This window comes from Lissotriton helveticus, chromosome 2_1, assembly GCF_964261635.1.
Source record: "Lissotriton helveticus chromosome 2_1, aLisHel1.1, whole genome shotgun sequence".
Classification (NCBI taxonomy): domain Eukaryota; kingdom Metazoa; phylum Chordata; class Amphibia; order Caudata; family Salamandridae; genus Lissotriton; species Lissotriton helveticus.
In genome coordinates this window covers 1,737,250,138-1,737,394,316 of record NC_136059.1, presented here as the reverse complement: position 1 = coordinate 1,737,394,316, position 144,179 = coordinate 1,737,250,138, and positions in this window count along the sequence as shown.

Here is a 144,179-nt window from a genome sequence, read left to right as displayed (position 1 = left end):
CCACACTGACTTTCCCTATGAGTGTAGTAACATTCTGAGTCCTGGCCCAGCCCAATTTCCAATAATGCAGAGCTCCCTCTGTGCCAGGCTAATTGTGCACAATTACTGGGCTGTGCATGACAGGAGTCTCTCATGCGCAGCCCTCACAGGTGTTCACATGCGTATGCATACGTGGTCATGTATAACCAGCCAAGTGCCCCCAATCTTTGCTGCATCGCAATGGCTTATCTTAAAAGACAGACACTGGTGGTAAACACGCACAGTCAATTTACCATGAGTTTACTGTTTGTGAGTCACTGGTTGTGAGGCACCCCTCAGTAAAATAGCCAAAGACCAGGTGATTAAACTGTGAAAAATCCAGCTGGATTTGCTGGGCAGAAACCATCGCCTTACGGTGACCCTTTTTACTGTCTGGTTGGTTGTCTTTTACTGTTGAGTTCCCTGATATTGCCATAAACATTGCCTGCAGAAAGCACAAATGCATGCAGTCTTCCATACCTTCCAAAAAATCATATACGGTGTCTTTACACATTCAAAACAGCCCGATTTGCACAATGGGCCACTTTTTAGCTTTCTGATTCGCTGATGGGGTCCACTTTTATATTGGTGCCTAGGTCTCTTTTCGTTGCCAGACCAATCCTTAGCTCCAATGATGAGAATGAATAAATGGAAGTTTGATGGACAAATAAGTACCATGCTACCGTGCATCAAATGAATCAGAAAGAGGCCACACCTGCCAAGCCTCTTGGGGGGCTCAGCTGTATTGAGTTCAACCGCACCACCGTTTCAAAACACATTTGATGGGTGCTTGGGACCTTGTCTTCCAAACTATAAGAGGAATGCACTTGAGGTGGTATCTCTGTCATTGAGAATTTAAACTGACTTCATTGTATACAATTCAGTGTATTTAACTCTTATATTCCCCTGATGAGCTTAAAGAAAAGTGAAGAACATGTTAGGAATTCCAGTGATGAAAACAATTGAATGTAAAAATGAGAGACTCCGAGCACCAACATGTAATGAAGTTGAAATGAGACTACACCTTTTACAATTCACTGGACGCACGCAATTAAAAATTGAGAAGCAAGTTGGTTTTTACATCCAGGTAAGAATGTAGGGGCAAATTAACAACGGACAGCGATAATCATCGCTGGCCGTGCTGAGCGATAGTTTTATTATCGCCGTCCATCTCTGGTTCTTATCGCCCTGGTAGCGCGTATTTAACAACGCGTTACTCCAGGGAGATAAAAATTCCAGAGATAGGGAGGTCATCGCCCTTCTGCAGGGAACATCGCTGGTTTTCCAGCGATGTTTACTGCAAAAGGGCGATAACCTTGCTGATACGACCTACAGGGTCGTATCAGCATTATCCATCCCTATGTACAGGATGGCTACGTTAGGATTTTAACAGACGTTAGATTTTGGCGAAAAGGGCCGTTTTCACCAAAATCTAATGTGTGCTAAAATCATGTGGGCTGCCTTGTAAATATCGCGATGTAAACATCAGCGATATTTACAAGGTACTCCATGTGGGGTACACCCATTAACGCCCACTTTTGCATCTCATTGGAGATGCAAAGGGGGGCGTTGGGGAAAAGGGTGCTAACATGCGATTATGCATGTTAGCACCATCTTGTAAATAGGGCACTGGTTTTATCTCCACCTTTTTGCTTTGTAAGCCAAAAAAGCGGAGATAAAGCCCTTGTAAATATGCCCCGTAACTAGTAACCATATCAAAAACCTATCCGTGTCCTGTGTGTGCAGCACAGTCTGTAACCTGCCTGATAATAATATGAGTAGTTTTGGGATCTCTGGTTTTGGTATTCCAGTCCACATCCCACTGACCATCTCCTCCCTGTGCCCACAATATACCAAACACTCAAAAAAGCCAGCAAAGATGCTCCCTGCTCTGATTGATTTGGGAGTTTCATTTTGAAGTAGACATATTTTTAGTGAGTACTGACTTCCTACCAGTTTCAATCGTTTCAAATTAGTGCTGATTTTCTAGATGGGCAATTCATATTCATTTTGTACTTTAAGTAGATCTTTATCCTAAGTTGAGCGAAGATAAAGCAGCAAGAAAATAACTCTGCCACTCTTCACCTCTTTGCTGGGACAAATGCCAATGCGGATACCACTGCTCGGACAAGGAGCTGCATGGCTCTGCGAGGGGAGGTGGTGCTTGGCCAACAGGAGACAGGGGTAAGGCCAAATTAACCAAGACTTGAGGAAGACCAGAGAAGGGAGGCTGCCCATGAATCACAAGGACTTGCAGCCCAGTTTACCTGAACTAACACCCATACCGAAGCATCAGCATCATGAGGAGGATGATGCTGGCAGAGCGGCTTTTGGAGAATGATGCTTCCCTGGTGAGACCATACTCTACACATCTGCCCTACATCTCTGTAGTGTGTGCTTCAGCGTAAGTCACAGAGGTGTATCCTGGTTAACTAAAACTGGTTTGACCTCCCAAGACTTGTATTCCCCATTTCCAAATTCGAACCGAAACCGGTTGTTTGCCACTGTGCCTCAAGACCTTTTTACATTTTTCTTTAAGCTTCAAAAACCTTTATTGCAGGTAGCTACTGTTGAACATGGCATAGTGCCTACAACCCTGTTCGGGTCAGCAGCATAATGTAATAGCAAGCATAGCAGTATAAGAGTACACAGCAAGTCGCCTACAACCACTTCGGGCCGGCCGCGTCAAATGAAACATTGCACCATGGGTTTATTAAGGTGTGAAAAAGCCCAAGAGCCACAGAAGACTTAAAATCATCTAGTGTCAACATGTGATCATTAAAATCGAGAGTCCAAGGCCCCAGATGGAGACAACTAGCATGTGGGGTTCCCATTTATAAAACACGGAGATTAACATATTTCTGAGATCCTCTAATGCCTTCAGAATATTCAGAACCCAAGGATAGATGATACTATTTGTCATAGAGTGCAATGCTAAATATATAGAATCTATATGCTATAACATTTATGGCTATGTCTCAAGAACATTGGAATTGTCTTTCTTGGTCGTTACTTCCCAACCTATATTACTTTACCGTAAAAAAAAAAGGGTTGTCCTTTTTACAAGACTTAGCTCTGTCCGCACTGTGTCTTATTTGCAAATCTGCTGCGCTTATTTCAGTAAACCTTAACTTTTCCAATTGGATACCTTTGGAGATTCAAATATGCAGAGGGTGTTTTGGACATTCGCTATCAGCCCATTACTACCCAGGGCTCTGGTATATTAGAGGTAAATCACAATGTCTTCCAAGGATAATATTCAGTACTCACAAGTCGTCTCAGGTCCTAAGGAAATGGCCAAACAGTCCTCAAAACACCATCCCAGGCTGCCACCTCAAAACAGATTAAGGACAGCCTTTGAGCCTAGGCCACCACCGAGGGGTGCCAATGGAGGCCATTGGAGCACCCATACCGAAACAACAATTCCCAAACTTTTAAACTTTTCAGGTGTCACTCCACTATTGGTTTTCTCACCTAAACCACCACAATCCTAACCAAAGCCCAGAATGCCTGTTCTGTTTTAGGAATGTTGCAGTTTGTCATGCCCTCACTATGGGCCCGATTCACAGAACTAACTTAAGACAAAATCCTAAACTTACTGCCGTTTTGGTATTCACAGAAGGCACTTACTCATTTTGGTATTCACAGAAGACACTTACTCATTTCGGTATTCACAGAAGTTAGGAGTCCTAAATTTAGGACTCCTAAATGCCTTCTGTGAATACCGAAAGTCCTAAAGTTAGGATTTTTCTCAGTTTAGGAGTAGTAAAGTTAGGACTCCTAACTTAAGGACTCCTAAATGCCTACTACTACTACTAAATTGAGAACAAATCCTAATTTTAAGACTTTCGGTATTCACAGAAGGCATTTAGGAGTCCGAAAGTTAGGAGTCCTAACTTTACTACTACTTAATTGAGAAAAATCCTAATTTTAAGACTTTCGGTATTCACAGAAGGCATTTAGGAGTCCTAAAGTTAGGAGTCCTAACTTTACTACTACTAAATTGAGAAAAATCCTAATTTTAAGACTTTCGGTATTCACAGAAGGCATTTAGGAGTCCGAAAGTTAGGAGTCCTAACTTTACTACTACTAAATTGAGAAAAATCCTAACTTTAAGACTTTCGGTATTCGCAGAAGGCATTTAGAAGTCCTAAAGTTAGGACTCCTAACTTCTGTGAATACCAAAATGGTAGTAAGTTTAGGATTATGTCTTAAGTTAGTTCTGTGAATCGGGCCCTATGACTGTGGCACTCTTTATCCCTCAATCTCCCATCTGCAGCCTCTTTTCCCAAACAAAGTGAGTTCAAGGATGAAGAGAAGGACAGTAGGGAAAGGAAAGTTCTCACTAACTAACAATGTTGAATGGACATGACCAGAGACTAGCTCTGATCAACAGAAGGCAAAGTGTATTCAAATAGGGAACTAGGAATAAAGGTTACTCTGTGTTTACATGTCTTCTGTAGTCCCGCATCAGAATGATCATTTTGTCTGTATATTAAGACATTGGCAATAGTGATCGGAAGCTTCAGCGGTGGCTGTTATCTTGACATAGTAAAGGGGATTGCTGCTGCTCACTGTAAATTATACATATTGGGCATAGTCATATATTTCCCTAGTCACTGCGACTGAGAGCAAAGAGTTCAAGCTTGTGCACTGGTTAGCTATTTTCTGATGCTGACAAGCAATGACTAGCATAAGCAAAAGATCTATCCAGTCAATTTTTCTCTACTAGAGTACAGTCTTTTAGCCCTAAAAGTTGGAGTCAACATGTAGCATGTAAAGCTGGCTGCGGTCTAAGAACCCTAGGAGAGTAGGAGTGACAGTGGCGGCTCACTCGGAACGGGGGTGGTGAAGTGGGGGGCTGTGGGAGGGATTTCACAAAAATGAAAAATGAAAAAATTAACTTCTCCACCACAAGCCTCTACTGCCGCCGCACGCCTCTCCTCCTCTGCGGGAAGCACCGGAAGCACTCAGGCTTCTGGGCTCTCCCAGCCAATCACAACGCTGCAGGAGCAGCAACGTGATTGCCCTGAGTGTCCTGTTTGGATGCTCAGGCAGTGCCTGGGGAGGCTGGGCATGTTCTCCACGGGTCTGTACAACATAGCCCAATGGAGAACTTGCCAAGTGCGCATGACGATTTGGCCGGCCCTAGAGGGCCGTCCAAACTGTCATGTCCACTTAGAGGAGTGCAGACCACTTCGCCCCTGCTCTGCCGTCAGGGAGCCAGCCCTGCCCGACTCCCGAAATAAAAAGAAAATGATAATAACATCTTGTTATTATCATTTTCTTTTCCATTTTTTCGCTGCTGCAATAGCAGTGGGGCGACGCTCCGCCACTGAGGAGTGGACAAGCTATTGGTCAGCATTCTGAAGTCTTGTTTTTACCTTTCTTGATCCATCTTAGCCTGATGGATTTACAGACCTTGTGGTAAGGCTGCTCAAATTGATCACTGTTTTATCTGTTCTTGTAAGTTGAAAGGTGCCACTTGGTCAGATCAGTCAATGCTTGACTGGTTTTAGAGAAGCTCCACAGAGACAAACATAACATTTTTAGAATCAGAGGAAGTTTAAAAACGTCTTCATATTGGTATGGTGTGCTCAGATTTTGACTGCCTCCACCGTTGCTGGGTCTGCTTATATTCCTTTTTCAAAGACTGTGTGTGGCTGTCATATTTGAAAGTGGACCTGTGAAACTGGCATTTGTCAATAAACAGTTTGAGGCTCTGTTTTCGAAGATTGTCCTTGACCTTCAAGTGCCTTTGCTCTTGACACCATTAGGTTACCCCAAGTCTATAGCCGCTTCATGTCATGTAGCTTCTTCTCCATGAGCCTTTGAAATGATACTGGGACTCCTGTGATGCCATATGTTTGAGCGCACAGAAACCCAGCGCGCATATAAATGCTGTCTTTTCTTGATATTGCCCTACTGGAAATCATATAGTAGATGCTCCTCAGGTCCAACACTGCGAACCAGTGGACCCAAAGAAAGGCATTCAAGGGACATCATCAAGCAGATGCATCATGTAATGACCTGGAATAGTTCTATTGATTAATATTGCATTGGGAAAGCTCATTTTGACTTCAATATATTTGTACTGGGCACCAGGTGAGAAATAGGGGCTCCTGGATGTTATCTGCAGCCCTCCAAATATCTGAACATCAGTAACAACTGCAGCTGTAGGGAGCCTAACCCCTTTTCTGAAGGTGGTGTTTAGAGTTCGACTCTTTGACCTTCTCAAATGTTACAAACACAGATATTGGCCACTTGGGCCAGCTTGGGCCACGGGCACTTCTTGGCAGACTCTGGAATTGGGGAAACAATGAAGACCAAATGTTATATTCAGGCATGACAGTTTAGCGCCATGTCCGAACATGGAATGTGTGGTTTGGAATGAGGGGTGGTGGTGATTCTTTTTGTGACAGTTGGCTGTATGCTGACCCCCTGTCAAGTCGTGTGTTTGGTGGGTCCTTACACATAAACTCGCTTTGCTAAATGGATCTTGCTGTTGTTGATCTCTTCCTCATGATAACTTTCTTTGGCAATGAGCAGAAGCTGCAAGCATACCAACGCATATTGGGATTTTCTAAGTCTTCCATCCCACGATTCCAACACAGCGTTCGTCGACAACTGCAGTTTTTTTTATATTGTTGCACTGGGAACTAAGGTATGAGAATGCTTCTTGTGCGGCGTGGGTCACACTTTGGTTGGGCAGGTGGGAGGCAGCATTTTACTTTGGGTCATACGCGGAAGGGAGGTCCCTGTCATCACTAGGCAGCCATTTCAGGACTAGACGGCAGCGATCTGCCTTGCGGTCCAGTGACTCGCTACAGCCAGCCTCGCTGATGGTACAATTTGGGGATGGCAGAAACTGGCTGCCTTGTGAGGAAAGAGGTGGATCCTTAGGGAAGAGATGGATCCTGAGATTCGCGATGACCATATTAGCCTAGTCATTTGTTTTGAGTGGGTTTTATACTGGCTGCAGGCTCTACGCATTTGTTTTTATCGATTTAAACTGTTAAAAATGGTAATTCTATTATGTGTGCAAGCATAATCTAGTAATTCAGTGATACACACACTCAGTCATGTGTATAATTTTTTTCATGCTGATAAAAAGGGTTACCAACAGTGAATTCAGTGATACACAGTTCATCTTTTGTATATTTGATCTCATGCTGATAAAAAAAAAGTTACCAACGGTGACATACTCACTTGTGGGACCATGGGCAGTGTTTTGTTTTGCCTGTAGTTCCAGTCAGGAGCATTTGGTTCAAACAACTGTTTTCAGTGATATACACACTTTATCTGGGGCATCATTCAAGTGTAGAGTCGTGTGCAGTGTGAGAAAAAAAATTAGCATCAGTCACACACTCACTTGAGATAGTGCTAGCATCATTTTGCTTTGCCAGAGTTCTAACTAGAAGCACTTGGTACAAGCTAGTGTAGTCAGTGATACGCACACTTCTTCTGTTGTATCGTCAGTGATTTTCTCTTCTCATGTAGCATGCTACAGTCCTGTGGGAGTGCAATTTTATTGCTATAGCCTGCAGATAACTTTTGGGTTTTGTTGTTTTTAAGTTTTTGGTTCAATGCTTACTTTTTGGGTGAAAAGTTAAGCCAAGTTATTAACTTTATTGCTCTATTGCTTCACAGGAGAAAATGCAGTCAGTCCATCCACCATCTCCTTTTTTGATATTCCAGGTGAACCACCTGTATCTTGGAGAAACTGGTTTGATGCATTTCCAACTTATCTTGGTGCCAGGTAGAAAGACATTCTTTTTACTGCTACATTCTTTAGGGTTTTAAGGTCGTTCTATTCTCAAACATCTTCCAGACATTGAAGTTCCACACAATTAAGAGCTAGAGCATGAGTTCACAGAAACTATTAGGAAATTGGAGAAATATTTCGATGTTCAAACCAGTATTGTTATACTGCGCCATAAGTTTTGAATTAGAAAGCAGTTGGCGGGAGATGGAGTTGATGCGTATGTTTCTGCTTTTTGAAGTCTGGTGGCAGACTGTGATTTTCAAAACTTCAGTGACCAGTTTGTTCATGATCAATTCATATGTCACTGTACTAATAAAGCTATTCAGCAGAAACTTTTGTCTTTAAGCAGTTCTTTGTTTGAAGAAACGTTAAGGGTCGCCAAAAGCATCGAAACATCACAGTTGTCAGTCAAGGATCTGGAAGATTAAATATCTGAAGTTGTAGGCAATGTTCGTACTAAGAGTAAGACTGTAGCAAAAGAGTATGCAGTTAGTAGCGACACACAAAAAACATCTACAGGGTTTTTCAAGCAGTCCAATATTTGTTTTAGGTGTGGGAATTTACCACATTTCAAGTCAGGCAAACTGTGTCCAGCTAGAAATATTGTCTGTAGAAAATGTGGTATTTGGGACATTTGGCCAATGTTTGCCAGGGCAGTGGAATTTTGCTGAGAAAAGTACAAATTTGGTGGCAGATTTATCTGAAATGTCTATGACCCAGAGTTGGGGAACATTCAAAATCATCACCAGGATACGGTTCTGTTGGTCAGAGAAGATATTTGTACAGGAGATCTGACTGATTGTGTTAGCCCGTATGCTGAGGTGTTGGTGGGCAATAGCACGCTAAAAGTGTTGGTTGATTCAGGAGCAAGAAACACAATGATTATTTGCGAAATTGAAGGGAGACGGATAGATTTGTCAGATGACTTCAAAGATTTGTTGGTTTTCAAGTACCATAACATTTTTGAGCAGATCTAAATTGAAGAGAAGGGGTTATGTATTCTGTGGTGGTTTCACCAGGGGCTATTTAAGATTTTACTTAGAACTGGCACTACGGAACAGGTGTCGGTGTTTGTAGAAGACATGATACATGGCATTTTGTCCCCATTTCCCAAACTTTTTTTCAAGTGATTTGGGTACTATAAAGGTGTTTTTCCCCTAATTTATGCAATAAACAGTGTTTAAGGCGATTTCAGGGGTCTTACTTCTCTCTGTGCCATCTTGACTTGATTCTGGTTCTGGGGGCCCTTCACTCCGAAAGACCCCTGTCGTCTGTTCCCTTTAGTTCCAACAGAAGAGAGGGCACTTTCTCTGGGCCACCAGCGCGACAGCCTTTTCTGTGGATTATTGCTGTTTAGCGTAATCATTGGACATTGTTCTTATTTCTTGTCCATCTAATCTTTTATATTATATTTCTTCTCTCAGATATCCCAGAAACATGCCTTTATACTTTGTGTCCCATCTCTGTCCATTTTGTTTACTCTCTGGACCGAGGTTACCCATTCCGTTTGTGTGGAAGAAATGCTAAGAACCCACTTAATGCAAATCTCCCTCCTAGCTAGTAAAATCAATATAAAGAGTACATTTCAGTGGGCCCGATTTACACAACTACTTTACGACAAAATCCTAAAATTACTACTTTTGGTATTCACAGATGGCATTTAGTAGTATTAAATTAGGATTTTGTCTTAAATTAGGATTTTGTCTTAAATTAGGATTGTGGCCTAAATTAATATTTTGTTTAAATTAGGATTTTGTCCTAAATTAGGATTTTGTCTTAAGTTAGGATTTTGTCTTAAATTAGAATTTTGTCCTGAATTAGGAATTTGTCCTAAATTAGGATTTTTTTCTATATTAGGATTTTGTCTTAAATTAGGATATTGTCTTAAATTAGGATTTTGTCTTAAATTAAATTTAAGTTTAACTTAAAGTTTGTCTTAAGTTAGGCAGGGCCGCTGCTCAAATTTCCTTCTGGGGCATGCTGGAAAGCCCCCAATGCAGCGGAGCAGTGACTCAGCAACTGCACGGCTAGCATGTCAAGGAACAATTTAAAAAATGAACAGACAAAAGGCTACACAAGGAATCTCAGATCAACCTGAGGACCCCACTACCACCCTGGGGAAGGTCAGACCAGTAGCTACCAAAATGAAGATCACTCTCTCTGTGCTCCTTTTTCAAAGTACAAGCCAAACAGACCTACTCTATGCTGACAGAGCTCCCTGCAGGAACCCAGATAGAGAGAAAAGAGGGTGCGGACTTAGCCAGAGAAATCGCAGTAAGAGAGAAAATACCATGCAGCAATAGATACCAACCTCTAAGCTCAGAGGTGACTGCCAGGCATGAAGAGTCTCAACATTTGGACCACCAGGAGCAAGTTGAACCTGAGGCACAAGATGAGGGATGGCGACCTCAGGAACCAAGTGGGTATACAGGGGTGAAGAAGATGATTGAGGCCCTAATAACGGAGATGAGGACTAACCTCACCATATCCAAAAATAACCAAGAAAAAATACAAGGGACATGTGAAGTCCTCGAGGCCAAGATTAACATTTTAATGGAACGAGTAGCGAAGGCAGAAGCCTCCTTGGAAGAGATGGGTAGAGAGGTGGAAGTGAACTATAAAGGTGTTTCAACATAAGATTAATGTCAAACAAAATGCAATTTGCATTAAACATAAAATGTGGATTGTTCCATTCTCCGTCAGGGAGGATTTCGAGAGAGAGAGTAAGAGAAAGAATAAGAAATGTATTATGCATGATCAATTAAAGCCTTTGCATTCAGTACATTGTTGGTTAATATCAAAGGAGTTACATTTAATAGAACAATTAAAAAGGTTGAGATTAAAACGAGCTTTTGTGTTGAAATTAAAAAACATAAAATTGTTCCATTTTGTAGTAGCACTACTGTCACGGGATTGCAGGCCAATTGAAGGCTTTATATGAACTGCGTAATTTTGAAACCAGTGGAGCGGACAAGTTCAGAGTCTGCTGTTGTCTTAGAAGGTCTCAACTATTGGCCGCAAGAGCTTCCCGGTCTCTGTGCTGTCAGGTCAAAGAATATTTTTAAGACGACAGTTTAGCAGCACTAAGGAGGGATTAAAACACATCATCACTGCCTGTCTGCAGGTCCTTGCTCCGTGCTGCCTGAAAAGGGGTTTTAATAGGCTTTTCCGTATGTCGTCTAGCTTCCTGTACATACATATAATATGAATCAAAGTCTCAGTGTCATTCGCACACAAACGGCACAAGTGATCAGCCCCTCTTCTTTCCCACGGTGGCATGAACGGGTTGATTGGACCTACTCCCAGCCGTAACTTTAGAAATGTTTCTTTTGTCTCCAGCTTGGTTCCGACCTTGAGGTAGGGCTGAGGTTTTAGAACATCGTAGCTGTCAAGCACGGCCCAGCCATGAGCACTCTTAGAAACCGATTTCTTGTCCTCTAATGCTGATATGAGCCTTGTTGATTTTATTACTATTTTTTTTAAAACCAAGTGGCCCATTGGAGTGTTTCAGGCGTCTGCCAGTCCGATACCTGCAGAGAGTTTTGAAGGTAGACGTTGGCTGGTAACTTTCCAGTGCGGGACAGCTCTAGCCAGAGTTGATTGTTCAAGGTCCCTTTCTCACCAGCTCTGATTTTGTGCCAACTCTTTAAGAAAGCTCCCTGCCTTTCTATTTCCTGTTTCTGGATTCCAAATTCCAGCCTTATTTGGGCTGGTGAAATATATTTAGAAAGCTGGAATATTGCTCGGTAGGAAGGTGCGAGTATACAGGCAAGGGTAGCAGCATCTCTTCCTGTCATGGATTCGCTCCTGTAAGTAATTACTGGTTGTAGCTTCGCTCGTAGGACCTTCAAAAGAGCGTCAAGAGTTAAGTCCGGCAGTAATTTCTTTAGGGGCTTTAATGCCAAGCAGTCATTACCCCCTTCGTAAAGATTCAAGTTGTGGTTTGAAGGAGTTGTTTTTATCTAGGAGTATTTGTAGGTAGTAACTTGGTCCAGGCATTTGCCTTCTATGTACCAACTGGGACTTGACTTCTTGCGATGGTTTACGCTCATAACTTTTTGATTTTTTAAAATTTATTTTTAATGCATTCTGATGTGAGAATTTGTGGGTGGCATCTAAAAGGTGCTGAAGTCCTATCGAAGTTCTGCTGAACGGCACTAGGTGGTCAGCGTAAAGTAAATTTGTCAGTACCATGGCTCCTAACTTCGGGGGTGTGAGGAACAAGCCTCTAGTTCTGCCGGCAGGTCTGCCAGGAAGAGACTAAATAGCAAAGGGGCCAAAACGCATCCTTGCTCTAAGCCCTTCCTTGTAGTGATTTTTCTTGAGAGGTGCCTACCTGCACCTAATTTAATTCTGACCCACGTGTCGGTGTGCAGCTGTATGAGTTGGTCTAGAAGGGTTGGTGAAATGTCCCATTCGTTCAGCTTTAACCTGAGTTTGGAACAGTCTACGTTGTCGAAGGTTGCCGAGTAGTCAATGAAGCAAAGGTACAGGGAATATTTACTTTGCTTTGCTGCATCCATGAGCATGGTTAAGGCCATGATGTTTGTTATGGTGCCTTGCCCTTGACGAAAACCCGTTTGGGTTATTGATATAATGCTGTTACTTGTAGACCAAGCGACCAGATCTCCAAAGACATTGCCTGCATAGTATTTGGCCTCTGAGTCGATCAAGGCTATCAGGCGGAAGTTGTTTGGGTCAGATCTCGTCCCTTGCTTGAATATGGGACTGATGATAGAGCCTTGCCATGACTCTGGAATTTCTGTTGTTCTTAAGGTGTGTCCTATTACTGGAACTAAAGTGTTACTCCAGAAGTCTATGTCCTGCTTGTATAGCAACTGTGGTATGCCATTCGGGCCCGGTGCTCCTGTCCGCCTGCCTCTGGAGATTTGTTACGTATGTCTTCTACCAAGTGTACTTATTGCTGGTCCTCTGAACTAATTTGGCAGCCGTGGCTTGGCGCAGGAGCTACCTCTGGCTGTGACAGGATCGATGGCTCGGTGCCCATGTCACTATGATGCTTTTGGCTTCTCCCCTCCCGAATGGTGTTATTTGTGACGGCGTGACTCTGGAGGCCAAGGGAAACTGTTATTTCGGTATCTTGGTCATTGAAATGTTTAGTTAAGTAGTATACCCAAGTAGCTTCTGTGATATTGGAACTAATACCTTGATGATCAGGGCGCTGCAGTTTGTTGACCGTTTAGCAGAATTTAGCACTATTTTTCTGATTTGCATCAAACATAAGTTTCGCCCAGAGTTCGTTATCTTTTGCTCTTTTCTTCTCCCATCTCCTTCTTTTTAGAGATGCCCTAAGCTCCCGGAGTGTGGCTTGCAGTTCCCGATTGTTTGGGAATTTGCGCAATTGCTTGAAGGTTTTATTTATAGTTAGTTTTAGTTTTTTAGAGACAGGGCTATTTTGTGCATTAATTGAGGTAGCTACCACATTCACTTGTTTTTGGCCGTCACGTGTGAGTATTTATCTCCTATAGATTCAGTAAATGATACCCAACTTTCTATTGGATCGGTTAAGTTGACTTGACCTTGTTTATAAAGGGCTTGGGCGTCTGCTGATATATTATCTCTGTTGCTGGAATTGCATCTTATTCTTCTTAGATTCGTCGCTTCCTCCGGCAAGATGGAATTGCTGGTTTCTGGGATTTGGCAGGCTCTTGCTAGAAGATTCAGCTCTTGTGGAAGTTGGTCACTAAAATTACTGTTACCGATCTTGAAGGTGGCTACTTTATTAAACAAGGACAATGTCACAAAAGTGAAGTCTAGATGTGATGACGTAGCAGTCGAGTGGTATGTGGCTGCTGGTGGAATGTCGTCTTTAAACCGTCCATTCAGGGCTCTCATATTTAGATGTTCTAAGCCCCTGAGTAAGTTTGTTACTACGCTTGGTGGCTTAGTAGGCCATATTTGGCGCTGTGTTGAAATTCTCAATGCTCTCAAGAGGTCCTGTGTTGAGTCTTCTTCCTTGGTAGACCCTAAGAGATGCATGTTGAAATCGCCGACCAGGACTATGAGGTCCATTGATTCTTCTTCCATTACTCTCTGTAGCTCGAGTAACAGTTCTTTCGCTGCCTCTGATTTTTGTTTTGGTTGCACAGAAACATTTATTATTAGGATTTCCTGTTTAAGATTATTTAGCCTAAGAATTGTCTTTATTCCTTGAATGCTGCTTGGTGGAGTTAGATGTATGGTGACAGGGAGGAGCTCAATAATTTTGGTAATTGAGGCAGAATGCAGGAGGCCCCCCGAGCGGCGACCAAAGGCTGTCATCTTTGCTGCAAGGCAGTGAGTAAGTGGCGTAGCTTGCAGGTCTAGAGGCTTATCTTCCCAGGTTTCTTGAAGCAAGATAATGTCAAAGGTAGTCAGATAATTTGTGAACTCTTGATCTTTAATTTTTTAGGCTAAGCCATTTACGTTCTCGACACATACTGCAATTCCGTCGCGTTCTATCTGTGAAGGCTGTGCTGAGTCGGTTGTCTGTCATAGTGGACATGCTGATGCTGTTTGCCGATGTTTGTCGGACCAGTTGTTGGGTGTTGAGATCGACTGTGAGGCTGAAGGACCTTGAGTCGATTGCAGTGCAATTTCCAAGTCTGCTTCGACTGTAGTGCCTGGTGCGCTACTTCTTGATCCTTTCAAGACTGAAAAAATCATCTGACTTGAGTTGATTATTTCCACTTTAAGGAAGGGAGCTGGGTATAAAGGTTTGGGGATAGATTCCAGGCCTATCCCCCAGTTTGTAAAACTTGCCCTTTCCCATAGGATTCTGCCTGCAACCTCTGTGGTACGCCAGGTTGTTCTAGTTGCTTCTGTTCTCTGTGTATTGTTAGGTGGTAGAAATTCCACTGACAGTAAGTCAGGGGTTTCTATATTTACTAGGGGTATTATGGAATGTAGAAGCTGTAACATTTTCCCTCTATTCAGGGTGTCCATACGTCCTCTAGATTTGTATTGAGGGTGAGGGTATTATGATACTTGACCCTTCGGCAGGTGCTATGGGCTGATCTTGTGTCTCTGTACTGTTATTGAGTGCTTCTTGGTTTTGGAGAGGCCTTCTTATTTACGCTATCTTGAAGGAGCCCATGATCTGCAAAGTTTGCTTTAAGTGCTCCAGGGTTACAGCTGTAGTTTTCTATGTGATTGGGTAAAACACTGCCTGTGGCATGTACTGTGATGTCGTTCTCGTGCTTGTGGCACAAAGAATGTTGAGGCCTCTTTTGATCTTCCCAGGAGACTCTACCGAGTGATGTTGTTGTTCGGTGTGTTCCTTTGAATAGCACCGTTCGGCCTGATGAGGCTGTTAACGCCTCTTGCCCTATGTGCATACTCATTTGATGTGTCTCCTTAGCGGAGGCGATTGAAGGCAGGATCATTTTGGGTAGGGGCCCTGTCTGTACACTTTATTCCACTTGTATGTTGCTGGAACTTAGTAAGCAGCTTGTAGTATTTTGCTGTTGCTTTGTAGTTTTAGGGCTTGCAGTCGACTTCTTTGTGCTATTTACCGAACCAAGCTCTTCTTCATGTAGTATTTTATCATTTACTAGTTCAGTTTTGGGTAAGCCTACCGGGATGGAGTCAGTTGCATAATGTGCCAAGACTGTGGATTTCTTGTTCCTGCCTTTCCTTTTTTGCTTGCGTCCTGTTCTTGTTCTTAGACTTTTGCTGCCGGATGGATCAGCTCTGTTTGTTCCTTGGGGGGGGGGACTGCTACCTTCTGGTAGAGAGTTGTTGCTTAGTGATAGTGGCGCCGGTGACTGTGCGCTCACTGATTTTGCTTCATTCCTCGGGGGACCTATATTATCTGTTTCCTATGATGGTGTTGTTGGTTTCAGAGTCGACAGTAGGTCTGTCAGTGCCGTGGGTAGCGTTTGTAGTTTGTCCACAATCGGGCGACATAAGCATTCTTGTTGCATGGACTGTGTTTTCAGGGCCGCTACCTGTCCTTTCTTTATTAATCCGTTCAGCTCACCTAGCTTTTTATCAATCCCTGAGGTAAAGTCGGCAAGAGACTGCAATACTGTTAACTGGAGGTCCATTTTGTGGGATTGGTATTGCAAGGCCGCAGTCGAATATTGCATGGAGCTTAAAAGTGATTCCCAGATTAAGGTTCTATTGTTATGACCTGTACTGCTTTTGACTGTTTGCGGGTGTTTTGGTTGACTACTAGGCTCGTGTGTATAGGAGGCGACTAGGTCTTCCCACTCTTGGGGGGCTAGGAAGGACATGTCGCAGTTGGTGACTGACTGGTCGTCAATTTGTGGGAGTTGTCCTTGCACTGATTGCACTGATTGCGTGGATTCCTTTGATTTGTAGCGGGCAGGTAAGTCTGCCAAGGAGAGTTTATCAACCGAGCTGTTGGGTGATAGGGTAGGTCAAGAAATCTGTGGGGGGAGGTAATTTGGTTGTAATGTCTGTTTCCTTAAAGTATGGACATCCTGCTTGTCTGGAGCTGGTGATAAACTTTGGTGAGGCTTTAGAGTGGGTCCTGTATCTGGCTTCCTGGAAGGCTGGGTCCTGGAAGGCTAGGTCCTTGGCCTGGAGTTATCTCAGCAGTATAACTGGTGGACAGTCTTAATATCGAGTTATTTATTTCGAATGGACATAATATCGACTACAGAATATCGAGATGGCATTAATATCGAGGTAAGTAATATCGATGTAATTTTTATCGATTGTTATGTATGTAAAAAAATATCGATAGATAAAATATCGAGTAAGTAATATCGTTAGTAAAAAATATCGATTTGTTTAGTAGTTTAAAAATATCGAAAGTTGTGTTATCGACTGTCATATCGACTGTCATGATATCGACTCTTAATATGGATATAAATAATATCTAATAGTTAAATGTACACTGTTTTAATGTTTAATAAAGACATTTTTTGTTAAAATATATTTTATTTATTTATTTATTTATATAGAATTAATTGAAAAAATAAATATTAATTTAAAAAAATTATTAAATTACTATAATAATTTCTAGGAGCGGGTAGTGGGTTTTTAGGGGAATAGGGTGGGAAGTATTTTAAATATAATTAATTAAATATGTAAATATATTAATTGGTATGAATATTTAATTAATTGTTAAATTACAATTTGATTAAATATATAATATTTTATTGGTAAATATTTTAATTTAATAGATTATTTGATAATTATGCTTATTTAAATAATTTATGTCATGTAGCGGGTTGTGGGTTTATAGGGGAATAGGGTGAGAAGTAATTTAATTATAATTAATTAAATATGTTAATTAATTAATTGGTATTAATAATTAAATAATTGTTAATTAAATAAAATATGTTAATTATATATAATTTAATTGGTAATTTATTTAAATAAATTGAATAATTGTTCATAATGTAAAATGTAATGTTTTATGTCATGTAGTGGGTTGTGGGTTTCTAGGGGAATAGGGTGGGAAGTAATTTAATTGTAAATAATTAAATATGTAAATGTATTAATTGGTATTTAAAATTAAATAATTGTTCAGTAAATCATATATTTTACTTTTAATAAATTTAATTGGTAATTAATGTCATTGAATAATAGCTAATTATGTAATATTATTAAATTAATGTCATGTCGCGAGTTGTGGGTTTATAGGGGAATCGGGTGGTAAGTAATGTTATTATTATTATTTACAAAAGTAAACAATTTTAATTGGTCGTCATATTATAATAATTGTTAATTAAATAATGTATTTTATTTATATAAATTATAATTGGTAAATAATATAATTTAATTGAGTAATTGCTATTTATGTTATTTAAAGTAATTTATGTTATGTAGGGGGTTGTGAGTTTATAGGGAAATAGGGTGGTTAGTAATTAAATGATAATCAATTAAATATGTAATTTTATTAATTGGTAGTAATATTTAATTAATTGCTCATTAAAAAAATTAATGTTCATTATTTAAAATATATTAGATAAATAATGTAATCTAATTGTTGAATTCTTAATTATGTTACATTTAATTTTTCCTTTTCTGGAGTGGGTTGTTTTTTTAGAGGGGAATAGATTGGGAAGTAATATATAAATAAATAAGGAAATATTAATATTTAAATAATGTATAAAACGTTTAGCACACAACGTTTAAAATGCACTACCTTTACAATGAAACTTTTACAACGCCAAAAGCATAGCAAGGCATGTATTTACATTAAATGTTTTAACTAGGCAGGTATTTTTACATTGTATACTATTACAACTGTTCAGGGTCAGTTTTCAGTTTGTGGGTAAAGTAGTATTTTTATCGTTCAGGGTCAGTTTTCAGTTTTTGGGTAAAGGGGTATTTTTAGGTTTCAGGGTCAGTTTTCTGTTTGTGGGTAAAGGGGTATTTTTTGGGGTCAGGGTCAGTTTTCAGTTTGTGGGTAAAGGGGTATTTTTAGGGTTCAGGGTCAGTTTTCAGTATTTTGGTAAAGGGGTATTTTTTGGTTTCAGGGTCAGTTTTCAGTTTGTGGATAAAGGGTTATTTTTTGGGTTCAGGGTCAGTTTTCAGTTTTTGGGTAAAGGGGTATTTTTAGGTTTCAGGGTCAGTTTTCTGTTTGTGGGTAAAGGGGTATTTTTAGGGGTCAGGGTCAGTTTTCAGTTAGTGGGTAAAGGGGTATTTTTAGGGTTCAGGGTCAGTTTTCAGTATTTGGGTAAAGGGCTATTTTTTGGTTTCAGGGTCAGTTTTCAGTTTGTGGATAAAGGGGTATTTTTAGGGGTGAGGGTCAGTTTTCAGTTTTTGGGTAAAGGGGTATTTTTAGGGGTCAGGGTCAGTTTTCAGTTTGTGGGTAAAGGGGTATTTTTAGGGGTCTGGGTCAGTTTTCAGTTTGTCGCTAAAGGGGTATTTTTAGGGTTCAGGGTCAGTTTTGAGTTTGTGGCTAAAGGGGTATTTTTTGGGTTCTGGGTCAGTTTTCAGTTTGTGGGTAAAGGGGTGTTTTTAGGGGTCAGGGTCAGTTTGGGGTTTTAGGTTAGAGGGGTACAGGGTACAAATAAGGTAAATTTAAATTTTTATTAAATTAGTTAATTTTTAATACATTTAATAAAAAATATTTCTATTAATATACATTAAACACAATATTATATAATTATAAATAGTTGTAAAGGTATTTATTTTGTAAAAATATTTGTTGTAAATTAATGTGGTGTAATGGTATTTGCTTTGTTAAAGTTTCGTTGTAAAGGTACGCGTTGTAAAAGTATGTGTTAAAAGTTAATACATCTTTTATTTAATTGTATTAAATAGAAAAAAATTGAAAAATAATTTTTAAATTATCTCATAAATTATTGGTAATTAGTTGTAAATTATTATTAATAGGAAAGTAAGATAAATAATGATAGTTAATTAGTAATTTTAAAATATTAATTATTACGTTAAATTAAATTGGTAATCATTTATTAAAAATATTATATAGATATGATTTTTTCATAAATTTATTAATATATGAAGTATTTACTTTCCCTACTCTTGCACCCACTGGAGTGGGAATAGTAATTAGTATGGGTTCAGTGTCCAGCACCTTCCATGACTTTACAATTGGTGAAATGGGAATAGTAATTTGTATGGTTTTAATGTGTAGTATGGTTTTGTGAGTTTATAATTGGTGCAGTGGAAATAAGAAAACAATTTTTAAATAAATACTTATTATTGGTAGGATAATATAATAAAGTTTTTACATTACATAGAACTTTTATTTTCTCATTATAATTATTGTTATTGTAGTACTTAAAATATTAATACATTTTTAAAAATATTAAAATTTATAAGGCATTTTTAAATAGAATATTTCATATGCAATTAATATTTATATACAATAATAAAGAAGGAAACATACACAGGGTTAAATGCAATAAATGAAAAACTGTTTATTAACATATAAAAAAAAAATTGTAAGAAGAGATTAATTTTTTATTTCTATTGAAATTTTTTAATACACAGTTTTTATTATCCCAAAAAATATATGAAGTACATATACATGTTTTTAACACATAAATGATATTAACATAATTTTATGTTTTTTTACATATATTGTAATTTAAATAGTTAAAGAAACAAATTGGTAATATGTACTTTTTATTTAATAACAACAATTTTATTCACATACACATTGAATATATTGTCATAGAAAAATATGTACATTTATTTTGTAACAGTAACATTTTTGTTTTTTACCAAGTCATGTTATTTTTTTTAAATTATTATTATGAATATTGAACATATTTATAATATTAATTTTTACATAGATAAACACAAATTTTTTTTTTATATACATACATAATGTTTAAACTAATATTTCCAATTTTTAATAACAATTATTTGTAACAAAGTTATATATGCAATTTTTTTTTACATATACATTATTTTCTAAATGTATTTATAAATCATCAAATATTATTTAAAGTATCACATAACAGTTGAATAATTATTTCAAAGTCATGAATATTTATGAAATCATTTTATACAATTTAAATAATTTGTTTACACTTAATATAATACTCTGTGTATTTTTTTAAGTGTTGGAATATAGAAATTAAAGAGGATTTTGCTGTATACAGGGACTACTTTTTAACCGCGTAATGTTACTTAGGCTTATTTGGTGCTTCAACAGATCGCGGTTGGATGCTGCTTCGCGTTAGAGAGGGTAAGTTTGTTTTAATTGTTTTTTACAAGTTAATGAAGTTATTGTTAGTGTATGTGTGTTGTGTTTAGGTTTATGTAGATAGAGTTATTAAGAGAAGATTGTGTGTTCGGTGTTAGGTAGAGTGTACGATATTTGATTTTTACCGCGTTTTTGTTGTAGGTGTGTGAGGTGAGGTAATATGTTTAAATGTTACTAAGATAATATGTTTGGTGTACAAATATGTGTATTTATATCTGTATGGGTGTTTTTGTGTGGGTGGGTATGTATTTTATTTTTTTTAGGTTATCGTCGCGTTTCGCTGTTTTGGAGGACTTCCTTCTTTTTTGATCAGAGCTGTGTGACGAGTATTATATACTCTTATTTTTGCACACACATTTTTGGGATTTCAAGTTTTCCTGGAGCGTTTTTTTTTCTGCATTACTGTTTTTCGGGTTTTCTATCGTATCTCGTGTCTATTAAAGTGGAAAGGAGTCGCTATGGATTTGCTTGTATTTTTGCATTTTTTTTGGGCTTCCATGGATTGTATGGGTTTTTGCAATGGTGTCGTATGGATTGCTTGGAATTGGATTACGTTTGAAGCTGCAACAGAAATGTAAGTATTTTCTGAACATTTAATGGGTGGGGAAACTGTTTTTAATTTTGCTTTACTTACGTTGTATGTAACATTTTGTAAATACATTATCTAAATACATTTTATATATGTTAATATTATGTATTTGATAATTTAATTGCAAATTGTTACATGTTATAATCAAGGATTTTAGGAAAAAAATGCTTAATTTAACGTGTATAGTTATGTAATGTTTTAAAGAATTGTTTTTGCTATCATTGATAGATATTCTAGTCCTTTGCTAGTTGGATAGAGGGTAACTTGACTTTGGAGTGTGTTATACATTTTTTTAGTTTCTTTGGTGAGTTTAGGTCCGATCAAAGTTACTGATTGCTCCATTCGGAGCTCCTGGTAACTCTGTTCTTTTTGTAAGGATTGTATTAATTTGTGAAGGGTAGGCGTTCCTCGGCCTGTAGTTGCTTGGAAGGCATTGTGCCATCCTTCAACTGCATTGTTTGTTTTTGCTTCCTTATTTAGTGTGCTAAGGTAGACATTCCACCAAGCTATTTGGTATTTGGGTTGTCTTCTATGGCCTGATCTGTGTAGCCTTCCTACCCATGTGTCTTCGAAGTAGTCAAGCATAGGGCTTAGTTTATCTTCGTTTCTTTTATAGTAGGGGCTGTCTATTAATAAGTTATAGTGCTCAGTTACATCTGTTAGTGGAACATAGGCTAGGGCGATGAGTTTTTTGATTTGATAAGCAAATGTGCTATCAGTGGCGTATTGGATACTCAAGGTTGATTTTTGTAGATGTCGCCAGATACATTGATTAAAGTGGTAATAGCAACCTTGTATTGCTGTGTGTGGGTATGTTTTAAGGATGCTGTTTATCATTGCTTTTTCAAAGTCAATGATAATTTTTTGTGGAAAATAGTTGTTAGTATGTTGAATGACTTCAGTTAGTATTTCTTGATAGGTAGCTTGCTGTTTGTTTGGTAGAAGGGCATAAAGGAATGGAATATTTGCATTTTGGAAATGACCATGGATGGTGTATAATTGATAAAAAGGTTTGGGGCATACAGAAAAAGTACCGTCCATCATCCAAGTTTGGCATTGGGTAAGTTTAGTCATGTTGTTTGCTGTGGCAAACAGTATAATTCTTTTATCTTTAGATTTGTCGTCATAGAGTATAACATTTTCTTTATTGTGAGTTACAGAGAGTTCAGGGGGAATTTGGACTTCTTCTAAAGTTTTTGGTGTGGGAGGAGTAGTGCATGTTGCTCTTTTTTGTCTAGCTACAGTTCTTTTAAGGGATTCGATAGATGGTAATTGGCTAGAAGCATGTTGGGGAAGTACACTTAAATGGTGTTTCAGAATAGCAGTTGTTGGTTGATCAGTTCTAGTACTAGCTTCTTTAAGGGAATCTAGCATTTGTCTAATCTCTATTTCTGTTACATTGGGTGGGTGATTATGTTCTTTAGTATAAGTAACAGTAGTTTCCTGAGTTATAGCTCTACCATAACATTTGTTGGCATAATATTTCGTACACTTCCAAAACACTTTCAAATCTTTTCGTTTCTCTTGAGTGTAGACATATCCCATGTAACAAAGAAGCATTTTCCCTTTTTGTGAATAAATGAATTTAGCTCCTTCAGTCATGATTGTATTGTAGTGCTAGGAGGTAATTAAAAGAGAATGTCATTACACTTTTAGAAAAAATAATGTTCTAATCACATTATACAGTTTAATACATTTTTATTTTACCTGTAAATCTTTTGATGATTTCAAGTCGTTATTTCCAGGTGTTGATGTTCTTCAAACTGTTATTTTCTGTGTATATCTTTTTGTACCTGTGGAAGTTGAGAAAATGTGTACAAATATTTTATTACTATTTATGATATTTTGATAGACGTTTTTAGCTACTTTCTATTTAGTTACCTATCTATTAAATGTCGAATTTACATTTCTAATATATACTTACTTATTTATATGTAACTTTTGATGTCCAGGTGTTGTGTAGGTCTTCTGTATTTTCTTTTTGTCTGTAGGATGAGTGGTAAAAAAAAATACATATATTTGAGGTATTTGGCTTTTAAACATAGGTGTGAGGTTTGAGAGTTACATTTTCGCTGACTAATAATGTAGTAGTACTTACTTTAGATATGTGTAGCTCTCTTTCTGTTGAAGTCAATCAGTTTTCTTTCTGAAATCCTGCAGAGTTTCGTCTTCCTTTAGTTAGGAGATGTATCCTGCATTTTTAGTTTGCTGTGATCTCGTTTATATAGTATTAGTTTAATTGTTTCAGAAATAGGATTGGTTGTTTAAATTGATAGTCTGTTTTTATTTGTGGATTTGAATTTTTTTATCTGTTATGCTAATTGCTTTCCTTATATGGGTGACGCCAATTAACGTTTTTTTAATGTGTAAGGCCTTATTTAGAATAGGTAATGTTATCTTGATATTTGTAAAGTGGAGGAATATATATAATTTGCTGTAAGAAATGTGTAGTGGTTCGAAACATTGTTTATGTATTATAAAATGTATGTTTGTATTTATTGTGTGTTGTAAATGTTAGGAAAATATATAATATATTTTATCTATTTATATTAACAATATCTGAATAATTATGATTAGTATGACTCAATTTATAAATAATAAAGTCATTTATTCTAGGATGTATTAATGGCGATATTTTTAAAAATCGATCAATTTGCTATCTATATTTTTGTATTCGATATTTTGACTGTTTTTATATAAATATGTAATAATCGATGTTTTAGAAATCGATAATGCTGTTAGTCAATATTGTTGTAGTCGTTGTTTTTAGTAGTCGATATTGTGGATTCGATATTTTTGAGGTTTGTTGTTTAAGTATAGTCAATCGATAATTTTGTTGTCGATAATTAGTCATCGATATTTTGTCCAGTCGATATTCGGTCTGTCGAGGTTATGTCAGTGATCCGTATAACTAGAGAGTTGGGCATTCTGATTTTCTGAGCAGTGTCCTAGGTCCAATTGCTGGTTAGGTGTTAGGGATGGCTTCTGTGTTCCCCCTTCTGTCCTCGATTGTTGGAGGTTTGGAATACTTGTTTGAGCTATATGTAGGCTTTCCACAGAGTTATGTTGTGGTGAGCTAAAATGATTGGTAATGCTGTCCTCCTGGTGGTTTTGTAGGGGAAATAATAGCCTTGATTGTTCACAGTTATCTGCCTTGTTTGCCTTGTTTTCCTTGTTTACCTTGTTTGTACGTAGAGTAGTTGTTTCTTCAATTTCTTGACTTGCAGCAAGTTGGTCATTCATTTCAGGTTGTGTGTTTATTTGAGATGATCCTCTGGAATGGAGTTGTGCTGTAGTTTCCTTCGCTACCAGTGGTTTTTGGTCTAAGCTGTTAGTGGCAAGTGGTAAAAGGGGGGATTGCAGCCCTTCTATACTGGCACTCGTAGAAAATATTGCTGTTCCAGGAACTCTCAGAAATGAGAACTTTGTGTATATTGTTGGCTGGAATAAGCGGGAATTGCTCTTTGTCGACCTTCCTTCTACCTTGATTAAGACCTGCTCCGCCAAACAGATGCTTGCTGTGGATTCTTTGAGACGTGTCTCTATTGTTGTACTGCGTTCCGGGGGCAATGAGATGCTTCTGTTGTGAGTTTTGGGGTGCGGGCTGCTCAGGTGACTGTCTGCCTTTTCTTCCATTGAGCTATTTTGTGTACTTTGTGTGTCTTCCAGTTTCTCGGGTTTTATCTTAAAACCTCCCAGGTCGTGGTCCGGTGGGCTGCTACCCCTAAGATCTCTTCTGGTAACGCTCTCACTCTTCCGTTTTGTTGGTTTAGATTGTGATCCTGGATTCGAGAGAGAGAGCTCATGAAGTTGTGTGATAGTGGGATAATTGAACCAACAGAGTCTTCACTTCGGGTATCACATCTGGTTGTTGCTCAAATGAAAAATGGTGAGATGAGGGTATGCGTAGAGTTGTGCAGTCTGAATAAGGCTATTTGGGTAGATTTCCATCCCTTGCTTAGAATAACTAACATGTTGATTATGGTTGCTGGATCTAATTGGTTTTCCAAACTGGATCTAGCCTCTGCTTACCACCAGGTGATATTAGAACCTGAATCAAGACACTTTGCGGCGTTCGTTCCACCTATTGGAACTTTTCATTACCGGCTGATGTCATTTGGATTGGCGTCTGCTGCATCTGTCTTTCAGAGGATCATGTTTCAGATGTAAAAAGATATAAAGGCATGGTTGCATTCCAGGATGATGTATTGATCTTTGCCAAAAACTAGAGAAGAACATGACAGTATTCTAGGTCAGGTATTATTGATATTACAAAAGAGGGATGTGGCATTGAAATTGGAGAAATTCAAATTTGCTAGGTCCTTTGTAGAATATCTTGGACATGTGGTTTCTGGTAATGGATTTGAACCAAGACCAGATCTAGTCAATGCTATCCTTGATGCTAGACCACCAAATGACAAATCAGCGTTGAAGAGTTGTATGGGTTTGTGTGAGTTATATTATTGGTTTATTTTTGACTTGCTACCCATATCAAACTTTGACGTGTTTGTTGAAAGAAAATACCAGGTTCAAACGGGATTCTACATGTCAAGAGTCATTTGAGTGGATCAAGAAAAAACCGGCAAGCTAGAAAGTACTGAAGCCCTTTGATTCGAGTCTACTGAGTGGCATAACTGTAAATGTTCTAATGTTGGGTTAGGTGCCATTCTTACCCAGTACAAAGAGAAGGTGGAAAATATTGTATACTATGCTTCATGAGTGTTGAGGGATTCAGAAATGCATTACTCTACTATCGAAAAAGAGTTGTTAGCATGTTGATGGGCTATTCAGAAATTCTAATCGTATGTGTGGGGAAAAATATTTAATATTGTGACTGATGATAAACCACTAGTGGCCATTTTCACAGACAAAAGGATAAAAGAACAGAGCCCTTGAATTCCCAAAATTACAACTAAATTATTTCAGTATCAGTTCAATGTTGACCACATGAAAGGTGCTAAGAATGTGCAGGCAGATTTTCTGTCAAGGTCTCCACCTGCCAAGAATATGCTCATTGAAGGGGGAGATGGTGCTGCAGATGAGACTTGTGAACGTGTTGATCAACACTGTTTCACTGCAATGATGGATTTGGAGGAGCACTGTGTAGTATCGGAACATCAGTTGAGATCTAGGTTGGATCAAGATGAGGTATTGAAAAGGGTTATGTGTTATGTGAAAAATAACTGGCCTTTGGAAATGTCACTGGAACCGGCATGCCAACCTTTTTGTAAAGACAAGTTGTCCTTAGAAGATGTTCTGGTGCCTGGTGTTGAGAGGTGATAAGCGTGTTCCCCCGGCTGAAATCAGACTTAGGTTAATCAAAATCGGACATGAAGAACATTTGGGGAAGACATGTACCAAATACAGGATTCATCAAACTTTGTGGTGGCCATCCATGGACAACGAAATACACCAGGTGGTGGAGGAGAGTGTTGTGCGTTTTAGGGCATAACAGGGTTTAATGGTCAGAAGACCACTATTACAACCGATTGAGTGTCCTTCAAAGGCTAAGGAGAAAATTTATTTTGATTTGGTGGGTCCTTTCAACAGTTTGCCGACACTCTTTTCACAATTTTTTTTACCACACACCTTATTGAGTGTGTAGGTACAGCATTGTCTTCATCATGTAACTCTAATCTCTTTCACCACTCACTAATCACCTTTCCGGTCTTGAAGAAAACCTCAAGAAAGCCACATTTAACTACGCAGAGGGACTGAAACATGTAGACCATCACACATAGCCAACTGATAGGTAATTAATCCTTAATAGTTCCATCACACAGATTTTAATCCGTATCCTGAGCCGCCAATAATAAAGTTGAGGCAAGGACTCTCAGAGTTATCTTTTAACAGTAGAACTTCACATCACACTAACGCACCAACACCCGCTCTGCTGTAATCAGGCGTCGCAGCACAACCGGGGTGCATCGGCCACCCGGTTGGGACCCCGATGATGAAGCATGACACCAACCAGGTTGGTGTGTGAGGGGTCTTTTAAACACCCAATGGGTCTTAACTCATGCCACAAACAATAGCAACAAGTATTCACACACACATAGTGGCCTCATCCACATTGTTTAAGTATCATACGATCCAGGGGACCAGGAAGCGCTCCCTTAATACCCTTGCTCTCCCATTGGTTTTCCTACTATCCCTAGTGTTCGCCTGATTTGATACCATAACTTGCATGTGGCTTGCAATATCTTCAGCCTTACTTTTTTTAAGTACTTTGGATGTCCAAATTTACAGAGAAAACAATCACCTTCCCTGAATACTATTTTCATCATTGTTCTAAAGAGCGGAGTAAAAGCAACGTTTTCTAAAAGTAAAGATCTGATATGCTTGAATTGAAATGCCCAGCTTTAGCAATAGTAGTTGTTGATCTTTATTCCAGGTGGCCAGAAGTGAAGTTTATAGGTGAACCATGTTTAAAGACAGTCATTGACTTTTTGAATGATTTGTTTACAAGAGAAGGATTCTCCAGATTCCTGATATCTGACAATGGGACTCGGTCCGTGAGTAGGGAAATGGAGGTTTTCCTTAAATCAGGTTAGGTCAAACACCTCAGGGCCTCTTTGTATCATCCACAAACTAATTGACTCGCTGAGTTCATGAACTAGGTGCTTACATAGTGTATGCAGTGGACTATGGAGAACAGGTGTGCTGTGTTGAATGCTGTACATTCAATGGTATAATTTTAATGTACCAGCCCTCATTCCATTACTCAGGTGTCTCCTTTTGAATTGCTGAGGAGAAGAAAGCCTGCCACAAAGATCTGCCCAAGGTGGATAGAATTTGGGGTATATTTGGATAGTAATGACGACAAGGTGAAGTGCAACGTGGCCAAGGCTAAATTGAAACAAATTGATATTTTTTATAGGAATCACCATATACATGTTAAGAAATTTGAAGTTGGCAATAAAGTGTGTATCAGGAATGTTCCGATGTTAAAAAACAAGACAAGACATTTTCAGAAATGTGTGTCATAGACAAACTGTGTGGTAATGCCAAAAAGGTACATGGTACAAACTGGTGGAAGGTGGGAAGAGTGGTCAGGTGTGATGGAAGAGGGGAACACAGTCTGACAACTTCCACCATGCATAGGCCACATAGGGTTGAAATCTCAAATAATCAAGAGCCAGTAGTCCGCCAAAGCACTAAAATTAGAGAAATTCCTATGCTGTTTAGGAAGTACATATGGTTTTAAATTAGAGTCTGTTTCTTTGCAATTCATGAACTGGGTTATGACCTGGGTACTGCCCAATACTCTGTGTTTCCATATGGGTTGTGCAGTGTGTGTAAGACTCTGGTCAGACCATTTAATGCTTGAGTACTTCACCAGTGTCTGCTTTATATATTTTTATATTTTATTTCCTCAGGTATGGTAGGGGCAGTTTAAGTATCTTCCTATTTGAAAATGTATACAATTATTGTTTCTTTTTTCCTTTGTAGTTTTAACTGTTGGTTTTAATGTACCATAGTAATAAGATCTGTGTTCTTTCAAGTAATGTTATTACTGTTTTAGGTTGCACAGAACCATCTATATGGCAGTGTACATTAAACCGTTATAGTACTGTTCTTAAAGTTTGATAGGTAAAAGTAATGTGATATTCCAACATGACAATGTAGTGCCATGTCTCAATATGGAATGTGGGGTTTGGAACTTGGGGTGGTGGTGAGTTTTTTTCGTGACAGTTAACTGGATGCTGCCCGCCTGTCACGACGTGTGTTTGGTGGCTCCTTACAAATAAACTCACCTTGTTATATGGATCTTCCTGTTGTCAATCCCCTCCTAACAAAACAACTGTATATGGTTGGATAGTGGGTGATAGCTACATCTGAACCAGCTTGGTTCTACCAGAGAGGAAAATTGTACATTTCCTGATATCAACTCTTTCTGCACACCTTGTTTGGGATTAGGATCTGTGTCCCCCTGTTGGGCTACAATTGTCATTGACAGTTTCTTCAGCTCAGCTGACCTAGATTAGATTTCTGCAACTTGCTGGGACATGTTTCTTTTAGCCTATAACCATGAACAAACTAACATTACTGAATCGTTGTACATCACCTATAATACATGCTTCATTCAGGTGGTATCCAATTAAGTGGCTGCAAAGCCCTATTTACCATAGACCAAACCAGTAGGAAATATCGTTCTCTCTGGTGAACACAGTTATTTTATGAATTTGTGAACACTCCCATGAGAATGCCAGCATTGTTTTATACTAGGTTGAGAATATGTGCATCAGAAGACCAGGGTATTCAGCAGAGCTTTCAACTAGATCTCTGCCTCACTAAGATGAATGACCAAAGATGCTGATTTAAGGCTTGTTCACACATCTGACTAGACTGTAACCAGGTTCGTGGAGCCCATGCAGAACATCATGAGATTGCATGTTGGTCGCGGGCACAGACCTTGTAAAAGAGAGAGGGAGAAGTCTCCTTTTCAGAAAAAGTACCACAGCACAGGAGGCTTAGACATACTGGTAGTAAACTTAGATTTCTTTCAACGGCTTACATGCCGAATTGTTTTCGATGATCGGGCAATACAACCTCTCCAGAATTCCCAGAGTGAGAAGAACCCGTCACGGGGGGCGGTCCTTCTCCTACTTGGGTCTTAAGCTGTGGAACACCCTGTCTGTTTCAATGAGGTCTTGCTGTTCTTTTTCTTTTACAACAATTTTTATTAGAAACAAAAGCAGCAGTAAGGACATTGCATTGACAGCTTATTTACAGGTGTTCAAAAGATTACAGCATTGTTTCCCCATCATAAATCCTGCAGAAGCCCAGGACAGTATATTCCATTAATAACATAATAAACTACAGGAGGGTCGCTTACATGCTCTCGGGTCAGGAAACTTTAGCGATACACATCTATGTCTGATTGTCCGCCTCTTGTGCCAATATCTTCTCAACATCCTCCCCTAGTCTCAGGAGTCTTTCCCTCCTCAGTTCTACTGTCTGCGGGACACATATCTTACCTCTGTAAATGTTCCAGCTCCCCCACTTGTGATCCTATTTACGTGGGCACCCCTGCCTTTGTATACTGTTTTTTCAGCAATCATGGCATGGTCCATATCTATTGCCCAATCCCTTAGCCTTGGTATGGTATCTACACCCCATTTCTGAGCAATGTTTTGTTTCGCTATACTCCATGCCATCGTGGCACATGATTGTTCGGCTTGTGTGAGGTCCGTTGCTTCCCAGATATTAAGGAGACACAGTGTGGGGGTTGGGAGAATAGGTTTGTCACAGGTTCTAGTCAACTGCCTGGTGACATCCGTCCAGTATTGTTTTATGTGCAGTCCCATAGGATATGCAGGAACGTACCTGTTTGGTTACAGTGCCGGAGACAGCGAGCGTCAGGTAGCCTGCCTAATCGGTGTAGTAGTGTGACGTCAAAATATACTCTGTGAAGAATTTTAAGCTGTACCAGGCGAAGCCGCATCGGGATGGCTACATCCCGGGGTGAAGACAGCGCCTCTAGCCAGTCCTCATCAGGTAGCTCCCCCAACTCAGCCTCCCAAGATGCTCTTAGTCTCAACATTGGATCGGCACGGTTATTGATCAACTTCTTGTACGTGAGAGAGATGGTTTTGCGGAGCATAGGATCCAGCAAGAGTCTGTCTTCCAGGGGAAAGTAGTCTGGAAGGGGAGTATCTTTAGGGAGGGCAGAGTCAATGGCATGGCTGATCTGGAGGTAGCGAAATCTCTCTTTCGGCGCTAGCTGATATTTAATTTGAAGATCTGAAAACTATGCCTTTTTGCCCCTGACCCACAAATCGCCCACCTTGGAGATCCCTATCATATCCCACTTATCAAAGCCAGCACATGCACTAAGCCGTCCCAGAATGTCCGGTTCCCATTGGGGGGTAGCCTTTGTGAGGCAGCCCTGCCAGCCCATACGCATCTGCACTCCATGCCACACCTCTACTGTACGTGCGTAGGACCGGTCAGACACAATTTCCTGTGATTCGTATACAATGCTCTGTTGTAGCCCCCTTTCCCTAACAACCAGTGGTCAGTGCGAAAGCTGGGATCGTCATGGCGCCCAAAGACCCATTGGTTGATAGCAGTCAGTTGCGAAGCCTGATAGTAGAGGCGCATATCCGGCAGACCTATCCCTCCATCGTACCATCCCACAGTAAGTTTGGCCATGGCAATGCGAGGTGGTCTGTTGTCCCACAGTAAATCCCTTACTGCAGCATCAATCTGCAAAAAATAGGAGTCCGGTACCGGGATGGGAGTGTGTTGTAGCGCGTACAGAAACCGCGGTAGAGCAAGCATTTTAAATAAGGATACACGCCCTAGCAAGGTAAGGGGGGTCGTTTTCCAATGTGTGACATCTGAACGAAACCTTTGCAACGGTCTGAGCAGGTTTCTTTCAAAGAATAGTGCGGGATTGATAGTGATAACAATTTCTAGGTAACGGAAACCCTGGGAATCCACCGGAATATCGTACCCTCGGAGACTCCGTGGTGGCTCTCCCCAGAGGGGATACATCTGGGATTTAGACCAGTTTATCTGGTACCCAGATGTGAAAAATGTGGAGCACACGGTGCAAGGAGCGCGTTGGCGAAGTGAGATAAAGCAAAATATCATCTGCACACAGCGATATGCGGTCTTCATGGTTAGTCATCCATCTAATGCCTCTAATGCCTTGGTCTCCCCTTATCCAAACCGCCAGCGGCTCGAGAACCATGGCAAAAAGGAGTGGCGACAACGGGCAGCCTTGCCTAGTGCCTCGACACAGGGGTAACGGAGCGGAACGATGATTGTTTACTGATATATGAGCCATGGGTTGCGTGTAAAGCAATTTAACCCATCCCATAAATTTGGGTCCGAACCCGAATCGGCCAAATACTGCAAACAAGTACTCCCACGCTATGGTGTCAAACACCATTTTGGCGTCAAGAGCCAATAGAATCGCTCCTTCTTCTAGTTTATTTACTTGGCCCAGTGCACCATGCACACGACGTAGATTGCGCGCAGTATTCTGTCCTGGCATGAATCCCGACTGATCTGGATGAATCAAGTCAGTGAGATAGGGGAGTAGGCGGGTCGCTAAAAGTTTGGCTAAAATTTTGGCCTCTACCATAATCAGGGAAATGGGCCTATACGAGGCGCACTCATCTACCAGCTTACCGGTTTTATGGATGACTACAATAGTGGCCTCGCGAATATCATTTGGGAGGAGGGCATTATCGTAACTTTCATTGTAGAGATTCAGTAGATAAGGTGCAATTTTGGAAGCCTTAGGTTTGAATAGTCTGTTCGGGCCCATCGCTTTACCCGCCCGAATATCTTGGATTGCCTTCCAAATTTCCTCAACTGACAAGTCCACGTCCAATGCCTCCCTATCTTGCTCCGAGAGGCCTGTCACCCTGATAGTGGCAAGGAGTTCTGCTGCCTTTGAAGCTTGAGAGTCTTGTGGGTTATCATACACTGTCTTTTAGTGGCTCGCAAAGGCCTCGCCGATGCCCAGAGGGTCCGTAATTAGAACATCCTCAGATCCCTTAATCGCACGCACCCACCTCGCAGATTGCTCTTTAAGCTCCAGCCACTAGTACTTTGCTGGTGTGTTCCCCTTGTTCGTATATACGATGCCGCATGACCAGGGCGCGTCTATTGGCATCCTCTAGGAGCAGTTGTTTGTAATCCTGCCGTTTTATATTAAGTCGGTGCTGAGTGTCAGGGTCTGGGACTCGAGATATGTCAGCGTCAAGACGCAGGATCTCGGTTTCCAAATCTAATACCCTTCGGCGGCGCTCGGCCCTGTGGCCAGCCATCACTGATAGTGCTCTCCCCTTGATTACTGCACCATAGGCTCCCCAAAGCGTGATGGCCGACTGGACCGAGCCTATATTTTCTTGAAAATAGTACTCTGTATCCTTGCGCAAGATGTCCTTAATATGCGGGACCTTTAGCCCCTAAGGCTGAATTCGTATCGGACCAGGTTGCTGTGGGCTTGCTGTTCTTTGTCAGCTTTCTGAAAGCTTCTAAAGACCTCGTTTTTTTTTCTAAATTTGTGAATAAAGTTAGTCCTGGTCAGTTTCCCATCTAGTGCTCAGCACTGGGAAATCCTGTTTGGGTAGCTACACTCTCTGCTAACCTACAATAAGAACAATAATGGGTGGTTACCTACTGGGATCAGAATGTTACCAGACATGCATCAAAAGCAAAGTCTTGTCAGTAGAGATATTAATACAGGGCTGACAGGATGGAGTCCGATGGACCCTTGGATTACTTCAGAGGTAAGTGGCAAAGGGAATGATTTCTTTCTTTATGGGGAGGGAATATAAGAACATGGGAGGCAGAGTAATTGGAGACAGAAGCAGAACTGACAGGGTGGAGACTGATGGACACGTGTATTTCTTCACAGTGAAACTGGGAGCATAATCCTAACCGAACCCTTCTGCGGGACTAGATTATTTTGTGAACTGGCTAGAACTATAGAGCTGTCGCATGCAAAGATAATTGTGATGGACTATTGATGACCTGACATGCCGTAATGACAAAAAAATATTTTTGGAATTAACTTTGAAATGAAATTCCCTTTGCTGGCCAAACCCTATTTATAACCAGCGTGTTTATTAATTCCAGACATTTCCACAGGAACTATATGGCCCTAAGAAGAATCCAAACAGCTGTTTGAGTGGAGAAATGTGTAGTGCATGGAGGAGTTTCATGTGCTGGCTAAAGTGTTTTCGAGTAGAGACAATGATGTCAGAACCACACTGTTATACAAAGCAATCCAATATTGTAATTTATAACAGTTTGAGAAATGTAGGGTGGACTGAGTGACAGAGTTGGAGATTTAAGCCCAGCCTTTCCTCTTGTGTCATATTGTAGCTTATATTCCAAAGCTTTGCCTGAATATATAATACTCAATTTTGCAGCTCAAACTTGCTTCAGAAGAAGCAACATCGGCACATTTCATGTGTTTTGAAACTCGAATAAGATAAGAAATGGTGGTTTCGCACAAAGGGAGCGACCAGTCTGTCTCACCTTTTCTTTGCAAAGAAGTCAAGAATCCAAAAAGTAACCAACATATATCTGGGTATATATTATTTCTTCTCTATAACCGTCAGTGGAAAAGTTGTAAGTGCTATCTCAGCTAATTCATGGATTTTAAAGGCACAGTGAAGAGGGGATACATTTTGCTGCCACGGATGTATGATGTATGCATGCATGCCTTTACAACAAATGTGTCATTACCACACGTTCCATTACAATGCAAGTCGTTTCAACGATTTGCCTTAGGGAAGCGCTGTACTTTGGAATTGTATATTTTACTATTCCAACTGCAGTATGTGCAACAGTAGGGAAGGTGTTGGATATAAAATCAAACAATGCATTCCCTAAAGCAAGTCTTTGTAACGACTTGCATTGTAGCGGAACACGTGGTAATGACACTTCGTTGTAGTGCCTGTGTTGTAATGGCGTTGCGTAGTTCTGTCTGCATTGTTAACGCTGTTTTCCTGCTGCCACGTCTCATAGTGAAGTGGTACAAAAAGGGGTGGTGATGGACGGAGCATCTGAACCAATCAAACACTCACACCCAGTCAACAGATCTGGGCCTAATCCATCACCGTTCTTTAGCCCACTCTGCCACCCCAGTTCAGACATGGCCATATGCAAATCAGTCTGACCCTGTGCCTCATGGGAACAGTCCAGCCTGAACTGCCAAGCCAAGCCTTCCCTGGACCGGAAACAAGCTTCCGAGGACCGGTTTCTGGCATTTCAGCCGTCTTCAGCCCGGCTTGCTTGAATTCAGTGGCAAAGTGAGCAAGGGACTCACGTCTGAGCATACCCTGCCAACTTATGGCAAACAAAGTGGTACAAAAGGGGGTGGTGATGGACGGAGCATCTGAACCAATCAAACACTCACACCCAGTCAACAGATCTGGGCCTAATCCATCACTGTTCTTTAGCCCACTCTGACACCCCAGTTCAGACATGGCCATATGTATCGCTTTGTTCGCCCTAAGTTGGCAGGGTATGCTCAGACATGAGTCCCTTGCTCACTTGGCCACTGGATTCAAGATAGCCTGGCTGATGAGTATTATGAATCCGAAACCGGTCCTAGGATGCTTGTTTCCAGTCCAGGGAAGACATGGCTTGGCAGTTTGGGCTGGACTGTTCCCATGAGGCACAGGGTCAGACTGATTTGCATATGGTCATGTCTGAACTGGGATGGCTGAGTGAGCTAAAGAATGGTGATGGATTAAACCCAGATCAGTTGACTGGGGGTGAGCGTTTGATTCACTCAAACGCTCCGTCCATCATCCCCTTTTGTATCACTTTGTTTGCCCTAAGTTGGCAGGGTATGCTCAGACGTGAGTCCCTTGCTCACTTGGCTACTGGATTCAAGATAGCCTGGCTGATGAGGATTATGAATCCGAAACCGGTCCCAGGATGCTTGTTTTGGCAGTTCGGGCTGGACTGTTCCCATGAGGCACAGGGTCAGACTGATTTGCATATGGTCATGTCTGAACTGGGGTGGCTGAGTGAGCTAAAGAATGGTGATGGATTAAACCCAGATCAGTTGACTGGGGGTGAGTGTTTGATTCACTCAAACGCTCCGTCCATCATCCCCTTTTGTATCGCTTTGTTTGCCCTAAGTTGGCAGGGTATGCTCAGACGTGAGTCCCTTGCTCACTTGGCCACTGGATTCAAGATAGCCTGGCTGATGAGGATTATGAATCCGAAACCGGTCCCAGGATGCTTGTTTCCGGTCCAGGGAAGACATGGCTTGGCAGTTCGGGCTGGACTGTTCCCATGGGACACAGGGTCAGACTGATTTGCATATGGTCATGTCTGAACTGGGGTGGCTGAGTGAGCTAAAGATTGGTGATGGATTAAACCCAGATCAGTTCACTGGGGGTGAGTGTTTGATTCACTCAAACGCTCCATCCATCATCCCCTTTTGTATCGCTACGTCTCATAGTGAGACACATTAGGTAACAGCAGTATAGGGTGGAATTTTCGGGCTACAAACCTCTTGCCAATATTCTTTGGGGCTAGTTCTTCATGCAGTATGGGTGGCCCATTACATTGTCATTTGACCACGGTGAAACTTTGAAATCTGGTAGAAAGGGGTCATAATAGCTCCTATAGGGACCAAGAAGGCGAGAGCATCTCACTATAAGCAACAGGATAACAATCAGCCAGAGTACATACATGGGGCACTGTTAGACATTCTGGGGTCCCCTCAAGCCACATCAGAAGCCTAAGTGCATCTATCCCTGTTCAGGCTTGCAACTGCACAAGATGTGTTTTACACTGGGTTTGCTTCCTGTTATTTGATTTTTATGACGAATGGGAGGTAGCAGGCTAAGGCACATTATCATTGTATCGTAATTCTATTTATATAGTACTTGCTATCCCTGATGACGTGCTGAAGCACTTTGTATATGGGTAGCATGCTATTCCATGGGAGTGTTGTTGGTGGAAGAGTGTGTGAGTTAAATGGCCTATGTGGGTTCTGACAGTGTTGTGCATAAAGACCATGGGCGTGCCCTTATCTTGTTAGGGCTCGCCCCTTTTCTATTTCGCAGAAATAGAAAACAGGGGTGAGTCCTTATGTCGCTGATCCAGTTCTTTCCCCCAAAGGCTCTCTTCAGGCAGCTGATTGGCTCTCAAGGAGGATTTCCAAGAGTTCATGTGAATCCCAATCATGTGACTTGCTCTCATGCACAAGCCTTCAAAGCCTCAGCCATTTGCTTCCCAACCAGCGCTGCAGGCCGTGACTCGCATCAAAGGCAGCCCAGCCCAGCTTCTCCCAGCAGGCAGCCCACCCCCTCCCTCTCTTGACTTTCAGTGACTTCACACTTCGTGCCCCTGTCCCTTCAAGGCAGCCCCTCCCTCTCTCCACCTTCTCTGCTTCGTCCTGTATTTCTTCTCTCTACCGCCCTCTCTTCCCATCTTCCTTCACTTTCCTGCTGCCTGCCCAGCCTCTTCCCCCACCATAGCCTCCCAGGCGCACAAGGCTCTCCCATTGATGTCTGTGGGATTTAGATCCTATATAGGGTGAAACGGATAACGTATAATCAGCTGAAAAATAGCATTGTAGTAATACCACATGTTCGTATTTGCTGCTACTTAAACCGTCACCGAGTCCTTTTAATAAGAAAAATCTCTCTGTTGACAACATGCTCTGCTATAAGTCTGACTGTCATGATTGGCGATCTAATTTCTGCTTTTTTTAAATTAATATAAAAGGGAAACAGATTGTTTTCTGTATTTATTTACATTTTTTAAAAACGAAGCATGTTGAGCCTTACTAAATTACATCCTTCGGGTTTGCATTCGGGCGGGACAGTTTTCTATTTGAAAATAAAATGAAAACTGCATTCAACGTTTGAAGCAATCAGTAGCGCCTTGAAGTTAGGGCCAGTGCTGCAATGTGTAGAAATACTGAAGTGAACGCGCCCCTGGGTATTTTAATAATCAGAAAGGAGAATGCATTGTTGTGTTTGTATTATTTACACTCAGTACCAGAACCACAAGCAGTGCACATAGAACCACACGCAGTGCACATAGCACCACAAGCAGTGCACATAGACCCTCAAGCAGTGCACATAGAACTTCAAGCTGTGCACATAGAACCCCAAGCAGTGCACATAGCACCACAAGCAGTGCACATAGAACCACAAGCAGTGCACATAGCACCACAAGCAGTGCACATAGAACCTCAAGCAGTGCACATAGCACCACAAGCAGTGCACATAGAACCTCAAGCAGTGCACATGGCATCACAAGCAGTGCACAAGGAACCACACACAGTGCTCATAGAACCACAAGCAGTGCACATAGCACCACAAGCAGTGCACATAGAACCTCAAGCAGTGCACAAGGAACCACAAACAGTGCTCATAGAACCACAAGCAGTGCACATAGCACTACAAGCAGTGCACTTAGAACCTCAAGCAGTGCACATAGCACCACAAGCAGTGCACATAGAACCTCAAGCAGTGCACATAGCACCACAAGCAGTGCACATAGAACCTCAAGCAGTGCACATAGCACCACAAGCAGTGCACATAGAACCTCAAGCAGTGCACAAGGAACCACAAACAGTGCTCATAGAACCACAAGCAGTGCACATAGCACCACAAGCAGTGCACATAGAACCTCAAGCAGTGCACATAGAACCTCAAGCAGTGCACATAGCACCACAAGCAGTGCACAAAGAACCTCAAGCAGTGCACATGGCATCACCACAATTCCATTGAGTACTCTAACCTTTAAAAATAGCATCTGAACTATTACACAGGACATTTCACCATTGCACAATTGTAAATGCACGTTGCACTGATCACATGTGCACAAGGCTTCTCACCGTTGCATGGATCTTCCTGATCATCACACAGAGTAGTTAAAGCACAGTGCATAGTTTCTCAGCCAGTGCACAGAACATCTTGACAACTGCACAGATCTGACATTTGCACAAGACTTCTCAACCATTGCACTGAGAATCTTAACCCTTGTACAGTGTCTTCTGATAATGGCACATAGTATTTAAATCATTGCACATAGCGCGTCAGCCGTTGCACGTAACATTACAAGCAGTACACATAGCATAACCACCATTCATGGAGCACTCCAAACTTTACGTAGCATCTGAACTATTACACAGGACATTTGACCACTGCACATATGCAGTTGCACGTTATACTGATCACCTCAACATGTGCACAGAGCTTCTTAATCATTGCACAGAGGGGTTCAACCATTGCACAGATCTTCCTGATCATCATATATCATATTTAAATCACTGCGCTTAGTTTCTCAGCCAGTGCACAGAGCATCTTCACAACTGCACAAATCTCACATTTGCACAAGACTTCTCAACCGTTGCACTGAGGATCTCAACCAGTGTACAGCGCCTCCTGATCATGGTTCAGACCATTTCAGTCATTGCAGCTCAGCCAGTGCACAGAGTATCCTTCTCTAACTCCCTGTTCTATTCTCTTCTCCTGTGCTGATCTGCTGCTCTCTTCCACCCGCCTCCTTCTTTAACTCCCTGTTCTTTTCTCCCGTGCTGATCTGCTGCTCTCTTTCACCCGCTTCCTTCTTTAACTCCCTGTTCTCTTCTCCTGTGCTGGTCTGCTGCTCTCTTCCACCCCACCACCTTCCTTAACTCCCTGTTCTCTGCTCTTCTCCTGTGCTGATCTGCTGCTCTCTTCCACCCGCCTCCTTCTTTAACTCCCTGTTCTGTTCTCCTATGCTGATCTGCTGCTCTCTTCCACCCACCCCCTTCTCCAACTCCCTGTTCTCTTCTCCCGTGCTGATCTGCTGTTCCCGTCCACCGCCTCCTTCTTTAACTCCCTGTTCTCTTCTGCTGTGCTGATCTGCTGCTCTCTTCCACGTACATCCTTCTGTAACCGCACACACACATACATACAACCACGCACACACACTCATCCACACACATACAACACACAACTACGCACACACACACACAACCACACACATACAACCACACACACACAACCCCACACACACAACCCCACAAACACACACAACCACACACACACAATCTCACACACAACCACACACACAACCACACACACAACCGCACACAGACAACCACACACACAACCACAACAATACACCTAACCACACATACCCACAACCACACCCAACAACACACACAACCACAACCACACACAGACAGCCACACATACAACCTCACACAACCACACCCAACCACACACACAACCACACCCAACCACACACACAACCACACACACAACCACACACACAACGACACCCAACCACACACACAGCCACACACACACAACCACACACATCTATCTATCTCCCTCACTCTATCTATCTGTCGCCCTCACTCTATCTATCGCCCTCATTCTATTTATCTATCGCCCTCTCTATCTGTCTATCGCCCTCACTCTAGCTATCTATCGCCCTCCCTCTAGCTATCTATCGCCCTCGCTCTATCTATGGCACCACCACAGCATCACTCAGGGGCACCACAGCATCACTCAGGGGCACCACAACATCACTATGCGCTACCACAGCATCACTGATCGCCATAGCATCACTCGTCGCCACAACATCACTCAGCGCCACCACAGTATCAATATGTGCAACCATTCAACAACAACTGGTTCAAATATGTTCTCTCAATGTTTCAAGCTTTATTACAAATGTCACAAAAAGATGTTAATATTTCACTTCTGTTCTTGGATTTTCGTCGCAATAAAATACACTGAACGTAATCTTCACAAAAGTTATTTACAAAAGTTTAAGCTATTGCCATTATAAATTACAATAACTTTTATTTAAGTATTAATTATTTTAAAAAATTTAGCCATTGTTATTTGTAATATCAATACATCTAAGTCACGTAAATACAAAACATGTTGCATTACAAATACTATAGGTGTCACATTTGCAAAAGATAAAAGTATTGGCATTGTAAATGACAAAGCTATTAATTTCGCTATTTTCAAAACCAACACATAAATAAAAAATGTGTCATTTACAAGACCAATAGCTCTAACTTTCCTAATGCGAGACCTATTGCATTGCAAATGCTTGTTTTTGGTGCTGTGACTGTGCATGAGCTTGAAGTGAAAGAAGTTAAAGCTAGGTTTCTTATGCATAAGTGATGCTGTCATGCCCATGGTCATGCAATTATTCACTTACCTGTTATGTAGGTGGTCATGGAAACAGTCATGCAAGGCGTCATACAAGAGGTCATGTAGGCGTAGACTTCACGCATAATATCGCAATCTAGGATGTGTGAAGCAGAAAGCTATTCATTTCTAACAGCACATGCAGTTTATTTGCATTTGAATTCTGGTGTTTAATAAATTAGACATTGTTAGACCTGGCATCTTTTCCGTGGTTTCCCCCTATATTTTTGCCTCTACCGCCTGTATTTTTGATGCTGTGCTGGATTTCGTTTTTGCTGGTTTAGATGCTTTGGGCACTTTGCCACTGCGGTTCAGTGTCAAAGTGCAAGTGCTCCCTGTGTAAATTGTTATTATGATTGGTTATACATGATTGACATAGTTGTGTCACCAAGAAGTCCCTAGTAAAGTGCACTGAGTGTGCCAGGGCTGGTGATAACAAATGCTACTAGTGGGCCTGCAGCACTTATTGTGCCACCCACATGAGTAGCCCTAAAATGGTGTCTCAGGCCTGCCACCACAGTGCCTGTGTGCAGTCTGTGAACTACCATGTCCTCCTGGTCAGTGTCCCCACTGGCCAGGCCTAACCCTTCCCTTTCTGTACACATTGGTCACCCCTATGGAAGGCCCAAGGTACCCCCTTGGGCAGGGTGCAGTGTATGTGAAAGGTAGAGAATATACTTGTGCAGGTGACATGCTCTGGTAGTGAATTACCGCCATTTTCGTTTTTCACTATTGTAAGGCTATCTTGCCCCATAGGCTATCATGAGGAATGCTGGCTACAGTGGCTACCAGCATATCTTCCTATAGGAGCAAGATAGGACATAAAAGTCTGGTATTCCTGAACTCAGAATTTAATAACACATCTTTTAGGAAATGTCGTTTTTAAATCCTGTGTTTGAGAACAGCGCTTTTAGAAAGTTGCTGTTCTCTTGTCTGACCCTTCTGTGTGCCTTGGCCTGTTTGTGAATTGACTGTCTGGTTTGTGAGGGGCAGGGCCAGGGTGGCTCCCAGAGTCTGAGTGGGCCATCCCTGGGCTGAATAGCTCCATCTGCATCTAGAGTAGTGGGAGGGGATAGCACCTGGGCCTGAATAGGTCTGTGTCTGCCTTCCACAATGCTGGCTCCACCTCCTGCTGGGCGGCTGACGACCCTGCCCCTCTCCCTGAAAGGAAATGAGAGGCCAGGAAAACAAAGTGCTCAAGGAACCCCCAGAACTGGTTCAGACCGGGCTCAGAGCCCTCCTGGTCAAGGGATCAAAGACTTTTAGGGGTGTTAGTACAGGACCCCTGACTACAGAAAATTAGATCATCCTGGAAACAAGAAGGAACCTCTGCCAAGGAGAAAGCTGGAAGACTGAAGAAGAAGGGCTGCCCTGCTGTGTGATGCTGGACTGACCTGCAGTTGCTTTGCTGCCTAGGAGAGGGGAAGTACTTTGTTGTTGCTTTGTCCCCTTACTTGAAGGAATCCCCAAGGGCCTGTTGGGAGCTGGCTCCCTGTTTTGAAGTCCCAGGAACAAAAGGACTTCACCCCCAGCTTCCCTGAGCTTTGCTGAGAGAACTCTGTCCTTCCTAGAGTGCTTGGACCAGTTGTGGTGCCTCTGGAAGTTGTACCTGTGCTGGGAAGCTGGAAACCAAGATTTGAGAGACTTTGCTACAGAAAAGTTATCGCATCGCTCGCTTGCGGAGCGCATTCCCGACAGTGCGAGGTGCGAGGAAATTCCCGCCGCTACGAAGGCCGAGATCGACGCAGCGCCTGTTGCCGCTGCCGGATACGTTGCATGCTTTGTTTGCAGGAAGATCACCATCGCTGCGAGCATCGTCGCAGAGCCTGTCATCGCTGGGTGAGATCGCCGCACCGCCTGCTTGCGGCTCGCATCACGTCGCTGCGAACATCGTCGCAGAGCCATCACATCGAGGAGCTGCGAGAGGAAGATCGCAGCTGGATCACGCATCGTCGCCCAGGAGATCGCCGCAGCCCCTACAGATCATCACATCGTACCTTTGCGAGACCAAACTTCCTACGGAACCTACGCACCGGAATCCATACAAGTCATCGCCTTCCTCCCTATAAAGACCGGATTCATCGCAACACGCCCGGTGCTGCAGCAGGACTGTCGCCAACGTCTCCCCATGGTCTCAGGAGCAACGCATCGCTTATTTTCCACCGCACCAGCTTCTGCTTTGGAACTTTGTCGCACTTAAAGGTACTGTTGGCTAAACGTGACGCAACTGTGAACTTTTCACGCAAATGTGGATTATTTTTATTGCAACTTTAAGAACTCTTCCGCAACCATATTCTTGAACTGTGTATGTTGGATTTTCGTTGTTTTGGTCTTGTGTAGTTTAGATTAAATACCTTTATTTTTCTAAACTGTTGTGGAGTCAGTTTGTGGTGTTTTCACTGTGTTACTGTGTGTTAGTACAAATACTTTGCACATTGCCTTTGTTAAGCCTGACTGCTTGTGTCAAGCTACCAAGGGGGTAAGCAGAGGTTATCTAAAGAGTGTTTCCTTCTTAGCCTGACTAGAAGCAAGGGTCCCTATTTGGAGAGTGGTACCTACCTCTGCCAACTAGAGACCCCCAGTTCTAACAGACATATACACAGTAACAGTAGGGCAGGAGGTTGCAAGTTTCTCATTGGCTCTGTTAATGTAGGCTATTTAATTACACTTCAGTTCTAGTGTAGTTTAGGAGAGTTGGCGTTATGGGAAGAATCTTGAAAAACTGTTCTAAAAGCAATATAATCTTGCCACCCAAGCTGTAGCAAGAAGGCCACACTGAATAAGACCTGCTATGCCCAACACCTTATGTACTGGGAACCTGTGCCATGAGACCAAGTCCTGCTCTGCAGCTTCAGACAGAAAGGAATCAAAAAATTAATAAGAGACAATGTGCCAGTATGCAAGCTAAGCGGGAAGACTGGCACATAAGTGTCAAGGTTCTAGGTTACATTTATCCCCGGCTTGCATGAGCACTAATTAAGTTTAACAAGCCAGCACTGCAGATAGAGGCAAGTGTGACAACCTCTTCAAGATACATCAGGGATAGGCACCTACAGACCTCTTAAAATGGAGCAGATAAAAAGGAAGCCTGAAAGCTAATTTTTTCAAGACTTGCTTTGTCAACTCTATCTCCACCATCTTGAATGGGGGAGATTGATCAGTACACTGTTCAGACCATTACTTACCCAACAAGGGATGAGCCTCGCTCTAGTATCCATTCTTGCCCCAGAACAACTAAGACTGCATACCCCAGAACCAGAATCTATCACTTTCTGGCAAGGTAAGAAGAGTAAGTCTTAATGGTAGCTGCTTAACATCCCATGCACATTTTGACCCAAGCAATCTTCACTGATGTACAAGATGAGGGAAGGTTAAAAGCGATGTATGTTTTGAATGTGCATCTAAAAATTGATAAATACACAGCTAAAAAAAAATTACATAAGGTAGTTAATGAGAAGCCTACTGTGGGGTAGCAAAGAAGCCATGGGCCTTAAAACAAGCAAATAAAATGTTCTCAGTGTGTGCAGGATGCAGTACAATACATTACTAATTGGGATTCATTGGGCGCCAAAGGCCCTTAGGTCTGTGTGCCACTGCCCCTGCTGCGTTGCTCGGGAAGTATACATATTTCAATTTTAACAACCGTCAAAAGCACAGGTTCAATGGATAGCTCAGGCTGGTGCTTAATTTGTAGAAAAAAATAAGTGGAGGGACCCAAATATTTTATGAGCCCACCAATGACGGTGCTTAATATCAGGGTTCCTGAATTCTCAGGATAAGTAGTTCTGGTTCCACCTCATGCCTCTGTCTTCCATCACCCTACACTTCCTGTCTCTTTATTTTATTCTTACATGTTCTTCCTTCCCATTACTGCTTTTTCCCTTTGTCAGTTTTCATATCTTTCTCTCCCTCCTCCTTATGTCCTTCTATCTCTTGTTCTGGGTCAAACTCCAGTTAAGAAAACTAAATACAGGTCGCCAAAAACAAGTGCTGGCACCCACCACCTGCAAACACCAGCACAAGTTAAGCCCTGGCACGGGCTGATAAGTAGCTGAGGTGATCCTGCATTTGTTCAGTGCACATGGAAGACATTTCTGAGCATATTCAGCAGGGGCCTAGCTGGTGCAGTGGCACCAGGGGATGCAGGTGTGAGAGGCCCTCTGTACCCCAATTATGACTGTATTCCATTACCAAACGAAAGGTATGGGGGGGGGGGGGTCTCGATTGTTTCTTTCTTGCAATATGGCCCATAATTATCTTGCTTCGCTTCTAGTACTGGAGAATGCACCGCGTGGACAAGTACATCTGAGCGCGTGCGCTGGCGGAGCTCTCGACTCTGAGGCATACCAGCTGGGGCTTTATTTGGGAGCCTTAAATGTAAGCGTGAGGTCTGTTTGAGGCCCGGCAGCCTCCGTACTTCACGCTTCTCCGTCAGTGTGACTGAGAAATGAATCATCCGTGCATGGTTCGCATTCGCATTTTTTACTCCAAAAGGGCAAAGAAGCAGCTTTTCTACATCGACAGCTTCCAATGATTCGAGGCGCTTCCAGCTCGGCGTCTAAGGAGTGTTTCAATTTATTTAGGAATGCTGTGATGTTTTTTTTTGTTAAAACCTTGTGCAAGTCAGGGCCTTTTAAGAGATGTCCACAAGCTGTTAAAACTGCGCGTGGGACAGTTTGATCCTCTGCCAGGACACGCGCATCCGCCCCCACATAGAGACGAGCACAAACTCAGTCTTATAAACATGTCTCGTATGGTGGCCAAGTGTAAACACTGCGCCGTCTGCTCAGCTGACGCGTCTCATCACCACTCCTCAGAAAGTAATCGAAAAGGACGTTGTACGAATGGGAAAGTGTTTTTATTCATAGTTCTTCTCCATTTAGGTTATTTGGGGGAAAATACGGATTACGGCGGTAGGGCCCTTCAGACTCATAGTAAACAATTTGTGGAAAGGAAGAGGCACTGTTATTAGTAACATAAACGAATGTTATCAACCGGTTAAATATCCAGCTGAGCATCGTCTCGGGAAAAGACTCAAACACAAGAGCTGAGCTCTCTCATAGCACACACAAGAAACTGCAAAAACACATTTATTTGAAAGGCCCTACCCAAGGGGGGAAATTAATTAGGCAAAATAAATTACAGTTTTGTTAAGAGTACTACTGTAGTCTGATGAGCCAAGAGTTAGAGAAAGAGTGAGTCGGCATGGTTTCTATTTTTCCAAACCTCTCAAAATGGGTTTAAGGGTACCTAAGGCAGATGTCATCCTTGAGAAAGACGCCCAAAAAATGGGGGCTGCTCCTCCAATTGAGCGGAAGAGCGTCGCCCCCGCAAGCCCCATAGTTGAAAAAGAAATTGGTAATAAAGTTTATTCATTGCCATTTTATTTTGTATACATATACAAAACAAAAGAAGAGTGTCAAGTGCACTGGTATCTTCATGAAGACACAGCGGCAAAGACTGTGGAAGGACTGTGAGAAGAAGTGTGAAGAAAACCCTTTTCATTAACACATTGGAAATCTTGGGTTTTTTTTTTGGAAGCCCTCACTCACCAACCTGGTTGGTGACATGCTTCATCATCGGGCCCACCAGGAGAAGCCGAGTGCCTCCCTGGTGTGCTGCAACGCCAGATTACTGCGGAGCTGGTTTTTGTGACAATGGTGTGAAAAGTGATGTTAAAAATGTCTGAAACTGTACCAATCACAATGATTTATTTGTTGGTCAGTTGAGACATGGTTAAACAAGCATTAGAAATGCAATCGGGCTCGGATTTATTTGAGTTTGAGCTAATGGCATTGTAAATGCCAATGTCTTTTTGCCATGTGTTATGGAGTGTGTGCATGTGGTGTGTAGTGGAAGTATCTTGGTTGAATTGTAATTTTACCAGTGGTGGCATGCTGTGCTTTATATGAATATGTTTAAAAGTAAAGTGTACCATACTGCGATTGCTTGGTGGAAAAGTGCACTGCCGGCTGGAGGTGTGTGTGCCTGGTGGAAGGGTGCACTGACGGCTGGTGGGTGTGTGCTTGGTAAAAGCGTGCACAGATGGATGATGGTTGTTGGTGTTTGTGCATGGTGAAAGCATTCATTGACGGCTGGGGGTGTGTTGTTGTGTGTGTTGTTTTCTGTGTGCTGGTGAGTGTGTGGTGGTGAGTCTGTGGGGGTGAGCCTGGGGAGTGAGTGTGGTGGTGAGTGTGTTGTGTTGAGTGGTGACAAGTGTGTGGTGTTGAGAGACTGAGGTGTGTGGTTTGTGTGTGCGTTATGTGTGTGTGGTGTATGTGTGTGTGGTGTTTTCTGCACACTCACACACTGCCCCTACACATTCACACACTGCTCACCCGCACACTCCCAATGTCACCCTGCATAGTCACACACTGTTTACCCTGCACACTCATTCTGCACACTCACACAATGTGCACCCTGACACACTGTCTCTGCAGTCACTCTGCACTCACTGTCACTCTGCACTCACTGTCACTCTGCACTCACTGTCACTCTGCACTCACTGTCACTCATTATCACTCTGCACTCACTGTCACTCTGCACTCACTGTCACTCTGCACTCACTGTCACTCTGCTGTCACTCTGCAATCACTGTCACTCTGCACTCATTGTCACTCTGCACTCACTGTCACTCTGCACTCACTGTCACTCTGCACTCACTGTCACTCTGCACTCACTGTCACTCTGCACTCACTCTGCACTCACTGTCACTCTGCACTCACTCTGCACTCACTCTACAGTCACTCTGCCCTCACTGTCACTCTGCACTCACTGTCACTCTGCCGTCACTCTGCAATCACTGTCACTCTGCACTCATTGTCACTCTGCACTCACTGTCACTCTGCACTCACTTTCACTCTGCACTCACTGTCACTCTGCACTCACTCTGCACTCACTCTACAGTCACTCTACACTCACTGTCACTCTGCACTCACTGTCACTCTGCACTAACTGTCACTCTGCACTCTACAGTCACTCTGCACTCTACAGTCACTCTGCACTCACTGTCACTATGCACTCACTGTCACTCTGCACTCACTGTCACTCTGCACTCACTGTCACTCTGCACTCACTGTCACTCTGCACTCACTGTCACTCTGCACTCACTCTGCACTCACTGTCACTCTGCACTCACTCTGCACTCACTCTACAGTCACTCTGCCCTCACTGTCACTCTGCCCTCACTGTCACTCTGCACTCACTGTCACTCTGCACTCACTGTCACTCTGCACTCACTGTCACTCTGCACTCACTGTCACTCTGCTGTCACTCTGCACTCACGGTCACTCTGCACTCACTGTCACTCTGCTGTCACTCTGCACTCACTGTCACTCTGCACTCACTGTCACTCTGCACTCACTGTCACTCTGCTGTCACTCTGCACTCACTGTCACTCTGCACTCACTGTAACTCTGCACTCACTGTCACTCTGCACTCACTGTCACTCTACAGTCACTCTGCCCTCACTGTCACTCTGCCCTCACTGTCACTCTGCCCTCACTGTCACTCTGCCCTCACTGTCACTCTGCCCTCACTGTCACTCTGCACTCACTGTCACTCTGCACTCACTGTCACTCTGCACTCTGCTGTCACTCTGCACTCACTGTCACTCTGCACTCACTGTCACTCTGCTGTCACTCTGCACTCACTGTCACTCTGCACTCACTGTCACTCTGCTGTCACTCTGCACTCACTGTCACTCTGCACTCACTGTCACTTACTGTCACTCTGCACTCACTCTGCACTCACTCTACAGTCACTCTGCACTCACTGTCACTCTGCACTCACTGTCACTCTGCACTCACTGTCACTCTGCTGTCACTCTGCACTCACTGTCACTCTGCACTCACTGTCACTCTGCACTCACTGTCACTCTGCACTCGCTGTCACTCTGCACTCGCTGTCACTCTGCACTCGCTGTCACTCTGCACTCACTGTCACTCTGCACTCACTGTCACTCTGCACTCACTCTGCACTCACTCTGCACTCACTCTGCACTCACTGTCACTCTGCACTCACTGTCACTCTGCACTCACTGTCACTCTGCACTCAGTCTGCACTCACTGTCACTCTGCACTCAGTCTGCACTCACTGTCACTCTACAGTCACTCTGCACTCACTGTCACTCTGCACTCACTGTCACTCTGCACTCACTGTCACTCTGCTGTCACTCTGCACTCACTGTCACTCTGCACTCACTGTCACTCTGCACTCACTGTCACTCTGCACTCGCTGTCACTCTGCACTCGCTGTCACTCTGCACTCGCTGTCACTCTGCACTCACTGTCACTCTGCACTCACTGTCACTCTGCACTCACTCTGCACTCACTCTGCACTCACTGTCACTCTGCACTCACTGTCACTCTGCACTCACTGTCACTCTGCACTCAGTCTGCACTCACTGTCACTCTGCACTCAGTCTGCACTCACTGTCACTCTGCACTCAGTCTGCACTCACTGTCACTCTGCACTCAGTCTGCACTCACTGCCACTCTGCACTCTCAATCTGCACTCTCAAACTGCACTCTCAATCTGCACTCTCAAACTGCACTCTCAAACTGCACTCTCCACTCTCAATCTGCACTCTGCACTCTCAAACTGCACTCTCAAACTGCAATCTGCACTCTGCAATCTGATTCTGCACTCTCAATCTGCACTATCAATCTGCACTCTCAATCTGCACTCTCGAGTCTCATACTGCACTCTCAAACTGCACTCTCAAACTGCACTCTCAACTCTCATACTGCACTCTCAAACTACACTCTCAAACTGCACTCTCAAACTGCACTCTCAATCTGCACTCTCAAACTGCACTCTCCACTCTCAAACTGCACTCTGCACTCTCAAACTGCACTCTCAAACTGCACTCTCAAACTGCAATCTGCACTCTGCACTCTGATTCTGCACTCTCAATCTGCACTATCAATCTGCACTCTCAATCTGCACTCTCAAGTCTCATACTGCACTCTCAAACTGCACTCTCAAACTGCACTCTCAAACTGCACTCTCAATCTGCACTCTCAAACTGCACTCTCAAACTGCACTCTCAAACTGCACTCTCAAACTGCACTCTCCACTCTCAAACTGCACTCTGCACTTCGTTGTCACTAAGGCCTTTCTTTTGGAACTGTGGCACATTTGGGTGAAATAGATTATATCTGTGAAGACTTTCTGTTTTATGAAACATTGTCTGTTGTGTACAGCCATGATAGTTACAGTACGTGTTAACAGCCAGCTAAACTGTGTGTTATATGGGTTTATCAAGCTATTGAGGGTTTCTGATTGACCCAAGATTGAACACTGCCTTTTAAAAATATCAATATCACCTCAAAACTGCATTATGAAAATATAACATGTTACATGCACAGACTTGGCATCCATTTTTAGAAATATTATACAATGTATTTTTTTTTACATTTTTGTAACTTTGTATTAAGGTGATGTTGTGAAATTGACGGTTTCTGATAGAGCCTAAGAACGAAGGTTCACAGTGTATAAAGAGCATAAGGAAGACAGCATCACTGGAATATACTACGTTAAAACGTAAGCAATTCTTAGAAACCTTAAATGATGCAATTTTTTGCGTTTTCAATGGTGGGAAAAACGGTAAACAAGAAGTAACCTGAAAAGAACCCAATCACGTGATTTTATCAGATTATTGGTAGATGAAAAGGAACAGTTGCAGCTCTATCGGTAAACCAGAGGGCACCCCAGTTCTATTTACTATTGTCTGTTGCCATAGATACACATCGTGATGAACCTTATTAGTGGATGTGGCCCTTTACAATGAGTTGCAGCTGGGGACCATTGTTGATAGTGACACTCCTCACAAGCATTTCTAGTTACTGAATGTGAGAACAACCATTGCCGGGCGCGCCCCATCTGCCTCATCATTTCCTGGGAATGGCTGAACACCGACCTGCCTGCCTTAAAATGGGACCACAACGTAGTTCCTGTTTATTTACAAGGAAACTAGGAACGCGAATCAAGTCTTTTACTCCTGAAAGGTTGCCGTCTTTCCATGCGCTAATGTTAGTTAACTTCCATTTATTTTTATTATCACGTAGTTGCTTCTAGAAGTTAGCCATCTGTTGGGCTGAAAACTGTCTGCCACCCTTTTTTTGCGGTGATTTTCTTTTCTCTAAAGATTTTACAAACAGGGTTTTTATACAAAGTGACAAAACAAATTAAGTCGGAAGTATTTGTTAGAAAAAACACTTTGGCTAATCCATTCAGAAAAGATGTAGTTGCCAGTTGATAACAAACTACAGAATGCGAGTCACTTATCCTTAACCAACACGGTCTCTTTAAGCAAACCACAACCTGATTTGACGAAGAATAAACGTCAGCGTCACAAATACATCATTAAACACCTTGCGGATGTGCATTTAATGTAAATAAAGTGCGCATAACGTGGTTTAGGGAGTAGATTTGTTTGACGTGATAAGTGTTTTTGAGTCTACCTGGAATCAGCTCAGAAATGTTAGCGGAAGAGGAGAGAGGCGGGGCAGAATCTATATGAATGCAACAGCTAGAAATACCACACGGCAGCTCTGACTGTACAAAGGCTCTGGGGCAGTGATTCAAATGTCAGATGTGACATTTTACTGCAGTTCTATGCATCGGCCGTGAACTGGCGCTGGTAGCAGTTGTCACCCCCGGCTACAAAGCATTCCCTTGATGCAGTCAGGGAAGGTTGTCAAAAGAAACTGAGCGCGTAGAAAAAAAATGTTCAAAACATCATGCACTTTTAATTCAGCGCAGCTGAGACATCTTTGCGGTGGGCGCAAGGGAGGAGAGGGCCAGGAGCTGTCGTTTCTAATTCAGTGCACCCATGTATTGTTATAAATCTCTTTCCCTGTCTTTCCCGATCCACTACAAGGGAAGTCGATCCTTCTTCTCAAATAATAAACAAGAACAAGGAAGCTGCGCGCTGAGCGCTGCAGAATTGTGAACGCGCCCGGCCATCTGGATTCACTAACGGAGGCACCCTGACAGCTCCTAATTATAATTTATGTACTTCTTTGCGCAAGCACGCACGAAATATGCCCAAAATGGCGGAACAAAACTACATTTACCCTATCACTTCAAGCCTATTAAAACGAAAACACAAGGAAGACGAATCACTGACCAGATGACAGAAAACGGTAGGGAATGTGTGGAATTTCTCTCTCCAAGGCCCTAGGAGATACTTCTTTTTTTTCTCCTTTAACATTAGTTCTCGAAACTCCTCCCAGTTTCACTGGGGAGGAGTCCGAGCCCTAAAAAGGATATGTGTGGAAAAACTACCGCAGATTATGATGGGAGTTTCCACTTAAAGTGGGGTCAACATGTTTCTGCCCTTCCTAAGTGTAAGAATTACGTGGGCATTCGTCAGGACCATGTAGCGTGTACCTTGGCGGTATGGGCGCGCTAAGGCCCACCCTACCCTAAGGACGTGAAAGTTAAAAACTGTTTTATGTGTAAAAAAGTGCAAAACAGAACACAAACCACAAGTTGTGGGATTTACCTCCACTCAGAGGAACCTGTGTAGTCTGAAAAGGAAAAAGACAAACATACATGTAAGACGAAACAAACGATCAATGTTTACAGGTATGAGCTTGTCAGCACAGTCTCTGCGTTTAGGACGCTGTAAATTGGTCTAGAAGGCGACCTGGTGCCATACATCTATTTTAGTGCCAGGAAGCGCTGTAGGAGTGCCCACAGGGGCATTACAGGCATGTGGACATGCACTATGGCAGAAGGAGTTTACAGGCCGTGGGACAGAGCGGCTTAGATTGAAGCACTCGTGAATAGAGATCAATCGACCATATAGTCGTGGTCAGAAGTGCTACCTCCTACAGGGGTGGGAGGGGGCACAGGTGTTGATATTGAGGATCTCACTTGTGTAATAAAATATCGACGCCCCATGGGTCTCGGGAGGGGGGTGGAGGCGAAAATGGCACACCCTGTAAGTAAAATAAAGGAAAGGAATACCTCGTAAATTTACGCGGTCTCACAATGGAAACAAACAGGACATGTACTTAGCTAAGAGTTACTGATGTGCAGAATCCTTACGCCCGCAACGCCTAGCACCCTCGTGGCACCTAGCTGTTCCTGCTCCAGACCCCGTGGATGTGGGTCTCTGCGCCAGAACCGCTAAAATGATGTGTCAGTCGGGGCCCGGGAGGGCGGGGTTAGCCGCAGCCAATCGGAGGCCGTGCTCACGCTGAGGCTTGAAGGCCAGGTCCAATCACTAGTCAGTATCCAGACGAGGCTTGGAAAGCAAGCTCGGTGAGCTTGAAACAGTGAAACGAGGCTTGAGAAGCAAGTGTCCTCGCGCTGTCAGAGATAGGTGTTATGGCAACGTACAAACATTGCTGGGGAATGAGAGCAGCAATGATTTTGCCAAGTTGTATGAAGCTTTCACTCCGTGATTGCCATTAAAATAGGAGGATGTTCTCACATGATTAAGGGTGAAAGTGGTTCCATATGGTGAAAGAAAGGGGGATTACAATAAAAATAAACACAAAAGGAGAGGGGCCTAGTATGGTATAGGACCTATACTGCGTTTGTTATTGAAGACTACAAAAACTGGCAAATTCAGGGTAAAAGCTGGTATTACGCCCCAGTATGAAGGGTAATCAACGGTGGTTCTTTATAGATAGCAGATGCACCAAGTGTGCATATTGGAAGTTTCAGCGTTTCAGTACTGAGGACCACGGGATCTGGTCGTTTAATCCATTTAGGTGTGTGCCCAATCTATACACCCACCGCTGCTCTTTTTCAAAAAGTATGCTGGCAGTGTTGGCAGTGGTTTCAATCTGCTCTATGATGGTCCAACTCAAGTCGTTTGGTGTGTGGTTATGTTGGATGAAATGCTCGCTTAGTTTGGTGGTCACGTTGCGGCATCTGATGTTGCTGCGATGCTCGCAAATGCGTTGTTTGACCTTTCGGGTCGTCGTCCCAACATATTTCAGTCCACACGTGCAAGTGACGAGGTACACGACATTCATTGAGTTGCAGTTGGTATGTTTCCTTTGAAACCATGTTTTACCTGGTTCTAAGTAAAGTTCTTTTGTATGTGTCGTCAGATGGCATACGCTACAGTTAGAGCATGGGTGGTGCCCTACTACTGGTGGAAGGCCCCATGCATTGGTAATGGATCCAGGGTTTGTATGGTTCAGTTTTACGACCTTGGGTCGGGTATGCACCAGAGTATCCTTGAGGCTGGTTGTTTTTTTAAAAGAGAAGAGTGGTTTCTGCCAATCTTTTCTGTTGCTTCTGATTATGCTCCAATGTTTGTTTATAGATTTCTTCATCTGGTTGGAGAGGGTACTATAAGTGGTGACACAAGTCAGAGGTATTTCTGATGTTCCTTAATAGTATCCTCTAAAAGGGCCTCACGGGGTTGGTTTCTAGCCCGTTTGTTGCCCATCTCAAGTATTTTGGATGGGTACCCTCTTGATTTCAGTTTCTGGGTTAGATCTGATGCTTGGTTCTTATAATCCATGACGCTACTGCAGTTCCTGCGTATCCTGAGATATTGCCCGTAGGGGAGATTTTCCCTCAGGGGTCTGGGATGGAAACTTGTAAATTCCAAAAGGTTATTTTTTGCTGTTGGTTTATAATGTGTTTTTGTGGTCAAGGAAGTACCACTGACCATGATTTCCACATCAAGAAAAATGACTTCTTTTCTGCTGTAGCTGTGTGTGAACTTGAGATAGGTATCCAAAGTATTGATCCAGTTCAAAAACTGTTCCAAAGCTGTTTCATTATCCTTCCAAATTAAGAGGATGTCGTCAATATACCTCCTCCATAGAACTATGGAGGAGGAAAAAGGGTTGTTTGATGGTAAAATGTGTCTAGATTCGAAATCATACACATACAACCCCGCTATGCTTGGAGCAAATGTACTGCCCATCGAGGTTCCCGTGGTTTGCAGGTATAGTTTGCCCTTGTGTTCGAAATAGTTCTCCTTGAGAGCTATCGTCGCACACTGGAGTATGAAGGACTTAGGCATTTGGTAATCCCAGACGGTGGAGTCTAGTGCTGTTGCCAGAACTTTCAGGGTTTCATCTTGGGGAATGCTTGTATATAAGCTCTCGATATCGAGTGTTACTAGGATGACTGAATCTGCCTCGAAAGTGATATTTTCAAGTTGTTGTAGCAAATTCTTTGTGTCCTTGAGATATGTGGTACTTTTTTGTATCAGAGGTTTGAGGTAATGGTCACAAAAAGTTGACAGAGGTTCCAGGAGGGACCCAATGCCCGACACTATGGGTCTCCCTGGTGGTGGTATTTTGTTTTTGTGAGTTTTGGGTAAAGTGCAGAAGTACGGAATAGTTGTACCGCCTGCCATCAGGAAGGATGGCTCATTTTTAGAGATGTACTCGTTTTCTTCTGCTTCTTTCACTATGTTGTGGATACGAGTTCTCAGTTCCGGAGTCGGATCTTCCCTCAGAAGGGTATAGTTGGTCTCATTATTGAGTAGATCCATACAGACTTTCTCATAGTCTGGGGTATTTTGAATGACGATGCCCCCTCCCTTATCTGCAGGTTTTATCGTAATTCCTATATCATTTTTGAGGTTTCTGAGAGCTTGGTATTCCGCAGCAGAGAAGTTCTTAAAAGGTGTAGGCGTGGATAGAGATTCCATATCATTGAACACGGCTTGTTCGAAAGCTACAATTTCTGCTGGGATTGTATGTGGTGGTGGGTTGAATGTTGATTTTAACCTCAGATTGGTATCGGATGTGGGTACATCGTAACTCGAGTCTTGTTTAGACTCAAAAAAAGCCTTTAGTTTTAGCTTCCTAAAAAATTCCGCTAGCTCACAATGGAGCTTGAATTTGTCTGGTCTGGCAGTGGGAGCGAAACCTAGACCTCGCTCTAGAACCTTGGATTCTATAGTGGTTAGAGTTTTGTCTGAAAGATTCGTTATCAGACTCCCTGGGCACTTGTGCCTGGTGTCGGGGTTTTGCTCCTGGTATGGTTCCCTACTGGGTCCTCTGTTTCCCATGTGACATGCTGGTTGCCTTGTCGGTTGTTTCTTCTCCTGCCCCTGCCCCTGCCGCCTCTCTCTAAAAAAGGCATCTGATGTTGGTTTTGAAGGAATTGGGGTTGCATATAAGGATTCCAACCCATCATGTGGAACGGTGGTGGTTGTTGGAAAAATAGCGGAGGCTGGCCATTACCCGGTGTCCCAAAGGTAGGCCAATTTTGTTGCTGGTTATGGTAGTTGGATCTACCTCTGCCTCCTCTGCGACCTCTTTGTTTTTGGCTTTGGTTGCTTGATGTGCTGCTATTTTATTTTTTAGCAACCCATCTCAAACAAAGTGTCAGGATGGGGCGGGGCCAATGCTTCAGAGTGGCAGCAGCAAGGAGCTGTGCGCTTTAAAATGGGCATGTCTCTTTGGTCGGCCGTTCTTAGGACGGTCAGCCAGACATTCTCATTTTAAACTTCTCGAACCTAGCTGTCTTAGACGGCTTGGTTAGAGAAAGTGAGGCCTCCAGTGCGCTTAGGAGCAATGAGAGAGCCGGCTCTATCCTATCATGGCGCTGCTCTCAAGCTGTGAGAGCAGCACCAGGGTTGAGTAGCACAGTTTCCTGCATCCGGAGCATCCAGAAGGTACCCAAGTTAGGACGACATCGCATTACATGTGGAAGGTAAGTCTATTTTCTTTCATTCTGTGCCTTACCACCTTCTGTACATGCCAGCCGCCACTGCCTAGTACACATTTCAATGCAAAGACAACCATGAGTGGATAAACTGGTAAAAAAATATGCAATTTTATTGCAAATTACCTACCTTACGCATGGGCATAAGACACAACATTATACTTGTCCCATGTTTGTGCCTGGTTTCATTTGGTGCTATGATTTTACTCAGTTAGATCATGCTATTATTATACTTCTTTTTTTTTGTAAAAACTTATGGCTGTTTCTGCTGTTCCTGCTCCATTATAGCCCAGTGGCACATTTAGGTAGGGGATTTGGCATTTAGTGATGAAAAGTATTTCGTGTACCCCTTGCACCAACCTGTCAGTGTGCATATATTTATGCTAGAAAAGTGATTGACACAGCTGTTTGTGAACAGCACACAAGCACCTATGCACATGTGGATCCCCTCAATTTTAGCTCCACCCTTACAGGTCACAGAAGCGCTGTTTTTATGTATACTCAACAATATACACTGTGTGCCTAACTTTATTATGTGAAGCAGTGCATTCAGTGTACTACTGAGGTGCATTAACTGTAGAAAACTAGAGACTCGTAAACGTGTGAGTATTAATATTTAGCTCTATTATTAAGACATGTAGTTTTCATTTGTATTTACACTGATGTCTCAAGTTCTATTGCATTTATTTGAAAGCACCTTACACATGTAATCATGAACACATTTATTGACATTGTAGTTATGTCTTAAACATATACATGCATTGATAATCATGTATTCAAAGTGCACAGTGTGGAGTGGTGTGGCTCACTGGTTAGAGGCGGCAGACCCGGGAGCAGAAGTCTACCCGGGACCAGGGTTCAATTCCCGACGCGGCAGGGTCGTGGACCAGGGTCAGCGGACTCGACAATTCTCGCCTCGGTGCCTACTCTAACCTGGGGTCCCACTCGGCAACTCTGGGCATTAGCTTGCCTAATCTCCACAATGGCCCCATCAACGCCGGGGATGCCTGGCTCCACCTTGGGGATTCCCAGTAGGGACCATCCCACAGGGAAAGCCAGGACGGGTTCCCCAGCGGTATACAGCGCCGGGACGCCCCTTTGCTGGGGCAGCTGTGCGCTTTACAAGTATACGACATTTAACATTTAACATTGATATGCTTGACTAAAGTTAGCTTGACTTACTGAAGGCCTTAATTTTGAAATGCATTTTGCTTGCTCTGCTTGTATTTTCTTTGCAGGTGTGTTCTTGTGAATTCATAGCTAGAGAAAGGAGTATTGTTGTATTATTGATAGAGAGGCCTGAGAGAAGAAATCTTGGTAGTAACGTGAAAAGTCAACAAGCTGATGAAGCCTCCTATTCATCGCGTATCAGGAACGGAGGGCTACTGAAGGTTACCATTGCTGTCCAAGTTCTGTGGGATGGGAAAGTCTGGTGATGTTGCCATTGTACAATGTGGAGTTTAACACCACTGGTCCCTGGAGGGGTAGAGAAAGATACAGCTGATGTTGGAGTTTCTGTGCATGTTAATGAATGTACATTCTGCTAGAGTTTAGGCAGATCCCTTGGGATTTCAAAAGCTGTGGTTCTTTCTTCTTGTGAGTGTATGGCTTTATGCTAAGCACTTGTTCTTTTTAGAAGATTTCTACTGAAATCTTCACTATGCCAACACCTCCCATTTTCCTGAATTCTGTTAGCCCTTTCCCCATGACCTAATCACCATTTACATATATAGAAATCTATTCATGTTTAAAAGGGAGAAGTTGAATTTCTTAAAGGAACACCAATTTTTAATTCTTGGTATCTGTATTGTTCTGTCAGCATTTGTTGTATGCTTTATGTTATCCAGTCATAATTTGCTTTGAAACCTTAATTTACTTATTATAAACCTTTACTTTTATAACTTGTTCTTGATTTAAATTTAGTAACCGATTTCTGGTCCTTATTGTGTGGCCAAATAAGCTACATGAACTTTAAATTGTTTTATTAAAGGTCTACTCCCTTTTGCCTCTCAGTCACCCAAAAAGATTAATCAGGTGACACATGGTAACCACTTTCCAGCCCGCTCCTAGATGGTAGAATGTTTGCAGATGGTTGGTTCCTGAAGCAAAGGGAGTTAATGAGTTATATTTCAGACCTGTCCTAATCCAGCCTGAGTCCATAAAACCCATGAATTGCATTGGAGAATCGGTGGAGTTCTAGCAGTTCGGGAAACACTTGTAACAATGGAGAAGTGAGTATCAATAGGGTTTCACGTTGCAAATGCGTTATGTTTAGATTGCAGTATTTTGCGGAGATTGTGTGGTGTGTTGTGGTAATGTTTTAAGTTGTGAGAGTGTGGCACTTAATGTAAGAAGTTGAAGTTGCTCTCAGGCTTGACGTAGCCTAAGATCCCAGGATAGTAATAAGTTAACAGTTTAGAAAACACTGTATTGTTTTTGTCTGCTTAGTTTTGTGGTGTTAGTCGTGAGACATCGTCAACTGCACATTTGAGATAGGAACATATACTTTGTCTGACAGTAAGGTGTGATTAGTGTAGTGGATCCTTTTGTTCAAGGGAGAAGCTGCACTGATCTGGGTGATTTCAGTCGAGTGTGTGTCTGAATAGGTCGGACAGTGTCGCTATAACCATTTCATGTGTGATTGAATACTTTTATTTCTTTAGTGGAGCAGACAAAGTTATTTGTTGAAATCTCTTTGGATTTTTTTGCATGCTTAGTGTTGAGAGAAGAGTGCATTCTTGCAAATTATAAAGAAGGGCGAAGTGCTGCGAGGAGTGAGAACTACGTCACAGTGTGTCAGGCTGAGATTGGTCATTTGGTGTTGATCCACGCTGTTATTGGCTGACTACATCATAGAGTCCCATGCTGTTATTGGTTGTTGACGCTGAAGAAGAATTGTGGGTAGAGAATTATTTCCTGATTTAAAACAAAAAGCCTGTAGTGACTGTGGACATTATTATTGAAAAATGAAAGTCTCTAAGGCCATACAAGATCTGATTAGGGGGGATGTGAAAATAGCTGTTCGAGAGGGAGGAGAGGCACCACCTGAAGATACGCCAGGTCATTACATGACCATAAACAGGGGCCAAGTCTGAACTGGGGTGGCGTGGTGAGCAAAATAACGATGGATTAAACCCAGATCTGTGACTGGGGGTGAATGTTTTGCCAATATGCAACATTCCATCCATCATCTTGTGTGTTTTGCATAAACAGGGGCCTTCATACGTTGGTTGAATGAATGGCGTAAGAATTCTGAGAAAGAAGGTGCATTGATGTTTCATTGCTGTGGCACATTTAATTTCAGAATAATCGAGAATTTGAAAAGAGTACAGTACGAAATTAAGCTGCCTCCTAGACCTGCACAGTATGAAGTGCTTAATGCTTGGGGGCATGCAGCTCATGTTAGGAAAAGAAAAGGTGTCAGGGAAGAGCTCGAAAGGCAGTGTCCATTTGTGCTGATGCTAGGTGGGATGCAGAACAAAAGAAGTGGAGAACTGATATGGTAGAGGGAGCTAGACTGTACCCTGCATTGACACGTGAAGAAACAGATAAAGGAAAGGAAGAGAAGAAGAACAAGGGGAAAAAGACAGAAACTCATAGAGTGGGGGTGAAACTCGTAAGAGTGATTCTAGTAATGATTTATTTGATGTGATGTCGTATGCTTGTCCACCTCCGCACAATGAAGCCCAGTTGGAGGGAATGAATGCTACATGAGCCAGTGGAAACTCTGGGGTAGCTACTGCCCCAGTGAATCTAAATTCTAACATGATGGGAGATAGTACAGGGATTAGTGCCCCTATCAACCCTAATGTTTTTAATACCCCCAATGAATTCACAGTCCTGGTCACCATTGGTCCCATGTTTCCTGTGTATAAACCTGAATCAGTAGGAAACCCTAAACATACTTTGGCAGTCCCGATTGGTTTAGGTATGACAGCTAGCGTCCCTGTGGGTCCAGGAATAGGAAGAGTTCCTCTGGTCCAGACTCAAGTAAGTGCTCTTTGTGCTGCAAATGCGAATATAACAATAAACGTACCCACAGTAGGTATACCCAGTGATCACCAAACTTTGACTTGTCTAAGTGGAGCGCACCTCTGAATGTTAATCACAGCACCCCCAGAGAAGGTATAGTGTCTAATGCCCCAGCCATACAAAATGGCTTGGTGCTAAGGACCTGAAATGATTGGATTAGGTTAATAAATGAGAGCCCAAGAGAAGGTGAGAGTTCAGGATTGGTTAAAGAACTAATTCAGTCTCCAGAAAGAGACAATGCAGTGGATGTGGTTAAATTAAAGTTAGAGCTCGATGAGATGATACAAGGAAATCTTCATCTTTCCCGATTAGATGGCTACCAAGAGAGTGAACTTTTATTTATGAATAAAGATGTCAACAAACATGGAGGACAAGCCAATGAAAAACTCTGAATTATCTAAAAAGTATGAGATCAATCTGAGTAGAACCAAGTCCCTGCAGAAAAGTTACTGTGTATGCTTTGATGAAAATGACATAACTAGCAATGTGGACATCGGAGATGAAATTGCAGATTGAAGAACTAATTAGTAACATCCGGAGATGGAGTGAGCTAGATAAGTGCAAAGACAAAGAAAGACTAAAAAAACCTAGAGGAGAGTTGCCTCCGTCCACAGTGGAGGGAGAGGGCACCACACCTTTTCCATTAAGGGAAGGTCCTGGTGGAGGTTATGTCCATATGCCTTGGAGTAGAATTGATCTTGCGTCATTCACAAATGAGTGCCCTAAATTTAGAAAAAAATCCAGTGGAATGGTATATACAGGTTGAACAATTTCTAAATATTTCACAGGTCTCTTGGGTGGATTAGAATACTTTAATTGATATTGTGGTTCTGAGTGATATGAAGGCAGAATGCAAAGTGAGGTCAAAAGCCATATATAATGTCTTCTAATAATAATTTAATACACATCAGCTATCTATGGGATGTTTGAATACAGAATGTTCAGGGGGTGCCAGGGGGACAGTAGTATAGCTTACCTAAAAGACCCCCCTCCTTCAAGTTCTTTTCTTGCCAAATGGTCGTAAAGGACAAAATGTTGGAACATAAAAATATTGTAATTGCTGCCAGAATATCGTGCAACAAGGTTTGTGATCAGGCAGTCTGAATTATATATCACATGCATGTTGAACGAATGTTGGTCTTTACGGTTTCTATGTAGATATCCAGCTCCTGATTATGGGCATAGTAATACAAGGGTTCTGAAAACAACACCAATAGCTTGTGGTAATTGTGATCTGTGATAAAATATCAGTACAGTGTCCTGAAATTACAGTTGTGAAGTTGGAGACACAGTGTGAACATGTATTCTGAATATCAGGGCATCAACAAATTACATAAACACATATGAAAGAGCACTTTGTGAAATTCCACCTGCTACTGCAAAAATGCCCTGGTAACTCCATGAAGCCAACACATGTACCGAGACATAGGGAAAGCTAGCATGCACAGACTACTTCAAAATTCACTATAACACATGCTAGGCTTCACTACAACTAAATCGGGAAGCACTAGTTTTCACGGTGCATAATAACACAGTTAAGTTTATGTAAGTATTAACTTATATAAAAAATATTAGGGACATTTTTTTTTTAAGTAAATACATATGTGCATATATAATTAAAAAAATATAGACGCATGGTGAACATGTTAAGAGTATAAAAATAGGGACTCAAAAAAAAAGAGCACCTGAAGGGCTGTGGGTGTCTAATCCTAAACCTAAAGGAGAACCAGCAGATATGCCATCGTCTAGGCCTTAGTCGATGCTCAACTCAGGCTACAAAATCTTGAGCAAAATATTGGTTGGTAAACTACTTCCATTGATAGCAAGGCTGATACACATAGACCACAGTGGGGTTTTCCTAGGCCACAATAAGTCAATAAATATCAGACTGCAGATCCAAATGTTAGCTGAGACTATACCCCATAAAGAACGGTGTGGTAGATAGACATCCAGAAAGCTTTCGACACACTATTGGTGGAGGTATTTACTTGTAGTTCTGGTGAAGCTCGGCCTAGGAGCTAGTTTTATTAAATGGACTGCATACATTTACAGTGACTACTCAACAAGGGCTGAAACGGGTCCTATTACCCTGGCATCCTATATCATTGAAAGGGGGGCACGACAGGGATGAGGAAAGAGGATGGAACAGCCTTACAGAGTTAACATCTATGCAATATTAACAGTCTAGGCATGTCCCTCTGCATATTTGAGGACAGAGAGAATTTGCCTCATGACTTACATTGAAGCCTATGTTCAGCTTGTCTCACCAAATGCTGCAATGTATGAAGTAACAGGTCTGATTTAATTGAAATTGTATTTATATAGCACTTACTACCCCGGACGAGGTGTCAAAGTGGTTTTCGGCGAGTAGCTCGCTACTCTATTACCCAAAAAGTATTAGTGGTGAATTAGAATAGGGTAATATGAAATTAATTTGAGCGGTGGACATGTGAGTCTGTTAGTTGGATTGAAGAGGATAGTGGAGGGATAGACGAGGGAAGGGTCCAGAACGTGTTTATTTGGGGATCATAGCAGTAGGAGGAGGTTTGGGATGATTAAAGGAGAGATGGGTGAGGGAAGAGTCTCTAGAAGTGGATTAGGGAGAAAGAGATGAGGTATAAGATGAGTCTAGGAGAGATACATGAGGGAAGGGTTTAGAAAGGCTTGTTTGGGAGATCTGAATAGTAAAAGTGGTTTGGATTGATGCAAAGAGAGGTAGAGGAGGGGAGAAATGGTTATTTTGAGAATCATAGTAGTAGGGTGGGCTTTGGAATGAGTCAGATTGGAGGTAGAGGATATATTGAGAGAGGTGTAGGGTGAGAAATAGGGTAGTGAATTGGAGAGAGTAGTGATGTCCTTAGTACATACCTTACACCCTTGCCTTTTGCAACATAATTGTGTGTCTAGGTATGTGTCTCTTGTCAACCTTTCAGTGCTCCCATTATCCCATTTCATTCAACCATAAAGTGATATTTCTTTTGTTACTGTACTGTCACATGTTTTTTTGTTTACATCTTTTTATTAACATTTTGCACATGTTACAGCATATAACCATAGCAATGCCTATACACCATGATCAGTTAACTGCAAGCGTTACATTATGGTGTAACAGAGGTTAAAAGTAGACGCCTGACAGTGCCTGTACAAAAGGTGCAGAAGCGCTTAAAAATCTTAACTCTGGCTGGCTCGTGAAGATTTCAGACGCAGTGCAACTTAGGCCAAACTGGGGACATGAGGTACAGCAAAAGGAGGACAACTGAAGCAAGGAGGGATGAGGGAGTCGCAAGAGACCTGCTGCCATGACTAGTATGACCAGGAATGCCGGCTCCATCCGGGCCTAAGGATAACAGAATGTCACGTGTTAATATGTGCCTCATACTAACCCTATTTTCCCAGTAGTTGTCACTCAGGCACAAGCTTCTGGATGCTGAGATGTTCCTAAACTGCATACTGTCATCACTGTGATATGTCAATACTCTGTATGCTTTCTGTCCACAACTGCAGTGACCCATTGTCCCTTTGTGTCCACACTAAAACCCACCCATCAACCCACTTCAGGAGACATCCTGCAAGCAACAATTCTAGCCTCTGTCTGCCATCCATTGTTCATGTAAATCTGTGGCTATAGACCGGTGACTGCAATGTACGTTCATCGTCATCTCATTGACCCCCTTTGTCACCTGAACCAAATGTATCTGATAATCAAGTTATGCATGACTAAGGAATATGCCATACCCCCTTGTCATTTAGCAGCATTGCCACAAGTTAGCACACAGTTCACAGTTGTCCTCAGTCACATTGTCATAGCTAGTTTCTCTCTTTATTCATTTATGCATCAGCTTCATCATCCAACATATGTCCACAGCACATGCAGGCACCCTTGTATATCAGCAGATGTCACAGGTTCTGTCCCCATAGGAATGATCCATGGTACAGCCAGGGAAGACAGAATCCTATTTCACATCCATGTGACCAAACTCAGCAGCAGATAACTATATATGGCAATGTCATGTCCTCGCTGTCTGAGTCAAAGAGTCATGTATGCTGTAAACTTACATTTCATCGTGCCTTGCAGTTTTGACAGAATGCTTCTCCGCAGCCACAAATGTAAAATTCTCAGCTGTCATTTGTTTTCAATTGCAGCCCTCAATGCAAATGAGCCTGACAATGACGTCCACCCATCCGCAGAGGAGGCTGGCATTTTTTTTCTTTTTTTTTTTTTTCATCACTTTTATTCGATTTTTAAAAAAACACAAAAAGACACAGGATACTGTACATGAAATAGACAATGAAATACAACAATACGACTATTTACATAATATATCATACATCAGGCCATCAAATTTCATACTTCATTGGTTCACAAAAAGTATATATACACAAGTAATACGTCATGTTAAATTAGCCTGAGCAAAAGGTCAATTTGCATAAAAAAGTTTAAAAAATCATGAGTTAATAGAATATATTAAAATATTTCGTTTTGAATTTGTCCTTGTCTCCATTTACAACGCCTTTTGTTTATGCGGACTCCTGCAACTAAAAAATTTGCAACATGAAAAGTTGTTCGTACATTGTGCAAAAGTTGCAAAAATAGGAGTGCTGGTCTGACCTGTAAAAAGCCAGCCTCTTGCAGAATTGGTAAGAGATATTTTCTCCTGATTTGTGCATAAAGATCACAGAACATAATAAAATGTAAAGTGTCCTGAGGTGAAAAGTGATCACAGTCACAAGGACTTGCATTGTCAGGTGTATCCCATCTAGAGTAAGTGCCTAACAAAAAGTGTATCAAATTTAAACTAAATCTAGTTAATAGAAAACGATTAAATGGTTTATTAACAAAGACCAGGTAGGGTTCTAAGCCAGGGACGGTGATGAGGGCATAGTTTCTTCTAACGGTTGTGTTTTTGAGCTCTGCTTCCTCCCGCTCAACCATGAAGGAGCTTAACAATGATGTTTTTATCATCATAACGTCTTCCTTTTGGATGCTATCGGGGGAGTGGAAAAGATCTAATCGACCCACATGAGATAGCATAGTTTTTACATAATTTAGCCATGGGATCTTTAGGGCTCCATCCATGGCCAAGCAATCTCTAAGGATTTGATGGTTTAGAGAGATTTCCTCATTTAGCCAAGTTTTTAGCCAGGAGATCACAGGGGCAGATTTTATATGGTCTGAAACAAACCCAGTGCCTAACTCTGTGTGAATGGTAAAAGTTGGTGTAGACTGGGGGACGGAGAGTAGAGATCTAAAAAATCTATTCTCCGCCCTCTGGATGTTAACTGGATTTGTGTATCCCCATATTGAGGCTCCATAGGTAGCAATTGCTAAGCATTTGGCGTTATATACATTCAGAATAGCTTCCATTGGACGTGACCCCAATCTTTTTGCAAAGTTCAAAAGGGCTCCAGCGGATCTGGTGACAGCATTCGATTTAGACTTGTGTTGAGCGCCCCAATTTCCTTTGTCATCAAAAATCACGCCCAGGTAGGTAAAAGAAGAAACCCGTTTTACTTCCTTTCCTGTACAACTGAAGGTTATGGGTTTCCTCTTTCTGCCCTTAAGTCCTGTGATCATGACGTGGGATTTTTGTGTATTAATTTTCAGGTCTAATGAAGTCATAAAATCCCCAAAGGAAGCCAATAGCTTGTTAAGGGCCACGCCCGTGCGGGCCAATAAAACTGCGTCATCCGCGTACAGGAGGACCGGGATGTTAATCTCTCCTGCACGCGGAACGTCGGCCCCCAGGGTGGATAGTGCGGGCTCAAGTGCATTTATATATAAAGTAAAAAGGAGAGGGGCAAGGATGCACCCTTGCCTCACCCCTCTCTCGGATTTAAAAAGTCCAGTGCATCTCCCATCTTGAGTGACTCTAACAGAGGCCTCTAGTCCTTGGTGAAGATCCGCTAAAAGTCCCACCAATGATCTATCCATGCCCATTTCCAGAAGGACTCCCCACAGCCTTGACCTGTTAACCAGGTCAAAGGCTGAGGAGAGATCCATAAATGCCATGTATAGGGCCCCTTCTTTCACTGTTGTGTATTTACTAATGATAAGATGCAAGTTTAAGCACTGATCCAGTGTGCTTCTTTTAGACCTGAATCCGTATTGGGCATTTGATAGAATTCCTCTACCTTCTAGCCAAGATGTTATCCTACCCAAAATGACTCTGCCCAAGATCTTGACGGCAGAGTCTATAAGGGAAATAGGTCTGTAGCAAGCAGGGTCGCCCTTTAGGCCCTTTTTGAAAATAGGTATAATTATTGATCTTGCCCAAGATTGAGGAAACTTATACACATTTGACAATATCTTTGCCCAGAACTTAGGTGCCGCTTTATATAGGTCCACAGGGACCCCATCAGGACCAGGCGCCTTATTTTTTAGTGTGTCAATTATGGCTTTTTCTACATCCTCAGGATAAAACGCTTGAATTAACTCCATATGAGGATGAGTAAGGGAGTCCTGCGTGTGATCAGTTGTGGGCTGACTATAGATGTTGCCAAAATGGGATAACCACTGCTCATCGGATATAACGCATTCCGCGGCGTGATTCTCCACCCCTAAAAAATAGGGGTGGTTAATCACCTCCCAGAATTTAGAGCTATCCCGGAGGACCTCAACTGATGTGAGATCATTCCATGCTTGTTCTTTAATCTGCTTCTTCCGGGCATAAATGGCCTGTTTGTATGCCTTCCTCAGTTGGACTATATTTGTTTTATTTCTCGGTGTCTCTTTTAGTCCCTTTAGGAGGGCGGAGTGGGCCCTGGAGCAGTTGGTATCAAACCACCGTTTACCTCTCTGCACACCGGGCTTAGCTTTAAGCGTAAGGTCGTGATTTACTTGCCAGCATATTAAGTTAAAGGCCTCTACCGTGCTGTTATTAGAGGCAAGAGGATCTAAGCAAATGCCAACCTCTTCTTCGACCTTTGCTAATACCTCTTTTAAGAAGGTAATTGGGGTCACATTAGACCATTTCAACCTTCTGCCCTGGTCTTTGGTTATCAAATTAGTCACACAATGCGTGACGGATTCTTTAGGAATTTTAAAATCTAATATACCCCCCTGTGAGACCTCTAATACCACAGGGTTATGGTCACTAAAAATAGAGTCTAGTACCCTATAACTAAAAATAAGAGCCAAAATAAAAGTTGATATAAAAATATAGTCTATAACTGAGCCTGTATCTTTCCCTTTAAATGTTAGGGATCTAGGGCCTATTGGGCAGCAACTGGATTCGTAAAGATTAAAGGAGGCCAAAAACATCTCAAGAGCTTCCCCATGTTTAGAGTGCTCAAAATGCGTGAGGAGCGAAAAAGGTGGGCCCCATTTATCCTCCATGTTGCAGTCCATTTGGCAAGGGTGAGTGTTGAAGTCTCCCATAAGGATGACCTCAAAGCTACTTTTAGTTAGTTTATAACTTTCTAAAAAATCCTCAAGTGAAACTAAAAGTTGATAAGTACTGACAAATTCTGGTGAATTATAAAAATTAATAAGGGGAATGGTGAGTGCGTCACTAACAATTCTACTACTAAAAAGTGTGGGGAACAAGTCTCTAGCTGTTTGGCTTTCCCTTTCAGGTTAAGTGAGAGAAATGTGGATAAGCCACCTTTTGCTCTGCCCGATGCACTTGGTATAGCAGGGATGCTAAAATGGATGAGTCCATCTAGTTCAAATCTTTTAACTGTATCCCACGTTTCCTGTAATGATATAATGTCGAAAGATGAGATGAAGCTCAGCCAATTCTCATCTTCGACCTTGGATCTTAAGCCTGCAATGTTCCAGCTAAGAATTCTACACAACTTCTTGCATATTGGAGAGGAGGTCTGATTACTATCTTTAATCTTGCGTAGTCAGTCCGAATTATCTGGGAGAGAAAGAGCTGCAAAACGGTTGGATAGGGGAACGCCCTCAGTCTGTGTGCCATTCAGAGTCAATGTATGTGTTGTAACTGATGGTAAACGCTGGGGAGCAGAGATTGAAACCCCCTTCTTATGTGGCCCTAGGGTAGGTGTAGCTTTTTTCCCAAGTACCTTCTGTAAATTCGAATGGGCCTTCATACTCCCCCGCGAGGGGTACAAATACCCCAAAGGGAGTGGTCTACTTTCATTGTGTGTAATAGGGGACCCATCCCAGAATAGTTTTTCTGCAACTTCTTTCTCAGAAAAATTAATAACAATACAGTCTCTCATTATATTCTTCTCCCCTTGTCCCACCCACCCCACGCTTCTAGCCATAATAATGTAACGGGTTATACCGTGTTCGCCACTGGAGTATTGTTTACACCATTCCCTAGATTTATCTAATAAATCCCATGTGGACTCTTTCTCATTATGTCGTAAAAAAGGGACCCCAGTTATCACTGCCACAAAAGAGGCCGCCTCCGGTGGTAAATGCAACCTGGGTGTCTTTGGAGAGCTAGGGTTAGGTGGATTGTGGGTAGTGTTAGAGCTTGCAACAATATTCACTTGTGTGGCTAGGATGGGGTTGTGTATTAACAGTGACTTATTAGTGCCGGGGCTAACCTCCTTGTGGGATACAGTTGATAGTTGGGTTAATGGGGCATGTATGAGTTGCGGGGGTACGTTCACTGAACTAGCTTTTATCACTGTACATGCCATGGGCTCCAACATATGAGTCTCATTATTCTTAATATTGTTCGCAGACAGTTGCTCTCTGGCGCGAAAATCATTAATAAACAAGTCAATTTTTTCGCACCTCTTAAGCAGCCCAGCCAAACAAGTGTTCAAGCAGTCAACAATGTCTTTGCCAATTTCTTCCAAGATTGGTTCTAGTCGGGCATTAATTAGTTCTTCCATTTTATCCCCCATGAGTAAGCAGATGTCCTGAACAAGGTGTGGAGGGAGGCAGAAGTACCTTTCCCCTCACCTTTTTTAGGCTTCTGTATTGCCTTGTTTGATGTGGTATTTAGACTCAAGTCCTGGCCTACTGTATGTTGTAACGGGGGTTCGTTGGGCTCTATTACCCTGGCAGAAGATGCCTCAACCAAACAACATTCGGGGGTTGACTCAATGGGATGTGAAACAACTGTATTGCGTAAATCAGTATCCTTTGCTAGTTCCAATTCCTTTTCAGCGTTGGCTATTTTTTGATTAATGGCGCCAACTGCTGAAGTAAGGTATGAAATTATTGTATCTGCTTTACGGGGTACCTTAGCGTCTTTAGCCCCTTGCCCCTCAGTCCCCAAATGTTTGCGCTTACCCATTGTGTCGATGAAAGGGGATGGCCCTGCCCGGCCTCTTCTGGCCCCTGACGGCCACAGACGGCCCGCCCTCTGCCCAGGCTCCGCCCGGCGCCGTCCACGCGCGTCCGTGACGCGGAGGAAGCCACGAGTGTTTATGCGCCTCCGGGCGCGCAAGGCAGGAAGTGGGCGTCGGGGATCCGGCGCAGGGGTCTCTGGGAACCGTAGTTCCTCCCCACAGCGGCCGGGCTTGATGGTGACACCGGCGGCGGGAGTGAACTCACGGCGTGACCCCCCCAGCACCCAACGATGGTCCTCCTGTCAGGTAGGGTCCTTCCATACCCCTCTGTTCTTGCCAAAATGCCCCCGCTCCTCAGTGGGAGCCACGAGTGTTTATGCGCCTCCGGGCGCGCAAGGCAGGAAGTGGGCATCGGGGATCCGGCGCAGGGGTCGCTGGGAACCGTAGTTCCTCCCCACAGCGGCCGGGCTTGATGGTGACACCGGCGGCGGGAGTGAACTCACGGCGTGACCCCCCCAGCACCCAACGATGGTCCTCCTGTCAGGTAGGGTCCTTCCACACCCCTCTGTTCTTGCCAAAATGCCCCCGCTCCTCAGTGGGAGCCACGAGTGTTTATGCGCCTCCGGGCGCGCAAGGCAGGAAGTGGGCGTCGGGGATCCGGCGCAAGGGTCGCTGGGAACCGTAGTTGCTCCCCACAGCGGTCGGGCTTGATGGTGACACCGGCGGCGGGAGTTAACTCACGGCGTGACCCCCCCAGCACCCAACGATGGTCCTCCTGTCAGGTAGGGTCCTTCCACACCCCTCTGTTCTTGCCAAAATGCCCCCGCTCCTCAGTGGGAGCCACGAGTGTTTATGCACCTCTGGGCGCACAAGGCAGGAAGTGGGCGTCGGGGATGCGGCGCAGGAGTCGCTGGGAACCGTAGTTCCTCCCCACAGCGGCCGGGCTTGATGGTGACACCGGCGGCGGGAGTGAACTCACGGCGTGACCCCCCCAGCACACAACGATGGTCCTCCTGTCAGGTAGGGTCCTTCCACACCCCTCTGTTCTTGCCAAAATGCCCCCCTGGCATACAATCTGGGAGAAAAAACCCTGCTCCTGTGGACGGTTATCTCTGAAGACTCCAACAATGCAGACAATGACAATGTCCCCAACCAGTATGGAGCCTCAGAAACCACATCATGGGTGGCCAGCATGCTCCCTCACCGGGCCATCTTCTAAACTACAACGTCCCAGGCACAACAAATAAGTCCACGTACTCTAGATTTGGCTACGCAGGACTCACCTCTACACATCATGCTCATTGTAGGTACCCCAGTTGAGTCATCTTTTCCAGACTCCCACAAGGTGCACCTCCTGCTTTCTCTCCATCATCTCGTAGAGAGGAAACCAGAGATGAGGTATGATTTTCTCAGGTTTAACAATCTCCACCCCACATTCTCCAAAATGTTGACCCTTAATATGACGGAGACAAACTTGGCCATGTGAGATGGTCATGCATATGGAGGTTGGGATGGGTATGAGCTGGAAGGATGATGTTTTGGAGTATCAGGCCTATATGTGCTGAGCTCAGTGCAATCGGATTGGGGACATCAGGGACATGATCTCTACTCACCTGGGGAACACTGGCACACAACAACCTACCAGTTTTGATGGAGAGAAATACTCAGTTCTAGGAGAACCTAGACAAAAGGCTTCAGGAACTCATTTAAACTTTATTTGGGTGCTGACAGAGAAGAAAGCTAGGTATCATACCAAGGGCATTCAGCTTATACAGACACTTGTGTTTAGGGGTCCATCCCAAGTTGCCAGGCAATTCACACATTTCAAACAACGGGTGGTCAACAAGCACATGCAGGGCCCACCAACCCCACCAATCCACTTGTTCACAGTGCACAACATCATCCTGATCTCACTAAAGAAGCAGTGTTGTGTAGCTATGAGTGGCCCTCCTGTGCACATGGACATCAAACATCACCACACTGAACTATTCAAGGTCCAGTTAGTGCCACATTCTTACAAAAACACTCATGTGTGTGTTTTTCTATCCCACAACTGTGTATTGATGCCTTCACTGCACTTGCTCAAGCAATAAACACAATTTTTCATCTAGCCTTAAGCTGTGTGTCATCTCATGTATACTTGCACCAACATATAAGAATGTTACAACTGGAATGGCATATGTAAGCCAATCTTGGACATGCAATACGTGCTTTCAGGTCATTACACACACATACATCGACTGCACATAATGAAATCATACTCAAGTTGATTTTAAAACAAAATTATATTATTGAAAACAAAATTGTCAGTCAAGGGGCACCATTGGTGGGGGCTTGGTGGGGACTTGGGCAACCCTCTCCTTAAAGAGGGAAATATCTAACAAATGAGTTCAGGGATCAAAACTAAACTTGGAGGGGGTGAGCAATAGAAGATAAAATCAAGGATAACTGGAAACAGACTATTTTCAATGCCAAAAGTGAAAGGATTTTTAAAAAAAGTCAACAGTCCATATGGAAATAGGAAAAACATCCAAATGTTCCAAATCTAAGTCCAAGTTTGCATAAAGTACTAAACTGTCCAACACAAAGATAAGGCACTTCCCTCTATCCAGACATAGAGAGCTCACAGGTGTTCTGAGTTGGTGCCCGGAGCTCCTGGCCATCCTCTATGCCTGACTTGGGGGGCTACCTACACTACTTCCTAAGCACAGGCATGTTGGTTGGAATAGCAGAACCTGACACTTCATGAGGATTACAACAACAACAGATTTTGGGATGAATGGGCTGAATGTGGGAAGGCAGAACAGAAGTACAAGAGGAGAGAAAGCAGATGACTAATGTTTGCCTGTCTGGGCATGTTTCAGGAACTTGAGCGTAGAAACAATGTCTTCCTCTACATGCTCAAGGCCATGCAACATGTCTTGCGGACTAGCATGCCCTACTTCTTTGCCTTTTTTCATTCTCCCAGAGATACCAACGTATGTGTCGGAGGTGGGGAGGCATGTGAGGGCTCAATCATGACAGGCATGACACACAGCTTCAGCTGATTGCAATTCAGGTGGGCACTCTTTGTGATAGAAGGATTGATGGGAGAAGCAGTCTCAGACCTTGGTGTTTGAGAGGCCTTGACGGTGATCCAGGAGTGGCCTACATCTCTGATGGTGGCGTGCCAGCTTTTTGGACACTGGAAGTCCTTGCTGGTCAGGAGATACCACATCATCAGACACTTCCTGTTATGTAATGCCAAGGACTCCACTGATCATCTCTTTGATTGGAACAGTGTTTGCCTTTGGTTGGGCACACTTTCACAGCTGGTGGTGTCAACCCCCACTTCCTCTGTGTTGGTATTGCCCAATTCCGCCTTTAATTTGATGTACTATGTCTCCTCCACCTTGAGTCCTTCTTCTTCCCCCATGGTCCTGGCTGCCTAGCCATGTATTAAGTGAGTATGATCAGTGTCTAACCTCACCACTCAAGATATGGATATACTTCTGTGACATACTCTGCTTAAGCCAGTCTCCTCTGTGCCAACATCTATACAGAAGCATGTAAGCATAAAAATAGGACACATTTAAGTATGCACTAAATGTTATTTTGGAACTTGTTTATTTTGAAAATTCATGCATTACTCCTAGCATCCTGACTAGGGATATGACAAATCAAAAAGAACAACACATGACACAAAATATCACGCAACGCGAACATCAAGTATGTGACTTCAGTAGATGCATGTATTGCTTAGCACCTTGCTTCTGCTGCTGTTCTTCCAGCTGACAATGGAGGTCTAAGTAGTTGGACTTCAGCATCCTACTCTGCAATTGGTTTAGGCAGAGGGTGCATGCGTTGGGGCTGGATACACCCTCAAAGGATTTGGTAGCCATGATCGAAACATAGCACCAGCGTTCTGGTCAGGAATCAATTGGTTAGGAAACAGGGATCATGCGCAAAGAGTGGGAACAATAGGTAAGTAGAGAAATTTGAGCATCAGGAGGATAGAAACAGGGCTCAGAACAAAACAAAACCCTTACCAACCCATACCTCAATAACAATGGTCAGATAGAGACTGGGAACTAAGAATTGGCGGCTTAGAACAGGTCGCTGGCACTTGGGTAAAAGAGTTGCTTATTATAGCAAGTAATAGTTCTAGGCCATTTAGCCCGTTAAGGCACTTAGCTCACACAGTAGCATTGGGTCATGTCAGGCAGTAGTGGTTTAAAGAGTCTGGTAACTATGACCATGGTTCTGGCAGCATTGCATTTGGGTTGTTGCTCCTGCTACTCGCTCTAATTTGTTCGCCGGCCTTTGCGTTCCAGCAACTTTATTGCATTATTACCTTTTCAGTCCCTTGCATTTCCCGTCTCCAGATTTCCTCTTAAGTCTCCTAATTGTTGGTGGTTTGTGCTTGTCTTGGGTTTGCTGTCCCTCTTTGAGGGGTTATCCAGCGCGCTCAGATGCCAGGAGGTCTCCTGGCCTTTCATGGGGTCTGTTACAGCCTAACCTTAGGGAACACTTATAAGTGAGCATGTTTCCTCTTATTAAATAACATATTATTGACCTTCTGTGCAACATACTATAGCAGATTTGTCAACTCCAGGGCTCACTGATTTCTAGACGACACACGATGAAGGCCCATCTTATTCTGACCACTGATGAAACCGTGCACCAGCAGGGACATCTTGCGGCTTTTGGGGACCCTGAGCAAAATATTTGGGGGGCCCCTGTTTGGAACAGCTTTGAGTTTGTGACTCAATTTCAGCTCTTTCATGCCCTCTTTGGCCAGACCACCGACAGTGCACAGGCACACTCGTCTACATTCTAAATGTGTTTACATCTAATATTTAGCAACAGTGATGCGTGTTTTCAATATTGTAACACAGCAACAGCTCAATAATATCACTGCAAATAATCTCTGTGACATATGAATTTGTGAGGTCCTGTTTTGATCTTAAAAAATTAAACATAAGCACAACATGTCTCTACAAAATGTCTGAAATAGACTCTCACACATCACCCACATTAAAAATAAATTAAAAAGAACGTTATTTAAAAGAAACTGTTTAAGAATTACTCAAGGCCATCAGGGCCAATGACTCTCTGCAGAACAGAGGTAGCTCTACCAGAGGCACCCTGAAAGTCTGGAGCCCTGGGCCAGAGCGCACTTTGCCCATGCTATAAAACGCCTCTGCGCACCAGTCTTTGACAAAGTGTGCCTTCCTTCTCTTTACTTGTTGTGTTCCCCTCTGTCCGCTGAAGTCTGCACTAGGGAGCCATTCAGTGCTTGAAGGGCAGTCACTATTGGAAGGGTGAAGTTTGCATCAAAACTGTTTCATGTATTCCAACTGATGTTGACAGGTTTTCTGAGTGCAAGTGGCACCTCTGGTCCATACTGGTGGCAAACCCCACTGTAGTGCAACACCTTGCTATATCCTCCAAGGTGGCTAGTTGCACATTCGTTATCAGCTGGCAATCTCTAGACCCCCATTATGTTGAGGATTTTGTTGGATGCCCCCCCCCTCCCTCACCAAAGAGCCTCCACTGCCTCCAGAATGAAGTTGGGAGCCTTCTCACCATTCTCTACTATGTGGGCTCTGGGTCACCCTTCAACAGCAGGAAGGAGGCGGGTTGTGCTCTCCATGAAGGTTGGCTCAGAAATGTCATCTCTGCACTTCCACTATCTAACTTCTGGCATCTTGCTATCATATCACTCTGCCTCTGCTATGTAGTTATAAGTAACAAAAGCATAAATACTTGGAAAAAGTAGAATAGTGAAGTGAATAGCGAATGAGTTAGTGCACCCATCTTGACATACAATCCGGCCTGACCTGTATCTTACATGTATGTATTACAAGGAAGGGTCTGTCACACATGACAGGGCTACTTGAGTATATGGGAGTCTATCTTTTGTGAATTGAAAATGTCTTACCATTATATAGGTGAGTTTTTGTATTTGCATGTCCCGCCCCACGCCCCTCATTCATTTTCTCTTTACTCCTCTCACTTTGTAGTAGATATTCCCCATTTTTCAGTGACTGCCACATTTACATGAACTATACATGCTTAGTTCCTTTCACTCTTATAGACCTAATAGAGCTGCTTTGGAGTATTGCAGGAGTACAACTACACATATTCGCCAATGTCTGTTACAACCCATTTGAGGTTATTTACCAGGCGTGATAAATAGCACCTATACTTGTAATCGGAGCTCAAGGCTTGTGGGGGGGAGGTAATATAGGAGCAAAAATTGAAAATTGAACAGTGAGACAATAGACACAATCCTATTTGTCCAGCCCAGTGCTCACTTACATAAAAATAAAAATACTTTAATGGCACAACAAAATGCAATCCTACACACACAAATGGGAAGGTTTAGTACAGGGTTAGGGTATAGGTTTGATGTTCCCACCAACAAGGTGTAGCTAAATATCCGGTCACCTCTAAGGTCATATTCCAGGTTCTCGTGATGCCCCAATCTGACTGGTATCTAGTCGGAATAACAGGTCTTAGGCAACAACAGACCCAGGTGTGAGTATAATTTGGCAGTCATCATGTTAGTTAACCCATAGGTCACTTTGTGTGATCTTGAGCAATTCGGTACAGTGGCAGGTGGTGTGGTTGTCCAGGTTGCGCCTGTAGCATCGTCAGGAGCGGCGAAAGACAGCAGTCTTGCTCCTCACTCAGGCCACTTGGACGAACAGTGCAGCAGGCATGGTCAGCAGGTGCTTGTCTTGGGTAGTTAGACCTCCAGGCAGTTCTGGTTGTCTGATACAATGGCAATGATGATCTTTGCAGTGAATGCTGCACTCATCCAGCCACAGCCCAAGTCCCTACAGATCCACTGAGATGGTGCCGGACATCCAGGTTGATGCCGGGTGCCAGTCAGAATCTTCTGGCTGCGCCACACACTAGGACAGTGGCGGGACCACCTGGAGAGTCTCTCCTTCCCTCACTGAGCATGAGCACAGGCATCTAGGCGCTAGTCAGACCAACAGCTTCACAAGCAAACTGCAGATCTCAGGTGATGTTGCCTCACCTTGTGAGGACTGGCTGTCATGTACACACCAACTCTGGTCTCACAGCAGCTCTTCAAGTACTCTATAGAACATACCCTTCCTTATTCAGTGAAGTGGCTTGTAACTGGAAGCAGGTCGGGTGGATTAGGTTTGACTATTTTACTCATTTTCCAGACCTACTGATGACCCTTTGTTTTTGTTTTTTGGGAGGGAGTAGGAGGCTTGATGAGGGGCAGAGTGCCTCTTAGTTAGCTCTCTGCACCAGGCCCCGCCCCTCCAAGACCCCACCCCCTCCTCACACTTTGAAAATATTTTGTAAGTTGGCTGGTATGATGAAGTGGGAAGACTCTGAACATGAATGCTATCAGACTTAATCAGCGAAAGGGAGGTTCTGCCTAGGAAATTCCTTACATTCAAGAACAAATCTGCTGACTCACCCCCATCTCCCCACCGCCCACCAATTGGCAGTGTTCAGGAAGGATGAGTTAACAAGCCCTTGCTTAAAGGATCCCAAAAGAATTATCCATACTCCCACATTTCACCCCAGGAATGCAGCCAGTACACTCCCACTGTCTACAGAAGTTGCTCCACCCTCCACCTTGTGCCATAGTATACCTGGAGGTATCCAAATTAAATCACACTGCTCCCAGTATTCAGACTCTTCCCATACATGAAGTCTCCCTAACATATGTGCCACACACCAACCATGTATACACGTGCTTGGCATGCACACAGGTCATTGGAAGGATCTCGGTGACAGATCTAAGTAAAGCTTGAAATGAGTGAGCCGCTAGACCGCACTTTCTCAAAGAACAGAACAATAGTCTGCTCAGGAGAATTAATCTACAAAAATCAGTATGTTGCCACCACGGCATCATGTCAAAAATCCAGGACTTAGACAGTGGCCTTGTGTCATAAAAGAGAGAGTATTTGTTGTGCCCCTCCAAGTCACAGAGCTGTACTGGACCTTGGCTATACATTAAACAGACCTCGGCCTCCACGCACACTCTATCTTGGCATGTTAGCTGGCTCATCAAAGAGTCAGGATACCAGTTTCACATGCAATCGGATCACTCAGGGCAGGGAAACTTGCCCTCATACCATGCTGGGGACAGTCTCTTTCTGAATTGCTCTCAGAGGGCCCGATTCACAGAACTAATTTAAGACAAAATCCTAAATTAACTACCATTTTGCTATTCACAGAAGGCGCTTACTCACTTTGGTATTCACAGAAGGCCCTTACTCATCAATGAGTAAGTGTCTTCTGTGAATACCAAAAGGAGTAAGTTACTCAAAGTGAGTAAGTTACTCAAAATGAGTAAGTTACTCATTTTGGTATTCACAGAAGGCACTTACTCATCAATGAGTAAGTGCATTCTGTGAATAACAAAATGAGTAAGTGCCTTCTGTGTATACCAAAATGGTAGTGAGTTTAGGATTTTGTCTTAAGTTAGTTCTGTGAATTGGGCCCAGAGTTTCTTTATATCAAGCAGCCAAGATGTATTGCATAGCAGTATCAGCAGGTTTCTCAAGAAGGATGTCGCAAATCACATTCCTGAAGATGCAGTTCAACATACACATTCAACATTGCATATCCAATCTAGAGGTACCAAAACAACTGCAAGAGGGAAAGAATGAAGGGCAAAGGGGTAATGGGAAGGAAGAATGGAAGGGTAAAGTAAGGATGGAAGAGAGGGAGCAAAAATGAAGGTAGGACAAAAGTAAGGGAGGTACTAAAAAAACTGCAAGAGGAAAAGAACGAGGGACAAAAGGGTGCTGGGAAGGAAGAATGAAAGGGAAAAGTAAGGATGGAAGAGAGGGAGCAAAAATAAAGGTAGGGCGAAAGTAAGGGATGAAGAGAGGGAGGGAGAGAGAAGAAAGGGAGAAATAGACTGAGATAGAGAGGAAGGAAGATAAACGAAGAAGTAATGGAAAAGGCATGTCCCATATCTTTTAACATAAAAAGCGCCATAAGAATTGCTGATAAATGAAGATGTTGGGCAGGCAAGACCAAACATAACACGAAAAGAAAAAAAGACAACGGACACTAAGGCAAAGGGAAAAAATTACAGGAAAGAAAGAAAAAGAAAGAAAGAAAGAAAGAAAGAAAGAAAGAAAGAAAGAAAGAAAGAAAGAAAGAAAGAAAGAAAGAAAGAAAGAAGACTGGAATGTGTACATGGTAAAATGTACTTTGACTTAAAGACTAACTCATAAGACTCAAAAGCAAACTGAGTTTTTCACAGACCCTTGCTGCCAACGCACAATGTCCTGGACATAAAAACATGACTGGTGGGTAGTACTACCGCAGCAGAAAGAGCAGCTGCACCTCCCATACATGCTGGGAGTCTCTCTCCAGCTCCTTCGCCCGTCCTACTGTCCAGCATTCCTTCTGCATTCCCGGGCGGGTGCCTGACAGATGCAGGCGGAAGTTCAGAAACAAAATCTAAGCTTTTGAAGAAAATTTTGGCTCCCAGTCGAGTAAGTGAAAACGAGACTAGACCCAGTTGTAACCAGAGCACAATTGCTCAGTGTGTGACTGAGTGGCTCTCTCATCTCATGCCAAAGTATTATCCCACGTGCAAAGTCCAAACTCTTCAGACACATATGAAGAGTGTGGCCCGGGGTGAAGCCTGGAATTTCCAACTGATTAATAATAATAAAAATTTCCCAACTTGTTTATTGTATAAAGATAAATACAATTTCCGACATTTCTAAGAGCTATGGATAACAGATGTTACTGCCCATCAGAAGGGATAGAAAGCTGAACTGGCATTGCCAGTATTCAAACTCAGGACCTCCATATCTCCATGCACACCAGCAGCACGCGTTCAGCTCACTGAGAAATCCTGCCAGGACACAACAGGTCTAGCACAGATGGATTTTGACTAGATTGCATTAAAAAAATAACAAATAAAACAAAAAAAGTTAAAGTAGGTGACAGGTTGGAGAATCTTTCCAATACTTTTTTTTCTGGGTGTAGGTTCGATACAGACACTTTTCTGTTGAGAATTACAAGTTTCACATGCATTACATATGGACGATCGAGTATGCGAAAATCGTAGCCCCGCTATTCATTCACAGACAAAAGGCTTGTGAGACACCAGCTCAATGTATTGTCCATACAGTTTGTAAAGTCACATGATGCTAGCACAGTGAAAGCGACTGCAGCACACATAGCGGCTTATTTATGAGCCCATGTGTCACTTTTGAGCTGCCGGTGCGTCACTTTTTGTAGGTATAATGTAGGCATAGTGGGTGTTCTGACAGAAGTAAGCCTCGTAGAAGTTTAGGCACTAAGATTTCACTGCATCACTTCTAGGACGCAAATGCGTCAATATCTTACACCTGCCTCATGGCAGGCGTAAGACTGATGCAGGCACATTTAATATGGGACTTTCCCATGTGAAATGACCCCCTGCTGGAGTTGCGTCACCTTTGTGACTCACTCCAGCAATGCGTCATTTTTGTGCCTACAGATACGTCATAAATACTGACGTATCTGTAACTCCTTGCGACATGATGCGTCATACTGTAAATATGACGCATCCAGCATGTCGCAAGGAGGGCGCAATGAAAAGTGGTGCATCGCTGTTTTCACGCAGCGATGTGTCACATTTCATAAATGAGGCCCATATAGTTTCAACATTCCTTGAAAACATTTCTCTTCTACTCAGATCTCCCACTATTAAAAATCGCATGATAAGTGTAAGTATAAGCAAAACACAACATTTTAAGGCTATGCTGGACGGGCATAATCGGTGTTTATGCAAGGATATGATTGCACACAAAAAGTATTCACACCCCTAATAACATCACTAGTATTGTTGGCCAAACACATTACGAGATTTGAAGCCAATGTCAAAGGAGGTTATTGGGGGTTCCACCACTATAAGGTTTTAGGAAATGCTGTGGCAAATAATGGATAGTAAAGTACATTTGATCAGCAATTTTGCCCAATATGTATCAAGATTTCAAAGCAACTTTGCAGGGGAGGTGGGGATTCTATCACGTGGATTTCTCGGTGATCATGATAAGTAGGGCATTTTGAAGCACTTTTGGAAATAACATTACAAAAACGATAAGGGCCTGACTCACAAACAACACTTTGTAGTACTCCAAAACGTATTACAGAGTGTATATTTTGCCTATACTCATATGTGCAGAGTTCTCCACCCAACAGTCGAGTGTCTGCAGATGTAAGTGTAGATTTTGGTGGTGAATGATGTGAGAGTGACACAGAGGAGTGGATGGGAAAAGGGTCTTTTCTCTATATGTCCTACTTTTACACATCATGCACTATTAATGGGCAAAAAGGCCTTGTTAGGGTGCCTATTAATATTTTAAAGGAAGGTTTAGGCCTGTGAAAAGGGGTTATATTTACAGGCTGAATTTGCATTTTAAATCTGCCAGAGGCATGTAACCTGTGTGTGGCTACCAGGCTGTGCATGGATGTAGTCTCTCAAGTCCTGCCTGCACACTTGTTCACGTGTAAACAGCCCAGTGTCCTTTACCCTAGCTGCTTTGCAACGGCCTTATCTTAAAAAGCAGACACTGGCCATAAATAGGCTTAATCCCATTACCGTGAGTGAGTCTTACCCTCAGCAAAGGTCTAAAACCTGGATGATAAAAAGCAAAAAATCCTGGTGGACTAAATGTGCATAACTCAGCAGCATGGAGATGCAGGTACCCAAAATGGCAGCCTAAAGCGCAACTCCACTTGGGGAAGAAGATCCTGGCATGCAGAGCTTTCTCCAGCGTCCACTAACCTTTGCCAGCTTGCGGGGAATGGAAGGTGGGCTCCTGCTGTTGCTAAGGCACCACTAAATAGAGGTGTTGGTTTTGGAGGCCTGGCAGCGACAGCGGCTGCTGGTGAGCCTGAGGCCAGCTCTTCTTACCCGCCTGCTGTGTTGGGCAGGCAAATAGGGGCTTATTTATGAGCCCTCGCGTCACTTTTGCGCTGCCGGTGCGTCACTTTTTGTGACCCACCAGCAGAGTAAAAAATTAACCATGATGATTCATATTTATAAAGTGACGCATCTAGGTAGATGCGTCACTTTGTAAACCCCTGTGCCACATTATACCTGCGCCAGGTATAATGTATGCAGGGTGGGCGTTCTGACAGAAGTAAGCCTCGTAGAAGTGACGCAGTAAAATCTATAAGATTTCACTGCATCACTTCTAGGACGCATATGCGTCAATATCTTACGCCTGCCTCATGGCAGGCGTAAGACTGAGGCAGGCACATTTTATATGGGTCTTTCCCATATGAAATGACCCACTGCTGGAGTTGCATCACTTTTGTGACACACTCCAGCAACGCGTCATTTTTGCGCCTACAGATACGTCAGAAATACTGACGTATCAGTAACTCCTTGTGACATGATGCGTCATACTGTAAATATGGCGCATCCAACATGTCGCAAGGAGGGCGCAATGAAAAGTGACGCATTGCTGATTTCAGTCAGTGATGCTTCACTTTTCATAAATGGGGCCCATCATGCTGTGCAATGCTGCCGGCTAACTTCTACCCAATCTAATGACATGAGTGCCCTTTCTGGGTGACATGGGGGACTCGCCCTGACAGTTATAAGTGGCGTATGGTGGCTGGGGGGATTTCTTCCCCTCTAGAGTCACACCTGCTGCCTGAATTGAGGTGGTGAGTAGTGCATGGGGGCTCGCTGTTGCTCCCAGCATCATATGAACCCTCCCCCGGTGCTCTGGATTGAGGCACTACTATTAAGATGCTTGGTGGGCCCTGTGGACATCTGGTTCTTTTTTCGTAGGCCTGATTACCTATATACAGCATCAGAGTAACTGCAGCCACGTGCGGAGATGCTGGGGCTAGCCAACTGAGACCTGTCGTCACCCTCTTCCACCCTTCACATCCACCCAGGGAGACTTGTTGCAGGATGTTGACCCAACTCCAAGGCTCAAACCTGGTTCCCTAGGTCCAAAGTCAGCAGCTAGCGCCACATCCTCTACGTCCTTGCTTGTTTCACTTTATGATTGACAAGACTTTTCTATGGCATTCCTGGCGTTCAGGTCAGTTGGCCCCAGTCCCCCTCTTGGTGTCCCCCTCCAGACCCATTATTGCTATACGCCTCAATTTTCAGGATTTCAATACATCACTCAGATTGACATGGGAGAAAGACCCAGGGGTGTAACACAGGCCCTCACCCCCCCCCCCCCACAGTGCGGGGGGGCCCGAGCGGCAGGGGGTCCCCTCAGCACAGTACTCTCGTCCGAGAGCTCCTGATAAAATACAGAGCGGGTGACCCTCCATGCACCTTGCAGGGGGGCCATCTCAAATTTTGTTACACCACTGGAAAGACCCACTCCAATATTAGGACTCAGCGCTCTCCAAATTTCCAGACTTCACTGCTGTGGTTCAGGAGGCTTGTCACAAGTACACTGAAGTTCGGCGCTTACTTTATGATTGTGACCCAGGTACTTCATGCTCATAATTTCTCACACTTAGGCAGAGTCAGCACAAGACTACAGTATTGGCGTGGTGGCCCCTGGGGTTTAGCGGCCCTGTGCACGTGCACAGCTTGCACATGCCTAAGGCCGCCCCTGCTCTGTGGTTGATAAAATTGAAGGGCATGCTTGCAAAGAGAGGTATTCCCTGCACATGTGTCTTCAATTGACTGTGTGTTAATCGTTATTTTTCCTCACATAGGAATGATGTCACGCCCCACGGTGTGTATCACCTACTGAATGCTTTCTTCCTTCTTGTGGGAGTTTCAACTTTGGAATCTGTCACTGACTGTTGGGGTTCTCAGTGTGTGTGTGGGGGAGGTTGTGGGGTTTTGACTGTGTTGTATTTTCAGGGTCATGTCTACAAGATAGAGATAGCCACCTGTTGTTTGAGCCAGCCGGTACTCATACACATCCTTGGTTGTACACTTCCTCTGCCTCGCTTTATGACTACCTGTAAGCAGGCCCTCACATGGCTTGGCTGGAATGTCCACTGACTTAATGACCTTTGCAAGACCAGCGGGGTGCTGGTGTATCTGGACTGTCACGTTGTCAATATCTCCTTTTTGTAGGAGACACCCATTGCTTCTACACACCCAAGTTCTGTACAGACTGTCGGATCAATGGCAGAGGGCTTATCTGTCTTCTAAGGAGTTCACATTTATTCCTGCATCCCACAACTCATTGTCTAGAAGAAATTACTGCTTTACATGGGCTGGTTATCAAGATGAGACACTTACCTTGCACACTCTTGGACCATTTGCCTGTCTGTTCACTCTGTCCCTTCAAACGTCTCAATTTCACAGACTTTTTTGGTCCTTCCTAGCATCCTCATTGCTAGACCCAGTCTTCAAGGATGAACTTTGGGGAGCAACCCTTGAACAGATTAATGCTGGCTCAGTTTCTAAGTACTCTACTCTCTGGGAGGCCTTTAAGGTGAATATCTGGGGGCAGGTCATATCAAAGCATGCCGGGGCGCTGAGGGAAATTCAGGGGTCAACTCACCCGATTAGAAGCAGCACTACAGGCCCTTAAGATCACACACCTAGTAAGGCCTTGCTTCAGGAGCAAAGTCAACTTTTTGCAACAATTCCTAGACTTAGCTGACAGGGAAGTCCTCTACATGGGGAAACATGCCCTGATTAGACAATACAGTGAGGGAAAGAGGCCTGGTAGAAGGTTGGCCTGGCTTCTTCCGGTGTGAGGGAACTAAATCCCACATTGCTTGGCTTGAAAGCCACATGGGTTCAATCTTAACTGCAGATGATTACATTCTTCTCAAATTTGTGCATTATTATTCCCGGCTCTATGTCGCAACAAATGTTAGATCATTTAATCAATCAATCAAGGAATTGTGAAGCGTACGACTCATCCGGGAGGGTCTCAAGGCGCTGTGTGTGGTGGAGTGCAGCTCTGGGTCAGCCAATGAGCCAGGTCTTGAGGCTCTTCCTAAAGGTGTGCAGAGTGGGGGCGCATCTGATGTTGATAGGGAGCTCGTTCCAGGTCTTTGCTGGTATGTAGGAGAAGGCTCTTCCACCCGTTCTGGCTCTGCGGATGTGCAGGGTTTCGGCGAGGGCGAGGGCGAGGTCGGCAGATCAGAGGTTTCTCTTGGGTACGTGGAAGGAGATTCTTTTGTTGAGAAATTGGGGTCCGGTGTTGTGGAGGCATTTGTAGGAATGGGTGAGTATCTTGAAGGTTGCTCTCTTCTCAACGGGGAGCCAGTGGAGGTCTTGCAGGTGTTGGGTCATGTGTTCATGTCGAGGGATGCCGGGGATGAGTCTGGCTGAGGTGTTCTGTATAGTCTGGAACTTACGGAGCAAGAATTTGCTGGTTCCAGTGTAGAGGGCATTTCCACAGTCTAGTCTGCTGGTTATGAGTGTGTGGGTGATGGTCTTTATGGATAATGGGGGTTATATTTGAAGGTCTTGTGAAGGATGTGGAGGGTGTTGAAGTAGGTGGAGGCAACAGTGTTGATCTGTCGGGTCATGGTGAGGGAGGAGTCGAGTATGATGCTAAGGTTCCAGGCGTGGTCCTAGGGGGTGGGGGGGCTTGCAAGGGTGGTGCCCACCAGGTGTTGTCCCATGCAGAGGGGGAGGCTCCGTGACTTCCGTCTTCTCTGAGTTGAGCTTCAGGTAGCTGCTGCTCATCAAGGATGCGACGTCCTTCATTCCTTCCTGGAAGCTGAGTCTGGTGGTGTGGGGGTCCTTGGTGAGAGAGAAGATGAGCTGGGTGTCATCGGCGTAGGATACTATTCTGAGTCCATGCTGTCTGACGATAGAGGCAAGGGGGGCCATGTAGATGTTGAAGAGCGTGGGGCTGATCGACGATCCCTCTGCAGTTGATCTCTGTGGGTTCAGAGAGGAAGGGCGGGTGTCTGATTCTTTCGGTTCTGGTGGTGAGGAAGGAGCGGAGCCAGTTGAGGGCTGCTCCCTGTATGCCAGCATCATGGAGTCTGGCAGTGAGAGTGCAGTGGAAGATAGTGGTGAAGGCTGCAGAGAGGTCAAGCAGGATCAGGAGTGCAGTGTGGCCTTGGTCGTGGAGGGTGCGGATGTTGTCTGTGGGAGCGAGTAGGGTGGTCTCAGTTTTGTGGTTGCTGCAGAGTACGGATTGGGAGGGGTCGAGGATGGAGTTCTCTTCGATGAAGTTCATTAGTCGGACATTGATGATCTTCTCGGTGACTTTGGCCGTGAAAGGGAGGAGAGAGATGGGTTGGTAGTTCTTGAGATCCTTCGGATCTGCTGAGGGGTTCTTGAGGAGGGGCTTGACTTCTGCTTGTTTCTAGTAGTTGGGGAATGAGCCTGCTTCAAAGGTGGTGTTGATAGTGCGTCGTAGCTCTGGTGCTATGGTGGTGGCATCTCTGTGGAAGATGTGCAGAGGGCAGAGGTCTGTGGGGGGCTCCTAAGTGAATGCCTTTCATGGTTGATGCGGTGTCTTTGGGGGTGACTGGGGTCCTGGAGGAGATGGTAGGCTGGCTGTCGTTGCTGGGGGGAGGAATGGGTTCGGTGTTTAGAGTCTGTTCGTTGAAGTTGTCGTAGAGGGATCTTATTTTCAGGTGGAAGTAAGAACTGAGTTTTTTGTAGAGGTCCTGGGAGGGTGTGATGTCCGTGGCTTCGCTGGGGGGCTTAGTGAATTCCAGAATGGTGCTGAAGAGTTCCTTGGAGTTGCTAGAGTTGATGTGGATTTTGTTTCGGATGAAGGTTCTTTTGGTGGATCTGATGAGTTGGTGGTATACCGTTATGGCGTTCTTGTAGGTGGTACAGTCTTCTGAGGTTTTGCTGTATCTCCATAGCTTCTCGAGACGTCTGGATTCTTGGAGGCCTGCATTGAACCAGGTGGCCTTCCCGGGGTGCTGTCTGTCAGGATTGCGGAGGGGGGAAGCTTGTCTGCGCAGCTGGTGATCCATCGTGCTGTGCTGGAGGCGGAGAGTCAGAGGGAGCTCTTGTGTGCAATGGCGAGTCCTCCTCCTGGGTGGTTGGGGGGGTCCTTCCTCTGGATCTTGTATCCATCGGGGATGGAGGTGGCGATATAGGGGGTGGAGGTGGGGTTGGTCCAGGTTTCTGTGAAGAAGGCGACGTCTGGCGAGAGGGTGTTGAGGAGGTCCCAGATCTCTATAGCATGTCTGTGCTCGGAGCGCACATTGAGGAGGATGCACCTCAGAGCTTCGGGGGTGCTGGCATGAGGGCAGAGGCCTTGGGGGTGCAGAGGATGGTGAAGTTTTGTCGGCAGATTCGGCAGGAGAACTTGCCACAGGTGGTGTTTGGCGTAGACAGCTGGCAGTTGTTGCTCCTTCCGGGGTTGAGTGCATGAAGGTCAGCTGAGCCGTAGTGGTGGGTGGTCGGAGAGCCAGGGTCCCTGGTGCTGGTCGCGGTCGAGTAGTGGACGGGCACAGATGGGCTTGCCTTTGGCATGCATTCAGTCGCACAGTGACCGCCATTAAATAGGGAAGGGGGAGGGAAGCTCAGCTGGGAGTCGGGAGTGGGAACCAGCAGGGGAGTGGGGCCGTGGGGGCAGCAGCAGCAGGTAAGGACAGCGAAACAGGCATGGAGGACACAAACAATGGCACAGGTACAGTGGGGGTGTCCGGAACCAGTCTGCCACCAATCCCACAGTTTATGTTATCCAAACGCGCAGGTCCTGCATGTTTACTATAGGAACTACACAACAAGAGGTTCCGCACCTCACTGCAAAGGCTTTGTTATTGGTTAAACAAAGAGAGCCTAGGCCCTAACTCTGTGTACCTTGCACATCAGGCTGACCCCTTTCCTGATATGCTTCAGAAAAAACACAAAAGACAAATCACTTTTCCAGATTCCTTCTGCCAAAAGAGCTGATTTTCACCACCCCACCCTGTGCTCATAACCTCCCAAACTTTGTGTATGGCACCACTTAGTAAATATTGTTCCTAGCACTCTTCAATGTGGCAAACATTTTCAGAGACTTGGGTAAATTACTGTTTTGAATTTGGGTATTCCCTCCCATCTACAAACAAGGCATTTTTAGGTCATTCCATGCAATCTGTCATCCTGTTGTAGCTTCTTATGCTGGTATTGTAACCAGCCTGCTTGCACACTGTAATCCAAACGTAGGTCACTTACTCCTGTGGGTAAGTAAAGTTCTTCGTTACCCTGTCATGTCAGGTCCAAGCTAAAGAAATACAAATAATAAAATGCAAATCATGGCTAGAAATGTGATAAAATTGTTGTATTGTCAGAATGAATCCCTTTATTTTATGTCAGAAGTACATTTATGCCCCCTCATGATAGATTTTGCTGTCATTTCAAGAAATTAAATCTAGTATAGCAACAGCATTAACAGAAGCTACTGTTTATTTCCCTGAAACAGTAAACAAGGCATTACTTAGAAAATGTATATTTTACTCCGAATGGAGTTTGTTGTACACATTACTCATAACAGTGTACGGTGATTAGATTTGTTTAGATTTGTAAAACTAGCAAACAAATAAATGGAAAACTTAAACAAACCTAAATAGGTCAATAAGATGTGTCAGAATATGTATTTAAAATATGCATAAAGTTGCTGTATCACCTGTGTATTGATTTGTCTCATTTCCTATTTAATTTAAGAAAAGTCCTGCTTCTGGTACCTAAAAATGTGTTCGAAACATTTGGCCTGAGGCTGAAAAGATTTATTTGACACAGGCCTGATTTGTCCCATCTCACCTTTCTAACAACATGTAAGTTGCTACTTCAAAATAATATGTGAAAGTTGGCCAAGAGATGTGAACGAAATTGGATTATTTCTTCGATGGGTGAATACCCACTTCAAGCAACTATCAAAGCCCTTGTCAGGGTGAGCCCTCAAAATCAATAAATTATCCTAAGCCTTAGCTCAACCCTCTAGTAGCTACGGCACAGAGAAAATAGGCTTACCATAGGTCAATGTGTAAAGTACTTATGCAATACCAAAGCAGTGATAAAGTCTAAATGCAAATTAATAAACAAGTCACACTAGAGATATTTTTTTCAGGTTATAATTAGAAATAGCCTCAAAGATCAAAAATCAAAAGGTTCTTGTAATAGACAATGGTCACAGATAGACCAGAACCTAGCCGTAATTTGCGGTGAACTGTGATGGCGGGTGGGTCAGATACACCAACCAGGTTCATCCTGGTCAAATATTTTACCGTCTAACTCAGCCCTTTAATTCCCAAATCCACCACAGGAGTGCACTTCTAAAGACACCTCCCAGGACCTCTGAGGAGGCACTTAGAGTCGCAATGGGTAGCAGGCAGAGGCCAACAGCGGGGTTCAGTCAAGGTCCGGTTGCCATTTGACAGCTGGGAACTTTCAGGAAAAGGCATCTTACAGCGTGTTGTATCCTGTAGCTAGAACAGCAGGTCAGCCTTATGAACCTTGGAGTGTGCTTATTTGTCCTGGATGCTAGAGGGAACAGGGCCAGTCCTTTAGTGCAGCTCTCCACACAGATGGAAGTCCATTACTCTTCTGATCCACTGCAGATACAGGAAATATTCCAGAGTAGCTGCCTGTAAGTACCACATTAATGCCTGGCACTAGCTGGTGGGTGTGAGTGACTCCAGCGCATGCTCTAACTAATTGTTTAAAAGTTCTCAAAGCACAGCCTACCTACTGTGGGTATTTTCATGATGGAGAAAGTGTTTGATCACACTAAAATTTGGGGTCTGAGTGCAGGGTGTGTGTGGGGGGAGTGTACTATGCTAATCCTAGTGTCCTCCCATATCTAACATTAAAATCCAGCTGGAGGCAGCCACTGTACTCAGATAAACCCAGAGCCAGAAGTTTGGTAGAACAAAAGAAGAGTCCTTAGTCAAACCGGTAGCGGAACCACAAAAATCGCCTTGGCACCCAGTTCTCTCCCCTTTCAAATGTGCCCCAAGAGATATATGTAAACCCAGATACATCATCTGGTAGGACAAAAGCCAAGTCTCTCACTCACTAGACAGTGGATCCACAAGAATTGTCTTACCATCCTGTTTTCTCCCCTTTAAAGTGTGCCTCAAGTGTTATATGTGAACCCAGCATACCGGTCAATCAGGTTTTGACACGCATGCAGGGTTTGACACTATAATGCAAAAAAAGGATGCCCATAGACCCAATCCTGCATATTCTGTGGAGTTGGGATGAGTAATCTCTGCCCAGTCAGGTCAGATTATTGTTTGCTCCTGGGAGGAATTTCACAACTATTCAAGGCTAATTACTAGCTGGGAGATTAGGAAAAGTGTCCTTCTTGTCGGCATTTATTTTGTGTCAGGACTCCAATATTTTTGCTTTGCCATTTCGTGTCAAACACCTCTGCACGACCGTCCTGGTCGTTTCTGCTGATGTCTGATGAAACTCTAACTGTCACGACCACCCTGCCCTTTCTGTTCCTTGTGGTTGAGCCAATTTCAAAAAAGGGAAGAAAGAATTGGCCTCACCACCTTCGGACTGAACTCCTGCACACACCCACCCTTTTTCGCAAGACTTGGTCACACTACCGTCCCAGAACTTGTTTCTTTCACATATCCTGTTGTTCATGATCTCTCTGTTCTCTCACGTACATATCCCATTTTGAAAGATCTGTCCGTAATCTTTTCTACCATCTGTTGTGGCACCGCCCTGCCTGAACAAAGAATGCATTCTGACTCGGAGGCGCCAGGCCCCCATCCGAACTGGATTCTTAAGGTGGGAAATGTGTATATAAGGCCTGTAAGCTGCGGAGTGAGGTTCTGTGAATTCTGAACCCGTGGGTTCCATTTTGTATAAGGCAGCCATTTTGTGGTTGCCCTCACATAGGCCATGATTGTGACTGAAACCAGTCTTTTAAGGACATGTAGACCTTAGCTCGAGTTCATGCTGACTCCTGTTTGACCTGAGTGAACTGACCCTGTTGCCTGAAGCTGACCTTGTTAAACCAGTTCCTGCCCTTTAGCTGATCAAGATTGAGGATCAAAGCACAGGACATTGTAGAGTTTGGTATGCACACACACACCCCTTATCTGTTTTCTGTTCCTTCTTTTATGGTCTGTTTATGATATGGGTTGTGGTCCTTTTATTATGGGTTTGTCCGGCTTGTGTAAGAAGGAATGATAGGTATTTTGCATGCTTGCAAAAGCTAGGACTGCCCCTTACTTGTATGCTGAAGTTTGTAACCCTGAGAGCATATAAAAGGCCTCTGTTCTCTGTACTCTTCAGACTACCTCATTCAGTTGCTACGGCTTCTGTGTGACGTGGCCTCACTTATTAAATTTAATAAAGATGTCATTTCATATTTTCAGCTTCTGTGCCAAGTTCTTTTTATTAGTAAGTATTCCCTGAGAATGAAGATTTCAGTTCTTCAAATGGCGCGGCCAAGGTGGGCTTCATCAGAGAAGTGACTTTCTGAAGGAGTGATCTTGTCAGGAGACTGAAATCTACTGAGGAGGAGAGGATGGGACTCTGCTACTTTGTGCACAAGGATTCTGGAGATTCTCTGTCTTCGCAGTCCGGTATATTTCTGATCTTCCTGATTTTGATCCTCCACATGATGTCACTCCTGACTGAGAACCTTTTTGGCGTGAGTATTCTAAAAAAGACCGTTAGGTCATGTAGAACTTGACAGTTAGAATTTGGATAACCTTTTGATTAGTAAGAATAAGAAGTACAAGTGGGTCGCTCCCACGACTTTGTTTGGTTTCTTGGTTTTGATTTGGTTATTGCAATTACCAAAGCCGAGGGGTTTGGTTTCTTGGTTTTTGATTTGGTTATTGCAAATTACCAAACCCGAGGGGCTCGTATATTTGCGAGTGTATTGGTAGAGATAACCCCTTGAAGTTTGAAGCTAGATTAGTGCGCTATAAGATGCCTAATCTTAGCAAATTTGGGACTGTAGCTTTGGAACTTTGGAATTTGTGTTGGCCAACTTTGGATTTGTATAGGTTTGGATATGCGAATTGCAATTTGTGTAGGCAGGTAATGAGGAGATATTTCTCCATTTGGTTTAGTTGAACGGTGCACGTACGAAAAGTACCTTAAGCACCACTTTGATTATAATACTTGCGTATTCCGCAGTATTTTTGGCATGCCTGTTTGTAAGCTCACATGGAAAAATGTGTTGCTTTTTTGGAAGGTACCATAGTGTGATGTGAAGTAAATTAGCCGGCCCCCCTAAAGGGAATATCTAAATAGGTTTAGATTTACAAACATATTTCTTCCTTGGTGATTTTGTATCCCCAGGGAATTAAAATATGACATAATACAAAACAAGGATCCTTTGTTCTGCGCAGTTTTATGAATGAAGATATGCAGAACGATTTTGTTTGGTGTTCTGCTAGCCAAAGCTAGTGAATTGAGTGTATTTTCGCTTCTTGGACATACATCAGTCTGTTGGGCTGTTTTTGCAGTTTTTTTGAAACACAATTGAGAAGCGTTTCTTGTAAATATGACTTACAACTAATATTTACAAATGGTTTGGTTTAAGTACAGTCTGTGGGCTGTCCTTGGTTTCTGTCCTGAGTATTGATTTGTGGGTTAAATGTGTGTTTAAATGTCTATGTGGGTTTCCCATTAGTGCAACTTCTGTAAGTACATAGCGATGGCGCTATTCACGAGATGCATGGCTAAAGCGCGCTGTATTGTGTGTCCTGAGTGTTTTGACCCCTTTCTGTTTATGTCTGAAATGAGCTCAATGTCTGTTCGTGGTTTTTATTGATGTTTTCAGTCTATTAAGCAACATTTTGTAAGCATATTCTTGGGTCTGTTGCTAAATAAAATTGTCCTTTTTAGTAAGAAAAAAAATGGCGCAAACATTTTGTCATGCGTCTGTGCTTGGGCTTATAAATGACTGCGTCTAAAAATGATAGGCAAGGGCTGCAGCTTGCTCTTATATGTGGAATTATCAAAAATAATTGGGTTTATTAAAACATTTTATTAATTATGAAAAATTATTATTAAAAATAAGTGCTACAAAATTCGTTTTTTACTATTCATGAAGCTTAATGCTCATACTATGACATCCTAGCATTAAATTTTAATTTAAGTTGTGCTATACTGCATAATGAGAACATTAGCATATGGAATTTCACTTAGCGCAGGCGTACAAAACTCATTTTTCTAAAGATTTACATGGGATATGTCTGATTAAAAATCTCTGTAATTTGTAAAGAACATTCTGAGGATGATTAATATGTCTCACAAGTATAGGATATTTATTTTTAAGTGCCCCAAACATCAAAGTCGAATTTGGGTAAAATAGACCATTTAAAACAGCATTCTTGCCATTTATGATAGCTTTAAAGTGCTTTAGGCTTCAGCAAATGCATACATTTAGGTGTAATACAAATTTGCAGACTGTCCCCATTTGGGGTTTGCTTTTAAATGACCCAGTGAGATCCATTTAAGGTTGATGAAATGAGTACCATTGCAACAAGCATTTGTTCTAAAACTGGTATGTGTGTTATTAGGTTCGGTGAATTATTCACAGTAACTGTTGTTTAATAATCTGGGAATAGAGATAATTTTTAGCGCCTAAAAAGGAGAAATTATTTTTCAAAATAGAGTGAATTATTGCAGGATTTTTTTTTTGAAAATCTGTTTATTAGCATAGTAATTGGAGCAGTCACATACACATCCAGGCATATCAAAAATCAGAATTGTGCAGTCATATGTCTGCTCAGTGTTTACAGGGGCACAGTACCAATGATTTTCAATTTCATGAGAAACCATAACGACCGAACATTTCCCAACCTACCCACCCCCTCCCCCCACCGGCATGGAACCCTCCTGGCACTCCACAAACATGCGTATAATTGCGATATTTACGTCCTGGTCACTAGATGCCCCGTATAGTACAGTTCCTCGGTGTTCACATTTTCCCCCACACTTGGCCAGGCTGGGATATGATCGTCAATGGTACGGGGTCCCCCGCACCTCAACATAGTGCACCTTATATCAAGAATGACCTGAAGGGTTGGGCCCAATCAGCCCGCGTGTATTGAGTTATCCGTATCGCCTCCGCCCTCCTCCTCCTCCCCAGCCTCAAAGGTCCCCAGCACAGTGAACCAGTCTAAGGAGATCAGTGTTTTCCTGAGACCTCTGCGTTCCTCTCGTTGTAGTGCCTCGCCTTCCGCCTTGCCCCACCTTATTACCTCTGCTTTCCATAAGTCCGGGTCAGGGGGTCTGGGGGATTTCCACCTCATGGTGATCGCTCGCTCAGCTAGTAATAGGGCCAAATCCGTGAAACGTGTCGCCACTGACCTAGTGCGTGTCGACGGTCCCAGGCCTAATAGTGTATGTTCCATGGTGAGTGGTTGGGACCGGGCGCCAGCACCCTCAAGCGTGTCAGCGATGGTGGCCCAGTAATGGCCCAACTTGGGGCATTGCCATAGCATATGTAGTAGTGATGCGTCGTCAGCGTCGCATCGGGGGCAGTTGCTACTCGCGTCGGGGAACATCATGTGCAGGCGATGCGGAGTCAGGTAGGCCCTATGTAGCACCATCAGCTGGATAAACTTGTACTTGGGGTTTCTGGCTACTCTCTTGGGAAACTGGAGGATGCGTCCCCATTCGTTGTCTCGCAGTGGCCTGCCAATGTCACCTTCCCATGCTGCACTGAGTGGCTCTAGCGAGACCGCCCTTCCGGTTTTTATGCTGGCTGTGAGCCATTTGGTTAAATGACCGCCCGTGCCCATAAGGTAGTGCATCGTTACCAGGGGGTTAGTAGGTGCCTCCCGTCCTTCAGGTGCCCAGGTGTGCGTTACATAATGACCCAGGCCTGCGTGCATAAGGAACGAGCCTCTGGGAACGCTGTGTAAAGTCCTGAAATCCGTAAAGGGCAGTAGGCGCCCTTCCGCGAACAGGTCTCCCACATGTGTCACACCCGCGTCCAGCCATGGCGCTAGCCTGGTTGTCGTGAGCGTGCCCGAGCCCAGTGAGATGCCTAGAAGTGGGATGGTGGGAGCATACGAAGTCACGGGGGAAGTGTACCTCACTGCCTTCCGCCAATATGTCACCGCCAGCCGGAGGAGTGGCGGGGCATCCCTCGGTATGTCCGAACGGGGTAGGAGCAACTTGTGCACGTCCCCTCTTTCGTGGTCCCTCTCTGTCATATGTATCTCGTGAAGGTTACGGCCCGCCACCCAGTAGGCTAGCCATTGCAGCTGGCACGCATAGTTGTATGCCCTAAAGTCCGGAAGGCCCATACCACCGGAGCCCGAGGGGAGCTGCAGCTTAGCTAGGCCAATACGTCTGCGCCCGTGACCCCACACAAGTTCCGTAAGCAGTGAGTCGAGGTGTTTGAATGTCGCGGCTGGGATCAGGAACGGTAGGTTGGTGAAGTGGTAAACAAGGCGAGGGAGCATTACCATTTTGGAAATGGCCACTCTGCCAGCAACTGAGAGGGGCAGCGTCAGCCAGAATTGGATCTGTGACTTCAATGTTCTCAGGGTCCTGCCAAGGTTGCCGTCAATCATCATATCAGCCTCCCTGTATATGTGCATCCCTAGATACCGGAAGGTGGTGCCCGCTACCTGAAACTCGAGCGGGGTGAAGGGTAAGGGAGCGGAAGAGTCTGTAGTCCCGAAGGCGAAACCATAAGACTTGGGTTCGCTTATGGCAAGGCCCGAGATCTCCCGGAAGTCCTCAAATATTTGGGGTATGGGGCCCATGGCGCCCCGCAGGTCCCGAAGGTACAATATGATGTCGTCGGCATAGGCGGACACAATATGTGCCGTCCCATGTCTCAGAATACCATAATGGGGGGCCAGTGCCCTGAGTCTGTAAAGCAACGGTTCGAGGGCGAGGATAAACAGAAGAGGGGAGAGCGGGCAACCCTGTCGGGTGCCCCTGGCTATAGCTATGGGTCCCGAAATGTACCTGGAAGTGCGCACTCTCGCTGTAGGGAGAGTGTACAAAAGCCTGACCCAGGCAACGAATTCGGGCGGTATCCCAAATTTTAAGAGCGTGGCAAACATGTAGTCCCATCTAAGGGAGTCAAATGCCTGCCTCAAATCCAGTGATATGCAGCCCTCCGGATCCGCATCCGCCCTGCCTCCCAGCATCAACTGGGCTAAGCGTCTGAGATTCATGGCCGTGCTCCGGCCTGGCACAAAACCACATTGGTCGGGATGGATCAACTGCGGCACATATTGTATTAGACGCGTCGCCAGGACTTTGCTCAGGATCTTCGAATCAGTATTCAGAAGGGACAGGGGCCTGTAGTCGGCCAGTTGTATCCCGCTTTTGCCTGGTTTTAAGAGGGATGTGATCAACGCTTGCATAGATGATTGCGGCAGAGAGGCCGACCGCAAGGCTTCCAAATAGAGAGCATGCAAACGCGGGGCAAGGAGATCTATGAATGTTGTGTAGAATTCGGCCGGCAGGCCATCTGTGCCAGGGACCTTATTTCTAGGGAGTGCCCGTATTGCCTGTCTAATTTCCGCCAGAGAGATGTTGCGCTGTAGATCTTTACATTGTATGTCGGTGAGTCGGGGCAGGACCAGTTCCCCCATGAAGGCCTCATATGTGAACTCTGACTGCGGCGGCGGGGGGCTATACAGCGTGGTATAATAGTCTTTGAAAGCCGTATTAATCCCAAGTTGGGAGGTGGCTAGCTTACCAGTTTGGTCCAGTATTTCTAAGATTGGGTGGCAAGGTGGGGAGTCTTGTAGGAGTCGGGCCAGGAGGGTGCCAGCTCGGTCTGCCTGCGTATGTTGCCTATTCGTGTGTTCTCTGTAGTCTATGAGCCTCAGGTCTTCTAGTAGTTCTGCGTGTCGTATGTGAGCCTCCTGTAACGGTGTGAAGTGTGCATTGGTGCCCGCCGCCTCACTCTCCAGGGATGCTAGGGAGCCCTCCACTTCGCTTAGTTGACTGATGACCTCTCTCTTCCTACCCACTCTGGCTGCCATCGCCTCCCCCTCAGGCAAACTTTAAATGCGTCCCACTCGACCTGCCGGGTACTGGCTGTGTTTGCATTCGTGGTAAAGTAGGTGTCTATAGTGTCAGATAGGGAGGAACGGAAGACTGTGTCTTCAAGTAAGTCGGGGGGCAGTCTCCAAGCCGGGATAGGAGGTAGCAGCTTGCCCCACTGCCAGGTGAGCTCAACGGGGTTGTGATCGGACAGGGTTTTCCCCATGTGTTGGGTTTGGACAATGGAGGTCGCCAGGGAGCGGGAACAGAAGATATGATCAATTCTGGTATGAAGCTGGTGAGGCGGGGAGAAAAAGGTATATTCCCTCTCCTGTGGGTGTGTGCTGCGCCATGCGTCCGCCAAATCCCAGCCCTCAGCCCAGCGTGTCAGGGCGCCCGCCTGTTTCCTGCTTTCAGTGGCCAATAGGGGGGGGTGAGACCTATCTAATGTAAGATCGAGCACAGCATTGAAATCCCCGCCAATGATCCACCGATGGTCAGCCCAAGCAGCAAGTACCCCATTTAAAGTGAGCAGAAATTCCGACTGGCCTGCGTTCGGTGAATACACACAACCTAGTACAATGGCATCCCCATCTAGTAAACCCCTCACAAATACATAACGCCCCTCCTTATCAATCATTTGTTCTATCGCCTTGAAGGGGACAGAGTTGCGAAGCCAGATTGCCGCCCCCCTGGAAAACGCAGAATAGGAGGTGGCAAAGAGCTGTCCGCGCCACTTTTTGCGCATTTTCACGTTTTCAGCATTATTCAAATGTGTCTCTTGCAAACAAGCTATCTGCATCCCTCTACGGTTAAGTTGTGCTAAAATCCTGTGGCGTTTGTGTACCGAGCCCAATCCCCTTACATTCCAGGTGCACAAATTATAGGCATTAAGCGGTCCCATAACCATTTGTGTGTGGTGGTAGAGCGGAGCTCATGAGTGACCATGACAGGTTCGCCGAGGTATTAAGTGAGAGTGCCCCATGAACATATATCCCCTTAACTAAAGGGTCCCCAGGCCAACGGGCTCGGGAGCCAAACAAGGGTGCCCAACGTGGGCACAAGTCTATGTTTTCCATATTCAGAGCGGGGGGAGTAGGCCTCCGGTGACTGTCACTTTACAGCCCGCTCTGGCTTGGTAGCCCTTGATATAGTGTGCCCTTCAGCAACCCACCAGTCATGAGAAAAGGGGGGGGGTCGGCCATACGTTACCACCCGGAGAGGGCCAATCGTGCCGCCAATAAAAACTCCGCTGCCATCTGGGCTGTGACCTTTGGGAGCAGTTGCAGACTGTCCACCGACCCGGAAACTCCAGTGTGGGTGCCGGTGGTGACGGTGACCCCATCCTCGGCCGCCATCGCGTTGTGCGCGGCAAGGGCCTCCTCTGTCAGCTGCAGCCCTGAGGAATGACCCGTTGCCCGGTCCCTCGTGGTCTGCGCTGTCGCCGGCGACCCCTGGGAGGGGGGGGTCCGGCTGGCGTTGGAGGTGGTGCCCCTCCGGTCTGGCGGTTTCCTCTGTCTGTCGCCTCCAGCGTCGGCAAATGGGTCCCGCGAAGCCGGTGGTGTAAGCGAAACCTCCATCCATTCCTCTGCCTCCTCTGGCGAGTCAAAGAAGTGGGATTTGTTGCCATGCAGGATCTTGAGTCGTGCGGGGAACAGGAGCGCATACTTCATGTCTCTCTCCCGCAGTTTGCGCTTCACACCCATGAAGGTGGATCTGGCTCGCTGGACCGTGGGCGTGAAATCGGGATATATAGAGACGGTCTTGTCTTCATAGCGTATTGGCGCCTTCTCTCGAGCCGCCCTCAGCAAGTGTCACGATCTTTGTAGTGGAGAAGGCGCGCAATCAGAGGACGGGGGGGTGCTCCCGGTGGCGGGGGTCTCGACGGCATCCTGTGTGCCCGTTCCACACTGTACAGGGCTGTAAGATCCTCTGGGCCCACCATTTTCCGTAGCCAATCTTCCACGAATTGGGTGGGGTTCTTCTCCTCGCTCCGTTCCGGAATGCCCAGGATGCGGACGTTGTTACGGCGGGCACGTCCTTCCGCATCGTCCACCCTGTCCCATAGCTGTTTGAGTTGTTTCTCCACACCCTCCAGCTTTGCAGAGTGTTCCGTCTGTTGGGGGATGAGGTCGTTCAGCGCAATTTTCTGTTCTGAGACTCGCTCCGCCAATTTGTTATGATCCGCTCGGAGCAGGGAGAGTCCCGTCGCCATGTTGTCCATACGTGTTTCCAGTGCTTCACGAGTGGCGCGTATTTCGTTGAGAATAAGGTCCAGCTTGGCGTCTTGCGATCCCATCCCTGTCGGCGGGATAATGTCCACGTTAGAGGAGGCCAGTGGGTCCTCTGAGCCCGTGGACTGCGCGTCCGTCGGAGCACCCCGGCCCTGGGTCTTGCCTTTATTTCTGCCCATCGATCTGGTGTGCAGGGTGGCGCTATAAGTGGCGCACTCTCCGGTCCGGAGGGTGGTCACGCCGCTCCCCAAGTTAGCGAGAGGGAAACAAGAAGTAGCAGGGTCCCAGCGCAACGAAGGTCAATGGCGCCGCAGGAATGATAGCGCCCCTGGCGGGTGTGTCGTTGCCCCGCGGAGGGCCCCGCTCTCTGCCACTGTCTTGACTCCAGCAAGGTGCCGGGGGGGGGGGTCTCGGTCTGCAGGTAGGGAAGTCACAGCAGAGGTCGGGAGGACGGTAGGCACCCCTTGCCCGGTCTAGTAGCAGGGATCACGTGGACTGCGGTCCGCACGCAGATCGCCGTGTGGTCGAACTCTGTGGAGGTGCCCGGGGGTCCCCGCCTTGTCGACGAGCGCAGGTGCCGTGAGCGGGCGTCTCAAGTGTCTACGGTGCCTCTGCCCTCTGGTCTACGCAGCACACGCCAGACAGTGCGGGGCGCCGTGCCAGTCTCTCGGGGAATCCGGGGCCCAAAGGGAAGAAGGCAGGTGTGTGGCTCATGCAGCCGTCCTGGGCTCCCGACGCCAGTGGTTGTCCCCGTGCACCCCCGGCCCCACTTGCCTTGCCAATGTTCGTGTCCGTGCGAGTGCCTCCTCGCAGTGCAGGCGGGCGGCGAGATGGTTCAGGTGCCTCCCGCGGTCTCGGGCGGCCGCCCGGCAGAGTAGGTCCGTCAGGGGACCTCAGCGCCAGTGGGGAGGTATCAGGGTAATATATGGGGGCGGATGCCCGCCGACGTCCACGGTCCAGCCAGCCGAGTCTGAGGCTCGCTCCGGCGCGGGTCTCTCGCACAGGGCGCCGGCAGCCGCGCGGTCTGTCGGCCAATCGAGGCCGTGGCTCGCCACGTTGCATCAGGCCCCAGCAGGCTCTCCAGTTCCCAGAGTTCTCCGGCAATGTCCGAGGGGGGCGGCTTTCCGTTGCTGCACGCCGCTCACCTCCCGAGGCTCCGGGCGCAATCACTAGGTGGGTCGCACTTCGGGTAGGCAGGATATTATGCTGGTATCGAGGGCTTAGGACGGAGCTCCGCAACTACACGTCCGCCATGGTCGGCTCTTGGCCACGCCCCCGAGTGAATTATTGCAGGATTAGGAGGAATTAGGAAGGCCTTTCACCTTTGTCAGCCTCAGAATGAGCAGAAGCTGTGGGCTAGGAGAACAGGCTGCTCAAGTTGCGCTAAGATGCTATCTTTAGTTTTCCTGTAAACAATGGAAGAGGCTGTCATGTTGACATTTGTGACCTTTTAAATTAGGGCCGTGTCTCTGTGGAATGCAGAATGACCTTGCTAAACAGGCCTCTAAAAGGTGGGGTTTCTGGTCTCTAAATAAGAACATCAATAAAATTAAAGGACTTAATTCCAAAGGGACAATATAAAAAAGGTTTCTTTGAAAGTCCCAACACATGCTAAATGCTCTGCAGAAATGATATATTTGTATCTCTGCCTCTAAAAAAATAATGTCTGCTAGTTGCTTTTATTTGACCGAAAATGAAGCATTGCATTAAGTCTTAGACAGAAAATAAGACAAAGCTTTTTATTGAAATTTTGGAGGCTACATGCCTAAGTGAGAACGAATTGTGGCGCAAAGATAACATGGAGTGCCAGTGAAAGAATTTTACTTTTGTAAAGTTAAAAGGGCTTCATGTTGCAAGGTGACTAACAAGATGGTAACAGTTAAGTAATGGAAATTTATTTTTGTGTCTGTTAATGTGTATTATGTTTTGTCTTCTGATTAAAGTTATAATTGATGCCTGTTTGTTATGAGAAATGTCTCTCTTTTGTGTGTTGTGTATTTTTTGCTTTGCTTCTGCCCACAGATCATTCATGGATTGTTCTGGGTGATTTTAAGGCTGACAAGACACGTGAGTTTGGTTGGTTAAAAAGGGATGTGTTTTTGCGTAGCCTTTGGGAAGAAATGTTCACGTGTTTTTTTTAGTTTTTTTTTTAATGTTTGTGTATTTGGTCCTATCATGAATTGTTCCTGCGGGTCCTGTGTGTCAGAAGAGACATAGTGGATTGTATTTGACAGCCAAATGTCCACTAAATGGTGATTTGGGTGTAGAGTCAAAATATCGAGTTTTTAATATCTACTAGACACAATATTGAGTAAAAAATATAGAATGGACATAATATCGACTAGACATAATATAGACAACAAAAATATCGACTAGAAAAATTTAATATCGAATAGAATGGACATAATATCGAATCAAAAATATAGAATGGACATAATATCGACTAGACATAATATAGACCACAAAAATATCGAATTTAAGGTAAGTTAATATTATTTTTTATTTTTTGTGTAATATAATTCTGTAGCGGGTTGTGGGTTTATAGGGGAATACGGTGGGAAGTAATTTAATAATAATTAATTAAATATGTTAATTTATTTATTGTTATTTATTTAGAATTAATTGTTAATTAATGATTAATTGGTAATTAATTAAAATATAATTGGTAATTAATTATAATTGATTTAATTGATAAATATGTTAATTTTAGTAATTTATTTTCTGTAGCGGGTTGTAGGTTTATAGGGGAATAGGGTGGGAAGTAATTTAATTATAATTATTTAAATATGTTAATTTATTTATTGATATTTATTTACAATTAATTGCTAATTAATTATTAATTTGTAATTAATTAAAATATAATTGGTAAATAAATGTAATTGATTAATTGATGAATATGTTAATTTCATTAATTTATTTTCTGTAGCAGGTTGTGAGTTTATAGGGGAATAGGGTGGGAAGTAATTTAATTATAATTAATTAAACGACTTAATGTATTGGTATTTATTTAGAATTAATTGTTAATTAATTATTATTAGGTAATTAATTAAAATATAATTGGTAATTAAAATGAATTTAATAATTATTAAATTGTAAATTAATTTATTGTTAATAGGTAATTAATTAGTATTAGTAGGTACTTTTCATAATTAAATAATTTTAATTTGTATTTATAAATAATTATTTAATATATTTTATACAATTATAAAATATTTTAATTAATTTGTAATTGGTATTACTATTTATGTTATTTATATTTATATATGAAGTATTTACTTTCCCTACTATTGCACTCACTGGAGTTGGAATAGTAATTTTTACCCCTACACTATCCAACACTTTCCCTACTGTTGTACTCTCTGGAGTTGGAATAGTAATTTTAACCCTTACGCTATCCAACGCTTTCCCTACTGTTGCACTCTCTGGAGTGGGAATAGTAATTTTTACCCCTATGCTATCCAACGCTTTCAGTACTGTTGCACTCTCTGGAATGGGAATAGTAATTTTTACCCCTACGCTATCCAACACTTTCCCTAATGTTGCACTCTCTGGAGTGGGAATAGTAGTTTTTACCCCTATGCTATCCAACGCTGTCCCTACTGTTGCAGTCTCTGGAGTGGGAATAGTAATTTTTACCCCTACGCTATCCAACGCTTTCCCTAATGTTGCACTCTCTGGAGTGGGAATAGTAATTTTTACCCCTACGCTATCCAACGCTTTCCCTACTGTTGCACTCTCTGGAGTGGGAATAGTAATTCTTACCCCTACGCTATCCAACTCTTTTCCTACTGTTGAACTCTCTGGAGTTGGAATAGTAATTTTAACCCCTACGCTATCCAACGCTTTCCCTACTGTTGCACTCTCTGGAGTGGGAATAGTAATTTTTACCCCTACGCTATCCAACGCTTTCCCTACTGTTGCACTCTCTGGAGTGGGAATAGTAATATTTACCACCCCTACGCTATCCAATGTTTTCGCTACTGTTGCACTCTCTGGAGTGGGAATAGTAGTTTTTACCCCTACGCTATCCAACGCTTTCCATACTGTTGCACTCTCTGGAGTGGGAATACTAATTTTTACCCCTACGCTATCCAACGCTTTCCCTACTGTTGCACTCGCTGGAGTGGTAATAGTAATTTTTACCCTTACGCTATTCAACTCTTTCCCTACTGTTGCACTCTCTGGAGTGGGAATAGTAATTTTTACCCCTACGCTATCCAACGCTTTCCCTACTGTTGCACTCACTGGAGTCGTTACAGTAAATTTAAACCTCGTGCTATCCTACGGTAAAAATATTGTATATGTTTTGTTAATAATATGTATATATATGTGACCAAGGCCTCTGGGAGGCCGAAACGTTATGCTGTCCGTGTGTTGCAGAATAAACTAATTTACTCACGGAAACTTCTGGGTCTGCTGTTTTCTGATGGCGCTGCCGTGATATTGATACCCCAGCGCTGTTTTGAGAGAACCCGTGTGGATATATATATATATATATATATATATATATATATATATATATATATATATATATATATTTATATATATATATGTATTAAAACTAAATTATTTTTTTTAAGTTACATTAATTATTTTTTAATGTTACGTGTATTTAAGTATTTTAAATAAGTTAAAATTAATTTTATTTATTATTATATTACTTTTAAATTACTTTTAAGACATTTAAAAAATTCGATATTTTGACAGTCTATATTTTTTACACTCGATATTTTGGAGTCGATATTTTTGTGCTTACCTGTTTGAAGATAGGAAGCCGATATTTTGGCAGTCGATATTTTTACCTCGATATTTTGTCATCTCGATATTTTGACTGTCGATATTCTGTCAGTGATCCAGTGATTTGCTGTCAAAAGGAGGGTGAGGATTTTAAACCTGACAAATTAAGCAAGCCCAAATAGTGGGTTTTGGGCGGCAGGTTCACAGTGCATAAAGTACAGGACTTAAAGTGGGTGCGCCACCGCTCATTTACATATGTTATTGTCTTGTCTATGTTTTTTGTGCTTGATATACAGCGAGTATATCTGATGGCTTGACATGTCCGTTTTGTGCGTTTTTTTGCATGTTTTTTGCTTTATGTTGCTGCTTATGATACTATTACAAGTTTACCTGTGTTGTGAAGGGATATACATGACGAGGTGTATGCTGCAAACAGTTGGGTAGATTTGCTTTGACACTAAATTTCACAGAAAAACAGACAACACTTTATCGGTGTATGTCAAATTTGGCTTTAATGGTATTTGAAGGAAAATAAAAAAGAGATATACAGAATCAGTGTGTGTCACATGCTGTTAGTCACGTACTGCCACTCCCCTTAAGGAACAGGCAGCCCTAAAATTATGTATCCTGAATTGGACGTAAGGATAAATTATAGATCTGTGACTTTTGTGCATGGTGACCTAATTTTTATATTATTAAATTTTATATTACATTGTTCTGCTTCCTAAATAGTGGATGGCCTTGTACCATAAAGGAAACAAGGTTTAATTTTTTTTCCCTGAAAAAGGAACTGGAACATTAGCTGAGATTACCGTATATGGTGTAGCGGCCAGCGGTAGACTTTAAATTTGTGTACTATTTTGACCTTTTGTGTATCACCCATACTCTTGGTATTGTGTCACAAACTTGACTATCACCTGAGTAATTTCTTGTTCCTACTATAGATTTTTCTTTTGACATTTCTCCCCTGATTGATGTCACATTGTGTCTAGTAATTGGGGATTTTAGCTGTGTCCTAGTCCCATTTTCCCTTTTCCATATTCCTTTCACCAGTTAGCCTTCTTTTTGTTATTATTGTATTAGGTTCACACTTCCAGATTGCAGTAATGTACTAGGAACACCTATATGTAATTATTGAGAGAAAAAATGTGTTTACCCCATTAGATGATGCCACTATTTGTGAGGACATCCATTTAGATAAAATTCTCACATAGTTATCTACCCTTAGATGGTAGAGGATATGCTCTCACATGGAAACCCAATTGAAGAAATTAGAGGCACTGTTTTGCTTATTGCCCTTGTCTTTGTATTCTATGAGGATGACAGTGTATTTTAGATCACTAGAGTTCCATGGCGTATAGCCACTCCTTTGAAGATTGCAGGCCACCTGCTTGCAGTCCCCTTGTTATACAATGAACTGTTTAAAGCATCGCACTTGCTCCATCAGACGGCATTGGACATCACAGAACAATAATTTCAGTGCAAAGAGCGAAAGAGAAGGATTCTTGTTGTTTGAGGCTTCAGTTTTCCACCCACCTGTCATGTGCTGGCAACCTCTGACAGTGTGCAGTCCCTTGAGCCCCTTGGCCTGAGTTTTGGCAAAACACCCCCCTTTCCTTTGCTCCAATGGAAAGGCAGTGCACCAGAGGATCCAGGATTGGAAAAAGGCACTACATTGTGGTACCTATGATTAAATGGAAGAGCAGCCCGAGCATCCTCTGACACTGAAAAGCGAGTGTTGGAGTCTGAAAGTGTTGCTGAGTATGAAAGCCTGTTGCTCTTTCCTGATTAATAGTACTTGAGTCTGCATGAGATGATCTGTGCCCTTGACCAATGAAGAGCACACTATCTGTAGTGCCTGCCGCAGAGGAGAGATATTGGTGCACTGCCTTGAGACATTGAGACTGTCAAATAAGCTGCGAGTGTTTGCCAGGAGGGCACTCCAACGGATACTGAGAAGGACCATTTTCATGAAAGGCCTGAATGAAGAGGCCCATGCGGAAGAAAACAACACAAGAGGACTTGATGAACAATAGAAGCCTTCCGGAGAGGCTTGGACGGACTCTGGGTATTTCCCGTGCGATTGAATTGAAATGGGTGTTAGGAGACACATTTATGCTGTTTTGCTGGCATTGTTTTAAAGTAGTATTCTGTTTAGTAAAAGCAGAATAAAATCCATTCTTTGTGGAAGAGTATCCCTTTTCACCTCAGAGCATTGATGAGGATCACCACTGTTTCACCTGAACATATAATAAGTTACTGAAATGCATAGGAGCCATAAAAAAAATGTGTTACTAGATAATTTTAGGATTTGCTTTCTGCTTAGAGTTGTGAAAAATTATAATTTTGTTTGTAATAGTGGTCATTACTTTCTCCTGTTGTCCATATGTTCTTAATAACATGTTTTCTAGTATTTTTAAGCATGACGTTGTCTTTTGTGGGTTGGATTGTCTTCACTACCCAATTGACTTCTGCACCCACATCCCAACCTATGTCTTTTCCTACTACTACTTCTTTGCATTCTTTTCATATCTTACCTGAACACGAGCAGATTAGAAGGTCGGAATTTGTGAATAATTCCTTTGTACAGTTTCAGCATCAATACCAGTTAGTAATGAACACCACTAATTGTTGGGTGTGTGGTCTTATGCCACATACTACAGATAGAGGTATTCCCTATTTGGTTCTGTCATTTAGTTACAATGGGTCTGTATGGGCATATCAGACGATGTTTATTTATGCCAACGAAGTCTATCCCTTGCGTTCCATAAAAGATAATTCGAGTAATAGTGCCTTAGTGAAGGGAATAACGGATAATATTGACATCGATTCAGACACAGACTGAGTGATTGCCTATGTAAGGGCAAAAGGAGTGTCTGAAGTTCTGTGAATTCTGAACCCGTGGGTTCCATTTTGTGTATGGCAGCCATTTTGTGGTTGCCCTCACATAGGCCATGATTGTGGCTGAAACCAGTCTTTTAAGGACATGTAGACCTTAGCTCGAGTTCATGCTGACTCCTGTTTGACCTGAGTGAACTGACCCTGTTGCCTGAAGCTGACCTTGTTAAACCAGTTCCTGCCCTTTAGCTGATCAAGATTGAGGATCAAAGCACAGGACATGTAGAGTTTGGTATGCACACACACACCCCTTATCTGTTTTCTGTTCCTTCTTTTATGGTCTGTTTATGATATGGGTTGTGGTCCTTTTATTATGGGTTTGTCCGGCTTGTGTAAGAAGGAATGATAGGTATTTTGCATGCTTGCAAAAGCTAGGACTGCCCCTTACTTGTATGCTGAAGTTTGTAACCCTGAGAGCATATAAAAGGCCTCTGTTCTCTGTACTCTTCAGACTACCTCATTCAGTTGCTACGGCTTCTGTGTGACGTGGCCTCACTTATTAAATTTAATAAAGATGTCATTTCATATTTTCAGCTTCTGTGCCAAGTTCTTTTTATTAGTAAGTATTCCCTGAGAATGAAGATTTCAGTTCTTCAGGAGTGAAGCAGCAGCCTCCTCTCTCTTGTCTCCGACGAGCTTGGGACTCTGTTCCATAGCCTGGGCTATTTCGAATAAAACTTGGTTCCTCCTGCAGACGAAGGCTCCTGTGTCTCCTTTTTCTATATAAGGAGGGTATGGAAGACTTGGGTGGTTCCCCCGCCACCGAGTCCCTGTAAGTGAGTATAAATGGTTCTTCAAATGGCACCGGAATAGGGACCCCACGAGCACGAAGGTCAAGCCCGGTGGATGTGAGGAGGTGCACGGAGAGACTCCGATGGAGGTACCCTACCCGAGGGATTCTTGCAGTCCGGTAGCCGAACGACTCGCCCGCTGTTCCTCCCCGCCCGGTCTGGGCCACATGACCGCATCCTCGCTGGGGTCCTCTAACAAAGTGATTTCTAGAACAGGACACGGCCCTAAGTCTGCAGGAGAGAACTACCCCTGTCAGGTTAGGGTGGGCTGATCACCCACCGAGTCTGTGTGATTTTGCTGTTATTGACTTTTGCAAAAGCCAAGCCAGTGAGGTGAGTTTTTTAAACCCGCTGTTGTCTGTTATCTATGTACAAACATGCCGGCCAGTAGTAAGTTTAAGAAATTATGTTGTTGTATATGTGCGCAGGACTCCCAGCTGGAGGCGGCCTGTCCGCTTCCTCCATAGGGGACCCCTGGTCACACCATGTATACTAAACATGGTCCTTCTGCTATAATGTTTTCCCCTTTTTGGACCAAATACACTAAACAAAGAAACTCAGAATTACAATGGCCGCCTTATAGGTCTTTTGACCCGCAAGTTCTGGCAAATCTAGAGGAACAGCTATTTAAACAGAAGGTTCGTCCCTCGATGTTTGAGTCTGTCAGGTTGTGGAGGAAGGAAATTGAGCAGAGAGCAAAGAAGGAAAAGGCACTAGAAAGGAAGCGGGAGCGGATGTCAATGGCTGACCATGCTAGGGAGCACTTACAGGACCGAATGGAAAAATCTGTAGAGATAGTTGATAGGGAACAAAGAGCGCGGGTGCAGAAGTGCTACCTGGCCCGTGAAGAGAAAGAAAAAGGCTTTATGGAAGGGGGAGAAGAGGGCGATTCCCTGCTTGATACCATGTTGGAAAGTGCTCCTGTTTCTGCCCTCATGTACCCTGCGCTGACACCCCCTGCCCCGCATGCAGCTGCACCGGCCGTGCTGCACACTCCTGCCCCCACTGCCCCTCCTACTGTTCCAAAAAAGGAGTTGTTCCCTTGAGGTTGATACAACAAAAAGCTAAAACATAGCCTAAAAATTCACAAAACAGTCAAAAACCATTGCGGTCACAAAAATGTATAGGTTATAACATATTTATTATGCATCGAAAAGTTAAAAACATTTAATAATATGCCTAAACATAACAAGGTTCCCTAATCAAATGATTAAAAAGACAGATAAATAATAACATAATCAATTATGACCTGCACAATTGAAAAGACAGATAAAAATTGTAAAACATAAAAATTGTAAAATACAGTTAGTACATTTAGAGCTACTCGATATTCACACCTATGTTTTAACACTATTGATCTTGTATATAAACATGTGTGATGAAGACTTAAATTGTACAAAAAAGCGTTGACGCGTTTCGGTGGTTCAGTACAAATGGGGTCCACCTTTATCAAGACTTTTCTTTGTAGTCTGTCGTAATGAAGGGTCTGACAGTTTCCCCTTTGGGTTGTATCCCGGGGGACTACGGCTCTCTGCTGTGCGTATGCTAACACACTTGTAGCTGTGGTATCGAAAAATCGGGGTTTCTCAAAAAGAAATTCCTGTTTATGTTCTGAACCTTCAAAGGGGACGGATTTCTTGATAATCACGTTCACCAGTGGTCTATCCTGTGGACTTATGTATCAGCGCTGGTCAAAATCTTCTCCTGCTCTTGCAGGAGCTCGCCAAGCGTTTCACAGAATTTGATTGAGGCGGAGCGGTGAAGCTACCCTTCCTTCTTGTGGATAATGGGCCTGCTTTTGCCGGCACTCGCCGAAAATCTCTCCCGCTGCTACTGGGGGTTCCGTATTACTTGATACGGAACCCCCAGTAGCAGCGGGAGCGGCTTTCTTTTGGAGGCTATCACGTCCCGATTGAATTGACAGCCACAGTTCACGCAGCCATAGTGCTTAAGGAGAGGACTATTTGAAGCCTTTCACAAGTTCAGGCGTTTTATCTACAAGAAGGAGGAGTAGCTTTCCAGTTCCCTCCTATCTAAATTCGGAGAGATTTTGACCAGCGCTGATACATAAGTCCACAAGATAGACCACTGGTGAACGTGATTGTACTGAACCACCGAATCGCGTCAACCCTTTTTTGTACAATTTAAGTCTCCATCACACATGTTTATATACAAGATCAATAGTGGTAAAACATAAGTGTGAATATCGGGTAGCTCCAAATGAACTAACTGTATTTTACAATTTTTATGTTTTACAATTTTTGTCTGTCTTTTCAATTGTGCAGGTCATAATTGATTATGTTATCATTGATCTGTCTTTTTAATCATTTGATTAGGGAACCTTGTTATGTTTAGGCATATTATTAAATGTTTTTAACTTTTTGATGCATAATAAATATGTTATAACCTATACATTTTTGTAACAGCAATGGTTTTTGACTGTTTTGTGAATTTTGAGGCTATGTTTTAGCTTTTTGTTGTATCAACCTCAAGGGAACAACTCCTTTTTCAGGTCAGATAACCTCATTTCCCTTGACTGTTTTAAGGGGTTTCTCTCTCTTTCTTTACATACCTCCTACTGTTCCCCCGTCACACCGAGCCCCCCTATTTTGACGCGTATGACACCGACTGCGCACACTACCCCTATCATCGCCACAGGAATAACAACAATTCCCCATCCACCCAATCCCTGCAGCTTTACCCCTGCCCGCCCCTTCTTCCCCATGGTCTACGGTTAAGCAGGATTTATATAGCTTATTGAATTCCCCCCGACTGGCATCCTTGTGCTCTGCAGTCAGCTTTTCGTCCCTTTGAGAAGATGACCTGCAAAAGCAACAGTGTGAATGTTGGATAAATAGGGGGAATATTTATCCATTTAAAGAAATATGGTCCACCTTTTCCCAGTGGAACAGACCACCTGGGCTGAATACATGTGTACCTTGGTGATGCAGAGATTCGAGAATTCATTTATGCAGATACCCGCCGGATTAGTGGACCTCAGGTCACAAATAAAAAGAGGCGATGTGCAGGGAGAGGGGATGTTTTAGTGCTATGTCTGCTTTGACAGCTTACCGTGATATGACCACTTTCCCCAAACCCTCTCTAGAGACAGCTATGCCAATGAGAGAGGCGGCCCCTGTCTTTTTTAACGCACTCACTGATGCCCAAAATAATGGCCGAGGGCCTGTTGAAGCCCACTGGCGTAGGCTATGGGTTCATGTCCCTTGGAAAAGGTCAGAGGTAATGCAGTTGAAAGGGCAGTTACCAGATCCTCGAAAAAATCAGTCTGCCTTTTACCAAGAATTAGGCCAGATAATATCTGCTGGTACACTTATTCTTGAAGACATCAACTTGCTCTTTGGTACGGACGAACCTACTAAAATTTGGGATAAAATTCGACATACTGACCATGAAGTAGAGCTGAGAGGTAAATGGGCTAATCTGGAAGCTATGGAAGACGCAAGGGCAGGAGGGACTAAGCCAGAAGCTGCCATCCTGACTTTGCCCGGTAAAATAATAACACTTATGAAAACATTTTTGCCAGAAACAGTCATTAACTGGGAGGAGATAAATGCCTGTGGGCAGCGAAAAGATGAAAGTGTGGCTGACTTCTTTACCCATTATGAAACAGAATACAAGGGACATAGTGGCTTGGACCCCCGGATCCCAGGCTCTGGCCCAGTATTTGTTGATAAGTTTGTCAGCAACTTGCTTCCTGAGATTCCCCCAGGCTCAAGAAAGTTGAGAGTACATGGTCTGACCAGACTATGACTGGTATCTTGGCTATGGCTCAGTATCACAATAATAGGGAGAATGAAGATAGAGAAAAGGAAAGTAAGAAGGCTAGGGATCTTAAGACCAAGGTACTTCTGCAGCAGGCTAACCCTCCCCGAGGTCCCGATGCCTGCAGGAATTTCAGACCACAGCCCCAAACCCCTCCGAGGTCTCGCCAGTCTACCCCCTCTGGCCCTCAATGCATGGGAGACCTCCAAACAGATCAGTGTGCTTATTGTAAAGGGTACGGCCATTGGATAGATGAGTGTCCCGTATTAGCTGAAAACATCTGAACAGGGAAGACTCGGCCTCATGCTCCTAGGGAGGGGAGGCCACCTAGGGACCATGACCCGCCCCGTCCGCAGGACAAAGAGCGTAGGTCCAGGGATGACCCCCCTGTCCGGCAACGCCCGGCCAATAGGTTTGATGGATACCAAGCAACACGCACTTATTACAATGATGATTATGACGAAGTTGATGAGACAGGGTTCTATCAAGCATAGGACAGCCAGGTAAGGGGTATTACTAGAGTGCAAATTCCAGTGGATCAAAGGGGTCTGTATGTTCAAATGTCAGTTGTGGGGAACAATCAGAATATTCTTCTGGATACTGGGGCCACCAGGTCTTCTATTGCACGTCTGTCAGTCCTGGAGTCACCCCTTTCTCGCAACATGAATGTCTCCGTGGGTTTTGCAGGAACACCTGTGATCAGCCCTGTCTCTTAACCCCTCCCTCTCGATATTGGCCCCGCACAAGTTGACGCTCCCTTGGTCCTCACTACAGGTTGCAGTGAAAACGTATTAGGCCTGGATTTACTGAAAGCTCTGTATGTGACCATATCATGTAGTCCCCAAGGTGTATCCCTAACAATTTCCCCACCGCAACCTCCTATATGTATCTGTCCGGTCCCCTCCCACCAGAGTTGCAGTCTTTACCTCCCTCCCTCTGGGCATCATCAGACATTGTTATCGGCTTTCTCAATATACTCCCTCATGTGGTACGTATTCAGCCCGGCGCCATCCTTCCCCGCCTTCAACAGTATCAACTGCCCGCGGAAGGAGAAGCTGCCCTTTTCACTATAATATCTAAATTAAAGGACAAAGGCGTCGTGGAGGAGACGTGTGCCAATATTTGTAATAGTCCTATTATTCCGGTTCTAAAGACGACTGGAGACGTTACCCCCCTAAAATATACAGATTCGTGATTGATCTGAGAGCCCTTAACAAAATAACGATTTCATAATACCCTGTTGTCCCTGACATTACAGCCCTTTTGACGATGATTCCTTCTGACGCCACACACTTTTCTGTCATAGACCTGAGGAATGCTTTTTTCAGTATTCCTATACATCCTGACAGCAGACATATTTTTGGTTTCTCCCTTGGTGGGCGGAGCTTTAGATTTTGCTGCCCCCCTCAAGCCTTCACCGAGAGCCCCAGTATCTATAGTCAAGCTCTCAAAAGTCAACTAGATCCCTTGGAACTCCCTGATAATTCCACACTGCTGCAGTATGTTGATGACCTCCTCATTACTGCAAATTCCGGCCCGACATGTAAAGTGGCTACTCTCTGTTTGTTACGCCACCTTGCCATCCATAACCACAAGGTCTCTTTAAAAAAGGTTCAGTTTTGTCAAGAGAAGGTGACCTATTTAGGTCATCTCCTCTCGAAGGAGGGAAGGCAGCTCACCGCTGATCGTGTAGCCGTTATCAATGCTATGGCGACCCCACGGACACAAAAGCAGGTGCAAGCCTTCATAGGCCTAACATCATACTGCAGACAGTGGGTTTCCAATTTTTCGGCCATGGTCAAACCTCTTCTTGCCGTCAACACTAAAGACATATCAGACAGTTCCTTTACATGGACTAGAGAGCATATGCAGGCCTTCCAGGATTTAAAAAGAGCTCCAGTCCTCGGTACTCCTGATTATAACAAACAATTTTCTTTTTGTACATGATACAGATGGCTGAGCATGTGCTGTCTTGACCCAGATATTCGGAGGTCACCATCGGCCATGTGCCTATTTTTCAGCTACCTTAGATCCTGTTGCGACGGCTCTCCCAGGATGCCTACTGGCGACAGCTGCGGCCGCACTCATGGTCCGTCAGAGTGCGGGGATCGTCATGAACTCCCCCTTGACTCTGATGGTTTTCCATTCTGTGGATACCCTCCTTAATAACACCAAGACGCAGTACCTCACTAGTGCACAACTCTCTGGATATGGATTGACACTCTTTTCCAGCCACATTAACATCAAGAGATGCACTGTACTGAATCCCGCAACCTAACTCCCACTGGATACTCAGGATGCCTGTTTAGATCCACATGACTGTATATTGAGGACAGAGGAGGAGACGAAGGGATGGGTTGACTTACAGGATACCCCGATAGCAGTCCCAGAAGGTACACTGTATGTGGACGGATCATGTCTCAAAGGGCCAGATGGTAACACATCAGCCGCCTACGCCCTCACGACACTGGAGCAAGTTGTAGAAACATCTCAGATTCCGCAGTGCTCTGCTCAGGCTGCAGAATTAGTGGCCCTCACTAGAGCCTGTGAGTTAAGCATTGGAATAACGGTCAATATATACACTGACAGTCAGTATGCTTTTGGGGTGGCTCACAACTTTGGGAGACTGTGGAAAGAAAGGAATTTCCTTACTTCACATGGGACGAAAATCCAACATGGCCCCGTAATTCACTGATTATTAGACTCCCTGACATTTCTCAGAAAGGTAACCATTATAAAATGTAAAGCACATAAGAAAGTGATGGATGATGTTGGAAAAGGCAATGCCCTGGCTGACCAGACAGCCAGCCAGACAGCTCTTAAGAAAAAGGAAGGGATGTATGTGGGAGGTCCCGCCAGGTGGGTGGCAGATGGGGGGCATGGTTGAAGATACAGTACAGAGTGTGATCGATATTCAGTCCCATGCCACCCCTGATGAGCTGAGGATGTGGACGGAGCATTTGGTGGCAAAGGAAATAGATGGTTGTTGGGCCCATATCACTTTGGAGAGACAATGGATGTTGCCCGACAGTCATGTGCTACCGGTAGTAACGATGGCCCATGGCCCTGCTCACATTAGTGCGAAAGGAATATGTAAGTTGCTGGAACCCACCTGGTATAACTCAAAGATACCAGCAAATGCTGAGAGGATGTTCAAAACATGCATGATTTGCCTTATGTACAACCCGGGAAAAGGTGCAGTAACCCCTGGAGGAGGATTCTCTCCCCCTACCTTTCCTTTCGAAGCCCTCCAGATGGATTATATCCAGATGGACAGATGTAACAATTTAAAATACGTCCTGGTGGTGGTCTGTACCTTCGGCCGATGGGTGGAGGCCTACCCTGTCAAAGACTGCACCGCTATCACTACCGCCAAAGTACTATTGAAAGAATACTTCCCAAGATTTGGTTTGCCCCGTTTGGTCTGGAGTGACAATGGGACACACTTTACGGCTCAAATAATGGAGTATGTCTGTTCAGCACTGGGTATGAAACATAAATTTCATGCAGCTAACCACCCCCAGTCAGCAGGTCTAGTAGAGGTATACAATGGCATCCTAAAGACTAAAATGGCCAAGATTGTAGCCAAGACAGGTGTCACTTGGGTTGATGCTCTGCCCCTGGCTCTGCTGTCTGTCAGGACAATGGCCCATACCAGGATAGGACTATCTCCCCATGAGATTGTGTTCGGGAGGCCTGCCAATGTGTGGGGTGTTCCACGGCCTCAGAAACTGTCTGATGTTGAGTACCCTGTGTTGACTGATTATCTGTACCGTTTGACTAACCCCTTTCATACTCTTTACCACCAGGTGCATGAGGCCGTACCTGATAAAAGCGAGGGCCCAGGACACGTTATCCAACCTGGTGACTGGGTCCTGATTTGCAACTTTCAACGTACTAAGAGCCTCGAGCCCTGCTGGACACAGCCCCATCAGGTGTTAGTGGCCACCCGCACTGCCGTGAAAGTTGAAGGTCGGAAGAACTGGATCCATGTAACACACTGTAAACGAGTGCCTCTGCCTCTCTCCTATGATCAGAGGGTGAGAGAAGGATGAGGAGACTCAGAGACAGAAATAGTCCCGACGTTTGTTCCATGCAGCGACGCAAGATTACATTTTACATCTACGGAAGCAGAGAGTGACAGTATACTGAAGGGAAAGGTGGAACACTCCCCTCACTCTGCTCACAATCAGGAACAATTATTTCCCGCCCATACTGTTCCTACTTCTACCCGACATAACTTGCGTTCCAGAAGGAAGGCTTGCCCTTGACTTCGCCCGGGTACCTGTAGGCTGTAGAGCTGTGATCTCCCGGCTAAGACCGGTGCTGGTGTGTCAGACTGAGGTATGCCCCTAGGGCTCTTGGCACCTGCATCCAGTGAAGCAACCACCAATCACAGACAGCCACTAGTGGTCCCTGGCTTAGTACAATGGCAGGCGTTCAATACACCCAAGTCCAGAAACGATATGTCAGTCTACTACATAGCAAGTGCTTCATGGCCCTCGTGGTGATTCCGTTTGTCTCAATCATCTTGTCTATCATTGGTTGGATGTTACTGATCTACTATCCTGTTACCCCACCAACTCCTACCCCGACTCCTGCAGAGCATCAGTATTTCATGTTACCCGCCCACGAATTACCCCGCCGTGCAGAACTTTTTCAATAACACCTTTGTCCAGATGTTACATCATCATCAGCTGATCATAAATACTTCCAGCTGTTGGGTATGTGGACTGATGCCGCATGCTATGACACAACCTGTCCCATTCTTTCCTTATCCATTTTCCATCTCTGGGTCCTGTCTTGCATGGTGGATGTTGATGCAGGAGGCCTATACTATCAATGGTACTGCAAATTCTGCCCTTGGAACATTTCGAGATGACTTCTGGCGAAACAGGTCTGGCAATACCAATACCCCTTTTTGTCCAACCAGCTCATCTACATTGCTATTACTGACGGATGAACTCGGTGAGATGGTGGTATTTAACTCAATTTCTCGACAAACATTTACCAAATTTCACGCCAGAAGGCTACTACCTGATGTACGAAACACTCTGAATGTTATAAATGTGCGGGCCGTGTCTGCATCAATGGCTTGGGAACTAAGAAAGTTGGTACTAGTATCTGTGACATCATTAAAACTTAAAACTCTACGTCTCCTCCAAAGTTGGTGGTGTCCCCCAACACTTATTTTATCTGTGGAACAGCAGCTTACACTTGGCTCCCCCGTAACTGGTCTGGTTCCTGCTATCTGGCCTTCCTCCTTCCACCAACGTATTCTACCCATGTAGATTGCCACCTGTTGATGAAGGGTTCTTTGCGCCGCTCACGTAGGGGTATCATATCGGCTAAGGATACAGTAGGTGAAGAATCGGGTTTTCTTAGAACCCAGCGGTGCCAGGGACACACCCGAAGTCTTCGAGTTCTCCTGTCTTGGAATACAGAGACACGGAATACTTCTAGGTGGCGTCAAAGATCAAATTTATTAGCTGCAGCTAGTAACAGTAAACCAAGCAATACAACACGGTGTACAACTCAGGAGACTGCTCAATTTTCATAGAACAAGACATCACCTTTCATGCTGTTTTCGATTAATTACGAATGCACACCCACTGCGGCAAATTCTGACCAATGAAATACATTTTCACATACATTATTACATTCCAAAAAGCTCACTTTACATTGTACCAACCCACAAGTTAATTATTAGGACTGTCCCAAATTCAATTTCCACAAGCCGGACAAACCCATAATTGAAAGCACTACCCATGTAATGAAAAGTCGTAAGGAAAGAAACAATTCAGATGTTGAGTAAGATAAGATATGTGCAAGAAACTAAAAGTTAACGATATCCTGAACATTGATTGGCAATCACAGACAACTGAGGTTCTTTAATTTTGACTCCATCTTACATTTGTCATCAATTTGCGTTGCCTTTACACAGGCTGTTCTATTCATGAAGTGTTTCTGCCCTTTGGACTGCAACATGTAGAAAACCCCCCTCTGTCCTTGCTTTGAAATCAATCTCAGACACCAGCTGGCCTAACTGCATACAGACATGTTCTGCCATTACTGATTGACCTATAAGTGCTGTAATTGATTCACTTATGGGTTGGGCAGAAATATGACGTAAGGGGGACATTCTGGTTACATGGTGTTTTTCTATTGGCTAATATTTTGCAGATCTTGTATGTCCATATTAGGTATTTTGCATGCTTGCAGAAGCTAGGACTTCCCCTTTCTTTTATGCTGAGTTTGTAATCCTAAGCATATAAAAGACCTCTGTGTTCTTTAGACTGCCTCATTCAGGTGCTAAAGGCTCCTGTGTGACGTAGTCTCACTTAGTTAAGTTTAATAAAGATGTCTTTTAATATTTTAGCTTCTGTGCCAAGTTCTTTTGTATTTGTGAGACCCCTGAGAATGAAGATTACAGTTCTTCACAACGATCAACTAGGAAAATTGGCTTCGTGAAAGGGTCAGTTTCAGGTGACGGGGTCAGCATCTTGCAATTCACTCGCAAGTCGAAAAGGGCCTGTTAATGCATACATGAAAACGAAGCCCATACAACTTTGTTGTTCGTTTACCTCCATAGGCCTACGTGAGGGCAACACAAAATGGCGTCACGAACAACTTAAACAAAATGGAGTCCGGTCCCGAAAACCACGGAACCTCATAGGCCAGGAAGCCGGGGACTTCTTTAAGGGTTTCTTCCCATTCTGTGGCCCCATGGCAAACAGTAGGGCTATACGAGGTCTGAACTGGGTCCTTGAGGCCACCATCACAGAAACAGCTGGTGCCCTCTCCAACATCACTGCAGAGCTACAGGCAAACCGCCTTGTAACACTTCAAAATCGTATGGTCCTTGACATCATCCTCACTGATCGTGGTGGTGTGTGTTAATTGATTGGCTCCAACTGCTGTGTGTATATTCCAGATCACACACCCACAGTATATGATGACAGCCAACATCTGCATCACCTTTCCTCTGAAATTCATCAGGATGAAGGCAACCGGTCCCTCACAGGCTGGATCTGGGACCTCCTTTCCCAATGGGGATGGAGGGTCCTCATCTTCCTTGCCTTGGGAGTAGCTGTCCTAGTCTCCTGCTGTTTGTGCATTCAGTGCCTGCCAATGCTCTGTGCAATGTGTGTTCAGGCTCTCAAGCCTCAACCTTCTAACATTCACAACACTAATATGAAGATGATGCTCCAACAAGAAGCAGATGATCTCATGAATATCAACGTTTCCTAGAGTATTTGCCACTCAATGGCAAAAGGAAGGTCTGACGAAAAGTGTCCTCCTTGTCGGCATTTATTTTGTGTCAGGACTCCTTCATTTTTGCATTGCCATTTCATGTCAAACACCTCTGCATGACCTTCCTGGTCGTTTCTGCTGATGTCTGATGAAACTCTAACTGCCACGACCACCCTGCCCTTCCTGCTCCTTGTGGTTGAGCCAATTTCAAAAAAGGGAACAAAGAATTGGCCTCACCACCCTCGGACTGAACTCCTGCACACACCCACCCTGTTTCGCAAGACTTGGTCACACCACCGTCCAGAACTTGTTTCTTTCACATATCCTATTGTTCAAGATCTGTCTGTTCTCTCACGTACATATCCCGTTTTGCAAGATCTGTCTGTAATCTTTTGTACCATCTGTTGCGGCACCGTCCTGCCTGAACCAAGAATGGCGTAACTGCATTCTGACTCGGAGGTGCCAGGCCCCCTTCCGAACTGGTTTCTTAAGGTGGGAAATGTGTATATAAGGCCTATAAGCTGCGGAGTGAAGCAGCAGCCTCCTCTGCCTTGTCTCTGACGAGCTTGGGACTCTGTTCCATAGCCCGGGCTATTCGAATAAAACTTGGTTCCTCCTGCAGACGAAGGCTCCTGTGTCTCCTTTTTCTATATAAGGAGGGTATGGAAGACTTGGGCGGTTCCCCCGCCACCGAGACCCAGTAAGTGGGTATAAACGGTTCTTCAGAGAAGCTAGAGAGCCAATGCTATCTAGGCCTCCAGGAACTTCAGGAAGGTAAAAGGTAACTTTCTAAAAGTTACTTTTCTTTAAGATTGAGTTCAAATCCAACTTCACAATTAAATTGCATTTTAATAACTATTAAAATAGTTGTTTTATTATTTTTCTAGCTGGTCCAATTCCTGAGTGTCTGCATTTAAATGTAATATCTCTTCACAGTGTTTCTCCATGGGACTGACAGCCTTTCTACAGTGAAAATAGCTTTTGTGTGCTAGTCACTGGAAGGAATATGTTAACATTAAATTTCAACATGTCCTACTTTCCAATACCAAGTACCCTGCCTCATGGGTTACAAGGCCAACATAGGGGTGACATTAATATTTTAAAGGGATGTTTATTAAAAAACCTTTCAAAATAAGGGCTTATTTTGACAGGTTGACTTCCAATTTTTACACTGCTAGAGTCAGGCTACAATTGTAGGCTTGAATTTATTGTTTGGACTGCCACTGTAATGGATGCCACAATAGGTGATGGAGTTCACTAGTGACATTTAACTTCCAGGCCCTGGGTACACCTCATACCATACACTAGGGTCAAACAGGCAAGTTAAACATGACAATTAAGAGTATGCCACTTCAACCATGTTTAAAGGGGAGCACAGATTTGTTTAAGCCGGCAAAAATAGTGGGTCCAGAAAAAGGTGAAAAATCCGAGGTGACCAAGCAGAAAATGCGGATTACCTACAAGATAAATCAAAATTGCTATTCTATCCAATATTCTCCTTAAGTCCCTGCCATTTGCATACCTATATTTATCTGCTATCCATACACCCTAAAGACACAGGAAAATATCTGTATCTGGTGCCATCTTCATGAATCAAAGGTTCAAGGGTCTGGAAGCAAAAGAGACATTGTGGGTCAGATGGTGATGCAATAGGGAATCTGGATGCATTCATGTAGTAAACTGAGTGAAACAGAATGTTTCACCCACAGATCGATTCTAACTAGGGACTCTCAAAGTCTACATTGAATGATGATTAGTTTGCAGTGAAATCCTGAGTTAGGTGTAGTTGCTCTGTGCTTAGCTGTACCAAAGTTGGTAGGAACATTGCTTTGCTATTGCAAAGGCTGTAGTGTGTTTGCTTTCGGGAGGATTTCGGTGGAAGAGAGAGAGAGAGAGAGAGAGAGAGAGAGAGAGAGAGAGAGAGAGAGAGAGAGAGAGAGAGAGAGAGAGAGAGACACACAGAGGGAAAGTGTGTGTGTGAGAGAGAGAGAGAGTGGGAGATGGAAAAAGATAAAGATGGAGAACAAAAGAGAGAGACATAAGTCAGCTTTGGGAAAGAGTAAATTGGCAGTTCTGCATTCAAAGACAAGAGAGGAATGTGCAGGACCTCTAGCTGGATAAAATGAAATGCATTCCACAGTCAATGTCATACACATCCTGCAGGAACTGCTGCACATACTCTTAAGGCACAGCTGCTTGTGACAGGAGAAGAGAGAAGAAGACTAGCCGCTGGAAGAATTGCTTCGGTCTGGTAAAGACTGAGTAGCAGAGACTCCTTCTTTGGCTTGAATCTCTGTACCTGAAAGATTTTTCTGAGGGCCTTGGAAGCTCGGCTCTTTTTTACCACAAGGATAAGAAGGGCCAGATCTGTCTGGGAAAGTGTGGAAGGTTTCAGATCAGGGCAACTATGTCTGCCTGTAAGAAGACAGGTGGACTAGTGGTAAATGAACATGTGAAACCAGAATGATGCATCAGACCGCCGAATGTTCACTGCTGACAAATGTGATGATATGTAGGTCATGAGTTTGTATCCCATCAAGGCAGACTCAGTCTTCCATCATTCCAAGGTGGGTAAACTGAGTTCCATAAATTGAATAAAAAGTAGCAGCACATGGCAGGAGGGTGGTATGGAGAGTTATATAAAAAGTCATATTTATTATAATGTTCTTCAGCCAATCCATGCCAAGCACCCCTCCCCATTGCCTGGGGAATGGAGAAATCCCACGGTACTTTGGAAGTTTGGGCTTGGGCTGCCGCAGAGGACTATCATTGCCCAGTTGCAAAGGGGCATTTTGAAGTTGAGCTGATTTTTTTCCTCCATCTTAAAAGTGTGTTCTGACCCAGTCTTAAAGCTATTTTTTAAACAAGGACATTTGTAAAACTATGGGCCTGATTAACAAAGGTAAATATATACAAGTAAATTTAAAGATTTGTTTATTTGCTTTTTATAACTCTCCACTTTCTTGTTATTCACCATTTCCTACAGAAGATGTACACCTAGATGTAGGCTTACATGTTTCCACACCCATCACATGAGTGGGCGGAACCTCCTACAACAGAATTTACAAGTGTAAAGTTACTACTCCAAAATTTTCACCAATGGGGGAGATTCTGAGACTTGAGTGGAGTTCTACCTATGATACAGTATAGGGAAATGCAATGAACAATATTATAACAAATGTATTACAATATTTTTTTATATTCATTCATTTAAAACATTTAGTATTAATCTCCAAACAAAATACAAGTTTACAGCATGTTCAAGCATTACTCACCTTCACTATTATTATTTGTATTTAGTATTTAGCTAACTTGATTAAAAAAAGATACATAATTTAAAATGTTTTACATTAAAAAAATTATATTTTAAATACATTTATAATTACCATTTTTTAAACTGTATATTATGCAATTACTTTAAACTATATATATATATATATATATATATATATATATATATATATATATATATATATATATATATATATATATATATATGCGGGTCCGACACATGCTCAGTGGCTCGAAGGAGATTTATTGAAAGGTTTCCCAGTGATAAAGTCTTGTAGTGGTGAAATAAGGGCAGACGTGTTTCTAGTCTTTCGACTTTCCTCAGTGCCCGCTTCACCTGGAGTAACAGTTCTGCCTGAGGGGCTCGTTTAAAAAAGATGGATGGAGCTTCCCTTATTGGTGCAGGAAACTCTGGGCCCCACCTCCCACAGCTCGCCACTCCACCTCTCCTGCTGAAATCCATTCCGGGTTTTGTTGTCCCACGCTGTGCATTCTGATACAGTGATCAAATCCTGCAAACACACAGTGCTGTCCCATTTCTGGCTGCGTGTTTCACTCGCCGCCGTCGATAGTCTCAGCAGGGCTCAATGCTGTTCTGTCTATATATATATAATTTTAAACATCAAACAAATTCAATTTATTTAACATTGGTTCCTGGTAGGTATTTTAATTTGCTACCAATGTTTTCTATGGGAGTGTGTTGCAATATCAGCTGCAGGCTTTGTGTGGTGCTTGACTTACCATAAGGGTAGGTTGGAGTACATTTGAACCTGTTTTAACACCTTTCCAGCGCACCTTTTCAGCGCTTACTTTTTTGTGGGTGTGTATTTTGTATTAGCATGCCCCTCTCAGACCTTTCCTTAAAACTCTACAAAACCCTCTCAAACCCCTCCCAATTTATTTGCAAAAAGTCCCCATTTTCCCATCGCTCCCAGTGGTTCCTCTCACAACTACTATGAACTTGTATACCTACTTGTGCAGAGATAACCACTGTGTCGGAGATCTCTGCACAGAAAAGACAGGAGAAGTAGAGGATGGAGTCTCTGGTGATAGGCAGAGGAGGGAGTCTTAGGGCCCATATTATTGAAGTAATTCTTTATGTACTATAAAATTGCAGTTTGTAAATCAGGCCCTGTGTATATAAATGTCTGAATTCTGAAACCTTATTATGAGGGGCACTCACAACTATCTTGTGCAGTCATGGTTTTAGCCATCTTTAATATAGAAGACTCTGACACATTGCTAACTGTATTCCACTTTCCGCTCCAGTACTGGTTTTCACACTACAATACTATTGCATTCTGGTCCATGAAGCCCATTCCCTCCCAAAGCATTGCAGAATTCATGCTTTGGGGTTTTTACACATTTACCCCATTGTTGCTTCCTACTGATTCATCGATGAAGACAAACAGGCTTTCTTGACTTTGCTCTCTGCCTGCTCAGATTTACTCTCTGTTCCTGCTTTCACAGTTTGCATATCATGCCTTCTGGCTTGTCTCGAGTTTCCATCTCTAAGCACCAAAACAAACATTACTTTTAGGAGGAGTTGTAAGCTCCAGTACCTAATTGCTCTATTTGCACCCATTTGTGCTCCTCTGCTGAGATGCCGACAATATAAACCATATGGATTCAGGGTTCTAACAACAGACTTCGTTCTGGGACTTGTGGTGTCGCAGTCTAGTCGTCCGACCACCACGTGAGCTATCGCGATGCCTTGCGCGATAGGCGCGCAAGGGTTTTGGTAATGGGGCACAGTGAGCAATGGATGTCCCGCACTCTTCCCCTGTGAATAAAGCATACCTGCATCATACCACCAGTGTCAGAGCCTCATTCCAGGGAAGGACGTAACCCTACAAACTGGCGATGAGGCGGAGGAACCTCACAGTGCACCCGCCTGAGCTTCGCTAGCTGTGACGAGCAGAGCGCCAACGTACTCCTCGGACCATTTCAGGTCAGCCGAAGGGGGAGAGCAGTAGTGAAGCAACTGGCAGCAGGGGAAATCTCCTTATTTCCTCTTGCATGTACACGCCGGTTTCAACAGTCTGCAGCCCTTACAACAGATTTCAAACCCCAGTTCATGGCCACTCCCCCGGGAATGCACAACAAGTTGGCGGCCATTTTGAAGCACGTGTGGTGTGCCTACGCGCATTTGGCCATCTAGTACACGGTTCAATTACCACCCTCGTTCTCAGCAACACGAGTCCTTCATGCCCGCAAGCACCCACATCTCGCCTTTCAGACAGGGGGTCCCTGTGTTGGCCAGCCTGCAGCATGTCCTCAGGTTCTGACAGTGACATGCACACTTTCTTCACCCATGAGCTATCTGAGACCCTATCGGCCCGTCTGGCTGTGAATGCCATTCCTTGGCATACCAGGTGTTCACCCCTCGTGTGACTCGATGTTAGGGGTATACTGGAAGTTGCTCCTTTATTCAGCGCCACCCCGCCCACGTTGCAGACGGCTAATAGCCGCGCCGCCTCCTTGCAGGGGTTGTTCCATCCCACCGTCAGCCACAATGTGTGCCCAAACCTTCTCGCTGACAAACCCAGTTCCGTTCCTGCCGAAACCGGGTGAGCTGGCCATGAAATGGGCTGATTGGGAGGGTTACTTCCTTAATTACCTGTGGCCCTGGAAAAGGAAGGGGAAGAAGCCTTTTCAAGTACACGCAGGAAGAAAATTCTATTGCACAATCTGGGGCCGGAAGGTTTGAGGGAGGATGAGAATATGGTGAAAAAACCTAGGGGTGCGACGATACGGACGTATTCCAGCATGCGTTGGAAGATTTAGATAGTCATTACCAACCAGTCGTATGCACTGCCATAGACAGATACAATTTTTTCCAGAGGAAACAAAGTGACACAGAAACAGTAGAAAACTATGTGGTGGCGCTTAAGAAACTGGCGGTGAATTACAAATTTGGCCACCTACATGATGATCAAGTAAGAGATCAGATCATAATGCATACAGTCAACACGAATGTATGGGACAATTTGCAGGTTTGTGGGGATGTACCCTTAACAAAATTATTGCAATTGTAAAGAAGGCAGAACTGTCTAAAAGATGTGCTGTAGTGGCTAAGAAAGAAACTGAGAGCAATCCCACGGTGTGCAGCGTGAGCGACAAAAAATTCCAAGTGACAAACCTGCTCCCAGCAATGGAAACTCAAATAGTAGGAAGACTATGAAGAAATTTGTAGAACCTCCCAAAATCCCTGGTGAGCAACGAGGTAGTTGCTACAGATGTGGGAGTCAAACTCACATGGCTAACGACAGATGATGGTCTGCGTTTCATGTAAAATGCTCATTTTGTGGGATTGTGGGACACTTTGGTAAAGTCTGCAGAAGGAAGCCCAGCAATGCCACGGTCCAATGTGTCATGTATCATTCAGAAACAGAGGGTGTGGAGGGCGATGTTGATGATGATTGTATTTTATGCATTGATGACCAAATCATGGGTATTGATTGCACCAGCAGTAGAAAACCCTTCTTGTACGTTGACCATTGGGGGTCTCCAGATTTCCATGGTAGCGGACTCAGGGTCTCCATACACCATTATCCAACAGAATGTCTGAGAATGGGACTCTGTTAACACAATAGGGAGTCATCTACACCCCACCAATGTACATCCAGCCACCTTCACAGGAAAGAAAATCCCCATGGTTGGGTTCTGCAACCTTAGATTTGGATTCAAAGGGAGGGACACTTTAGGCAAACTGTATGTTGCGGTAAAAGGGCCTTCTGTCCTGGGGTGGGCCGACCAAAGGGCATTAGGCATCCAACTCAACCCCAGCGGAGAAACACAGGTAATCTTGGTGGAGAGTCCACCAGCATCGGAAGAGGATAAACTTAAAGAAGAGTTCCCCTTAGTATTTGTCAGGACCACCGGGCAGCTTTCCAAGTTCACGCACAAGATACTGAAGAACCGGTTAAACCCACTTACTGGGTCTCGGCAGCGGGGGAACCGCCCAAGTCTTCCATACCTTCCATACATAGTAAAAGGAGACACAGGAGCCTTTGTCTGCAGGAGGAACCCAGATTCATTCAATAGCCCGGCTCTGGAACAAAGTCCCAAGCTAGTCAGAGACAAGACAGAGGAGGCTGCTGCTTCACTCTGCAGCTTACAAGCCTTTTATACTTTTTCATCCCAGTCTTTTGGCTGTTAGTTCATTGTTTAATCAGGGCAGTGTTTGCAGTTGATAACCAGATCCAGACGATGTTTGTAGATGGTGACCTGGTCAAGGCTTGGTACACAAATCATTGTTCACTCGGCTTTGATCAAGGCTCAGTCTTTCAGGTCATTGTTCAATTGCCTTGATCAAAGCCTGGTCTTTCAAGTCATTGTTTAATCACCCTGATCAAGGACCAGCAGTCAGACCATTGTCCAGATAACCTGATCACGGTGTCAAGGATGTTTACCAGGCTGGGAGCAGGAGATGGAAAATAAATCATTTACTCAGGGTGTGAGTGTCTCGTGGCTTTCTGGTGAACTGCAGAGAACAGGGGGGGTTGGGTGTGTGACAGTTCCTGGGCAGAAATGCAGGCTGCAAGATGTTTTTTGTCGTGTCAGTTAGAATTTCCTCAGGCATCAGCAGAAATTACCAGGTGGGTCGTGGGGAAGTGTTTGACACGAGATGGCAATGAAAAAGCAATGGAGTCCCGGTCCCAAATGATGCCGATCAAAAGAACACTTTTCTTCAATACTACTGAAGTAAGGAGCCATGCCATAAAGTCAGGAATATTCCTTTCAACTTCAGAGGAGCGGTGCAAGTGGAACTGATGCACTTGGAAGATAACAGCATAATCGAAAGCGCGGAATGGTTGGCACCTTTGATTTTGGCACGGAAACCAAGTGGGAAGGTGCTTCTCTGCATAGACCTGAGGGAGCTGAACAAAAATATAATCGTGGTCAAATTTCCGCTACCGAGAATCAACGAACTGTTGGCTCAGACCAAAGGAGTCAACTGGTTCTCCACAATAGACCTCACGACGGCATACCACCAAATATCGCTCCACCCCTCATGCAGGAAGTTAACGTCCTTCATCACTCCATTCGGCTGCTACAGATTCGGCGAATGCCCTTCGGCCTGGCATCAGCGGCCACAGTATTTCAAAAGTGAATGCACAAGTTGTTCAAAACGTTTTATATTTCCAGGACGACATCCTCGTCATGGGAAAGACCAAAGCAGAACACGACGAAAAACTGAAAGTGGTGTTACGGACACTGTCTGCCAACGGCCTCATGGCAGAGCTGGAGAAATGCAGATTTGCTTTACGCACCGTCTCGTACTTGGGGCACGAAATTAGTGACAGAGGAATTTCTCCGAAGAAAGCCAATGTAGAGGCCATCATGTCTGTACCCAAGCCATGAAGCAAATACGAAGTCCGCTCTTTTCTAGGATTAGCAGAATTCTACAGCACATTTGTCAGGAATTTCGCCACCAAAACATACCACTTACGTCAAATTTTAAAGGAGAAGAACACCTTCAGCTGGACGCCGGAGTCAAACGGGGAATTTGAGAACGTCAAGAGGGACATTTGCCACACCATTCCCTTGCAGGGATTTGACAGCTCTGCTCCCTGCATATTGACCCGAGACGCCAGTGAGAAAGGTCTAGGGGCTGTCCTATCCCAGCTGTCCACGGATGGCATGGAGAACGACCATCAGTTTTGCCTCCCATTCCTCCGCCCCCAACGAGGAGAAGTTGAGCGTCATTGAGAAGGAGATGCTCGCATCCATTTGGGCCATGGAGAAATTTCGCCAATCCCTCTGGGGTTCCCGGTTTACACTCAGGACGGACCATAAACCGTTGATTAAAGTCCTCACATCCAGTGGTCATGCCAATGCTACTGCTCGCATCGCCAAGATGACCTTCAGACTATTGGATTTTGCCTATGATGTTGAAAACCTAACTGGTAAGAAGAACAAGGTGGCGGATTACCTCAGCCGGTCTGCTGCCATGGAAAGAGCTCATACACACATGGAATGGGACAAGTACACTGTAGCATTCAAGAGAATGTCATCAGCGCACAAGATTGTGAGATGGCCCAAGAAGAGGCATATGGGAGACGACCTCAGGAAATTTTGGGAGGTGCGTGACGAATTATCCATCAGTGACAACGCTATATTTTTGCTATGAGGTGACAAAGTAATTCCCCCAAGACAGTTAATAGATCGTCTCCTCAGCATAATGCATGAACGTCACTTGGGAATTGTGAAGTCGAAACGGAGAACTAAACACTACTGGTGGTCCGCCATCGACAACCAACAGTAGAAGTACGTGAGAGCATGCGAGCACTGTGCCAATGCGGAAAAGTCCACGACCTTGCTAAGACCGCCGTTGGGAAAATTCCCTACTCCCAACAACCCATGGGAGCAATTGTCGGTTGACATTTTGGGTCCTATTCTAGACTCTTGGGAGACACCCAAATATGTGATGGTCCTGGTCGACAAATACTCCAAGTGGCCGGAGGTTGAAGTATGCGAGAAGGTGGACACGGATGCAGTCATTTCCTTTCTCACCAATACATTCTTGAGAGAAGGTATTCCGAAAATCATCACATGAGACAATGGGGCCCAATTTACCTCGGCGAAGTGGAATGCTTTCAACAGGAGGAACGGATTCACGACTAAACACACTCCCGAGTACCACACGGCAGGTAATGGCCTAGCCGAACGATTCAACCGGGTGCTCAGGAGCTCCGGGCAAGCAGCCATCAGTGCGGGTAAGAGCTGGGAGACAGAAATCAGGAACACGGTATGGGTGTACTGCATCACACCCACCATGAAAGGATACAGCCCATTCAAGATCCTAGGAGGCAGAGAACCGTTCACACGGGACAACACTGTCTGGATGAACCTCAAACTACAGAGCAAATGGTCACCGGCAGTAGTCCGAAGCAACTTGGAGAAAAGTACAAGAGGTCGCCTTAGCAAAGGGGGATTGGGTAAGGGTGAAAAGTGGACACCTCGGCAAGAAAGGAGACAGCAAGTTCAACTGACCTCTATAAGTCAAAGAACCTTACTCGCGCGCTGCCTTGCTGAGAGACAGCAAGGTGTGGTCACAAAGTAGAATGGCCAAGTGCAACAAAGTTATCGGATGGAACAAGGACAATCCTGCCACAAGCACTGGATATAATGGGTGGGAGCCAGCCAATGACGTAGAAGGGTTGGCCACAGGTACACAAAGAAATGGCATGATGAGGGAGTCAAGGGGTGAGGCAGGTAGCACAGGCGAGAACAATAACTCTGAGTTCACACAGCACACTCTACCCCAAGAGACCAACAACACTTGCAACCATGTCACCACGCAAGGGACTTCCCCCTTACAAGACAAGGGCCCGGAAGGGAGCACCATGGACACCAGTTTCCACACTGGAGAAGCATACGAGCCATGGGTACCCTCATACGCAACCGCATGGGCAGGTCAGTGATATTACCGAAGAGATACAGTGAATTTGATATGTAACCATCTTTCTTTCTCTCTCTCTCTCTCTCTTCTTCTCTCTCTCTCCTATCCATGCTTCGTGACTATTATCAGCCACTGTGTTGTTCATTAACGGCCCTCCCTTGAGGCGCCATCTCACATACGCAAGTGTAAGATGTATTCTCAGTTACTATTTGGTTGTTGTTAAGGGGGAAGATATGTGGTGTCGCAGTCCAGTCGTCCGACCACCACGTAAGCTATCGAGATGCCTTGAGTGATAGGCGTGCAAGGGTTTTGGTAAGGGGGCGCGGTGAGCAACGGATGTCACGCACTCTTCCTCCATGAATAAAGCATACCTGCATCATACCATCATACCACCAGTGCAAGAGCCTCATTCCAGGGAAGGGCGTAAGCCTACAGGACTCCGTTCGACCTAGCCATGACATGCTGATCTGCTCTAAGACCTTTGTCCTGTCCCTGTGTGCTTTGCAGATTTCAGATTCCTTAACTCCTAGCTCCTGTTTTAATGCTATAGCTGGTCTATTCTTGCATCGTGTTTGAAGCTGTAGCTCCTCTTTGCCTGTTCTCTGATGCCATTGCTCCTCTGTTACTATTTCCCCACCTGGGGCTTTAGTTCTTCTGATCCTGAGTTTTGTTTTTTGTTTCTCAATTCCTATGCAATGATCAAGTTCATGGTTCCTAGCTCCTGTTTTAATTTGTATGCATAATTCTTGCCCTGTATTTTAGACTTCTGCCTGCTTTCTAGATAATTCTTATCCTTGCTCCGGCATTTCCTAGGTCCCGCTGAATGTCTTGCTTCCACAGTGCTAGGTTTGATCTACCTGCTCTTTGTAGATTCTGTCACACTTTCTGTATTCATGCTTCTAGGAGTCCAGTCCTGCCTTTCCTGGGCCCTGCTTCTGTATTGTCAGTCTTGAGCTCATTACTTGTTTCTAACCCAATACTACCTTTTCTGAGTCCTGTTCCAGTATGCTGTTCTCCGTTCTCTGTCCCCTTTGTCTTATCCTCCGTTTGTGTTTAAAGGCCTAGTCAATGGACCTGTGGGTGCCAGTGAGTTTTAAAGGTTCATGCCCCATGCACAGAGACTCTCTTTACCACTTGTTTCTTATAAGGGCCGCTGTGTGTCTCTCCTAAGTCTCTACCAGAATAACTGTGTTTGCCAATATCCATTTTTCGATACAGACATCATGATCCGTTCTAGTCTGTTGTTCTTCTGTCTTTGTACTATGTATTCCTGATGATATATTCTCCTTTTCATTAGTTCCTCTTTTGTCTTTGCGAATCACCCTACGTTTGTCTTAGTTTTGACATTGGAGACATTGATCACTTCCTGTCCAGTATTTAAATCCCAGCCTGATCACCCTACGCAAGTGTTCGGCTTCTGCTCTTCCAGGCTGCAGGTATTCTCTAGACTCCCGCAAACCCCTCCTCCCAACTTCCTTTGCTCCTTCAGTCGGCCAGCTACCCCTATCAGCTATCGCAACCTCAATCTCAGCAAGAGGTTCTGGCAACAAATGACAGCATTTTTCCAACAAAACATTACACGGGATGCATTGGTTTGTTTTAGTGCCAAAAACCAAAACACTGGTACCCTCTGATGGCCACTTTGGGGTATTACAACCATCTGATTATTGTGTTAACATTTTCTAATTCCAGAAACTGCGTTTGATTTGTAAATATTCCCTTATGTTAATAGCTACTGACATTTACAACAGTTTCACTTAATTTGTGTGTCATAACTTTAAAGTGTATTATTTTTTATTAAATTGGTTTACAGATTTGTTGTTTTCTAGTGGTCCAGTACCACATGCCGCTTTCACTCGGCAAGTCCTGTGACTGTACACAAGCATAAACAGAAAATTCCCTATTGAAATCTGTTTGCTTAATAGGAGCTTGAATTTGTTGAGTTGTGGTCATAACTTGTGTAAGTTCGTATAGTTTAATTACACGAAATTACAGCAAAACTATGTGACATTATGCATAATTACTTTAAAGGCATCTTGCACTCCAAAAATTTCCTCAATGGTCCATTCCGATAAAAATTCAACAAACAAATGTAATGTTGGTTTGATTTTTAGGTTGCTTCATTCAAACAATGCAGCTGACATTCGGATGTGTAGTTTTGCACTTCAAAATTACCTGGACGGTCCGCGTTGTGAAAAATCTACTTGAAATGCCATTAGGGTTAAAACATTACCATAACAGTACATCTTGCATTCCAATTTCTTACTGAGATTATGTGATTTGCCACACTGGCATAATCTCTGTAATTTCACATACATTTTGTTATGCAAAATTACAACCATTACACCAATTACTTACGTAAATAAAATTTCGCCCATGCCTTTAATGATAGTCATGAACACAGCTCTCGAGAGATCACCTGATATGGACGGCAAACCTATCATTAACTCAAGCTCTTATAACGCCCCGGTTACTTACCGGTAATCTTCATTACTCAGAGTGTATTCTTCCTCGCCATAGTAATAACATAGTGAGCTTCAGCCCCCCCCAAACCCTCCAAGGAAATTAGTGCTCTTGCATCCCCCATCCCTCTCTAACATAGCCGACATCCTTCATCCCTGACCTAACATAAGAGGAGGCATGACCTACCCAACGTCCTGTTCCTCTACCAAACCTCAGTACCAAAAACATGAAGTCAATATCAAAACAGGAAAGGGAGGGATGAGAACCCATGTGGTGAGGAAGATTTGACTCGGAGTAATGAAGATTACCGGTAAGTAACCAGAGCATTACCTCCTCGTAAGTTTTCCTCGCCACAGTAATAACATAGTGAGCATATACCAAAGCCAAAGCGGCTTCATTATCACCAGAATAAAAAACACTGGAAACGAAAATGCGAGGCACAAACTCAGTTTAAGCCAAAAAGCCAACAGAGGAAAATACAGTCTCGCAACATGTGAGCGATAGACAATTAAAAGTTAGTGCCAGCCTGAAGAACAGCCGCAGCAAAATCACCAGCATGTGTGCCTCCCAACACCACCCGATAGTGGTCCGTGAACATGTGAGGAAAAGCCCATTTAGGAGCCTTAAAAATGTCTTCTATCAAGACCCCCCTTGAAAGAAGCCCAGGCAACAGAAATACTACGGGTAAATCTTCCCTGTATCCTGGATGATACCTCCAACCCCTGAGATTCATAAGCCAGAAGGATTATCTGTTTAATCCACATACTCAAAGTGGAAATGGACGGTTTATGACCAGACCTCACTGGGCCAAAAGTGACAAGCTATCACATTTGCAAAAATCCAAGGTGCTCACAAGATACACCAACACCACCATTCGTACATCCAACAGATGGAGAACTGCTTCCCCCCCAGACTGAGGTTCCAGAGAAAAAGCAGGAAGAACAACCTCCCTGGAATTTTTAGTCATGGAAGGGATTTTGGGCAAAAACTTTGCATCAGACCGAAGGACAATGCAGACCGGGACAGGACAAATCTCCCGAAGATGCTGAAGAAAGAAAACATGCGTCAACCTGTAAACCAAAGAATCCATTGAACCCATCCATATGGGTACACCGGAAAGCCCGCAAAGCCGCCCACTGTGCCCGAAGAGTAGAGGGAGCCAGGCCCAGGGAAAAACCATCAGACAAAAAATCCAGGATCCTGATCAGATCAACTGAACTTGAGTCCAGCCTCTTAGTTACACACCATCTAGAAAGCGACCCCCAATGTCTGGAATAAAACCGTAGATTCGCTGGATCCTTGGATCTCTGAATCAGTCCAACCACCTTAGCTGAGCAACCCCTGGACAAGAGAGACACCCTCTCAATAGCCAGGCCTGAAGATGGATCTGCTGCAGACCACCTGCCATTTGAGGGGAACCCCTCAGAGGATATGGACAGTCTAGATTCACCCATCTGAGGAAAAGTGTTCTTCTGATCTGCATCATTTGTACCGGGACTCCATTGCTTTTTCCTTGCCATCTCGTGTCAAACACTTCCACATGACCCACCTGGTCGTTTTTGCTGATGCCTGAGGAAAATTCTAACTGACACGACAAAAACCATCTTGCAGCCTGCATTTCTGCCCAGGAACTGTCCCACGCCCAACCCCCTGTTCTCTGCAGTTCACCAGAAAGCCACAAGACACTCACCCTGAGTAAATGATTTATTCTCCATCTCCTGCTCCCAGCCTGGTAAACATCCTTGACACCGTGATCAGGTTATCTGGACAATGGTCTGACTGCTGGACCTTCATCAGGGTGATTAAACAATGACTTGAAAGACCGGGCTTTGATCAAGGCAATTGAACAATGACCTGAAAAAACTGAGTCTTGATCAAAGCCGAGTGAACAATGATCTGTGTACCAAGCCTTGACCAGGTCACTAACTACAAACATCGTCTGGATCTGGTTATCAACTGTAAACACTGCCCTGATTAAACAATGGTCTGACAGCCAAAAGACTGGGATGAAAAATGTATAAAAGGCTTGTAAGCTACAGAGTGAAGTAGCAGCCTCCTGGGTTTTTTCTCGGACTAGCTTGGGACTCTGTTCCATAGCCCGGGCTATTGAAATAAATCTGGGATCCTCCTGCAGACGAAGGCTCCTGTGTCTCCTTTTACTAAGCATGGACGGTATGGCGGACTTGGGCTGTCCCCCCGCCGCCAAGACCCAGTAAGTGGGTTACCCCGGTTCTTCACAACACTCCTGAACCACCAGCTCCCTCAGCAGAGGATACCACGGGTGCCGGACCCAACCTGGCACCACCAACAGTAAAAAAGCTTTCTCCAGACGTATTTTGCACAATACCCTGGCAATCATTGAAATCGGGGGGAAATGCATAAAGCAGGCCTGCTGACCACCTGAATGACATTGCATCGATCTGCCACACCTTTAGACAAAGAGCAACCGTGCAGAAGCTAGGCAGGAGAGCATTGCTCTTGCCTGCAAATAAGTCCACTTTTGGGCACCCAAACCTCTTCTGCAACACATGGAACACCACTGTCGACAAAGAGATCAAATTCATGGGGGAAAGTCCCTGCTCAGGTGGTCCGCTGCACAATTCTCCCTCCCCGGGTGGTACACAGCCCTTAGAGATAACACATTGCACTCCACCCAGGTCAGAATCTCCTGAGCCAGGTGCTACAATATCGGAACCCTGCAACCCCCCTGGTGATTGAAATAATTTATCACCAACTGATTGTCCGTCTGCACCAGCACATGATGCCCCCTGAGGGCCAGCCCATATTCCTGGCTAGCCAGATGAACAGCCTTCAGCTCCCTGATGTTTGAAGAACAACCAGCCTGCAGGCAAGCCCATTTCCCCTGAACAGACCAGGAATCCAAAGTTGCCCCAGCCCAGCTTGCTGGCATCCATGATCACCAGAAGACTGATCGCAAGTTGGACTTCATCCAGCCACCACCCAAGGGCTACCCGGAGCTGAGGGGACACCACCACCAGAAGATTGTAAGTGGTGGAACAAGGGGACCAATTGGACAGGAGATAGTTCACTCTAGGGGGGTCATGTGCCTTTGTGCCCATGGTAACATTGATTGCTGCTGACATCAAGCCCTGTAATTTCAACCACCGATGCACAGGGTCTGAATTAAGTTCAATCAGGCAACCCAGTACCCTCTTCAGAAACACATGATCATGTTCAGGTGACCCCAAATGAACACCAGATCCTGGGTGGGAACCAGATGTGACTTCTTGTGGTTAATCAGAAAGCCATGGACCACCAAAATCTCGCAGACCCTCTGAATGTGAATAATCCCCTTGGAAACAGAAGAGACAGAAATCAGCCAGTTATCGAGGTACAGGAAAATTTAAATCACCTCTCTGTGGATGAGCCAATACTTTTGTAAAATCCCATGGGGTTGAGGATAATCCAAAAGGCAGTACCTGGAACTGAAAATACTCAGGAACTACACAGAACCTGAGGAACTGCTGGGATGCCGGATGAATTGGCCCGTGCAGATAGGTATCAAGTAGATCCAATGACGTCACCACTTCCCCTTGAAATAGCAAAGGAAGGATTTGTTGCAAAGACAATATTTTTAAATTAACATGAGGGATAAAAGAGTTCACCCGCTTTAAACTCAGCACAGGACGAAAATCCGCTGATGCGTTCCTTCCCATGAAGAGGATGGAGGAGACACCTTGACCACCCTGAGAAGCAGGAACCAGATGCATTACCTTTTGTGAGAATATCGCGAAAACCTGCCAAAAAAGTCTACCTCTTTGTGGCCACTGAGGGCAAAGGAGTGTGAACAAAAAACTTGGGGTGGAAAGTCGAAGACAACCGTGTATCTCTCCTTGATAATCATCAATACCCACTGGTCGGAGAGCGACCCCCTCCGAGTCTCCATGAACTTCGACAATAAACCCCCCACGGGAAGCTGACCATCGAACGCTCAGGAAAGTCAGGACTTAGTCAAGAGGTCGGAACCAACATCGGACTGCTGAGACCGGACTTTATAAGAGAAAGGGACACCCTGTCCGCTTACCCTCCCATGAAAGGGAAGGTTACTCCTAGGAGTAGAAGACTGACCAAAGGCCATCTTGTTGCCAAAAAATATACCCCTTGAAAGTCTAATGGGGGCCAACAGTTTCCTACCCTCCACTGACTTCTTCACCATCTCCTCTAATAGTGTGCCAAACAGCTTTACCCCTGAGAAAGGAATCTTCATTAGAAGGGCTTTCTGAGCCGCCTCAGCCGTCCAATGGCCCAACCAGACCTGGTACCTGGTCTGAATTGCCATGCCTGTGGAGGCAGCTGCAGCCCCCAAGGTATGAAAGGAAATGTCCAACAACATCCAGGTCTGTTGTTCCATAACTACCATGGTAGGCATGATGTCTGCCCCTTGCTCCATAAGTTCAGCTAGAGACTGATAATCCTTCAAGAGAGACTGGATAGTGTAGGAGAGATAAGCCGAGGCCCTAATGGAGAAGTTGGCTGTGGAGTAAAATCTCATGACTGCCGACTCCACCCTTTTGTCAACCTGGTTTGAAAGGGAGGCATTGCCTGAAACTATAGCCCCCTGCATAGACAACCCAGCCATCAAGGAGTCTACCTTCACCGCAACTGGAAAATCCTTTGCAAAGTCCTGAATGGCATATTGCTTAGACAAGTACCATGGGAAAGATGGCTTGTCTATGTCCTGCCATTCATTAACCTTCACCTTCTTGACTGAGGGTTGCAGAGGGAGGGATTCAGGCTCGAGCCTTTGGCATTGTACGAATAAATCCTCTGATTTCTCCTCCACCTGGGGCACACAGAAAGACAGATTTTCTTTGATATGCTGTAGAACCTCCTTAAGTCCCTGCCCCTGCACATATTGGCCCCTGAGATCATCCTCCTCTCCTTCAGCCTCTGCACTAGTAGAAGGCTCATTACGCTGCTTCTTAGGTGAGGAAGGGCCCTCATACTCCTTAAATGTAGTAGCCACTGCAGCCTGGATCATTTTCTGTATGGCTTGCAATGATGATCCGTCTGAGTCTGCACACTAGGGCCGGCCCCAACTTGAGGATCAACCACATTCTCCATCCTGAAAAATACTCGAGAGAAAAACAGAAACCACCCTGTTGGAGCTAGGATTAAATAGCCCTAGCAACCAGGAAAAGGGTCATGAAAAACACAGTGATAGCGGGCCAGTTGCTAAGCAACTAAAACACTCTCATAGCGTCCACGCTGTGGAGCGCGATCTGAGCATCCTTATTCCTCATCACAGGGCTGGACTGGGAACCAAACCCGGCTGGGCAAAGTGCTCGGCCGGCCCCCCGGGGGTTGGTCTGAGCTCTTTGCTGGGGCTGGATTTCGGCCGATTTTGTTCCAGAGGCCGATTTTGAAGCTATGCTGCATACACGGCCCTGTAACAAAATTGGCCCCCAGGGGCCCAAAACCAGCTCCCACCCTTGCGGCCCACCGGGGGATTGCCAGGTGCCCGCAACGGCCAGTCCGGCCCTGCCTCAGCAAATTCTATTACGCCAGCAATGTGTGTCACAAAACAGACGGCTGCCCTACTGCAGCCTAAAACGTAAAAAAACAGGCAGTTCATGCCCACTGACCGGCGGCAAGGAAACTAGTATCGACAGCGACCACCCGCGTCGAAAAGGAAAGCAGAGTGTTGGCCTGCAGCAGATTGGGCGATAACACTGAAGGCCGGTGTAACCATGTCCTGACACAAGGACCTTCCGGAATAGAGTGTACATGAGCCCTGCTACAGCATGACCTCGGTCCACTGACCTGAGACTTGCTTGAAGAGTCTGAAAAGCAGAACCAATAAAACAGGAGGTGGGGTGGGTCGTTCCTCCACTTATGGTAGGTCAGTGGTGAAGGAGGGTGGCCATGTTCGGGAGGGATGGGGGAGGCTACATCCCTAATTTGCTTGGAGGGTTCTGTGGGGAAGCTAAAGCTCACTATGTTATGTGGTGAGGAAGACTTACGAAGAGGTAATGCACAGAATCTGAATATACATTGATACACTAACTTTAGGTAGTGTGATTGTCCTAAGGAAAGAGAGAGAGCTGGACATTAAATTGCACACAAATGAGTATTAAGAGAAGGCTTTGAGGTCAAACCTTATATGCACACAGTTGCATTTTGCATTTGAAGTGTCCATAAAGTATGTCAGCCTGTGAAAATAAATTCCCTACACAAACGTGTAACTCTTTAGTAAATTTAATTAAAAAAATTAAAATGTGTAATTTTTGATACATTTCTCCTTGCCAGGCTGTCAAGAGGAAGTGACTATGTTCCACCAAAGAGCATATAATTAAATCATTGTGTTGTTTATCTGTACAGTGCCCGGGTAGCCCCTAACTAGATGAGCCCAAATTAGTATAGGCAGTTTGTCCTGCAATCATTCACCTCTGGTGTTTTTGTTTCAGTTCCAGAGTGAACACTTGACCTATTGAAAACATAATTAACCACACTCGGGGATCCCCCAAAAATTAGTGTCGCCACTGTCAAAGTCAGGTACGTCTGGGAAAGTGGCTATAAATGAACAAAAAGAAGATTTTTTTATCAAACAGCTCAGCCATATATCAAAAGGTCTCCTATTGAGCCAAGGAAGAGCAGGGGTGTCCAGCAACACCCAACTCATTCAATCTATTGTGAATAATCCCTAAACAGATGCTTGTTGTTATGTTTTCTGTCGCCTAGAGGTAATAACCTCAGAAAATGAGATATTTCTAAGAAACGTGCCAAATATTCAGCAAACTTGATAAAACAATTAATGGGTCTTCACACGTTTATGACCAGAGGATGATGACCAATTCCTTTCAATCTAGATTTCCAATCGCCTACAGATTAAAACTCCCTTGTCTACACGGGTACCTTGCCTCGATTAAATTGGCTGGTAAGCAATGGTCAATTTGAACAGAATGAAGCCCTGCATGCAAGGTCATTTCTACCATTAGGCAAGATTAGGCGGCCGGCCAGGGCGGCAAAAGGGGAAGGGTGGCAAAAAACATGAGTTTGGCCAACGACTCCAGAGGCTCTGGGGTCACAGAGACATTTCTGACTTCCGACGTGACTGCTTGTGAGATCTTCGCCCAAGAGCGCGTAAAACAAAGCAGCACCATCTTTGAATGGCTCAAAAGAGAGGCTTAATTGGGGGCCAGTGACGTTCGTGCCAGAATGAGACACAGCAGTAGACCCCAGTGCATGGGGGTCTCGGGTGAAACACCCCCCTGCTCATATGAGACAGTCGGTGATTTATCAACTGTAGGAAGAGATGGGCAAGAATGTAGGCCCTGGGTCAGGGGATTGGGGGCAGAGCAGCCTGTCACTGCATGCTTCGTCCCACCGCCCAGAGGGGCCAAGCTGTTCCCAGAAGGGTGAGCACTGCCCTGGCCTCTCTTACAGCCGGTACAAAGGCCGGGACAGCGCCTCGGCCTGTGTGCGCTGCTGTCCAACAGCTGTAAATATTGGCACCTGAAAGGGCCTGTGCAGGGAGCGGGGGAGTGATGCTCATTGGCAAAAGGGGTATTCAAATCTGCCGTATTGTTGGACCAGCTGACATTTAATAATAGACCGGGAGGCCGGCTGCCTTTTCCTGCACTCCTAACATGCACACAGTAGGCGCCAAACTTTGTCATTGTCATGATTTTAATGTTATATTTACAGCGGATGCTTAATTTAGGCAACCGTCTCATAACTGTGCCCCCCCCCCCGCTCCCTCTCCACTGCTTCACTCTTCACTCCACTCACTGTTCGCCGCTGAGGGCCCTAATGCCATCTAATCATCAGTCCACTCACTTCTGAAAGAGATAACTCAGCATCACAGACATCTTCTGCCTGCTGGTTTATTCTTCTCAGCCTCACAGCAGCTCTCGAGCCAACAAGATAGATCTCACTTTCACTGACTGAGCTCCTCTTCGTGCACTCATCCTAACCTGCCGTCAGTCCCATCATTCTCTCAGTGCCCCCCACCCCCACAATGAGCGAGAGTGTAATTCACATAATCAGATAAGGATTATTCTAGCTTCTCAAGTTCAAATCCTTCACCATTATTAGCCCCCTCGTTAGCATCTTTTCTTCTCTTCTGCTGAGTCTTCAATTCTCTTTCCTTTTGACTCACACAACTTTTGTCAGCCTCCCTCGTTCCCTACAATCTCTGATCCTCCTGAAATGCGAACACTGCATAACAGCAATGCAGAGTTTCACTCTATCATCCACGCCGCCAAAGCCTTACCTTGAGACACAGGTAGGCCCATCACTACTTAATAAAGCAAGCATTGGCAAAGCCAATGGGTGTGGCTTGCATTTTGACACCTGACTAATGTATTTTTAAAAAGCCTATAGTAGTGCAAAACAAAGAAAAAACAATTGATGTTCTTATACAATAAATTTAGGAGAAAAATAATTTAATGTGACATAATACAGAGATATGAAGTAGTCCTTTATGCATTGTCAAGCAAACATGGCACAGAAGGAGAAAGGATACAGCAAACAGCCAATAGCATGAGTTGAGAGAAAGAATTCTCTGACTGAAGCTTATTGTTTGGGTATTTTAAAGAATGACTATCAATGGCTGTAGAGATAGCTGTGTCGACAAGCCAGAACTAAACATGGACCCCCTGGTCAATATTTTATTGTCGCGTCCTATTTGCCCCAAAGTTAGAGGTCGGATTTTAAAAGTCTGATCCTATCTCTCATCGAATAACATCTGTCGCCCTCTAGTTGCATTTGCCATGAATGTATGCTACAGAAGGGGTACTCACACACACCTCCGGCCCCCTCACCACAGCCCACCATGGCCATCTGTCCCCATGTCAAACCTCTTTCGCCTGTGCTCTGGGTTTCATATCTACCCTATACCTTTCCTGAGTGTCTCTGACTGTTAACCCATCAGTTCGCCTCTTACTTATTTACCTGATACTTTTTGTTTTTCTAGTGCACACCTATTCTACCCACACAGGCACCCACAGTGCCCTCAGCATAACTCCCAGCCCTCATGCACAAATCCTTAGTTATCAGATAACACAAAACATGCTTAAAATGACATGTTTTATCAACACTCCAGACAAGATTATTTACCTTTGTCACATTACGAAGCAAAAATGCTTACTTTGGTCACTGCGGAAATCTTTGCTCATTCTTACAGAAGGAATATTGTGCCCTTCGTTCTGTAACTCTCTTTAGTAATATAATTCCAGTTCTGTACAGGTCTCCTGCTACATTAAAACCTGAGTTACCTCCAACATTAATACATGAAGTTCTGTAATATGTAATTACATTCTTTATTATTATTATTATTATTATTATTATTATTATTATTATTATTATTAGGGGATTTGTAGTGTGCATGGCTGCCTCAGCAACGAGGCGTCCCAGAAACCAGAGACAAAAGCAGAGACCACCTAGCACCTAAACATCAGATAATGGGAACAGCCAGGTTTTTATGGTTTTTCGAAACATCAAGAGATTAGAGATACCTCTAATGTGCACTGGGAGGGAGTTCCAAAGTTCAGCCGCTAGAAGGCCGAACGAACGGCCTCCTGTCCTCGCTCTCCATACTCGAGGGACACAGACAAGCGCACGATCGGCGGATCTCAAAGCGCGCCTGGGCACATAGGGAATCAGTAGACAAGATAGCCCATCAGGGGCTTGGTGCATCAAGATTTTATAAGAAATGCACAATTCCTTGAATTGAATGCGCTTTTTGATGGGCAACCAGTGAAGCTTGGGAAGCACATGCGCCATCGAGCAGGATCTAGGTAGAGCCACTAAAAGACGCGCCGCCGCATTTTGAACCCTCTGTAGGCGTTTAATGCAGGCTTTGTTAGCGCCTAAATATAAAGAGTTACCATAATCGAGCCTAGCAAGAATGGAGGCCTGCACAATAGTCTGACGCACTCTGGGAGGAAAAAACCAAGCAAGGGTCTCAGCCCTCTCAAAAGCCCAAAACAGACAGCGGCAACCGCTTTTGTCTGTTTCTCAAATGTTAATCCATTGTCGAACCAAACACCCAGGTTCTTAACGGCCTCCTTGGGTGCCGGGGTAGGTTTAAGATGGTCAGGCCACCACTGCTCAGACCAGAGTTCCTGATCCTTCCCAAACAATAAAATCTCAGATTTGCTGGCGTTTAACTGAAGACAGTTTGCCCTCATCCAATCTGAGATGACCGGCAGATCCTCCTTAAACTTCTCCAAGTTGGCACAGCAGTTTTTAGAAAAGGCAATTACCAACTGGGTGTCGTCGGCATACGACACCAAGGACAACCCCCTGCCTTTAGCCACTTCCACCAAGGGTCTCACATAGAGGTTGAACAAGAGCTGGCTTAAAATAGAGCCCTGTGGTACCCCCTGGCACAGGGCATAATCCTGAGAATAAAAAGGTGGTACTGAGACCTGGAAGGACTGTCCTTCTAAAAAGGACAGAATCCAATCCAGGGCACCACCCCTGATCCCAACTTCTCGGAGGCATTCGAGAAGGATCATTTGAGACACCGTATCGAAAGCGGCGCTAAGGTCCAGCAGGACCAAGGCCGCAGAGTCTCCCACATCCAGCCTATTCCGGATGGATTCCGTTACTGCCAGAAGCGCTAACTCGGTGCTATGGCGAGGGCAAACCCCATGCTGAGATGATTCAAATATGTTATACTTTTCAATAAATGTGGATAAGATGGAGTTCACGTGTGCTTCAACTAGCTTAGCTAAAAAAGGCAGCTGGGAAATAGGGCAATAGTTGCCATGATCTTCCGGGTCGAGAGAAGGCTTTTTTATCAATGGAATGACTTTAGCGTGCTTCCACACCCTAGGGACAGAGGCTAGCCTCAAAGACAAATTAGCCAGTTCCAGACCCATGGGGGCAATAGATGAATGGAACTGGCGAAAGTGGGCAGATGACATCGGATCAGCTGGGGAGCCTTACTTAATTTTAAAACTCAGGGCCTCAAATTCCTGGGGCGTCAACAAAGAAAAAGATGACAGGCAGTTGCCCTCTGTAATGTCCACCCCACCAGACACAGCTCTCTCAATAGGACCTGCCTCCTTAGAAAGGCCCTGATAAATCTGCTCCACTTTATTCACAAAATGGTGCGCCAATACCTCACATTGATGATTGGAGGCTATTGGGGGGGGCACTGGTAGCGCCCGCACTCTTCATATTTTTTAGCAGGGAGAAAATTGTCTTTTTTAGGGTTAGAGCTAGCCAGAATTTTATTAGCTATGAACTCCGCCCGAGCTCTTCGAATGAGCTGATGGTATTCCTTAACCACCGCTCGATATTCTAATTTTGCGGAGGTCTCGTAGGAGCGGCGCCAGGCACGCTCCAGCTGCTTGCACCCCTTCTTTGCCTGGGTTAGCGAGTCGTTGAACCATGGGTTCGATGGCCCGCGTCCTTTTCCACACCATTTGGCCAGAATGCAACTATCCAGAACGGCCAACAGCCAGTCTTGGAAGCACAAGTTCGTCCCCTCAATATCTGCGGGAAGTTGGGATCTATGCTCCGCAAACCAAGTAGCTAACACGTCATGGTCCAACTTATGCCAAGGCCGTTTTTTCACTGGGGCTGGATGGGGCACATCAACTCTAGCCAGCAACTGCAGAGAGAATGTGACCAGTGAATGATCCATCTTAGCCTGAGGAACTGGGGGAAAGTTTGTAAACAACTAAAATTAGAAAAAATGGGGTCTAACAAGTGACCAGCCACATGTGTGCCATCAAGAACATGTTGCGACAGCTGGAAGGCTTCCAAGTCCGCCAAACAACTGGCAATCTCAGCCTTCCCTCCCTTCTCAAGATGAAGGTGGAGATCCCCCAAGATGGTAAAGTTAGCCGCCTTGCTGGACAATTTATCATCTGTAAAATACCACCAATCCTTTCGAGTCAGTGAACTTTAACTGTAACCTTTTATGTAGGAGCCTCGTGTATGTTTCAGACAGAGACAGGTTTTGCTTCCTACTGTTGTTTTTTCAGATAGGGTAGGGTTGTGAAAAAGCACAGCACCCGTCGTGTGGAGTGCGCTCTGTGTGATCTTGGCCCAGTCAGTGGGCCGAAGAGGAGGGAGGGAGATGGCCGAGGGAAAGCACACCAGTGGGATGTGCCTTCGGATGTTGTAGGTACACACACTCTTTGCCACCAAATCTGAGGACTCAAACATTCACCCTCAGTCACAGATCAGGATTCAAGCTAGCCTGGCTGATAAGGGGTGAAACCCCGAAACCGGTCACAGGATTCACGTTTCTGGTCCAGGGAGGACCTGGCCTGGCAGTTCGGGCTGGACTGTTCCCAACAGGGGCAAGACTGATTTGCATATGCGTGGGTCTAAACTGGGGTGGCATGGTGAGCAAAAGGACGTCAAATTTAACCCAGATCTCTTGACTGGGGTGAATGTTTTAATTTATTCTGCATTCTGTCCATCATCTCGGCAGTAATGCCTTGAAGGTAGGGACAGGTTCCTTGGAGAACAAGCACTCTCAAAACCATAACAGTGCTTAGGCAGCACTGAGAGTTCAAATCTCAGCCCCTGGGAGGCAGAGACACGGTACATTTGGATACTCTCTCCTTAACACCCAACCTGTGTTCTCAGACCTCCCATCACCTAGTGGCTCTGGCCTTCTTGGAGCTCGCTGCCTCTAGCAGCCCCCTGCCCTTGAACCACCAGGTACCCCGAGGGAGTCTCTCGGAGCTACCATCAGCCCTCTCACGGACCCCTTCCTCTAGCTGCTGCGACCCCAGTCCTCCCAGAGCCTATGTCTCCTTGCAGCCCCCTCCTCTTAGTTCCGGTCCTCAAGCAGTCCTGGTCTTCTCGAAACCCCTTTTGTCTGTTCAGCTCCTGTCCTGGCCGTTATAGGTCACACACTCTAGCAGCTCC